The 144,179-nt window shown below is 47.2% G+C and overlaps 2 protein-coding genes and 1 long non-coding RNA gene across 9 annotated transcripts; 1 reads left to right on the top strand and 2 right to left on the bottom strand.

The window, feature by feature from the left end:
- Positions 1 to 26,370: 26,370 nt before the first annotated feature.
- Pigg (phosphatidylinositol glycan anchor biosynthesis class G (EMM blood group)) lies at positions 26,371 to 97,633 on the bottom strand. Of its 7 annotated transcripts, XR_013092179.2 has the most exons (14): positions 97,199 to 97,633; positions 96,187 to 96,392; positions 91,079 to 91,288; positions 89,588 to 89,776; positions 88,627 to 88,768; positions 76,181 to 76,393; positions 71,580 to 71,797; positions 70,958 to 71,239; positions 69,323 to 69,747; positions 67,442 to 67,633; positions 64,150 to 64,459; positions 61,207 to 61,370; positions 26,894 to 27,096; positions 26,431 to 26,506 (listed from the first exon to the last, which is right to left on the bottom strand). XR_013092179.2 is itself a non-coding variant. In XM_076864913.2 (13 exons), the coding sequence occupies exons 1-13, from the start codon at positions 97,350 to 97,352 to the stop codon at positions 26,398 to 26,400; spliced, it is 2,814 nt and encodes a 937-aa protein (XP_076721028.2). In that variant the 5' UTR covers positions 97,353 to 97,633; the 3' UTR covers positions 26,371 to 26,397. The 7 variants fall into 7 exon arrangements, 6 of the variants coding, with proteins under 6 accessions (XP_076721028.2, XP_076721026.2, XP_076721027.2 ...); XM_076864913.2 differs by lacking the exon at positions 26,894 to 27,096 and having other exon boundaries at positions 26,371 to 26,506; XM_076864911.2 differs by lacking the exons at positions 26,431 to 26,506; positions 26,894 to 27,096 and adding an exon at positions 57,835 to 58,230.
- A 3,657-nt stretch (positions 97,634 to 101,290) lies between these two features.
- LOC143406225 (uncharacterized) lies at positions 101,291 to 109,873 on the bottom strand. The gene is made up of 3 exons (XR_013092180.2): positions 109,464 to 109,873; positions 108,741 to 108,853; positions 101,291 to 101,636 (listed from the first exon to the last, which is right to left on the bottom strand). It is a non-coding gene; the product is annotated as an uncharacterized LOC143406225 (long non-coding RNA).
- A 417-nt stretch (positions 109,874 to 110,290) lies between these two features.
- LOC143406080 (zinc finger protein 39-like) lies at positions 110,291 to 127,848 on the top strand. Its single transcript, XM_076864667.1, has 6 exons — positions 110,291 to 110,411; positions 113,883 to 114,021; positions 123,545 to 123,671; positions 123,883 to 123,975; positions 124,762 to 124,854; positions 125,962 to 127,848. Exons 2-6 carry the CDS (start codon positions 113,932 to 113,934, stop codon positions 127,353 to 127,355), a joined length of 1,797 nt encoding a protein of 598 aa, XP_076720782.1. The 5' UTR covers positions 110,291 to 110,411; positions 113,883 to 113,931; the 3' UTR covers positions 127,356 to 127,848.
- Positions 127,849 to 144,179: the final 16,331 nt, after the last annotated feature.

Genomic DNA, 144,179 nt, shown 5'->3' with positions numbered 1-144,179 from the left:
CAGCATCTTTTAGGAGGCTGAAGGGGAGGTTGTAAGTTGTTATTTTATGGTAAAGATGTGATTTGAATCAGCAGGAGTTCACTGTGAATATGGCTGGGGTTTAGTTTTAAAGGGATTCTTCATGATGCTGTGTACGAAGTTGGGCAGTGAAGTCGCCTGACAAGTTGTGTTTTCTTAGGCTCAACAAATCTTCAGATACCTGGGTTTTCATGCCCTTCCATGGTCAGAGGGGGCAGGCAGGTGGGTTTTTCTTCCCTGGGTGCCTTTAACCTGAGCCACAAAACTGAGCTTTTGACTGAAAATTCAATTAAACAATCATTTAATTTGAAAAATTAGTCAGATGGTTGATTGTTGTGAATTTCAAAGACTTACGACTGAGGCTGGACCCCTGGCCAGGATTTCAATGCGAGTGCAGGAGCAACTGCGAGCAAACACGCACACACATGCAGGCGTGTGCCTACCACCACCAGCACATGCACTTGTGCACATCCTCATGCGCAGCACAGATGCACACAAAGACACATGCACATAGACACTCAGGCACACAGAATGAGCACACGTGTGTGCACACACATGGTCTTCTGGGCAGTGTCTGAGAGCCAGGCCAGCAGCTCTGCCAGGGGAACCCAAGTGGAACCCATTCAGGGCATGTAAACTGACCTTGCTGCTCTCTTGATGTGGCATCACATGCACAATGAACCTAAGGGGAGCCACTCCAGGGCCCCAGCAGTTGTTGAGCTACTGGCCATATCTGGAGGGGCAGGCAGGTGGGGCTGGGCAGGGAGGGTGGGAGGTGGGGGCAGGCAGGTGGAAAACTCCCATCTGTGTCAATAAAGCTCAGTGATTCATGGCAGTGGGTATGTTGGGGTCCAGGTAAGAAGAAGGCTGCCAGGCTGCATCCCAGACTCTTTGCAGGTGTGCCACTGGGACATTGCTAGGACTCTGGTGCTGACCCACTCTGCACCTATTTCCATCCTCCAAGGGCCTGACACCTATGTAAGTGGGCAAAGGTGATGGTCCTGCAGTGCCCTCCAGGTCATGATCACCCCAATGTATGTTTTCTCACTGAGATAGGAAAGTAGGGAATGGTAGAGACCTGAGAAAGTGAGCTCTGCAGCTGAGCAGGCACCAACCACGTGTAGACCTGTGTCCCTTCCTCTTGTCTGAGATAGACACAGCAACCTGATGTGAACAGGTTTAATTTCCTGTTGACTCAATGTCTTGGCCTAATTTGCTGTCTTGTAGTATGTAACCAACAGGAAAAAAAAAAACACCAACAAAATGGAAAACAAAATTTAAATTAGCAAAATAGAGCACACCAATCTTGTGCCTCTGCTCGAACCCTCCTGAGCAGTCCTTGGGTGACAGGAGGAGCCTGTCCTGCAGCAGACTTGCTCCTGACAGTGATCTGTGAGCCTCTGCATTTTGAGGCACTGGAGGAGCCCTCTTACATGCAGCTTCCCTGGAGAGGCCCTGATTGATGCACATTTCGCCTTTTTGTCAGCCTTTGGTCCTCAATGGAACGTCACTGTCAGACCAATAAAATGTTTTGAAAACATAGTATACTCCACAAGATTTGTGCTTTTCTGGCTACTGTCCTGTTTGTGACTGTGTGGCAGAAAGTGGCCAACTGCCCAGTGTGCTGAAGGCGGGATGTGGAAGGGGAGCAGGCTTCTTTGGGCCTTTTCTGGTTCTCCCTCAGTGGTGCTGGGCACCTGGTTGCCCTGCCCTGGACCACTGGCAGCTGTCCTCTCACCCTCCAGGCCTTGAAGCACTTGCTGACTGCCATAGAGCAGGCTTTGCCTTTCCCTTTGATGTGATGCTAATTCCCTGCTGATCTCACTTATTGTCACTTGCCATGCCACTTGATGCAACATTACCTGAAACATATCAAGTCATGTGACCTTACTCAGAAGCATTCAAGAAGGAGAGGAACCAACCTTCCAGCTTTTATGCAAATGATCTAGGAATGGGGAGGAGCCAACAAAGGCTACCCTGTGACAGGAAGAGGTGGGAGGCAGGAGTTGGAATGCAGGTGCTGGGATGCAGGAGGTGGGAGGCAGAGGGTGAGATGCAGGAGGTGGGATGTAAGAGGTGGGAGGCAGGAGGTGGAGGCAGGAGGTGGGATGCAGGAGGTGGGAGGCAGGAGGTGGGATGCAGGAGGTGGGGGCAGGAGGTAGGAAGTAGGAGGTGGGAGGCAGATGGTGGGATACAGGTGGTGGGAGGCAGAGGGTGGGATGCAGGAGGTGAGGGCAGGAGGTGGGATGCAGGAGGTAGGAAGTAGGAGGTGGGAGGCAGGAGGTAGGATGCAAGTGGTGGGATGCAGGAAGTAGGAAACAGGAGGTGGGATGCAGGTTGTGGGAGGCAGGTGCTGGGAGGTGGGATACAGGAGTTAGGATGCAGGTGCTGGATGCAGGTGTTGGATGCTGGATTTGGGTGCAGAAGGTGGGATTCACAGGGTAGAGTGAGCATTGTAGTGTGTACTGTACCCATGTTTTTTTCCCTCCAATTTTAGTTATCCATGGTCAACTTCAGTCTGAAAGTATTAAATGGAAAATTCCAGAGTGATGCAGCCCATAAGTTTCAAATTATGCTTCTTTCTGAGTAGCATGATGAAACCTTGCACCATCCCACTCTTTCCTGCCTGGGACGTGAATCATTCCTTTGTCCGGAGTATCCCCATGTCCACCCTACCCATCCATTCATCACTCAGTAGCCATCTCAGTTTTCAGATGAACTGTCTGCATCGCAGTGCTGTGTTCCAGGATTGATATTCTACTTAATAATGGCCTCAAACTGTAAGAGTAGTGAAGCTGACAACTGGGACATGCCAAAGAGAAGATGTATAATGCTTTCTTGAAGTGAAAAGGTGAGAGTTCTTGATTGCAGAAAAGAAAAACATATTCTAAGATCCACAGTAAGAATAAATCTATTCATAAAATTATGAATAAGGAAATAAATTCCTGCTAGTTTTGATGTTGCACTTCAAACTGCTAAAGTTATGGTGATGATATATGGTAAGAGCTTAATTTAGATGGAAAAGGCATTAAACGTGGGGGTTAGAAGACATGAACAGAAAACAACTCCAACCAGCAGCGAGGTGTTCTGTTCCAGAAAGCATTGAGCTGGCATCAGTACTTCAGGAAGGAATCCCCTGGAAGGAGTGACAGCTAACCATTTACTGAAAGTAAGGGATGTCCAGGTTTGAGCTGAAAATTGGTTACTTTTGTTAATCTCTTACTGCATTTAATTATAAATTTAAATTCATCATATGTGTATATATGAGAATGTGAAAACCACGTATTTATGGTTTGGTATCCTTGGAACACATCCTATATACAAGAGGAGAATGCTGTACATTGTGGAATGTCATGGGTGAGATGCAGAGGTAGATATCCAGGTATAATACACATGGTGGGAGGCAGGAGGTAGGAGGCAGGAGGTGAAAGGCAGGAGGTGGGAGGCAGATGCTTGGATGCAAGAGGTGGGATGCAGGTGAGGACATGGAGGCAGTAGGAAGCAGGAGGTAGGAAGCAGGAGGTAGGGGGCAGGAGGTGGGAGGCAGGAGGTGGGAGGTAGGAGGTGGGATGCAGAAGGTGGGATGCAGAAGGTTGGATGCAGGAGGAGGGATGCAGGAGGTGGGAGGCAGGAGGTGGGAGGTAGGAGGCGGGAGGTAGGAGGTGGGAGGCAGGAGGTGGGAGGCAGGAGGTGGGAGGTAGGAGGTGGGATGCAGGAGGTTGGAGGCAGGAGGAGGGATGCAGGAGGTGGGAGGCAGGAGGTGGGAGGTAGGAGGCTGGAGGTAGAAGGTGGGAGGCAGGAGGTGGGAGGCAGGAGGTGGGAGGTAGGAGGTGGGATGCAGAAGGTGGGAGGCAGGAGGTGGGAGGTGGGTGCTGGGAGGAAAGAGATAGGATGCACGTGGGGCGTGCAGGCGGTGGCGTGCAGGCGGTGGGATGCAGGTGGTGGCATGCAGGCGGTTCTATATAGGCGGTGGGGTGCAGCATGTGGGATGCAGGATGTGGGAGGTAGACACTGGGAGGCAGGTGGTGGGGTTCAAGTGGTGAGAGGCAGGAAGTGGGATGCAGGAGGTGGGGTTTAGGAGGTGGGGAGCAGGTGGTGGAATGAAGGTGGTAGAGTGTAGAAGGTGGGAAGCAGGAGGTGGAATGCACACAGAGATGCATGAATTGGGATGTTGGGGGTGGGATGTGGGAATTGGGATGCAGGAGGTGAGATGCAGGAGGAGGGAGGTGGGATGCAGGAGGTAGGATGCAGAAGGAGGGAGCATGAGTTGGGATGCAGGAGGTAGGATGCAGGTGGTGGGAGGCAGGAGGTGGGGGGCAGGAGGCAGGATCAAGGAGCTGGGATGCAGGAGGTGAAATGCAGGAGTAGGGAGGCAGGAGGTGAGATGCAGGTGGTGGGAGGCAGGAGCTGGGATGCAGAAGATGGCAGACAGGAGATGAGAGGCAAGAGGAGGGAGGCAGGAGGTGGGAGGCAAGAGATGGGATGCAGGAGGTGGCAGACTGGAGATGAGAGGCAAGAGGAGTGAGGCAAGAGGAGGGATGCAGGAGGTGGGATGCAGGAAGTAGGAAACAGGAGGTGGGATGCAGGAGGAGGATGCAGGAGGTGGGAGGCAGGATGTGGGATGCAGGAGGTGGGAGGTAGGAGATGGGATGCAGGAGGTGGGAGGCAGGATGTGGGATGCAGGAGTTGGGATGCAGGAGGAGAAGGCAGGATGTGGGATGCAGGTGATAAAATGCAGGAGATGGGATGCAGAAGGAGGGAGGCAGGAGGAGGGAGGCAGGAGGAGGGAGGCAGGAGGTGGGATGCAGGAGGAGGGAGGCAGGAAGTGGGATGCAGGAGGTGGGAGGCAGGAGATGGGAGGAAGGAGATGGGATGCAGGAGGAGGAGGCAGGAGGAGGGAGGCAGGAAGTGGGATGCAGGAGGTGGGAGGCAGGAGATGGGGGGCAGGAGGAGGGAGGCAGGAGGAGGAAGGCAGGATGTGGGATGCAGGAAGTGGGATGCAGGGTGAGGGCTGCAGGAGGAGGGAGGCAGGAGGTGGGATGCAGAAGGAGGGAGGCAGGAGGTGGGATACAGGTGGTAGGTTGCAGGTGGTAGAATGCAGGAGGTGGGATGCAGGAGGAGGATTGCAGGAGGTGGGAGGCAGGATGTGGGATGCAGGAAATGGGATGCAGGGTGAGGGCTGCAGGAGGAGGGAGGCAGGAGGTGGGATGCAGAAGGAGGGAGGCAGGAGGTGGGATGCAGGAGGAGGGCTGCAGGAGGAGGGATGCAGGAGATGGGATGTAGGAGGAGGGAGGCAGGAGGTGGGATGCAGGAGGAGGGAGGCAGGAGGTGGGATGCAGGAGGAGGGATGCAGGAGGTGGGATGCAGGAGGAGGGATGCAGGAGGTGGGATGCAGGAGGAGGGAGGCAGGAGGTGGGATGCAGGAGGAGGGAGGCAGGAGGTGGGATGCAGGAGGAGGGAGGCAGGAGGTGGGATGCAGGAGGAGGGAGGCAGGAGGTGGGATGCAGGAGGAGGGATACAGGAGGAGGGATGCAGGAGGTTGGAGGCAGGAGGAGGGATGCAGGAGGTGGGATGCAGGGGGAGGGATGCAGGAGGTGGGAGGCAGGAGGAGGGAGGCAGGAGGTGGGAGGCAGGAGGAGGGAGGCAGGAGGTGGGATGCAGGAGGAGGGAGGCAGGAGGTGATATGCAGGTGGTAGAATTCAAGAGGTGGGAAGCAGGTGGTGGGAGGCAAAAGGTTGGAGGCAGGGAGTGGGATGCAGGAGGTCGAATGCAGGAGATGATAAGCAGGAAGTGGGATTCAGGTGCTGGGATGTGGAGGTGGGAATCAGGAGATGAGTGGCGGGGGGTGGGAAGCACAAGGGGACCTGCAGGATGCTTGCAGCAAGAGGTGGTTGATGGGATGCATGGGGCGAATGGGCCTACCCTGACAAAGCACAGGCTTTCTGAGAGCACACCAATTTATTCATGGTCCGAAATATCTTCGTTCCGGCAGCACATAATGTGTTCATTTACCTGAGCGCTCACCGCAGCTGTCCCCAGTCTGGAGCAGGAGAGTCGGACTTCTGCTCCCACCGTGTAGGAATGGGCAAAGTGCCCCTCCCCCAGGAAGAGCCCTCCCTCTGGCAGGGTGCTGGAAGGACTCCTGAGACCAGAGGTGCAGGCAGGGAGGAGACTCCCGGTGGTGGTTGATGAGCCAGTGCACGTCAGACAATGGTCCTCCACAGACCTGAATAGACATGCCAGATGAGGAGTCTAAAAAAGGAAGAAATATTAAAAGCAGTCATATGAGGGGGAAACCTTTCTGAAAACAAATTATGTTTGGTTTAATCGCCATGTTTTCCAGATGGCCACAAATAAATGGAATATTCTGCAGATCAGTGTGTCCATCCCCCGCCTCTCCAGAAGGACCCCCGAGGCCTTCCAGGGACTGCCATTCCACCTAGGCAGGCTCCACTGGGCAGAAGGCTTGGGCCAGAGCTGCTCTGGGAGGGCTGCTGCCCTAGGCCGGGATGCCTGGGGCCCGGGCCCCCCTCTCACACCCACCAGCCTCCGGCAGAGCAGCAGCTCAGAGGCAGCCCCACCTGTTCATGGCAGGAGTGCCCAGGGGAGGTCACTGTCACTCAGATTCCCAGTCTCCAGATCCCTTTGCCACAAGGCTTCCCACATGTTTGTCCCCCACCCCAGGGGAATAGGAACGACCCTGGGGGAGGGTCTTGGACGCTTGCTGGTGACAGCCTTCTTGCTTTGGTAAGCATAACTCAGGTTATTTTTTCCTTAAGTGCGTGACTTCGCGCTCTCCCACACTGAAGCTCACCCGCCACTGCGCGCCCACCCACACATGCTGCTGCTCCTGCTGGCGCCCACTCTCCTTCCCTGCCATTCCTTTCCATTCCTCAAGGCTGGGCTGGGAATGGGAAGGCTCTGCAGCCTCTCTAGGCCCAAGCAGCAGTGCCCTTAGGTGCTTGTCACCAGATAAAGGTGAGGGTACCTCTTACAGAGGACCCTGCAGGAGCCCCTGGGATCTTCCAATGTGGCACGTGTGCCCTGGACATTAGCTCCTCACAGCTAATGGTCGGGAGGGCATACTACTGGGGCCCTGTGTGCCAAACCTTGTCCTAAAAACAGTCACTTCCTGGAGGAAGATTGGGCTTAGGGCCTGCCTCTGTGCTCTGTGGTGCTGGCCTGAGTCTTGCTGCATGCACCAGGAGCTCAGTTGCTCTCCTGGAGTCTGAGACAAGGCAGGAGTGACGCTCTGCCCTGGGTGGCGTGTGTGGGAGTTTCATAACCCAGACAGCAGGTGGGCAGTGGGACAGACTTGATCTCCCTCCAGACACATCCTGCTGCTGCTGCCTGCTTACTGTCCACCCTTCTGTGCTCAGGGTCCCAAATGTAGCCTTCTCTAAACTCCACATGGTCCTTCTCAGATGACTGGCTGGCCCTAGCCTACCCACCCTGGAGTCCTGCCCTGGGAGTCCTGCACACATCTATCACCAAGCCCTTCATCTCAGCACTCTCTGCAGAATGATCTCACTGTATTCACCAGAGGCTGTCAGTCATAGCCAGCACTGCCAGATGCCAGGAATGCCAGCGTGCCTGTCTGCAGTGCCTCCCCTAATTTAGGCCCTGACCTGGGATAACTGGAGGAAACAGAGAGCCTTCACCTTCTTTGTCTCATTCAGACCCTGGAAATGCGGTCCTATGATGCATGCAGAGCACACTGCCTGTGAACCAGCTATATTTTGCACAATGCAAACCACATGGGGCCAGTGGCTGCTGACCACCAGCCTAGAACAGCCTCTTGCATACAGGCTTCCTGGTTTTGAGTTAGGATGGATGTTGAGCAGGTAGTGCATGATATGACACAGGTGCATGCAGCCACCTGTTGGCACTGTCATTGAAATTCAGACATTTAAAATTCAAAGTTTAATTTTCTTTCCCTCACTTGGTCCATGTGTCTTCTATCTTTAAAGATGTAAATAGCCTGAGCTTCCCTGCACCCTTTCCCCACCTGCAGTCACTGTACACTTTATGTGGTGGTGTGCACTGTCCCAGGCCTGTTTCTGGGCTCTTTGTAATCGAGTGTGCCCACACATGGTACCTGGCATTCTTTGCCCATCAAACACACGAGAGTGCAGTACACCATATTTAATCTTTTGAATATGCTTTTTGTACTTGACATGCATTTTCGAGTCTCGTGTGGTACGTGTGACTGACGCTGGTCCCTGGCTCACTCCTTCTGATGTAGTGCCTCCCATTGTTCGGTGTCCCCTGTGGAGGGGCTTTCAACACATTTCCTTTTTCACTATTATAATTGGTGCTGCAGTGAAAATCCATGGCCTGTTGCTATGGTCTGGATGTGGTTTGGGATGTCCCCCAAAGGTTCCTGTATGGGAAGCTCTGTCCCCAGGGTGGCAGTAGAAAGAGGTGTGGGAACTTTAAGAGCTGGGGTTAGTGAAAGGTCCTGAGGTCACTGGGGCTCCTTACCCTCAGATGGGAGCTGGCCTCTATAAGCATATCAAGCCTGGTTCTCCCTGCCTCTTGCTTCTGTCTGGCCAAGAAGGTTCTCCCTCTCACACCCCACTGTGATGCCATCTGCTATGTTGGCATGAGACACAAGAACCCAGCAGATACTACCCCATATCACCTCCCAAACTGTGAGCCAAGTAACCTGCCTTTTTGTACAAAGCACCCAGCTTCAGGCAATGTGTTACAGCCAAAGAAAACAGTAAGCATCTGCCTTCTAGCTCACCTGGGCCCTAGGCCTAGGTGTGGCTGGGGTATATATACTGGGCTCTGTGGGCACTGCAGAGATGCAGTGCACAGTGAAGGTTCAACAGTGCAGGTGTATGCTGCTTACACCCATGGGCATAGGGTGCCACCCCTGCCTCCCAGCGCTGTGCTGCTCTCAGTGCTGTGAGGTGTTGTGTCATCCCTAATTTGCATCCCCACAATTGCTAATAAGTGCCTTTCCCGACTATTCAGCATATTTTGTGCTCCTATCCTCTAGCTTTCAAAATAATTGCTTGTTAAAATTTTGGATTGATTTTTAGGAGATCATTACCCATGCTTTAGACATCACTTGTCTCTGTCCATTTTCTTTTTTTCTTTTTTTTTAAAGAGAGAGAGAGAGAGAGAGAGAGAGAGAGAGAGAGAGAATTTTTTAAATATTTATTTTTTAGTTTTCGGTGGACACAACATCTTTATTTTATTTTTATGTGGTGTTGAGGATCGAACCCAGCACCCCACGTATGCCAGACGAGTGCATTACCGCTTGAGCCACATCCCCAGCCCTGCCTCTGTCCATTTTCTGTTGCCATAACAGAACAGCTGAGGCTGGGAAACTTATACACTAGAGAGGTTACTTGGGCTCCTGATTCTGAAGGCTGGGAAGTCCCAGGTTGCTGGCCAGAGCTGTGGAGCTGGGCCACCCTGGACAGAAGGCAGAAGAACAAGAGAGCAAGGAAGGCCATTGTAATAGGGTTCTCTAGAGGAACAGAATCAACAGGAAGTGTAGTTATAAAAGGAGAACTTATTAGGTTGGCTTACACGACCAGAAGCTGCATAGTTTACAATGGCCGTCTGCAGACTGGAGAGCTGGGAGAACCAGTAGCTGCACAGTCCAAGAGGCTGAAGCCCCAGAACAAGAGGGATCAACTGTGCTACCCTAGTCTGAGACCAAAGGCTTTTGGACAATCACTGGCAGGGCCCACTTAGAAAGAGTGAAGAAGCAGGAGTCTGATATCCTCAGACGATTGCAGCAGCAATCAAGAACACATTCAAGAAGAATGGAGCTTGCATTTATTGCTGTTTCCTTGTTCTTCCAATTTTTGTTCCATCCACACCATTATTCCATTGGTGGGTGCGGCCCACCAGGGAGGGTCTCCATTTCAGTTGGTTATCCCACATGCCAATCACTCCTAGACACACCCTCATGGACACACCCATAAACCTCTTAATCATTGGTAATCTTAATCCAATCAAGTTGACAATTCAAATTGACCATTAAAGCTGTGCTGGCCCTTCCTGGGCCATGCATGGACCTGCAGTAATGGCACTGATCCATCACCTCCAGGAGGTCCTGCTTCCCAGCACTGCTGTTGGGGATGAAGCTTCATGTCCTGCTACAGCACCACTTGCCCCACAGCAAGTGTCCTCATTTGGCAAGAAGGCATTCGCATTCATCAAGCTGTCCTGTGAGGCCTGTGTGTTCCAACATTGCTGGGGAAGTCCTCCTTCCTGAAGAGCCTCCCTCCAGAAGGGCTTCCTCCTGAAGGTCCTTAACCTGAAGTCCTTTCTCCTGAAGAGCCTCCCCACAATTTTAAGTCAAACTCATACTGTGGGGTGTATGAGTTTGAAAGTGTCCCAGCTTCTGCCTGCTGCCCTGCACTTAGGCCCGCAGCAGTGGTGGGAAGGCGCCCCTGTGCCTGCCTGCCTCTGGCTCCCGCAGCCAGGCTAGCTGTCTTCCCAAGGCTCCAGTACAGCCTCTCCTGGAGCTGGGGTGTCTGTGGGGAGTGTCGTCACTGCCCCTATTGGTGAGTCTGAATGTTCTCCCCAGCAGCTCTGAATTGCTTCCCACTATGGTTTTCTTCCCCTTTCCCTCAACATGAGCAGCTAACGGACAGGATGTCATCCCAGGTTTTGACAGAGGGAAACCATTTTTTCACTGAGCTCCAGGGTCTGGGAGGTCCAGGGCTTCTTCCTCGTGCCACCATATCCTTGTGTCTCTGGATGTGACCTCTGCAGTCAGTCCTGGGCCTCCTTTCTCTCCTCTCAAGTCCCTGCACACAGCTGCCCTGGGTCTGCCCCAGTGTGTCCTCCCTGAGGCCACTGTCCTGCACTTGCCAGAGGACCTGCCTCTGTGGGCCAGTCACCTCTGTTCCCTGTTGCCACCCACGCCCCATTCCTCCCTCTGCCAGCAGTGCTGGAGAGGCTGCCTGGGAGTCGAGGATGCCATCCTGGGCTTCAGAGGTGGGACTGTGGCTGTGGGTTCTGGTCTTTCAATTCCACCTAGGAATGTGAGCCGTGCTCTCAGTGTTTCAGTGAGTGTCTGATTCCCTCCCCTGGCTTTCAAGGGAACGCTTCACTCTGGAGCTGCAGGGTCGGTTCTGGGAGGGCCATCTTATTTTATTTCTCCAGTGATTCTCTCCCTGTTTTCTCTGTCCTGCACGGTTGGACTCCTGCTCCTGGAAGCCTGGACTCTAGGTCTCAACCCTCCGTCCTCTTTGTTATTTTCCTGCATCTATCTTTTTTCTGCTTAATGTTCCCCAGAAGCCTATGCTCTGAAGGCTTTGTACCCAGGGTGGCAGTGCTAAGAGGAGGTGGGAACTGTTGGGTGATCTGTGGTCACTAGGGCTACTCTTGAAAGGACCATGGGGCCCTGGCTCCTTCATAGGCTCCTGTATGTGCCAGCCATGAGGCAAGAAGCTTTGCTCCCCCCTGGGCTCCTGCTGTGATGGGCCAACTCTCCAAAGGACCAAAGCCATGGATCCAACAGAAACCTCTAAAATCAAAACCACTAAAATTGTGAGTCAGAATAAACCTTTTCTCTTACCAGCTGATTATCTTAGGCATTGCATTATAGTGATGGAGAGCTGACTAAAGCAGAAAACTCATACCAGGAAGTGGGGCCTTGTGATTACTATATGCCTGATGCTGTGGAAGAGCCTTTGGAACTGGTTTTCAGGAGGAATTAGAAAAGTTGGAAGGAGCGAACTAGAGAAAGCCTGGAATGCTGCTATCAGAGCTTTATCAAGATTCTGGTGGAGGGCTCCTAAGACCAGAATGCAGATAGTGATATGAACAGCAGAGGGCAAATTCCTGAGATTTCAGATGGAAGTGATTATTCCACTGGGAACTGGATTGGGAAGGCCACCTGCATTGCACCATGGCAAAGAACTTGACTGTATTTGTCCATGTCCTGAGACTTCATGGGAGGCTAAGCTTTAGAGTGACAGGTTTTGAGGGGATTCAAGATGGCAGGCTAGAGGGAGGCTGCATTTCCACTCGCTCCATGGCTGGGGATCCAAGCAGGGAGAGTACTGCTTTTCAGTTAGGTGGGTGAAAGAGGGAATTCACTCAAATTCAATATCGGACAGTCAGTCTCTTAGAGACTCAGAAATTCGGTGCATTAAACAAAGAACAAGAAAGAGCTCGTTGGGGGCAGTGGTACATGTCTGTAATCCCAGAGGTTCAGGAGGCTGAGGTAGGAGGATCATGAGTTCAAAGCTAGCCTCAGCAAAAGAGAGACCCTGTCTCTAGATAAAATACAGAAAAGGGCTGGGGATGTGGCTCAGTGGTTAGTGCCCCTGAGTTCCATCCCCAGTACCCCACCCCCTCAAATAAGAAAGAGCACACTGGGGCCAAGCTGGTTGCAGCAGCAGCAAGGCTGGTTCACCAAGGTGAGGGAAAACACGGAGAGAAGCACAATGGACAGATCTGGCACAGGAAAACCTACAGATCACACAGCAACCTGGACTCAGGGGATCCAGAGGTGGCACAGTAAACTGGTTTGCCACGCACCCTGTTTCCCAACCTGCTACAGAGAGTGGAGGCAGGAGCCTCCCTGCAGCTTGCTGCAGGAGCTGGGAGCGCATAGCCAACACTACCCTGTTGTCCTGGCAAGCGCCTACAATGTGGCCTAGGGTGTACCTAGCAGAACACAAGTGACACGGCACAGAGAAGACTGTACCCAGGGAGTGCGAGTCAGAAAGGAGGAGAGTGCAGCTCACTTTCCCCTGGAGCCTGGGGGCTCACCTGACCAGCTGAAGAGGGCCAGGAAACCAGACCTGTTGACGGACACACGCTCAGGGACTAAGCCTGGGAAGACTGTGTCTTGGGCAGTACCGTGTGGGACCTGAGAGGGGTGGCGCACCTGTCCCTCAAGGAGAACCCTCAGGAGCTCCTGAGATCCAGACTCCCAGCAGAGCCCGGCATCTGTGAAGGCCCAGGTGGGCTGGTCTGACCTCTCCAGAACAGACACCAGCCCAAAGGTCCCAAAGGCTGCTTAGTCCTGATCCCGATCACCAGAACTTCCCCCTTGGGACTCGCAGCAGCTGCACCCTGGGAGTGCGCTGATCTGGTCTCTTTGGAGAAAACTTCAACTGACAATACTTCTCATCCCATTCTACCTCATACTCAGGAGAAGAGAAGCTAAGAGCTTCACTCTTAGGCCACTCCAACTGGCAGCTCAGTGAGCAACACAGAAAGAGGTAGGGGTTAACAATGTCCAGCCCCTTGCCTGTGCTCTCCTCTCCCTTTCTCTCCATAGCAAATAAGAAACAGAAAGAAAGGCAGTCAGGCATAGCAGGGACCATCCAATTGTGTCTACCTCAGTAGTCTTCCATTTTTCATAAAGAATTTTTTTCCTTTTTTATTTTATTTATTCATTTATTTATTTTTTGGTGTTCTTGCCATGCTGATTGGTTTGCAGACATGCATATATATACATATTTGCTTCTTTTTTTCTAATTTTTAGCACGTTTTACAATAGCTATTTTTCCTTGTCTTTCAAGAATAGGGCTTTTGGGATTTTTTAAATTTTGCTTTTGTTTGTTTCTACCATTTCTCTTCCACTCCGGTCTTCTCTCACTAACAGCCATTCTGTTGTTTTCTCTTTCTTGCTCCCTTTACTTTTTTTTTTTTTTTATCTCCCTCTCCTTCTTTACAGCCATCACTTGTACATCTCTTCTGCATTATTTCCATTCACATTTTGAACACTCTAAACTTTCTTCTACCCTCCTTCATATTTTTTCTCTTAATGAACTGTATTTTTACCATTATTTCTATTTGTCTAGTTATTCAGAAGAGACAAAGAAGGTCACTTAATGCCAGTGAAGGGAAAATTCAGGTATAATGATAGTAAATATTTATGCCCCAAATGTTGGTGCACTTAATTGCATAGAACAGACACAACTTGAATTAAAGACTCAGATAATTCCCAGTACAGTAATACTGGGTGATTTAAACACACCTCTTTCACCAGTAGATAGGTCATCCAGTCATAAATTCAGTAAAGGTTCTTTGGACCTGAAAAATATAAATATAATTCCATATAAATCAAATGGATTTAACAGGTATCTAAAGAATAGTTCATCCAAAAACAGCTGAATATACTGTTTCCTCAGTGGCTCATGAAACATTCTCAAAAATAGACCATATTTCAGGACACAAAGCAACTCTTAGCAAATACAAAAAAATTATATAATTCATTGCATCTTATCATCTTATAATGGAACAAAATTAGAAATGAACACCAAAAACCCCCAAAGAAATTATATAAAAACATGGAGATTGAAAAATACAGATGACAGAATAAATAAGGAGAGAAATGAAAAGATTCTTAGAATCAAATAAAAATAGTGATACAACATAGCAGAACTTCTGGGAAACTAAGGTGGTTGTTCTAAGAGGAAAGTTCATAGTTATGAGTGCCTACATAATAAAATCAGAAAGAGACAAAATAAACAATCTAATTATGAATCTCAAAATATTTGAATAACAATGACAAACCTATTCTAAAACCAGTAAAAGAAAGGAAAAAATTGTGATCAGAGCCAAAATCCATGAAATAGAGAATAAAAAAATACAAAGAATCAATGAAATGAAGAGTTGGTTCTTTGAAAAGATAAACAAAATTGATAAGCTTTAGTCAAACAAATCAAAATAAATAGAAAACACAAATTAATAAAATTAGAGATGAAAAAGGAGAAATCACCACAGACATTACAGAGATTCAGAGGATCATCATTGACTGTTTTGAAGACTTATAATCCAATAAATCAGAAAATCTAGAATAAATGGACACATTTTTAGAAACATGTGACCTGCCAAATTTGAATCAAAATTTAGGAAATCTAAACAGATCAACAACTAACAATGAGATAGAAGCTCTAATAAAAAGTCTTCCAACAAGTAAAACCCAGAACCAGATGCATTCCTACCTGAATTCTATCAGACCTTTAAAGAAGAATTAACACCAATACTCCTCAAATTATTCCATGAAATAAGGATGGAACATTTCCAAATTCATTCTATGAAGCCAGTATCATGCTCATACCAAAAACAGATAAGGACATATCAAGGAAAGAAAATTACAGACCAATATCACTGAAGAACTTAGATGCAAAAATCCTTAATAAAATTAGCAAATTGTATTCAATAGCATATTAAGAAGATTGTACATCATGACCAAATTGTTTTTATCCCAGGGATGCAATAATGGTTTAACACATGCAAATCAATAAATGTAATTTATTACACTGTCGCATCTCAGGACTAAACCAGTCAGGGCAACTCCAAGTGAATTTGGGGAATAAATAAAGACACAGAACCAGAAAGTACCTTTTCTTTGGGTTCAGTGATGGCTCCTCAGTTGTAGCTCCCCAAAATGGGGGAAGACAGGCAAGAAAGAGAACAAGGAGCGTGTGCTGAACCCTTTTATTGGGTGAGTGGAACTCAACGCCGCCCCCCTGCCGGTGACGCCTATATCTGAAGTCATGCTTCATTATCTGAGTGGGGTAATGCCCAAGTTACTGCCACCTGGGGCTGCTGTGCCAGACCAGGCAATTATTGGTCAGAACCTGGTGCTTCAGGACTTAAGGGCATTTGCATCCAGGGCAGCTCCCAACATCACACAACTAGACTTAAAAGACAAAAATCACTTAGTGATCTCAACAGAAGCAGAGAAAGCCTGGACAAAAATTCAGCACTTATTAATGATAAATTCACTGAAGAATCTAGGAGTAGAAGGTGAAAGGAAAGTGACCAGGACACTTGGAGTGACCAAGAGGTCTTTATTGTGGTGGTGTCTGATTAACAGGGAAGAAAGAGAAGAGAGAGAGAGAGAGAGAGAGAGAGAGAGAGAGAGAGAGAGAGCGCACAAAGTGGGAGGGGGAGGGAGAGAAAGTGTGTGTGTGTGGGTGCAGCAGGAGAGAGTTTTTATAGCCAAAATCTAATGGGGTCTCTGGCTCTGAAAGCTGCCTTGTTGGCGTACAGTGATTGGATCACACAGTAGTTGCTAAGGGTGTATCTTCTGCCTTTAGGCAGACTGGGCAGGGATCAGATGTGGGTTTCTGTTGCACTAGACGGCTGGGGATTGAGTGTTCAGCCTTGAGTGGGGTTGAGTGTTCAGCCTTGAGACAAACAAGTAATAAGGAACCAGACGGGTGAGGGTCTGGTATTCAGCCCACCCTGAAGCTAACATTTGTCAGCCTGCACTACTGAATAAATGATATATCTTAATATTAATATGTATTAAGATATTAATATATCTTAATATCATAAAGGCTATATATGAAAAACCCAAAGCCAACATTACAGTGCATGGGGAAAATCTGAGAGCATTTTTTAAAAATCTGCAACATCCAGGCACAGTGGCACATGCCTGTAATTCCAGGAGCTTGGGAGGCTGAGGCAGGAGGAGCGCAAGATTAAAGCCAGCCTCAGCAACTTAGAAAGGTTCTAATCAATTCTGTATCAAAAACTTCAAAAAATGGACCAAGGATGTGGCTCAGTGGTTAAGCACCCCTGGGTCCAAATCACCGTACCAATAAATAAATAAATATATTAATTATGTAAATAAATAAAAAATAAAAGCAGGAACAAGACGAGAATATCTGCTCTTACTACTCCTATTCAATATAGTGGTAGAAATTCTAGCCATAGAAATTATTCAAGAAAAGGAAATAATAACAATGAAGATAGGAAAGGTTAGAAATCAAATTATTGCTGTTTGCAGATGATATGATTCTATACTTACAAAATCCAAAAGGCTCCACCAAAGACTGCTAGAGCTAATAAATAACTTCAGCAAAGTATCAGATTACAAAATCCATGTTAAAAACTCAATAGCTTCTCTATACACCAATAATGAATCTACTGAGAAAGAAATCAGGAAATCAATCCCATCCACAATAGTCTGAAATAAATAAAATACCTACTAATAAATCTAACCAGATTTATTCTGATTATTCAGATTTTTATAGAGGTGAAAAGACATCTACCATGGAAACTATAGAACATGAAAGAAATTGAAGACACAAAAAGATGGAAAGACCTCCCATGTTCATGGATAGGAAGAGTTAATATTGTTAAAATGGCCATACAATCAAAAGCAATAGACAGATTCAATGCAATCTCCATCAAAGTATCAATGACATTCTTCACAGAACTAGAAAAAGCAGTCCTTGGCTGAGGTTGTGGTTCAGTGGTAGAGCACTTGCCTCCTACAGGTGAGGCACTGGATTCTGTCCTCAGTACCACATAAAAATAAATAAATAAAATAAAGGTATTGTGTCCATCTACAACTAAAAAATATATTTTTAAAAATTCTTAAAATTTATTTGGAAGAAGAGAAGACCCAGAACAGTCAAAGCAATTCTAAGCCAAAAAAGCAATGTTGGAGACATCACAATACCTGATTTCAAATTAGACCACAGAGATAGAGTAACAAAACTGCATAAAAACCAGACACATAGACCAGTTGTACAGAGTGTGAAGAGAGCCTCCTGGGCTGCCACCTTGCTGGGCTGCAGTCCTCTTTTCTCCCCAGCTCCTCCTTGTGGGGTGGAAATGTTCACCTGTGCCTGTCCTGCCATCCTGTCCTGTAAATTTGTCACTTTCTTTTTTGACCTTTACAGAGCTCACAGCTGAGTGTGTCTTGAGTCTCAGGGGAGACTGTGGACTTGGGACTTTGGACAGTGCTGGAACAGTCGAGACTTTGGGGGCCCCAGAGCATGAGCTGGGTGAGTTTGCATGGTGAGGTGGACACCAGACTTTGGGGGCCGGGGCAGAGTGCTACAGTGTGGATCATGAATGTCCCCAAAAGTCCAAGTGTTAGAGGCTTGATCCCCAAGGAGTTCTGCTGGAAGTGGAGGAGCCTTTAAGAAGTGGACCTTGTGGAATGTCTTCAGGTCATGGGGATGTGTCATGGATGAGGACTCTAGAACCCCAGCCCCCTCCTTGCTCTTCTTATTCCTGCCATGAGGTGGGGGTTTTGCTTGGCAGTCACTCCTGCTCCAGGGCATGGAGCCAGGTCACAGACCCAAAGATATGGGTCAGTCAATCATGGACTGAAACTTCCAAAACTGTGAGCTAAAAAGGAATTTTTTTCTCTGGATAAGTTGATTATTTTAGTTATTTATTATAGTAACAGAAAGTTGCTGAACACTATAGGACATTTTACACCTTTATATTCCAATCCTTTTGTTAACTCTTAGGTGTGTGTGTGTGTGTGTGTGTGTGTGTGTGTGTGTGTGGTGCTAGGGATGGAACCCAGGGCCTTGCACATGCCAGGCAAGTGCTCTACCACTGAGCTATACTCCAGTTCTTTCTAACTTTTATTTTGAGATAGAGTATAGCTAAATTGCTGAGGCTGGCCTCCTGCCTCAGCCTCCTAGTAGCTGGGATTACAGGCATGCACTACCATGCCGGGTTATATTTTGGATTAACAACAAATTCTGTTTTGCGGGGCTGGAGTTGTGGCTCAGCAGTAGAGCGCTCGCCTAGCACATGCGAGGCCCTGTGTTCGATCCTCATCGCCACATACAAATAAATAAATAATATAAAGGTATTGTGTCCAACTACAACTAAAAAATACATATTAAAAAAATTCTGTTTTGCTTTCTAAATGGCCCTTTTGTAAGCAACCTTACCCTTCTGGTGTCTCTGAGGATATTCACTACAGGTTTCTAGAAAGTTTCTTTTGTCTCCATTTTCTCAGTTTCTTCCAGGTTCCTTCCATTCCCCACCTCTGCCTGGATGTTGGTTTAGGGTTAAGTGGATCCCTGAGAGCCGTGGTGCTGGCTGGCCTGCTCCCTTGGGTTTTCCTATGGATGCTGCAGGGAGCCCTCTATGATGGAGGTCCCTTTCTCTTCAGTGGGGTGACTACAGATAGTCTCTACTTAAACACTGGTTGGACTTAGCAAGTTTTGACTTTATGATCGTACAGAACAGACACTCCTTTGGTAGAAACACACACTTTGAATTTCAATCTCTTCTCAGGCTGGTGACTCGGGGTGCCATTCTCTTTCCAGCCAGCGGTGAACACAGAGAAAGGGAACCGACACAGTATGAAGTTCAGGGAACCAGGTGTAGGTAGGTTCACTGAATGAGTCCGTTGGGATGTTGTCGATTGGAAATTGAGGACAATTAGTACATGATTTATCCTCTGACACTGTGAAAAAGAAAGGGCTTCTACCAGTAGTGACTCAGCACACATTGGGCTATAGCTGCCCAGGCCAACCAGGCAGTGGCTGTCCCCAGGGAGCACTCAACCTCAGCTGGGGCCACCTTGCTGCCTGTCCTCTGGCCTCTTGGCCCCTTTCTGAACCAGCACACAGCCTTTCAGCCCCACAGCAGCTCTTCAGGGCATCTGCCTCCAGGGCAGCAGGCCAGTCTTTCCAAAAGCATTGCCCACTCTTCTGCTGCTGGAGAGGGCGCTGCACAGGGAGGTGAGTGACTCAGGCTAGTGTTCCTTTCCTGGCCTTCTAGTGCACCCTCCTCACTCCCAGCCTGCAGGCTCCTGCTCCTCCCTCTGGAGCTTCCTGGGGAAACAGCTGGTCTAGGAGCATCTCTCTGGCAGCAGCCAAGGGCACAGGCCTCTGCAGAGTCCAAGGACCTTACCCCTGGTCATGAGTGGGCTGCGCTGAGGACTTGGTGGAGTCTGTGGATGGCACAGGTGTGAGTCTCAGCCTTGGTGAACCTACTCCAGCATCAGGCCATGAGGAGGAAGGAGGGGGTGCCCTGTGTCTGAAGCCTGAGCTGGGAGAACTCATGCCCCTTTCTGGAGACACCAGCCCCTGACTGGAAGCCTTGCAGACCCAAGAAAGATGGAACTCTGCCAGCAAAATAAACTACTGTCAAGTCTCAGCATGGAAAACCCAGGGAAGAGTGAGCCTTGTTCATGGGGGAATGAGTTATCTGGGGGGCTGTAGGCTGTGGCTGACAGAAGTGAGCAGGAATAGGAGAAACCTGCTTGGAGAAGATTAGCATATGTGTGGGTGTGCATGTGCGTGTGCTGAGATAGAAACCAGGAGCACTTTACCACTGAGCTACAGCCATAGACCTTGTTATTTATAGTCTGACAGAGGATCTTACCAAGTTGCTTGGGGCTTTCCTAAATTGCAGAAGCTGATTTTGAAAATGTGATCTTTCTGCCTCAGCCTACCTCGTGTGCACAACTGCATGCAGCTGGGAGAAGAATGTGGAGGGTGCTGGATCATGTGCTTGGATGGAGAGAAGCTGTGTGTGTGTGTGTGTGTGTGTGTGTGTGTGTGCACACACACACAGATGGGCTGGAGATAGTGTGTATTTGATGGAGATTATGGGATGGAGGTGGTGAGTGTGTATGGAATGGAGATCATGAGTTTGTATAGGGTGGAGAACTTGTGTGTGTATGGGGTGGAGATGGAGATGGTGAGTGTGTATTGCATGAAGATGATCAGTATGTGTGAGATTGTGATGTTATGTGTGTGGGATGGTGCTGGGTTTCTGTTCACGACTAAAAGGCTCAAGGGTCACTCCAGTAAACTGAGCTAATTGGGCTGTGCAAAATAACCACACAAGACACAAATATCTTTTTCTTTGGGGTCACTGTGAAGGCTCCTCTGATCTTAAGCATCGGCAGGAAGACAGAGAGAGTCCACATGTGCTGACCCCTTTTATTGAGGAGAAGCTATTCAAATGAGGCAAGGTGTCAGGTTTCAGGGGGCTGAGTCTATCTTCATGATGTCCACTGTCAGCAGGTTGACTGACTCCTAGGTAGGCCACACCCAAGGGCAAAGCAAGAGAAGGGGTCATACACAAGGCACTTCCATGAAACATTCTGTCCTAAACAGGACAAGGGGTTACATTACAAAGGAACAGGTGAGCTCTGCTGTAGGCAGCTACGCCCAGGCACAAAGAAGACAGTCACTGGAACCCTAGAAGAGCCGGGCAGTCTAGCAGCATGGGTGCCTGACACCACATGGCCCAGCAGAGGAGTTCACTCAGTCACAAGGTTGGTCTCCCACTGGATGGAGGTGTTCAGTGTGTATGAGATGAAGATGATGAATGTGTATAGAATGGTTGGAGGTGTGTGTGGGGGATGGAGATTGTCAGTGTGTATGAGATGGAGATAGTGATTACGTATTGTGTGGAGATGGTGAATGAGTTTGGGATGGATACCTTTTGCCTAATTGGAAATTACGTGACACTACAGCAAACAATGACCGCACAGAGAATGTCCATTAAGAGAAATCAAGTGCCAGGTCATAAAGGACATCAGGAAGTATTTTTAACTGCATAATGAAAAATGTGAAATATGAGATATATTTTAACATTTATTTTTTAGTTTTCGGTGGACACAACATCTTTGTTTGTATGTGGTGCTGAGGATTGAACTTGGGCCGCACGCATGCCAGGCGAGCGCGCTACCGCTTGAGCCACATCCCCAGCCCCAATATGAGATATATTTAGTCTAAGTTCCTTTTACCTATTCCTTAAAACTCTAGGAATGTTCTTATTAATGTGATTGTCTTGTTCTTAGCCTTTCTGAGCCTAAATCCATGAGATGTCCTTATCAATGTGATTATCTTTGTCCTAATCCCCTCTGATCCTAAACCAAGAAATATCCTTATTGATATGATTGTCTTTGTTCTAAGCCCTTGTGATCCTAAACCCAAGGGACATCCTTATGATGTGATTGCCTTGTTCTAAGCTCTTTGTTCACTAACAAGGTGACTTAGGGTAGGGCCACTAGATAGCTTCAGGATGGGACTGGTCAGAAGACCAAGAATTTAGAGGGTTGGAACTTTCATCCTTACCCATTGGCCTCAGGTAAGAGGGGCTGGAGGTCCAGCTCTGCAAGAGCTCTGGAGAGACAAGGATGAGGTCTGGGTACCTGACCACCAGAATAGGCATGGGGCTCTGTGCCCTCTTCCCCTTGCCTTCTCTTCATCTGACTGTTCGTTTACATTCTTAATAATGCCCTTTATAACAAACCAGAGAGTGTAGGTGGACTGTGAGCCACCCTAGCTAATCATCACACACCAGGAGGGAGGTCATGGGACCCTGGATCCAGAGCCGGGGGAAGCACAGTCACAGTGGGGCTGCTTGGTATCTGAGTGGGTGCAGTCCTACGGGAGGGAGCCCTCCACTGGGGGACTGGATTGTCCCAGGGAGGCAACACGGCTCTGAATCCAGGTGCTGTGGAATCAAAACAGACCTTATGTGGGGTCTTGGGAGACTCTGAGTCATCATTCTGAGGAGGGCAACCTTCTGGGTGGGAGCTTACATGGGCTACTGAAGGCTGAGAAGGACAGGGCTGTGCAGCCCACCAACCAAAAATAAAGAAAGTACAGACAGAATGGAAATGACCAGAAACAGCAACCGGTGACCTTTCGGGCTGTACTTGTCTGCTTGTCCTGGTTGCTCTAAAGCCTGCGATCCAAGCAGAGGTGACCTGGCTCCTGCTGCACACAGCAGCTGAGTCCTGAGTACCTTCTTCCCATTCTGAAAGCTCTTTCAAAGGTGCTTTCATAGGTATTTCTTTGACTTCCAGGGCAGTGTCAGAATTGAATGGGGCTATGAAGTACTCAGTTGGTGTCCACTGGAGAATCACTGTGTGATTGTGAGAATCTCACACAGTGGTGACGATGTGTGCTGTCGTGAGAGTGCAGTAAGAGGAAAAACAGGTGTCCTCCCACCCCATAGATGGGGAAGTGGGCAGCTTTAAATGATCTTATTGGAAAGGGGGACTAAGTTTAAGAAGGCAGAAAAAAACAAATCAAAGTAGGGAGAAAATAGGAATAAGGTTAATAGTAAAAATAAATAAAATAGAGAATAAGATAGATAATCTTTTCAAAGAATCAACTTTTCTCTTATCTATCTTATTCTCTATTTTATTTATTTTTACTATTAACCTTATTCCTATTTTCTCCCTTTGAAAAGATTAGCCCCCAGAAAAATCAATGAAGATGAGTAGGGGAACAGACAGAGAAAATACCAGAATTAGAATGAACAAGAGACCCAAACAAATCCTACAGGCAGCATCAAAAAGATATGGAGAGTGGGGCTGGGGATGTGGCTCAAGCGGTAGTGCGCTCGCCTGGCATGCGTGCAGCCCGGGTTCGATCCTCAGCACCACATACAAACAAAGATGTTGTGTCTGCCGAAAAAAAAACAACTAAAAAAAAAAAAAAACAGAAATATTAAAATTCACTCTCTCTCTCTCTCTCAAAAAAAAAAAAAAGATATGGAGATATTATGAAAAAAACACGTCAATTTGGATAAAATGTTAAAAATACGATTTACACACACACACACACACACACAAAATACAATTTACACCACCAGGTACAGTGTTGCATGCCTGTAACACCAGTGGCTAGGAAGGCTGAGGCAGGAGGATCCCAAGTTCAAAGCCAGTCTCAGCAATGGAGAAGCACTAAGCAACTGGGCTGGGGATGTGGCTCAGTGGTCAAATGCTCCTGAGTTCAATCCTTGGTAACCAAAAAAAAAAACAAAAACAAAAACAAAAAAAACCCAAAACAAAACCCCCCAAAAAACCAATTTACCAAAATTGACACAAGATCAAGTAGAAAATCTTAATACAGCAGTTACCAAATACCAAAACTATTACCAAAAATATCTCCACAAAGAAAACTTCAGGTTCAGATAGTTTCACAAGTAAATTCTACAAAGTATTTAAGGAAGAATTTTATTGAAACCCTTAGAGAAAATAGAGGGGGAGGGGACGTTTTCCCACTTACTTTATGAGGCCAGAATAACCCTCATGTCGAACCTTGTAATAATAGAAGACATTGCAAATGTGTCAGTCAGGTTTCTGTTGCTATGACAAAATACTTGAGAAAATTAACATCAAAGGGTAAAGGTTAATTTGGCTCAGTTTCCCAGCTTTTAGTTTATGCTTTACTGTGTTGTTTTGGAGCCCATGGTGGCCCAGCATATCTTGGTGAGCACAAGACAAAGGAAGTGACTTACCTCCTGTCAGGAAAGAGAGGAGAGAGAGAGAGAGAGAGAGAGAGAGAGAGAGAGAGAGAGAGAGAGAGAGAGAGAGAAACGAGTGCACGCATGAGCGCAAGGGAGGATGTTCCAGTGTCCCCTTCAAGGGCAAGATCTGCCTTCCTCCCAACAGACCCCAGGTTGGCAGCCAAGCCTTTACCACATGGCTTTTGGGGGTCATTTAAGATCTAAGCTATAATACCAAGGAAAGAATGCAGCCTGCCAATAGCCCTCATGAACATGCAGAAGTCTTCACTAAATAATAGTGAATCAAATCCATGGACACGTAAACCACATATCACCACCACATGGGGTTTATCCCAGCAATTTAAGGCCATGACAATTTTTTAAAAAATAAAGTGATCTACCATATTGATAAATTAAAAATTCTGGCATGTTTTAAATTTAATTAAGACTAGAGGGCAGCTGGGCATGGTAGTGCACACCTATAATCTCAGAGGCTTGGGAGGCTGAGGCAGGATCATCACAAGTTAAAATCAGCCTCAGCAACTTAGCAAGACCCTGTCTCTAATTAAAATACAAAAATTTTAAAAAATGGTTGGGGATTGCCACTGGTCAAGCACCACTTAACATGCAGGCACTTAATAGAACATGCAGATGCATTGACCTTACCTCCTGAGACCTTGCTAAACAGACTCAGAATTTCACTCATAGTTAAAAACAACAACAACAACCACAAAACAAAAAACGGAAGGAAGGAGAGATGGAGGAGGTTAATCAAGCCAGGGGTGAAAGCCAGGCTGCTTCACATCCAGAATGTGTGTGTGAACCTTCCCCGAAGCCCCTGGTGGCTCTCCACAGAAGCACTGAGGGCAGCCTTGACCAACTGCCCTCTGCCTTGGAGCTTTCTCTAGTGCATGTAGTTTGCCTTGCTTGTCTGCAGCCTACAGAGGGTCCAGGCAAACAACTGTGCCTGCCTTCTCCAGATGTTCATCATCTAAAAAATTATCTTAGCTCTGGTCTGGTGAACCTAGTCCTGCTGCTCGTAGTTACAGGAACCTGTTCCTTTTCCTGGCTAGGAGCTGTTAGAATCCAAATAAGCCCTATTAGATTAGAAATCCATTGGTATCAAGAATTCTTGGTTTAACGATTTAACAGAATAAAGAAGAAATATATGACTAACATAATACATGCAGAAAAGCAGCTGGGGTTGGGGATTGGTGGTAGAGCACTTGCCTAGCATGTGTAACGCTCTGGGTTTGATCCTCAGCACCACATAAAAATAAATAAATAAAATAAAGATATTGTGTCCCTCTGCAGCTAAAAAAAGAAAAGAAAAGAAAATTAGTTCATAGAATTAGAATTAACTCATGGTAAGAACAAATAGAAACTCAGCAAAGGAGAAGGGAGCTTCCTTATTCTGGCACAGGCAACTCTGGCACAAGCTGAGTCACACTTGACGTGGGGACAGAACAGCGTCCCACCCCTGGGAGCAGGGCAGGGACTTCTTCCCAGTACTGCTGCTCAACACCACACTGGGGTTCTGTGCAGTACAACACGTTAAGGAAAATAAAAAGGAGGCAGAGAGAGGAAGGGGAGTGGTGAAATCGTTCCAACTCACAGGACGCAGTTGCTAGTGGAGAAAGACCAAGGAATTTCCACAACTGCAAGTGAGACTGCACCCTTCATCAAGGCCTCAGGAAGCAAGGGCAGCCCGACTGTAGGTTCTGTCAGCAAATGCCTGGAAAGTCGACACCAAATCCACATCTCCATACATGTATTTTGGGTAATGAGGGTCTCCTTCCAACATCCATGCTATTCCCCCTCTCCCTCTATTTCCCTCCCACCCCGTTTCACTATCTAGGGTGACCTTCATCTTATATACAAACAGAGATATGATAAACTGTGTATAAAGGTGTCTTAAGAATTGTAATGCAATAATAATAATAATAATAATAATAATAATAGAGCGTATGCATAATGGCATAATTAGGCATGAACATATTACAGAGTTACGAAAAATTGTGCTGTGAATGGATGATTATGATCATAATGCACTCCACTATAGTCATGTATGTAAGAGATAAAAAAAGGATAGCCATATCTAAAAAAAAATGACTGGAAAGTTGTCATGAGGGGGCAAAATTTCGATGTATGCAGTCGAGGGGAGAAATAAAGAATGTCCACACGCTTCTGCCCCTTTCAATGCTTTATTCCCTCAAATCACTCCATACAATTTCACTCTATAGGTTCTTAATCAAGAAAATCACAATCCTTAATGCTAGGCACTGCAATAGATTAATAATCAATTCACAGCAAGCAATTCTAGATTAATTCTAAGCACTGAAAAACACACTTAATCATGACAGGCTAATGACAGACATTTCCTCTGCATGCTAAGTTCAAAAGTCTTAAGCCCTAGGCTTTATGTCCAGCAGATGCACACTCACTTAGACCATGGTGATCAGGTCCGGAACCAAGGCAGGCTTTTCCTGGTGTGGAATGGATGACTGTTGAGGAGAGGATCCTAGGGAGAAGCCAGATTTAAAGATAGGTAGTTAGTGTAGTTAGGTAAATCAAGTCTAACATCCAGGAAGATAAAGACAATGGAGACCATTATGGAGAATGGAGTCCAGGAAACCGGATCTGCAATTGGGGAAATTGGAATGTTAATGTCCCTAAGGTCCAGATCCCATCCTAAGGAACTGTTAATGAAGCAGCTCCCAGGAAACAGAGAGGTACTAATCAAAAACCGCCCCAGGCCCATCCTGCCCAAATTACTCCTTCAGCCCACCTACCTCCCACCTTTTGGCCTTCCCACCTGCATTCTATCACTGCAGGATAGAGGGAAACAAAGGACAGGAGTGTGGGAGGACTAAAAGAAGACCTTAGCTATGAAAAGGGAAGAACTTACTCTTCCAAGGAATCAGCCTTTTGGGTCATTCTTCCTCCGGGAGAAGTCTTTTCTGCTGTCCTTTAATAAAGCCTTCCACTTTCCACTCTCAGCTTGCCTCGGCGTGCTTCTCTGGTGTTATACTTCGGCATTCGGGAAGCAAGGACTCATCACCGGTAAACAGCGGTAACAGTGATCAGGTCCGGAACCAAGGCAGGCTTTTCCTGGTGTGGAGTGGATGACCATTGAGGAGAGGGTTGTAGGTAGAAGTTGTGGCTCTCACCAAGGTCCAGACGAGGCGGTAGAGTTTGGGAGTGTCCCCCACATACCCTCACGACCTCCCGCCCACAGCTGTGAGTCTAGTCACTGAATGTCACTGACTGCCGCTCCTGGGTGATGAAGCTTCCATGCCTTAGTCCTCTTGCCTAGCTCTTCTCAGGCTGCCTTCTTCTTCTGAATCAGTAGAGCTCTGGAGGCCAAGGCAGCAGTGCGGAAGCTGCTGGCCTGGCACAGAGGAAGGCCGGCCCCACATGTCCTGGGCTCCCACGACGGGTGCCCAAGAACACCCTTGAGTGGCAGCAGGGATATCTCACTGGATCTGCAGGTCCAGGAGGGGAGGTTACGAACGCTGTGCAAGGACTACTGGCCAGTGTCCAGCACCAGCACTCTGTGGGTGTCAAGGGGGACTGGACCCATTAAACACACAGACTATTTTCATAGAAAGAGTGGACTCTGGATGTTGGAATCTTATGGTCAAGTGTGCTGACAATCACCACCACTGAGATTTCATCATGAACTAAAGTCTGGAAAAACGCAGAGATGCAAACCCTCAGGACTTACCTGATGAGTTGGGTGGGGAGCTGAGAAGTGCTTAGGCATTGACTGAAGACGATCCCAGCATGTACAGCATATGCACAGGCCATTCCTTAAACAGAAAGGTACCTGCCCCAAACCACTGGGCAGGCACCAACTCAGGGTCAAGGAGCAATCAATTGGCTGCAATGCACAGGGCATGAAAGATCCTGCCCAGGCATTTTGAGCAAAACACTACAAGAAGAGGAATTGAAAAACAACACCCAAAACTAACAGTGGGAGGTATCTCAGTAAAGGGGGAGAAAAATAACCAAAGAGGAAAAACTAGCCAAATTAAAATAAATAAATAAATAAGCATGACTGGAAGTACAAACCATATATCAATAGTAACCCTAAATGTTAATGGCTTAAATTCACCAATCCAGAGACATAGGCTAGTAACCTGGATTAAAAAAACAGATCCAACAATATGCTGCCTTCAGGAGACTCATATGATAGGAAAAGACATACACAGGCTGAAGGTGAAAGGTTGGGAAAAATCATACCACTCACATGGTCCTCGGAAGCAAGCAGGAGTGACCATACTCATACGAATAAAATCAACTTCAAACCTAAGTTAATCAAAAGGGATAAAGAAGGACACTATATACTGTTAAAAGGAACCATTCACCAACAAGACATAACCATTATCAATATATATGCACCAAATAATGGTGCTGCAATTTTCATAAAACACTCTCTCCTCAAGTTCAAGAGTCAAATAGACCACAACACAATAATTATGGGTGACTTCAACACACCACTCTCTCCATTGGACAGATCGTCCAGACAAAAGCTGAATAAAGAAACTATAGAACTCAATAACACAATCAATAACCTAGACTTAACCGACAGATATAGAATATATCAACCATCATAAAGTGGATACACGTTCTTCTCAGCAGCACATGGATCCTTCTCAAAGATAGACCATATATTATGCCATAGGGCAACTCTTAGTAAATATAAAGGTGTGGAGATAATACCATGCACCATATCTGATCATAATGGAATGAAACTGGAAATCAATGATAAAAGAAGGAAGGAAAAATCCTGCATCACCTGGAAAATGAACAATATGTTACTGAATGATCAATGGGTTACAGAAGACATAAAGGAGGAAATCAAAAAATTCTTAGAGATAAATGACAATACAGACACAACATATCGTAATCTATGGGACACAATGAAAGCAGTTTTAAGAGGGAAATTCGGGCTGGGGATGTGGCTCAAGCAGTAGCATGCTCGCCTGGCATGCGTGCGGCCTGGGTTTGATCCTCAGCACCACATACAAACAAAGATGTTGTGTCCCCGAAAAACTAACTAAATAAATAAATATCAAAATTAAAAAAAAAGAGGGAAATTCACTGCCTGGAGTTCATTCCTCAAAAAAAGAAAAAAACAACAAATAAATGATCTCACACTTCATCTCAAAACCCTAGAAAAGGAAGAGCAAAACAACAGCAAATGTAGTAGAAGACAAGAAATAATTAAAATCAGAGCGGAAATCAATGAAATCAATCAAACAAACAAACAAACAAACAAAAAACCATTGAAAAAATTGATAAAACTAAAAGTTGGTTCTTCGAAAAAATAAATAAGATTGTCAGACCCTTAGCCATGCTAATGAAGAGAAGAAGAGAGAGAACTCAAATTACTAACATACGGGATGAACAAGGCAATATCACAACAGACACTACAGAAATACAGAAGATAATTAGAAATTGTTTTGAAACCCTATATTCCAATAAAATAGAAGATAGTGAAGGCACCGGTAAATTTCTTAATTCATATGATCTGCCCAGATTGAGTCAGGAGGATATACACAACCTAAACAGAACAATATCAATTGAGGAAATAGAAGAAGCCATCAAAAGACTACCAACCAAGAAAAGCCCTGGACCGGATGGGTATACAGCGGAGTTTTACAAAACGTTCAAAGAAGAATTAATACCAATACTTTTCAAGTTATTTCAGGAAATAGAAAAAGAGGGAGAACTTCCAAATTCATTCTATGAAGCCAACATCACCTTGATCCCGAAACCAGACAAAGACACTTCAAAGAAAGAAAACTACAGACCAATATCTCTAATGAACTTAGATGCAAAAATCCTCAATAAAATCCTGGCGAATCGAATACAAAAGCATATCAAAAATATTGTGCACCATGATCAAGTAGGATTCATCCCTGGGATGCAAGGCTGGTTCAATATACGCAAATCAATAAATGTTATTCACCACATCAATAGACTTAAAGATAAGAACCACATGATCATCTCGATAGATGCAGAAAAAGCATTTGACAAAGTACAGCATCCCTTTATGTTCAAAACACTAGAAAAACTAGGGATAACAGGAACTTACCTCAATATTGTAAAAGCTATCTATGATAAGCCTCAGGCTAGCATCATTCTGAATGGAGAAAAACTGAAGGCATTCCCTCTAAAATCTGGAACAAGACAGGGATGCCCTCTCTCACCACTTCTGTTCAACATAGTTCTCGAAACACTGGCCAGAGCAATTAGACAGACAAAAGAAATTAAAGGCATAAAAATAGGAAAAGAAGAACTTAAATTATCACTATTTGCAGATGATATGATACTATATCTAACAGTCCCAAAAGGGTCTACAAAGAAACTAATAGAGCTAATAAATGAATTCAGCAAAGTGGCAGGATATAAAATCAACACGCATAAATCAAAGGCATTCCTGTATATCAGCGACAAATCCTCTGAAATGGAAATGAGGACAACCACTCCATTCACAATATCCTCAAAAAAAAATAAAATACTTGGGAATCAACCTAACAAAAGAGGTGAAAGATTTATACAATGAAAACTACAGAACCCTAAAGAGAGAAATAGAAGAAGATCTTAGAAGATGGAAAAATATACCCTGTTCATGGATAGGCAGAACTAACATCATCAAGATGGCGATATTACCCAAAGTTCTCTTAGGTTTAATGCAATGCCAATCAAAATCCCAACGGCATTTCTTGTAGAAATAGATAAAGCAATTATGAAATTCATATGGAAAAACAAAAGACCCAGAATAGCAAGAGCAATTCTAAGCAGGAAGTGTGAATCAGGAGGTATAGCGATACCAGATTTCAAACTGTACTATAGAGCAATAGTAACAAAAACAGCATGGTACTGGTACCAAAACAGGTGGGTGGATCAATGGTACAGAATAGAGGACACAGAGACCAATACACAAAATTACAACTTTCTTATATTTGATAAAGGGGCTAAAAGCATGCAATGGAGGAAGGATAGCATCTTCAACAAATGGTGCTGGGAAAACTGGAAATCCATATGCAACAAAATGAAACTGATTCCCTTTTTCTCGCCATGCACAAAAGTTAACTCAAAATGGATCAAAGAGCTTGATATCAAATCAGAGACTCTGCATCTGATAGAAGAAAAAGTTGGCTCCAATCTACATATTGTGGGGTCGGGCTCCAAATTCCTTAATAGGACACCCATAGCACAAGAGTTAATAACAAGAATAAACAAATGGGACTTACTTAAACTAAAAAGTTTTTTTTCAGCAAGAGAAACAATAAGAGAGATAAATAGGGAGCCTACATCCTGGGAACAAATTTTTACTCCTCACACTTCAGATAGAGCCCTAATATCCAGAGTATACAAAGAACTCAAAAAATTAAACAATAAGATAACAAATAACCCAATCAACAAATGGGCCAAGGACCTGAACAGACACTTTTCAGAGGAGGACATTCAAATCAATCAACAAGTACATGAAAAAATGCTCACCATCTCTAGCAGTCAGAGAAATGCAAATCAAAACAACCCTAAGATACCATCTCACTCCAGTAAGATTGGCAGCCATTATGAAGTCAAACAACAAGTGCTGGTGAGGATGTTGGGAAAAGGGTACACTTGTTCAATGCTGGTGGGACTGCAAATTGGTGCAGCCAATTTGGAAAGCAGTATGGAGATTCCTGGGAAAGCTGGGAATGGAAACACCATTTGACCTGGCTATCGCCCTTCTCAGACTATTCCCTGAAGACCTTAAAAGAGTGTACTGTAGGGATACTGCCACATAAATGTTCATAGCAGCACAATTCACAATAGCTAGACTGTGGAACCAACCTAGATGCCCTTCAATAGATGAATGGAAAAAAAATGTGGCATTTATACACAATAGAGTATTACGCAGCACTAAAAAATGACACAATCATGGAATTTGTAGAAAAATGGATGGCATTAGAGCAGATTATGCTAGGTAAATCTAGCCAATCCCTAAAAAACAAATGTCAAATGTCTTCTCTGATATAAAAAGAGCAACTAAGAGAATAGCAGGGAGGAAGAGCATGGGAAAATATTAACATTAAAAAGAGAAGAGTGGTGGGAGAGAAAGGGATTGAGAAGGGAAATTCCACAGAAATGGAAGGAGACCATCATTGTTACACAAAATTACATATAAGAGGTTGTGACGGGAAAGGGGAAAGAAAAACAAGAGAGAGAATTGAACTAGAGCAGATGGGGTAGAGACAGAACATGGAAGGGGAGGAAAGGAGGGATAGTAGGGGATAAGAAAGGTAGCAGAATACAACAGTCACTAATATGGCGTTAAGTAAAAATGTGGATGTGTAACCGATGTGATTCTACAATCTGTATTTAAGGTAAAAATCAGAGATCTTAACCCACTTGAATAAAATGTATGAAAGACGATACCAAAGAGCTTTGTAATGTTTGGAACAACCAATAAAAAAAGAGACTAAAAAAAACTAAGACCCTGCACGCTGTAGCAGGGTCCTCTCTGCAGTTAAATATCCCACTTTAAAAATAATGTGTACTTGAAAGAAGTTCAAATAAAAGGAAAGGAAAAAACTGAAGAGACCATACTCCTGTCCATCCACAGGTCTGTGTGAGGAGGACACTGACTCCCACTGCTGTCCATCCACAGGTCTGTGTGAGGAGGACACTGACTCCCACTGCTGTCCATCCACAGGTCTGCGTGAGGGGGACACTGACTCCCACTGTTGTCCATCCACAGGTCTGCGTGAGGGGGACACTGACTCCCACTGCTGTCCATCCACAGGTGTGTGTGAGGAGGACACTGACTCCCACTGCTGTCCATCCACAGGTTTGTGTGAGGAGGACACTGACTCCCACTCCTGTGCATCCACAGGTCTGTGTGAGGAGGAAACTGACTCCCACTGCTGTCCATCCACAGGTCAGTGTGAGGAGGACACTGAGTCCCACTGCTGTCCATCCACAGGTCTGTGTGACGAGGACACTGACTCCCACTGCTGTCCATCCACAGGTCTGTGTGAGGAGGACACTGACTCCCACTGCTCTCCATCCACAGGTCTGTGTGAGGAGGACACTGAGTCCCACTGCTGTCCATCCACAGGTCTGTGTGAGGAGGACACTGACTCGCACTGCTGTCCATCCACAGGTCTGTGTGAGGAGGACACTGACTCCCACTGCTCTCCATCCACAGGTCTGTGTGAGGAGGACACTGAGTCCCACTGCTGTCCATCCACAGGTCTGTGTGAGGAGGACACTGACTCCCACTCCTGTCCATCCACAGGTCTGTGTGAGGAGGACACTGACTCCCACTGCTGTCCATCCACAGGTCTGTGTGAGGAGGACACTGACTCCCACTGCTGTCCTTCCACAGGTCTGTGTGAGGAGGACACTGACTCCCACTCCTGTCCATCCACAGGTCTGTGTGAGGAGGACACTGACTGCCACTGCTGTCCATCCACAGGTCTGTGTGAGGAGGACACTGACTCCCACTGCTCTCCATCCACAGGTCTGTGTGAGGAGGACACTGACTCCCACTGTTGTCCATCCACAGGTTTGTGTGAGGAGGACACTGACTCCCACTGCTGTCCATTCACAGGTCTGTGTGAGGAGGACACTGACTCCCACTGCTGTCCATCCACAGGTCTGTGTGAGGAGGACACTGACTCACACTGCTGTCCATCCACAGGTCTGTGTGAGGAGGACACTGACTCCCACTGCTGTCCATCCACAGGTCTGTGTGAGGAGGACACTGACTCCCACTCCTGTCCATCCACAGGTCTGTGTGAGGAGGACACTGACTCCCACTGCTGTCCATCCACAGGTCTGTGTGAGGAGCACACTGACTCCCACTGCTGTCCATCCACAGGTCTGTGTGAGGAGGACACTGAGTCCCACTGCTGTCCATCCACAGGTCTGTGTGAGGAGGACACTGACTCCCACTGCTGTCCATCCACAGGTCTGTGTGAGGAGGACACTGACTCCCACTGCTGTCCATCCACAGGTCTGTGTGAGGAGCACACTGACTCCCACTGCTGTCCATCCACAGGTCTGTGTGAGGAGGACACTGAGACCCACTGCTGTCCATCCACAGGTCTGTGTGAGGAGGACACTGACTCCCACTGCTGTCCATCCACAGGTCTGTGTGAGGAGCACACTGACTCCCACTGCTGTCCATCCACAGGTCTGTGTGAGGAGGACACTGAGTCGCACTGCTGTCCATCCACAGGTCTGTGTGAGGAGGACACTGACTCCCACTCCTGTCCATCCACAGGTCTGTGTGAGGAGGACACAGACTCCCACTCCTGTCCATCCACAGGTCTGTGTGAGGAGGACACTGGCTCCCACTGCTGTCCATCCACAGGTCTGTGTGAGGAGGACACTAACTCCCACTGCTGTCCATCCACAGGTCTGTGTGAGGAGGACACTGACTCCCACTGCTGTCCATCCACAGGTCTGTGTGAGGAGGACACTGACTCCCACTGCTGTCCATCCACAGGTCTGTGTGAGGAGGACACTGACTCCCACTGCTGTCCATCCACAGGTCTGCGTGAGGAGGACACTGACTCCCACTGTTGTCCATCCACAGGTCTGCGTGAGGGGGACACTGACTCCCACTGCTGTCCATCCACAGGTGTGTGTGAGGAGGACACTGACTCCCACTGCTGTCCATCCACAGGTCTGTGTGAGGAGGACACTGACTCCCACTCCTGTGCATCCACAGGTCTGTGTGAGGAGGAAACTGACTCCCACTGCTGTCCATCCACAGGTCAGTGTGAGGAGGACACTGAGTCCCACTGCTGTCCATCCACAGGTCTGTGTGACGAGGACACTGACTCCCACTACTGTCCATCCACAGGTCTGTGTGAGGAGGACACTGACTCCCACTGCTCTCCATCCACAGGTCTGTGTGACGAGGACACTGACTCCCACTGCTGTCCATCCACAGGTCTGTGTGAGGAGGACACTGACTCCCACTGCTGTCCATCCACAGGTCTGTGTGAGGAGGACACTGACTCCCACTGCTCTCCATCCACAGGTCTGTGTGAGGAGGACACTGAGTCCCACTGCTGTCCATCCACAGGTCTGTGTGAGGAGGACACTGACTCCCACTCCTGTCCATCCACAGGTCTGTGTGAGGAGGACACTGACTCCCACTGCTGTCCATCCACAGGTCTGTGTGAGGAGGACACTGACTCCCACTGCTGTCCTTCCACAGGTCTGTGTGAGGAGGACACTGACTCCCACTGCTGTGCATCCACAGGTCTGTGTGAGGAGGACACTGACTGCCACTGCTGTCCATCCACAGGTCTGTGTGAGGAGGACACTGACTCCCACTGCTCTCCATCCACAGGTCTGTGTGAGGAGGACACTGACTCCCACTGTTGTCCATCCACAGGTTTGTGTGAGGAGGACACTGACTCCCACTGCTGTCCATTCACAGGTCTGTGTGAGGAGGACACTGACTCCCACTGCTGTCCATCCACAGGTCTGTGTGAGGAGGACACTGACTCACACTGCTGTCCATCCACAGGTCTGTGTGAGGAGGACACTGACTCCCACTGCTGTCCATCCACAGGTCTGTGTGAGGAGGACACTGACTCCCACTCCTGTCCATCCACAGGTCTGTGTGAGGAGGACACTGACTCCCACTGCTGTCCATCCACAGGTCTGTGTGAGGAGGACACTGACTCCCACTGCTGTCCATCCACAGGTCTCTGTGAGGAGCACACTGACTCCCACTGCTGTCCATCCACAGGTCTGTGTGAGGAGGACACTGAGTCCCACTGCTGTCCATCCACAGGTCTGTGTGAGGAGGACACTGACTCCCACTGCTGTCCATCCACAGGTCTGTGTGAGGAGGACACTGACTCCCACTGCTGTCCATCCACAGGTCTGTGTGAGGAGCACACTGACTCCCACTGCTGTCCATCCACAGGTCTGTGTGAGGAGGACACTGAGACCCACTGCTGTCCATCCACAGGTCTGTGTGAGGAGGTCACTGACTCCCACTGCTGTCCATCCACAGGTCTGTGTGAGGAGGACACTGACTCCCACTCCTGTCCATCCACAGGTCTGTGTGAGGAGGACACTGAGTCCCACTGCTGTCCATCCACAGGTCTGTGTGAGGAGGACACTGACTCCCACTCCTGTCCATCCACAGGTCTGTGTGAGGAGGACACAGACTCCCACTCCTGTCCATCCACAGGTCTGTGTGAGGAGGACACTGGCTCCCACTGCTGTCCATCCACAGGTCTGTGTGAGGAGGACACTAACTCCCACTGCTGTCCATCCACAGGTCTGTGTGAGGAGGACACTGACTCCCACTGCTGTCCATCCACAGGTCTGTGTGAGGAGGACACTGACTCCCACTGCTGTCCATCCACAGGTCTGTGTGACGAGGACACTGACTCCCACTGCTGTCCATCCACAGGTCTGTGTGAGGAGGACACTGACTCCCACTCCTGTCCATCCACAGGTCTGTGTGAGGAGGACACTGACTCCCACTGCTGTCCATCCACAGGTCTGTGTGATGAGGACACTGACTCCCACTGCTGTCCATCCACAGGTCTGTGTGACGAGGACACTGACTCCCACTGCTGTCCATCCACAGGTCTGTGTGAGGAGGACACTGACTCCCACTGCTGTCCTTCCACAGGTGTGTGTGAGGAGGACACTGACTCCCACTGTTGTCCATCCACAGGTCTGTGTGAGGAGGACACTGACTCCCACTGCTGTCCATCCACAGGTCTGTGTGAGGAGCACACTGACTCCCACTGCTGTCCATCCACAGGTCTGTGTGAGGAGGACACTGAATCCCACTGCTGTCCATCCACAGGTCTGTGTGAGGAGGACACTGACTCCCACTCCTGTCCATCCACAGGTCTGTGTGAGGAGGACACTGACTCCCACTCCTGTCCACCCACAGGTCAGTGTGAGGAGGACACTGACTCCCACTCCTGTCCATGCACAGGTCTGTGTGAGGAGGACACTGACTCCCACTGCTGTCCATCCACAGGTCTGTGTGAGGAGGACACTGACTCCCACTCCTGTCCATCCACAGGTCTGTGTGAGGAGGACACTGACTCCCACTGCTGTCCTTCCACAGGTGTGTGTGAGGAGGACACTGACTCCCACTGTTGTCCATCCACAGGTCTGTGTGACGAGGACACTGACTCCCACTGCTGTCCATCCACAGGTCTGTGTGAGGAGGACACTGACTCCCACTCCTGTCCATCCACAGGTCTGTGTGAGGAGGACACTGACTCCCACTCCTGTCCATCCACAGGTGTGTGTGAGGAGGACACTGACTCCCACTGCTGTCCATCCACAGGTCTGTGTGAGGAGGACACTGATTCCCACTGTTGTCCATCCACAGGTCTGCGTGAGGAGGACACTGACTCCCACTGCTGTCCATCCACAGGTGTGTGTGAGGAGGACACTGACTCCCACTGCTGTCCATCCACAGGTCTGTGTGAGGAGGACACTGACTCCCACTGTTGTCCATCCACAGGTCTGCGTGAGGAGGACACTGACTCCCACTGCTGTCCATCCACAGGTGTGTGTGAGGAGGACACTGACTCCCACTGCTGTCCATCCACAGGTCTGTGTGAGGAGGACACTGACTCCCACTCCTGTGCATCCACACGTCTGTGTGAGGAGGAAACTGACTCCCACTGCTGTCCATCCACAGGTCAGTGTGAGGAGGACACTGACTCCCACTGCTGTCCATCCACAGGTCTGTGTGACGAGGACACTGACTCCCACTACTGTCCATCCACAGGTCTGTGTGAGGAGGACACTGACTCCCACTGCTCTCCATCCACAGGTCTGTGTGAGGAGGACACTGAGTCCCACTGCTGTCCATTCACAGGTCTGTGTGAGGAGGACACTGACTCCCACTGCTGTCCATCCACAGGTCTGTGTGAGGAGGACACTGACTCCCACTGCTCTCCATCCACAGGTCTGTGTGAGGAGGACACTGACTCCCACTGCTGTCCATCCACAGGTCTGTGTGAGGAGGACACTGACTCCCACTGCTGTCCATCCACAGGTCTGTGTGAGGAGGACACTGACTCCCACTGCTGTCCATCCACAGGTGTGTGTGAGGAGGACACTGACTCCCACTGCTGTCCATCCACAGGTCTGTGTGAGGAGGACACTGACTCCCACTGTTGTCCATCCACAGGTCTGCGTGAGGAGGACACTGACTCCCACTGCTGTCCATCCACAGGTGTGTGTGAGGAGGACACTGACTCCCACTGCTGTCCATCCACAGGTCTGTGTGAGGAGGACACTGACTCCCACTCCTGTGCATCCACACGTCTGTGTGAGGAGGAAACTGACTCCCACTGCTGTCCATCCACAGGTCAGTGTGAGGAGGACACTGAGTCCCACTGCTGTCCATCCACAGGTCTGTGTGACGAGGACACTGACTCCCACTGCTGTGCATCCACAGGTCTGTATGAGGAGGACACTGACTGCCACTGCTGTCCATCCACAGGTCTGTGTGAGGAGGACACTGACTCCCACTGCTCTCCATCCACAGGTCTGTGTGAGGAGGACACTGACTCCCACTCCTGTCCATCCACAGGTCTGGGTGAGGATCACACTGACTCCCACTGCTGTCCATCCACAGGTGTGTGTGAGGAGGACACTGAGTCCCACTGCTGTCCATCCACAGGTGTGTGTGAGGAGGACACTGACTCCCACTGCTGTCCATCCACAGGTCTGTGTGAGGAGGACACTGACTCCCACTCCTGTCCATCCACAGGTCTGTGTGAGGAGGACACTGAGTCCCACTGCTGTCCATCCACAGGTGTGTGTGAGGAGGACACTGACTCCCACTGCTGTCCATCCACAGGTCTGTGTGAGGAGGACACTGACTCCCACTCCTGTGCATCCACACGTCTGTGTGAGGAGGAAACTGACTCCCACTGCTGTCCATCCACAGGTCAGTGTGAGGAGGACACTGAGTCCCACTGCTGTCCATCCACAGGTCTGTGTGACGAGGACACTGACTCCCACTACTGTCCATCCACAGGTCTGTGTGAGGAGGACACTGACTCCCACTGCTCTCCATCCACAGGTCTGTGTGAGGAGGACACTGAGTCCCACTGCTGTCCATTCACAGGTCTGTGTGAGGAGGACACTGACTCCCACTGCTGTCCATCCACAGGTCTGTGTGAGGAGGACACTGACTCCCACTGCTCTCCATCCACAGGTCTGTGTGAGGAGGACACTGACTCCCACTGCTGTCCATCCACAGGTCTGTGTGAGGAGGACACTGACTCCCACTGCTGTCCATCCACAGGTCTGTGTGAGGAGGACACTGACTCCCACTGCTGTCCATCCACAGGTCTGTGTGAGGAGGACACTGACTCCCACTGCTGTCCATCCACAGGTCTGTGTGAGGAGGACACTGACTCCCACTGCTGTGCATCCACAGGTCTGTATGAGGAGGACACTGACTGCCACTGCTGTCCATCCACAGGTCTGTGTGAGGAGGACACTGACTCCCACTGCTCTCCATCCACAGGTCTGTGTGAGGAGGACACTGACTCCCACTCCTGTCCATCCACAGGTCTGGGTGAGGATCACACTGACTCCCACTGCTGTCCTTCCACAGGTCTGTGTGAGGAGGACACTGACTACCACTGCTGTCCATCCACAGGTCTGTGTGAGGAGGACACTGACTCCCACTGCTGTCCATCCACAGGTCTGTGTGAGGAGGACACTGACTCCCACTGCTGTCCATCCACAGGTCTGTGTGAGGAGGACACTGAGTCCCACTCCTGTCCATCCACAGGTGTGTGTGAGGAGGACACTGACTCCCACTGCTGTCCATCCACAGGTCTGTGTGAGGAGGACACTGAGTCCCACTGCTGTCCATCCACAGGTCTGTGTGAGGAGGACACTGACTCCCACTGCTGTCAATCCACAGGTCTGTGTGAGGAGGACACTGACTCCCACTCCTGTCCATCCACAGGTCTGTGTGAGGAGGACACTGAGTCCCACTGCTGTCCATCCACAGGTCTGTGTGAGGAGGACACTGACTACCACTGCTGTCCTTCCACAGGATTGTGTGAGGAGGACACTGACTCCCACTGCTGTCCATCCACAGGTCTGTGTGAGGAGGACACTGACTCCCACTGCTGTCCATCCACAGGTCTGTGTGAGGAGGACACTGACTCCCACTGCTGTCCTTCCACAGGTCTGTGTGAGGAGGACACTGACTCCCACTGCTGTCCATCCACAGGTCTGTGTGAGGAGGACACTGACTCCCACTGCTGTCCATCCACAGGTCTGTGTGAGGAGGACACTGACTCCCACTGCTGTCCATCCACAGGTCTGTGTGAGGAGGACACTGACTCCCACTGCTGTCCATCCACAGGTCTGTGTGACGAGGACACTGACTCCCACTCCTGTCCATCCACAGGTCTGTGTGAGGAGGACACTGACTCCCACTGCTGTCCATCCACAGGTCTGTGTGAGGAGGACACTGACTCCCACTGCTGTCCATCCACAGGTCTGTGTGAGGAGGACACTGACTCCCACTCCTGTCCATCCACAGGTCTGTGTGAGGAGGACACTGACTCCCACTGCTGTCCATCCACAGGTCTGTGTGAGGAGGACACTGACTCCCACTGCTGTCCATCCACAGGTCTGTGTGAGGAGGACACTGACTCCCACTGCTGTCCATCCACAGGTCTGTGTGAGGAGGACACTGACTCCCACTCCTGTCCATCCACAGGTCTGTGTGAGGAGGACACTGGCTCCCACTGCTGTCCATCCACAGGTCTGTGTGAGGAGGACACTGACTCCCACTGCTGTCCATCCACAGGTCTGTGTGAGGAGCACACTGACTCCCACTGCTGTCCATCCACAGGTCTCTGTGAGGAGGACACTGAGTCCCACTGCTGTCCATCCACAGGTCTGTGTGAGGAGGACACTGACTCCTACTGCTGTCCATCCACAGGTCTGTGTGAGGAGCACACTGACTCCCACTGCTGTCCATCCACAGGTCTGTGTGAGGAGGACACTGAGTCCCACTGCTGTCCATCCACAGGTCTGTGTGAGGCGGACACTGACTCCCACTCCTGTCCATCCACAGGTCTGTGTGAGGAGGACACTGACTCCCACTCCTGTCCATCCACAGGTCTGTGTGAGGAGGACACTGGCTCCCACTGCTGTCCATCCACAGGTCTGTGTGAGGAGGACACTAACTCCCACTGCTGTCCATCCACAGGTCTGTGTGAGGAGGACACTGACTCCCACTGCTGTCCATCCACAGGTCTGTGTGAGGAGGACACTGACTCCCACTGCTGTCCATCCACAGGTCTGTGTGACGAGGACACTGACTCCCACTGCTGTCCATCCACAGGTCTGTGTGAGGAGGACACTGACTCCCACTCCTGTCCATCCACAGGTCTGTGTGAGGAGGACACTGACTCCCACTGCTGTCCATCCACAGGTCTGTGTGACGAGGACACTGACTCCCACTGCTGTCCATCCACAGGTCTGTGTGACGAGGACACTGACTCCCACTGCTGTCCATCCACAGGTCTGTGTGATGAGGACACTGACTCCCACTGCTGTCCTTCCACAGGTTTGTGTGAGGAGGACACTGACTCCCACTGTTGTCCATCCACAGGTCTGTGTGAGGAGGACACTGACTCCCACTGCTGTCCATCCACAGGTCTGTGTGAGGAGCACACTGACTCCCACTGCTGTCCATCCACAGGTCTGTGTGAGGAGGACACTGAATCCCACTGCTGTCCATCCACAGGTCTGTGTGAGGAGGACACTGACTCCCACTCCTGTCCATCCACAGGTCTGTGTGAGGAGGACACTGACTCCCACTCCTGTCCACCCACAGGTCAGTGTGAGGAGGACACTGACTCCCACTCCTGTCCATGCACAGGTCTGTGTGAGGAGGACACTGACTCCCACTGCTGTCCATCCACAGGTCTGTGTGAGGAGGACACTGACTCCCACTCCGGTCCATCCACAGGTCTGTGTGAGGAAAACACTGACTCCCACTGCTGTCCTTCCACAGGTGTGTGTGAGGAGGACACTGACTCCCACTGTTGTCCATCCACAGGTCTGTGTGAGGAGGACACTGACTCCCACTGCTGTCCATCCACAGGTCTGTGTGAGGAGGACACTGGCTCCCACTGCTGTCCATCCACAGGTCTGTGTGGAGGACACTGAGTCCCACTGCTGTCCATCAACAGGTCTGTGTGAGGAGGACACTGGCTCCCACTGCTGTCCATCCACAGGTCTGTGTGAGAAGGACACTGACTCCCACTGCTGTCCATCCACAGGTCTGTGTGAGGAGGACACTGGCTCCCACTGCTGTCCATCCACAGGTCTGTGTGAGGAGGACACTGGCTCCCACTCCTGTCCATCCACAGGTCTGTGTGAGGAGGACACTGAGTCCAACTCCTGTCCATCCACAGGTCTGTGTGAGGAGGACACTGAGTCCCACTGCTGTCCATCCAGAGGTCTGTGTGAGGAGGACACGGACTCCCACTCCTGTCCATCCACAGGTCTGTGTGAGGAGGACACTGAGTCCCACTGCTGTCCATCCACAGGTCTGTGTGAAGAGGACACTGAGTCCCACTGCTGTCCATCCACAGGTCTGTGTGAGGAGGACACTGACTCCCACTCCTGTCCATCCACAGGTCTGTGTGAGGAGGACACTGAGTCCCACTGCTGTCCATCCACAGGTCAGTGTGAGGAGGATACTGAGTCCCACTGCTGTCCATCCACAGGTCTGTGTGAGGAGGACACTGACTCCCACTGTTGTCCATCCACAGGTCAGTGTGAAGAGGACACTGAGTCCCACTCCTGTCCATTCACAGGTCTGTGTGAGGAGGACACTGACTCCCACTCCTGTCCATCCACAGGTCTGTGTGAGGAGGACACTGACTCACACTGCTGTCCATCCACAGGTCTGGGTGAGGAGGACACTGACTCCCACTGCTGTCCATAGACAGGTCTGTGTGAGGAGGACACTGACTCCCACTGCTGTCCATCCACTGGTCTGAGTGAGGAGGACACTGATCTCCCACTCCTGTCCATCCACAGGTCTGTGTGAGGAGGACACTGACTCCCACTGTTGTCCATCCACAGGTCTGTGTGAGGAGCACACTGACTCCCACTGCTGTCCATCCACAGGTCTGTGTGAGGAGGACACTGACTCCCACTGCTGTCCATCCACAGGTCTGTGTGAGGAGCACACTGACTCCCACTTCTGTCCATCCACAGGTCTGTATGAGGAGGACACTGACTCCCACTCCTGTCCATCCACAGGTCTGTGTGAAGAGCACACTGACTCGCACTCCTGTCCATCCACAGGTCTGTGTGAGGAGGACACTGACTCCCACTGCTGTCCATCCACAGGTCTGTGTGAGGAGGACACTGACTCCCACTGCTGTCCATCCACAGGTCTGTGTGAGGAGGACACTGACTCCCAATGCTGTCCATCCACAGGTCTGTGTGAGGAGCACACTGACTCCCACTCCTGTCCATCCACAGGTCTGTGTGAGGAGGACACTGACTCCCACTGCTGTCCATCCAGAGGACTATGTGAGGAGCACACTGACTCCCACTCCTGTCCATCCACAGGTCTGTGTGAGGAGGAGACTGACTCCCACTGCTGTCCATCCACAGGTCTGTGTGAGGAGGACACTGACTCCCACTGCTGTCCATCCACAGGTCTGTGTGAGGAGGACACTGACTCCCACTGCTGTCCATCCACAGGTCTGGGTGAGGAGCAAACTGACTCCCACTGCTGTCCATCCACAGGTCTGTGTGAGGAGGACACTGAGTCACACTGCTGTCCATCCAAAGGTCTGTGTGAGGAGGACACTGACTCCCACTGCTGTCCATCCACAGGTCTGTGTGAGGAGGACACTGACTCCCACTGCTGTCCATCCACAGGTCTGGGTGAGGATCACACTGACTCCCACTGCTGTCCATCCACAGGTCTGTGTGAGGAGGACACTGACTCCCACTGCTGTCCATCCACAGGTCTGTGTGAGGAGGACACTGACTCCCACTGCTGTCCTTCCACAGGTCTGTGTGAGGAGGACACTGACTCCCACTTCTGTCCATCCACAGGTCTGTGTGAGGAGGACACTGACTCCCACTGCTGTCCATCCACAGGTCTGTGTGAGGAGGACACTGACTCCCACTGCTGTCCATCCACAGGTCTGGGTGAGGATCACACTGACTCCCACTGCTGTCCATCCACAGGTCTGTGTGAGGAGGACACTGACTCCCACTCCTGTCCATCCACAGGTCTGTGTGACGAGGACACTGACTCCCACTCCTGTCCATCCACAGGTCTGTGTGAGGAGGACACTGACTCCCACTGCTGTCCATCCACAGGTCAGTGTGAGGAAGACACTGACTCCCACTGCTGTCCTTCCACAGGTCTGTGTGAGGAGGACACTGACTCCCACTGCTGTACATCCACAGGTCTTTGTGAGGAGGACACTGACTCCCACTGCTGTCCTTCCACAGGTCTGTGTGAGGAGGACACTGACTCCCACTGCTGTCCTTCCACAGGTCTGTGTGAGGAGGACACTGACTCCCACTGCTGTCCATCCACAGGTCTGTGTGAGGAGGACACTGACTCTCACTGCTGTCCATCCACAGGTCTGTGTGACGAGGACACTGACTCCCACTCCTGTCCATCCACAGGTCTGTGTGAGGAGGACACTGGCTCCCACTGCTGTCCATCCACAGGTCTGTGTGAGGAGGACACTGACTCCAACTCCTGTCCATCCACAGGTCTGTGTGAGGAGGACACTGACTCCCACTCCTGTCCATCCACAGGTCTGTGTGAGGAGGACACTGACTCCCACTGCTGTCCTTCCACAGGTCTGTGTGAGGAGGACACTGACTCCCACTGCTGTCCATCCACAGGTCTGTGTGAGGAGGACACTGACTCCCACTGCTGTCCATCCACAGGTCTGTTTGAGGAGGACACTGACTCCCACTGCTGTCCATCCACAGGTCTGTGTGAGGAGGACACTGACTCCCTCTGCTGTCCATCCACAGGTCTGTGTGAGGAGGACACTGACTCCCACTGCTGTCCATCCACAGGTCTGTGTGAGGAGGACACTGACTCCCACTGCTGTCCATCCACAGGTCTGTTTGAGGAGGACACTGACTCCCACTGCTGTACATCCACAGGTCTTTGTGAGGAGGACACTGACTCCCACTGCTGTTCTTCCACAGGTCTGTGTGAGGAGGACACTGACTCCCACTGCTGTCCTTCCACAGGTCTGTGTGAGGAGGACACTGACTCCCACTCCTGTCCATCCACAGGTCTGTGTGAGGAGGACACTGGCTCCCACTGCTGTCCATCCACAGGTCTGTGTGAGGAGGACACTGACTCCCACTGCTGTACATCCACAGGTCTGTGTGAGGAGGACACTGACTCCCACTGCTGTCCATCCACAGGTCTGTGTGAGGAGGACACTGACTCCCACTCCTGTCCATCCACAGGTCTGTGTGAGGAGGACACTGACTCCCACTGCTGTCCTTCCACAGGTCTGGGTGAGGAGGACACTGACTCCCACTGCTGTCCATCCACAGGTCTGTGTGAGGAGGACACTGACTCCCACTCCTGTCCATCCACAGGTCTGTGTGAGGAGGACACTGACTCCCACTGCTGTCCATCCACAGGTCTGTGTGAGGAGGACACTAACTCCCTCTGCTGTCTTTCCACAGATCTGTGTGAGGAGGACACTGACTCCCACTGCTGTCCATCCACAGGTCTGTGTGAGGAGGACACTGACTCCCACTGCTGTCCTTCCACAGGTCTGTGTGAGGAGGACACTGACTCCCACTTCTGTCCATCCACAGGTCTGTGTGAGGAGGACACTGACTCCCACTGCTGTCCATCCACAGGTCTGTGTGAGGAGGACACTGACTCCCACTGCTGTCCATCCACAGGTCTGGGTGAGGATCACACTGACTCCCACTGCTGTCCATCCACAGGTCTGTGTGAGGAGGACACTGACTCCCACTCCTGTCCATCCACAGGTCTGTGTGACGAGGACACTGACTCCCACTCCTGTCCATCCACAGGTCTGTGTGAGGAGGACACTGACTCCCACTGCTGTCCATCCACAGGTCAGTGTGAGGAAGACACTGACTCCCACTGCTGTCCTTCCACAGGTCTGTGTGAGGAGGACACTGACTCCCACTGCTGTACATCCACAGGTCTTTGTGAGGAGGACACTGACTCCCACTGCTGTCCTTCCACAGGTCTGTGTGAGGAGGACACTGACTCCCACTGCTGTCCTTCCACAGGTCTGTGTGAGGAGGACACTGACTCCCACTGCTGTCCATCCACAGGTCTGTGTGAGGAGGACACTGACTCTCACTGCTGTCCATCCACAGGTCTGTGTGAGGAGGACACTGACTCCCACTCCTGTCCATCCACAGGTCTGTGTGAGGAGGACACTGACTCCCACTGCTGTCCATCCACAGGTCTGTGTGAGGAGGACACTGACTCCCACTGCTGTCCATCCACAGGTCTGTTTGAGGAGGACACTGACTCCCACTGCTGTCCATCCACAGGTCTGTGTGAGGAGGACACTGACTCCCTCTGCTGTCCATCCACAGGTCTGTGTGAGGAGGACACTGACTCCCACTGCTGTCCATCCACAGGTCTGTGTGAGGAGGACACTGACTCCCACTGCTGTCCATCCACAGGTCTGTTTGAGGAGGACACTGACTCCCACTGCTGTACATCCACAGGTCTGTGTGAGGAGGACACTGACTCCCACTGCTGTTCTTCCACAGGTCTGTGTGAGGAGGACACTGACTCCCACTGCTGTCCTTCCACAGGTCTGTGTGAGGAGGACACTGACTCCCACTCCTGTCCATCCACAGGTCTGTGTGAGGAGGACACTGGCTCCCACTGCTGTCCATCCACAGGTCTGTGTGAGGAGGACACTGACTCCCACTGCTGTACATCCACAGGTCTGTGTGAGGAGGACACTGACTCCCACTGCTGTCCATCCACAGGTCTGTGTGAGGAGGACACTGACTCCCACTCCTGTCCATCCACAGGTCTGTGTGAGGAGGACACTGACTCCCACTGCTGTCCTTCCACAGGTCTGGGTGAGGAGGACACTGACTCCCACTGCTGTCCATCCACAGGTCTGTGTGAGGAGGACACTGACTCCCACTCCTGTCCATCCACAGGTCTGTGTGAGGAGGACACTGACTCCCACTGCTGTCCATCCACAGGTCTGTGTGAGGAGGACACTAACTCCCTCTGCTGTCTTTCCACAGATCTGTGTGAGGAGGACACTGACTCCCACTGCTGTCCATCCACAGGTCTGTGTGAGGAGGACACTGACTCCCACTGCTGTCCTTCCACAGGTCTGTGTGAGGAGGACACTGACTCCCACTTCTGTCCATCCACAGGTCTGTGTGAGGAGGACACTGACTCCCACTGCTGTCCATCCACAGGTCTGTGTGAGGAGGACACTGACTCCCACTGCTGTCCATCCACAGGTCTGGGTGAGGATCACACTGACTCCCACTGCTGTCCATCCACAGGTCTGTGTGAGGAGGACACTGACTCCCACTCCTGTCCATCCACAGGTCTGTGTGACGAGGACACTGACTCCCACTCCTGTCCATCCACAGGTCTGTGTGAGGAGGACACTGACTCCCACTGCTGTCCATCCACAGGTCAGTGTGAGGAAGACACTGACTCCCACTGCTGTCCTTCCACAGGTCTGTGTGAGGAGGACACTGACTCCCACTGCTGTACATCCACAGGTCTTTGTGAGGAGGACACTGACTCCCACTGCTGTCCTTCCACAGGTCTGTGTGAGGAGGACACTGACTCCCACTGCTGTCCTTCCACAGGTCTGTGTGAGGAGGACACTGACTCCCACTGCTGTCCATCCACAGGTCTGTGTGAGGAGGACACTGACTCTCACTGCTGTCCATCCACAGGTCTGTGTGAGGAGGACACTGACTCCCACTCCTGTCCATCCACAGGTCTGTGTGAGGAGGACACTGGCTCCCACTGCTGTCCATCCACAGGTCTGTGTGAGGAGGACACTGACTCCCACTCCTGTCCATCCACAGGTCTGTGTGAGGAGGACACTGACTCCCACTCCTGTCCATCCACAGGTCTGTGTGAGGAGGACACTGACTCCCACTGCTGTCCTTCCACAGGTCTGTGTGAGGAGGACACTGACTCCCACTGCTGTCCATCCACAGGTCTGTGTGAGGAGGACACTGACTCCCACTGCTGTCCATCCACAGGTCTGTTTGAGGAGGACACTGACTCCCACTGCTGTCCATCCACAGGTCTGTGTGAGGAGGACACTGACTCCCTCTGCTGTCCATCCACAGGTCTGTGTGAGGAGGACACTGACTCCCACTGCTGTCCATCCACAGGTCTGTGTGAGGAGGACACTGACTCCCACTGCTGTCCATCCACAGGTCTGTTTGAGGAGGACACTGACTCCCACTGCTGTACATCCACAGGTCTTTGTGAGGAGGACACTGACTCCCACTGCTGTTCTTCCACAGGTCTGTGTGAGGAGGACACTGACTCCCACTGCTGTCCTTCCACAGGTCTGTGTGAGGAGGACACTGACTCCCACTCCTGTCCATCCACAGGTCTGTGTGAGGAGGACACTGGCTCCCACTGCTGTCCATCCACAGGTCTGTGTGAGGAGGACACTGACTCCCACTGCTGTACATCCACGGGTCTGTGTGAGGAGGACACTGACTCCCACTGCTGTCCATCCACAGGTCTGTGTGAGGAGGACACTGACTCCCACTCCTGTCCATCCACAGGTCTGTGTGAGGAGGACACTGACTCCCACTGCTGTCCTTCCACAGGTCTGGGTGAGGAGGACACTGACTCCCACTGCTGTCCATCCACAGGTCTGTGTGAGGAGGACACTGACTCCCACTGCTGTCCATCCACAGGTCTGTGTGAGGAGGACACTGACTCCCACTGCTGTCCATCCACAGGTCTGTGTGAGGAGGACACTAACTCCCTCTGCTGTCCATCCACAGATCTGTGTGAGGAGGACACTGACTCCCACTGCTGTCCATCCACAGGTCTGTGTGAGGAGGACACTGACTCCCACTGCTGTCCTTCCACAGGTCTGTGTGAGGAGGACACTGACTCCCACTGCTGTCCATCCACAGGTCTGTGTGAGGAGGACACTGACTCCCAGTGCTGTCCATCCACAGATCTGTGTGAGGAGGACACTGACTCCCACTGCTGTCCATCCACAGGTCTGTGTGAGGAGCACGCTGACTCCCAATTCTGTCCATCCACAGGTCTGTGTGAGGAGGACACTGCCTCCCACTGCTGTCCATCCACAGGTCTGGGTGAGGACCACACTGACTCCCACTGCTGTCCATCCACAGGTCTGTGTGAGGAGGACACTGAGTCCCACTGCTGTCCATCCACAGGTCTGTGTTAGGAGGACACTGATTCCCACTGCTGTCAATCCACACGTCTGTGTGACGAGGACACTGACTCCCACTGCTGTCCATCCACAGGTGTGTGTGAGGAGGACACTGACTCCCACTGCTGTCCTTCCACAGTTCTGTGTGAGGAGGACACTGACTCCCACTGCTGTCCTTCCACAGGTCTGTGTGAGGAGGACACTGACTCCCACTGCTGTCCATCCACAGGTCTGTGTGAGGAGGACACTGACTCCCACTGCTGTCCTTCCACAGGTCTGTGTGAGGAGGACACTGACTCCCACTGCTGTCCATCCACAGGTCTGTGTGAGGAGGACACTGACTCCCACTGCTGTCCATCCACAGGTCTGTGTGAGGAGCACACTGACTCCTCTGCTGTCCATCCACAGGTCTGTGTGAGGAGGACACTGACTCCCACTGCTGTCCATCCACAGGTCTGGGTGAGGATCACACTGACTCCCACTGCTGTCCATCCACAGGTCTGTGTGAGGAGGACACTGACTCCCACTGCTTTCCATCCACAGGTCTGTGTGTGGAGCACACTGACTCCCACTGCTGTCCATCCACAGGTCTGTGTGAGGAGCACACTGACTCCCACTGCTGTCCATCCACAGGACTGTGTGAGGAGGACACTGACTCCCACTTCTGTCCATCCACAGGTCTGGGTGAGGATCACACTGACTCCCACTGCTGTCCATCCACAGGTCTGTGTGAGGAGGACACTGAGTCCCACTGCTGTCCATCCACAGGTCTGTGTTAGGAGGACACTGACTCCCACTTCTGTCCATTCACAGGTCTGTGTGAGGAGGACACTGAGTCCCACTGCTGTCCATCCACAGGTCTGTGTGAGGAAGACACTGACTACCACTGCTGTCCATCCACAGGTCAGTGTGAGGAGGACACTGACTCCCACTCCTGTCCATCCACAGGTCTGTGTGAGGAGGACACTGACTCCCACTGCTGTCCATCCACTGGTCTCTTTTAGGAGGACACTGACTCCCACTGCTGTCCTTCCACAGGTCTGTGTGAGGAGGACACTGACTCCCACTCCTCTCCATCCACAGGTCTGTGTGAGGAGGACACTGGCTCCCACTGCTTTCCATCGACAGTTCTGTGTGAGGAGGACACTGACTCCACTGCTGTCCATCAACAGGTCTGTGTTAGGAGGACACTGACTCCCACTGCTGTCCATCCACACGTCTGTGTGAGGAGGACACTGACTCCCACTGCTGTCCTTCCATAGGTCTGTGAGGAGGACACTGACTCCCACTGCTGTCCTTCCACACGTCTGTGTGAGGAGGACACTGACTCCCACTGCTGTCCATCCACAGGTCTGTGTGAGGAGGACACTGACTCCCACTGCTGTCCTTCCACAGGTCTGTGTGAGGAGGACACTGACTCCCACTGCTGTCCATCCACAGGTCTGTGTGAGGAGGACACTGACTCCCACTGCTGTCCATCCACAGGTCTGTGTGAGGAGCACACTGACTCCCACTGCTGTCCATCCACAGGTCTGTGTAGGAGGACACTGACTCCCACTGCTGTCCATCCACAGGTCTGGGTGAGGAGCACACTGACTCCCACTGCTGTCCATCCACAGGTCTGTGTGAGGAGGACACTGAGTCCCACTGCTTTCCATCCACAGATCTGTGTGAGGAGGGCACTGACTCCCACTGCTGTCCATCCACACGTCTTTGTGACGAGGACACTGACTCCCACTGCTGTCCATCCACAGGTCTGTGTGAGGAGGACACTAAATCCCACTGCTTTCCATCCACAGGTCTGTGTGAAGAGGACACTGACTCCCACTCCTGTCCATCCACAGGTCAGTGTGAGGAGGACACTGACTCCCACTCCTGTCCATCCACAGGTCTGTGTGAGGAGGACACTGACTCCCACTGCTGTCCATCCACAGGTCTGTGTGAGGAGGACACTGACTCCCACTGCTGTCCATCCACAGGTCTGTGTGAGGAGCACACTGACTCCCACTTCTGTCCATCCACAGGTCTGTGTGAGGAGGACACTGACTCCCACTGCTGTCCATCCACAGGTCTGGGTGAGGAGCACACTGACTCCCACTGCTGTCCATCCACAGGTTTGTGTGAGGAGGACACTGACTCCCACTGCTGTCCATCCACAGGTCTGTGTGAGGAGGACACTGACTCCCACTCCTGTCCATCCACAGGTCTGTGTGACGAGGACACTGACTCCCACTGCTGTCCATCCACAGGTCTGTGTGAGGATCACACTGAATCCCACTGCTGTCCATCCACAGGTCTGTGTGAGGAGGACACTGACTCCCACTCCTGTCCATCCACAGGTCTGTGTGACGAGGACACTGACTCCCACTGCTGTCCATCCACAGGTCTGGGTGAGGAGGACACTGACTCCCACTCCTGTCCATCCACAGGTCTGGGTGAGGATCACACTGACTCCCACTGCTGTCCATCCACAGGTCTGTGTGAGGAGGACACTGAGTCCCACTGCTGTCCATCCACAGGTCTGTGTGAGGAGGACACTGACTCCCACTCCTGTCCATCCACAGGTCTGTGTGAGGAGGACACTAAATCCCACTGCTTTCCATCCACAGGTCTGTGTGAGGAGGACACTGACTCCCACTCCTGTCCATCCACAGCTCAGTGTGAGGAGGACACTGACTCCCACTCCTGTACATCCACATGTCTGTGTGAGGAGGACACTGACTCCCACTGCTGTCCATCCACAGGTCTGTGTGAGGAGGACACTGACTCCCACTGCTGTCCATCCACAGGTCTGTGTGAGGAGCACACTGACTCCCACTGCTGTCCATCCACAGGTCTGTGTGAGGAGGACACTGATTCCCACTGCTGTCCATCCACAGGTCTGTGTGAGGAGGACACTGACTCCCAGTGCTGTCCATCCACAGATCTGTGTGAGGAGGACACTGACTCCCACTGCTGTACATCCACAGGTCTGTGTGAGGAGGACACTGACTCCCACTGCTGTCCTTCCACAGGTCTGTGTGAGGAGGACACTGACTCCCACTGCTGTCCATCCACAGGTCTGTGTGAGGAGGACACTGACTCCCACTGCTGTCCATCCACAGGTCTGTGTGAGGAGCACACTGACTCCCACTGCTGTCCATCCACAGGTCTGTGTAGGAGGACACTGACTCCCACTGCTGTCCATCCACAGGTCTGGGTGAGGAGCACACTGACTCCCACTGCTGTCCATCCACAGGTCTGTGTGAGGAGGACACTGAGTCCCACTGCTTTCCATCCACAGATCTGTGTGAGGAGGGCACTGACTCCCACTGCTGTCCATCCACACGTCTTTGTGACGAGGACACTGACTCCCACTGCTGTCCATCCACAGGTCTGTGTGAGGAGGACACTAAATCCCACTGCTTTCCATCCACAGGTCTGTGTGAAGAGGACACTGACTCCCACTCCTGTCCATCCACAGGTCAGTGTGAGGAGGACACTGACTCCCACTCCTGTCCATCCACAGGTCTGTGTGAGGAGGACACTGACTCCCACTGCTGTCCATCCACAGGTCTGTGTGAGGAGGACACTGACTCCCACTGCTGTCCATCCACAGGTCTGTGTGAGGAGCACACTGACTCCCACTTCTGTCCATCCACAGGTCTGTGTGAGGAGGACACTGACTCCCACTGCTGTCCATCCACAGGTCTGGGTGAGGAGCACACTGACTCCCACTGCTGTCCATCCACAGGTCTGTGTGAGGAGGACACTGACTCCCACTGCTGTCCATCCACAGGTCTGTGTGAGGAGGACACTGACTCCCACTCCTGTCCATCCACAGGTCTGTGTGACGAGGACACTGACTCCCACTGCTGTCCATCCACAGGTCTGGGTGAGGATCACACTGAATCCCACTGCTGTCCATCCACAGGTCTGTGTGAGGAGGACACTGACTCCCACTCCTGTCCATCCACAGGTCTGTGTGAGGAGGACACTGACTCCCACTGCTGTCCATCCACAGGTCTGGGTGAGGAGGACACTGACTCCCACTCCTGTCCATCCACAGGTCTGGGTGAGGATCACACTGACTCCCACTGCTGTCCATCCACAGGTCTGTGTGAGGAGGACACTGAGTCCCACTGCTGTCCATCCACAGGTCTGTGTGAGGAGGACACTGACTCCCACTCCTGTCCATCCACAGGTCTGTGTGAGGAGGACACTAAATCCCACTGCTTTCCATCCACAGGTCTGTGTGAGGAGGACACTGACTCCCACTCCTGTCCATCCACAGTCAGTGTGAGGAGGACACTGACTCCCACTCCTGTACATCCACATGTCTGTGTGAGGAGGACACTGACTCCCACTGCTGTCCATCCACAGGTCTGTGTGAGGAGGACACTGACTCCCACTGCTGTCCATCCACAGGTCTGTGTGAGGAGCACACTGACTCCCACTGCTGTCCATCCACAGGTCTGTGTGAGGAGGACACTGACTCCCACTGCTGTCCATCCACAGGTCTGTGTGAGGAGGACACTGACTCCCAGTGCTGTCCATCCACAGATCTGTGTGAGGAGGACACTGACTCCCACTGCTGTACATCCACAGGTCTGTGTGAGGAGGACACTGACTCCCACTGCTGTACATCCACAGGTCTGTGTGAGGAGGACACTGACTCCCACTGCTGTCCATCCACAGGTCTGTGTGAGGAGGACACTAACTCCCACTCCTGTCTTCCACAGGTCTGTGTGAGGAGGATACTGACTCCCACTGCTGTCCATCCACAGGTCTCTGTGAGGAGGACACTGACTCCCACTGCTGTCCATCCACAGGTCAGTGTGAGGAGGACACTGACTCCCACTCCTGTCCATCCACAGGTCTGTGTGAGGAGCACAATGCCTCCCACTGCTGTCCATCCACAGGTCTGTGTTAGGAGGACACAGACTCCCACTGCTGTCCATCCACAGGTCTGTGTGAGGAGGACACTGACTCCCACTGCTGTCCATCCACAGGTCTGTGTGAGGAGCACACTGACTCCCACTTCTGTCCATCCACAGGTCTGTGTGAGGAGGACACTGACTCCCACTGCTGTCCATCCACAGGTCTGGGTGAGGAGCACACTGACTCCCACTGCTGTCCATCCACAGATCTGTGTGAGGAGGACACTGAGTTCCACTGCTTTCCATCCACAGGTCTGTGTGAGGAGGACACTGACTCCCACTGCTGTCCATCCACAGGTCTGTGTGAGGAGGACACTGACTCCCACTCCTGTCCATCCACAGGTCTGTGTGACGAGGACACTGACTCCCACTGCTGTCCATCCACAGGTCTGTGTGAGGAGGACACTGACTCCCACTGCTGTCCTTCCACAGTTCTGTGTGAGGAGGACACTGACTCCCATTGCTGTCCTTCCACAGGTCTGTGTGAGGAGGACACTGACTCCCACTGCTGTCCATCCACAGGTCTGGGTGAGGATCACACTGACTCCCACTGCTGTCCATCCACAGGTCTGGGTGAGGATCACACTGACTCCCACTGCTGTCCATCCACAGGTCTGTGTGAGGAGGACACTGAGTCCCACTGCTGTCCATCCACAGGTCTGTGTGAGGAGGACACTGACTCCCACTCCTGTCCATCCACAGGTCTGTGTGAGGAGGACACTAAATCCCACTGCTTTCCATCCACAGGTCTGTGTGAGGAGGACACTGACTCCCACTCCTGTCCATCCACAGGTCAGTGTGAGGAGGACACTGACTCCCACTCCTGTCCAACCACAGGTCTGTGTGAGGAGGACACTGACTCCCACTGCTGTCCTTCCACAGGTCTGTGTGAGGAGGACACTGACTCCCACTGCTGTCCATCCACAGGTCTCGGTGAGGATCACACTGACTCCCACTGCTGTACATCCACAGTTCTGTGTGAGGAGGACACTGACTCCCACTGCTGTCCATCCACAGGTCAGGGTGAGGAGCACACTGACTCCCACTGCTGTCCATCCACAGGTCTGTGTGAGGAGGACACTGACTCCCACTGCTGTCCACCCACAGGTCTGTGTGAGGAGGACACTGACTCCCACTGCTGTCCATCCACAGTTCTGTGTGAGGAGGACACTGACTCCCACTGCTGTCCATCCACAGGTCTGTGTGAGGAGGACACTGAGTTCCACTGCTTTCCATCCACAGGTCTGTGTGAGGAGGACACTGACTCCCACTGCTGTCCATCCACAGGTCTGTGTGAGGAGGACACTGACTCCCACTCCTGTCCATCCACAGGTCTGTGTGACGAGGACACTGACTCCCACTCCTGTCCATCCACAGGTCTGTGTGAGGAGGACACTGACTCCCACTGCTGTCCATCCACAGGTCTGTGTGAGGAAGACACTGACTCCCACTGCTGTCCATCCACAGGTCTGTGTGAGGAGGACACTGACTCCCACTGCTGTACATCCACAGGTCTTTGTGAGGAGGACACTGACTCCCACTGCTGTCCTTCCACAGGTCTGTGTGAGGAGGACACTGACTCCCACTGCTGTCCTTCCACAGGTCTGTGTGAGGAGGACACTGACTCCCACTGCTGTCCATCCACAGGTCTGTGTGAGGAGGACACTGACTCCCACTGCTGTCCATCCACAGGTCTGTGTGAGGAGGACACTGACTCCCACTCCTGTCCATCCACAGGTCTGTGTGAGGAGGACACTGACTCCCACTCCTGTCCATCCACAGGTCTGTGTGAGGAGGACACTGACTCCCACTCCTGTCCATCCACAGGTCTGTGTGAGGAGGACACTGACTCCCACTGCTGTCCATCCACAGGTCTGTGTGAGGAGGACACTGACTCCCACTCCTGTCCATCCACAGGTCTGTGTGAGGAGGACACTGGCTCCCACTCCTGTCCATCCACAGGTCTGTGTGAGGAGGACATTGGCTCCCACTGCTGTCCATCCACAGGTCTGTGTGAGGAGGACACTGACTCCCACTCCTGTCCATCCACAGGTCTGTGTGAGGAGGACACTGACTCCCACTGCTGTCCATCCACAGGTCTGTGTGACGAGGACACTGACTCCCACTGCTGTCCATCCACAGGTCTGTGTGAGGAGGACACTGACTCCTACTCTTGTCCATCCACAGGTCTGTGTGAGGAGGACACTGACTCCCACTGCTGTCCATCCACAGGTCTGTGTGAGGAGGACACTGACTCCCACTGCTGTCCATCCACAGGTCTGTGTGAGGAGGACACTGTGAGGAGGACACTGACTCCCACTGCTGTCCATCCACAGGTGTGTGTGAGGGGGACACTGACTCACACTCCTGTCCATCAAGAGGTCTGTGTGAGGAGGACATTGAGGCTCTCATTCCTCTCTAACCTTAGGTCTGTGTAGCTGTCTTGCTTCTTACTCTGTAAGCACCTCTCAAGAGGAATACAGTATCTTCAACTGAATCAGATATAAGACAGATTTTTCAAACTTTAAAATGTTATTCTTACTAATATTGTGTGGATGTGACGTACCTCCCATTATCTCATGTGAGAGACAACAGCGAGGTTTATGAAGTGATTGGATTTGGAGAGCTGACCGAAAGAGTGAATTACTACTCTGGTGGGATTGATTGGTGACTGAAGGCAGCTATGGTTCGTTCGGCTGGAGGTGGGCATGCATATGGCTTTGGGGTTATGTGTGTATCTGGTGAGTGGTGTATCCGGTGTATCTTGTATCTCTGCTTACTGGTTATGTGAGCTGCCTCCTGCTTGATTCTGTTGTCTATGGAATGAGACCTCTTAAACTTTCTTCATCCTCTTTTGTTCTGGTTGGGTGCTTAGTTACTGCAGCAAAAAAGCTGACTGAAACACTTGCTAATTTAAAAAATTTTTTTTTGGACAATATAATTATTTTTTTTGAAAATGTTATATTTGATTTCTTTTAGAATGCTTCAGATATTTAACAAGCAGGTCTACTTTTCTCTAATTAGGAAAGATGTAACTCATAATGAAACTGCCTTGTGGGTATATGTACAAAAACCTCAGAAAAAAAATCCTTATGTTAACAAAAATAGATTATTTTTAAAAGAGCATTTTCTGTGAAGAGTGTTCATTTAAATGCTATGAGCAGTGATGGAGTCCTCCCACATAAGTCAGTGCCCCTGGGTGTCCATGGGTTTTGAGTGTTCAGGGGGCTGGGTGCCATAATAGGGCTCCTGGAGCAGGTAACCCCCTGCCCACGGGCTCCAGGCACTCTGAGGACACTCCAGGATCTTTGTTCATCAGTTTAAACACACATCATAACATGCATAACATCAAAGGAACTTAAAAGTGCACAAGTTTCTGGAATGATTGTCAATAGGAAAACCACAATACACACTGAAGTATTTTAAAGTCACCTTTTATTAAAGTACTTACTCCTTAATCTAATTTCAAGTACAGCTGAAGCTGGTTAGCAACTTCATAAGTTCACATCTTTTTTTTTTAGATGGAACTTGCATCTAATAGATTCTTCAGTACTCAAACCCACAAGGCAGACAGCAGACTTTAAGAGCCGCCCATTTCCAGTGTCCACCTCTGTATTGGCCCTGCACGGCTGTTCTGATCTGCAGCTGTGAAGAGCGCACAGAGGGCGGCTGTGATGAGCAGATGCATACCCTCATAGAGGAGCTTTGGAGAAAACACACTCCATATGAATAAGTGGTAGCGCAGGGACGTCACTAGGATGAGATACGTGGCAACTGGCACGGAACAGATTAGTGCGTAGCAGAAGCAAGCACGGCTCAGTGCAGGACCACTGTCAACAAGAGAAGTGGGTTAGCTCCTGTCCCCAACTCAGGACCAGACATGAAGAAGACTCTTCTCCTGTACTGGAGAGCACTGTGCACCTCCCTGTGCTCACCCATTTCCAGAACCTGTGCTGATTTCCTGCAGGTGTACCAGAGAAGATGTACCCACTGAGAGCAGGGTGCATCACTAACTATGAACTCTAGAGGGAAGAAGGCACGTCAGCGTTGTGTCTCCAGTTCTTGGAGAGGACAAGCTTGACTGCTTGCAGACCTTCCGTGCCACTCAGGACTTGCCCCCAAGGAAACTGGACCTGTTGTTTGGGTGGGCTGCAACTCTGACCCCCTTCAGAGCCACTAACACAACCCAGTGGTCCGTAGCCTTCGCATTATGGTCAGTTTATGTCCCCTCTTTGCTCCCCCACAACTGTGGCACTGGGGTGCCCTGCTGGTCCCAACAGGAGCTGCCTCGTTACATCCTAGGCAACGGCACTAACACCTCTAAAAGGTGCACACTCTGCACAAGCTTCATGGTATGTGGGCTCTGGCTGGCCCCCAGGGGAGTGTACAGGACCCACCACAGCTTCCTTCCTACCCAAGGGCTCATGTAAGGTGAGCTGCCACACAGCCCTACTCTGCCTCGTCCTCCAGCTGACAGTCCAAAACACCATCCCTTCAGAAGCCACACCTCAGTCCCTGAATGGTAACACATTTCTTACTACTCTCTTATCGCCTGGCACGGGATACCTGTGCTGCAGGGAGCACGTGGACGCAGCTTTGACCTATTGGAAGTATTGCTCTGTGCGCCATTTAGATCTGCTCACAGCTTTCTTACTTCACTGGGACAAAAGGGAGGCGGATTCAGCTTGATGTTTTAAGCTTTTGAACATAAAGGAAGAAACCAGTTCTAAAGTGCAAGATAATTCCTTCATTAGAGAAGCCATCAAATCGATTAAAACTCTTTTTGGAAGATGCTGTCTCTTCTCCAAAACACAGATGTGCCTGCTGTGCATGTCGGTCATCAGCTCCAAGGCGCCAAGACTGTTGCTCTTTACAGAAGGCCTGCCAGGCAGACGGAGAATGAGCCGCATCCTTTGCACCTGTGCAGTTGGGTTCCACCCAAAGTGTGCTCAGCCATGTGCCAGTCCCTGCAGACAGAGGTGGACAGACCCCACAACTCCTGGCCCTCTTGGCGTTTACTGCCAAGGAAGGGGCTTCTGTTTCTCTAAGTCCAGTGCCCACACAGCATCCTAGACAGCTGCAGAGAGGCAATTTCCAGATTTATGAGCAGGAGCTCTGCCCCAGAGCTCAGTTTTGGCCCTGATCGTGGGTTGGGTGAGCTCACTGTGGGGTCTGTCCACACACTGCCCTGAGTGCAGCTGACTGTTTTAGGTGTCCCTTATCTGCAGAAAGCTAGGGTCTGGCTGGAGATGAAGTTCTCACCCTCAAAGGGCTGTGGGTCAGCTGGCTGGAAGGCACTTGGCTCTCACCTGCACCCTAATGTGCACCTAGAGCTTGGGGTGGGAAGCTCTCTCCAGGGCTGAGGCCATCTCATGGCTCTCTAGTGGATGACACTAATGCCCACCTTTGCCCTGATGGAAACAGGCTGAGTATGAACACAACTCCAGACCTGCAGGATACCTCCATGGAGATGCTGAGAGGTGGCTAGATGCTTGGGCTGGAGCCTCGGGGCAGTCTGAGCCATGCATAACCTGGGGATCTCAGAGTGGTTCTGGGGTTGAGGAAGGACGAGAACCTGGGGTGGAACGAATGCAAACCCACAAAGGTGGCCACATAGCAAAGCCAGAGGACAGAGCAGACCCACAGACACTGCTGGCAGAGCTAGGGATGTGGAGTTTGTAGGGTCACTGGGTGGTCAGTGGAGCCTGAGAATCTCCTGAGGGTCAGCCCATAGTCAACAGTACAGCAGTCGCAGCCAGAGCTGCTCTTCCAATCATGGCTGATGTGGAAGCCCCACCAGAAAGACTGGCAGGGTACATGAGTGTCCCAGCTCCTAGGGTTGGGGCCACTGGTCAAAGTGGTATGCCTGTGAGGCTTTGGCTGACCTGGTGTGTCCACCAGAGTGTGTGGGAGGCAAGTGCATGCTGCTGGCTATATGGCTTAGTGAGTGGACAAGCACCTGGGACCAGGGTTGCAGATGGAGCAAGTTGTGCGTCTGCAGAGCAGGGACGGGGGCACTTCCCAGTGATGCCACACTCCCTCTCCTGCCCCAAGCAACCTCTGTTCTACGGATGGGGAAACCAGGCACAGCCGAGTCTAACAGCTTTATGGGCGGCCCTCTGGCTACCCTGGGGGGACTCACAAACAAGTTGCCCACACTCTGCTGTGGCTGACTCCATCAGGCGGGCTACCCAGCACTGAGGCTGCCTGGTGAATAAGCTGGCGAAGGCCAGATCCATGGAGCCTCCTTTCAGGGAGGAACTGAGCACAAATCCACAGGTAAGGAGGAAACAGCAAATCCTAAGGAGGTAGGGCTGCAGCCGAGAGAACAGGCAGGGAAGGGTGAGGGCATGCTGTGCAGGTGGGAGGCACATGTGTGCAAATCCCCCAGGAGGGCCTTGCTGGTATGCGATGGTCTCTGAACTCTCCCAGCTTGGCTTCAGCCTCTTGTATGGGCAGCAGCCCCTTCTGGGGCCTCTCCCTTGTGGCAGGGCTTTTGGAAGCCAAGAGCCAGCGTCTTTTGTCTTCTTGCCCCCAAGGGGAAGAACTAGCTTCCCTCCCAATACCAACAAGCAAGAGAAATTTCCACTGTGTGGTTTGAACTGGGAGACCTGAACTTGGCCCGCAGAGCCTCAGACCCACCCAGGCCTCTGAGCTACAAACTGTGCTTATTTAAGGAAAAGAAAATCTGTGAAAAGATGGTCTAACCCTTGGGGTTTTGATGCCCTTATTCAGAATAAGTTTCACTTTTAAGAACAGGCAACCTGCCATTAGATTTATGCTAGAAGACAGAGAAAGCACCTCACCTGCTTGCTTCTGAGCTCAGGAAGTGTGCCAAGTGGCTGGCCCATAGCACAGGCCCCACATATGTCCCAAACACTGTCAGGAATGTGGCTGGAATTTCCATATAGGTATCTAAGCCCACGAAGCCTGCTGAGATGTCAATGGTGGCAATGTTGTTGGAGTTTCCCTGGAACACAGGAGAACAGGGTTGACACTGGTTTAGCAATACAGACAAAAACCACCACTATGTTAACGTGAAACACACATACATACAGCTCAGATGAGCACACCAATGCAGACACACAGTCAGAAGAGCCAGAGGCTCTGGTGAGTGCCAACTGCCTGCCATTTCTTCAGGTCACTAGGCTGGCTATGGGTGACCTGTCCATCTGCCTGCCACATGATATAGGCCCAGGAGGAAGGAGTGGAGTACTAGGTCTTGTGCCACTGGCACAGGCCAGTCTGCTGGCTATTGAAGCATATCCACACCTCTGGCAGACCCAGAGGCTGACCTTGATACACGTGTGTTTGTCCTACAAGGGCCTTCCAAGGTGATGCATGTGGCCCTGTGAGGCACAGCTGCCCAGCTTGTCTGAGGGGACACTGGGCTGGAGGTAAAGTGCTGTCTATACAGTGGGTCCTGATGGATACTGCTGAATCATGTGGCAGAGTGGGCCAACTGCTTTGGGAGGGAACATTCTGCTCCTGAGGGTGGCTTTTCTGACTGCTGCCCACATTCTGGCTGGTTGTAGCCCCGCCCTGGTGGGTCATAAGATATGAGACATGGGGGACAATGCCACATAGCTCATCCTGCTATGGGATTTTGGATCAAAACGTGGATCTGCCAAGATTCTGCTACTTTCCTGTTAGTCTGCTGGCAGTGATGATCCTCCATCTCTGTGTCACGAGGACCCTCTTCAGACGCTGAGGAAACATATGGTCTGTGGCACACTTGCGTCCACAAGGCGCAGCCAAGGCCTCTCTTTGAACTGCCTACTTGAGCCCTGACTGGGTGTCCCTAGCCCACTCCCTCATCCTTTGGCAGGTGTGGTTCCAGGAACACCTGTGGCAGAGGTATGCACTGCTCACTCCCTGCTCACCTGTGTGAGGCCATACCTGTTGCAGACGCCACTGTACATCTTCCCCTGAAACTCACTCTGCTCACAGTGAGCTGTTCCCTAACTCCTGGTGGGGGCAGTGGGGAAGGGCTTCCATGGGAAAGAAGCACAAAGGAGGATGAGGGGCAGGAGGCCTGGTTGGACAGGAGCAGGTATGGCTCTGGGAGACTGATGCTAGCCCCAAAACAGCATCAGTCTGCAGAGAGGGCTGACCTCGTGGTTCAGCAGCTAGGCTGCACGTGCTGAAGCTCTACTTGTATGAACTCATAACTCTCAACCATGCTGATGCGATGCACAGGGAGGAAACTGAGACAGAGACCAGGACCCGGCACAAGTGGACACCCATGTTCCCATCCTCATGCTGTGGAGCAAACGCAGGGCTCAGAGAAAGATGCAGGAGAAGCAAAGCTTCTGACTCTTCTCCCAGGAAACCTGACAGTGAAGGGAAAGAAGCTCAACCTGAAGGTCAGGGAGGGAAGGGAGGGGCAGAGAACAGAAGGACAAGAAGACAGCAGGAGGGTAGCTAGGGACTCCTCTGGCTGTCAGTGTGAGGCCTGGAGCCCAGCACAGGGGGGTACTTGGTGCAGAAACACTAGTGGTGTGGCCTGCAGAGCTCAGAGGGCACTGCTTGCTGCCCCATGCTGCCTACTGCCACACTGTGGAAGCTGGGCCAAACCTGGAGCAAAGTGTGTTCCAAAAGCTGTCTCTTCGACCAGCATCAAAAATGTTCCGTACCAGAGCCAGGCACAACTAAGCTCCTGGCTGCACTACAACCTGGGATAAGGGCACTTATCAGCTTATAGATAAGGAAACTAAGGTGAAGCAGGTGCTTGCCAGAGGTTACTGGGTGGGAAGTCCTGGATATTAGCATCTGTGCCTGCGGCTGTCTGCATTCTATTAAGGACCCCTATGCTGGCATCCAGGGGCCCCTGCCTTCCACAGGAGCAGAGTCTACAGTGGGGAAGCTTAGCTGGCATATGGAGTGAGTGACCAGGGGCTGAGATAGTTGGGAGGCCAGGGAACTCTACAGCATGATGGTCTCCATCTGGTCATGCTACACAAGGACTTAAGAGATTTCTCTAATTTCACTTACCACCCTTGGGCTTTGAGGTCAAACAGAGACAAGCCATTTAGCTGTGGGCTGCTCCACAGGTAATGCTGGGAGCTCAGGAAACCAAGAGCAGAGGAGGCTGGGGAAGAGGCTGACCTGTTGAGACACACAGCCAGACAAGCCTCTGGGAGCCTCTGGGTCTGTTTGACATAGGAAGGCTGATGGAGGAGACAGAGAGATGTCCCGTAGCTGATCAGTCAGGGAGCTGAGTTGGGAGGGGATCAGAGGAGAGGTGGCACCTGCTCTGCGGATCCCAGGAGGCTGGTAGAACTGGATCCCTCCTAGGCTTGCCCCCTGTCCAGGAGTTGTCCTACCCCTGCATACCCAAAGTGGGCTTGGCCTGCTGCTGATGGGTCTTTGAACACTGGAGAGATGCCCTGACCATCCTTCAGGCCCAGGGTGGACAGCTCCAATACCAAGGGTAAAGGGATGAGGAAGCACAGTGACTAACTGTTGAAGCTAGTGAAGGGCAGACCCCACTCCTAAACTGTCGGTACTAGGTGACCCCCTGACCCTGCAAAGCAGCAATCTTGTCTTACACCCATTCATCCACACCTTGGAGCTGTACTCTACTTTTAAAGTATCACATGAAATTGAAGCATAATTCATCATGCATACTGACAATTCTTCCACTGAACAAATATTACTCTACAACTTGTAGAATTTTCTCAAAGAAAACTATAAGATTAAATGACGTTGAAAGTTAATAGTCTTCTACCCAGATAACAACAACCTACCTGAAAATAGAAGAATGCTTGACCGAACCAATAATGCATTACAGTAATCTCAGCTGCATCGTGTCTCAGAGGCTTCCAGATGAATTTAGTCATTACAGTCTGAATCAAGAGACTAAAGGCTAATACCGGAAGATTATGTGGTCTCAAGAGCAATGCTGCCAGAAGAACTAATCCACTATATATCTCCCACAAACCTACAGTCTTGATTTTGAAGTCTGCAGCAATGACTTGGGATTTAAGCAAGTCTTTGGTGCCCGTGAACAGAATGCCAAGGACAAAGACATAAACAAAACGAGCTTCAATAATACCCCTAAAAAAAGAGCAAAACAAGTTAATTCATTCATACCAGCTAGAAAAATTCAAATACATATTTTCTCATGAAAAACACATATAACTGGGGAGTGCCTGAATGTGCCCAGCCAGCTAAGGGGGCTATGACACCCTTGTGGAAGGGGTGTCACCTCCACCATCTTCCTGCAAGGGGCAGCCTAATGTGTGCCTTCCTTATGGAGTTGGTGAAGTCTTGCTCATGTGGTCCAAGGATCACCTGGTTGCAAGACCACAGCCGCACCCCTGCAGCATACCAGAAAAGCCACCTACCTGCTTTGCATCATTAACTGAAATCCTCTGTGCTAGCCCAGCTGTCAGGAATGTCTACAAGTTCACAGATGCTAAGTGTGCGACTGAGCGTGTCACTGTAGGGCAAATCTAAACGAGGATCTGCACAATTATATGTACACATGTGGAAAATGTACCATGGTCCAAGCCACTCAGTCCTGTCTCTGCTGCTTACTAGCTCTGTTTTTGACTTCGACATTCAGCTCTGCCATTTGTGGAAAGAACAGAGCAGCATCAACAACTCACATGCCTGTCCTAGCAATTAGCAACAGAGAGCATATAAAGTGTTTGGCAGATAGTAAACACTTGATACATACTAAGTGCTATGATGAACAAAGTACTTGAGAGCTTCATTTAAATCTATAAAGGATATAATTATGATACCATACTTGAGAACTTCATCTTATGAAACATATATTACTTTTTTTTGGAGGAACTGGGGATGGAATCTAGGGATGCTTTACCACTGAGCTCTACCCTAGCCCTTTTTTATTTTGAGTTGGGGTCTCATTAAGTTGCCCAGGCTGGTCTTAGACTCGTGACTCTTGTGCCTCAGCCTCCTGAATTTCTGGGAGTAAGCGCACATGCCACCTTGCCACATATATTCCTAAAACATATATATTTTATATAAACTAAAAAAGCTGATCATTTAAAATAATACCAACTAAGTAAATTTTAAGTGAATACCAACATAATATCAGTTTTGAAAAATGAGTTCCTATATTAGGTTTTCTTAGAAATGTTTATGCCTTAAAAAATATTCATCTTTTAATTTGATTGGTTTAATCCAAACAGTGTGGGCACTGCGTGCCATGTGCCTGTTACATGGCCCTGGTTGGACAGCTGAGTTTAGGTGTCCTGCTATGCCCAGGCCAAGACGAAAGTGAGAACAGTCCAGGTGGGTTCTGAGGTCAGAACCACTGAAGAAGTTCCAAAGAGAAAGAGGGACTAAAAGAGGGCCTTCCTGAGGACAAGATGACAGAGCTGCTGGTGGTGAACAGGAGGGAGGTGTCACTGGACATCTCCCATGGACCCGCCTTGCTCTGGTAATCAGTGCTTCTGGCACCCCCAGGACTACCCTGCTTGACCTCACACTCCAGCCAAGCCTGGCTTCTGAGTGGAGAAGAGAGTGAGGTACCAAAAGCAAGGGATCTTAAAATACTGGATGAATCTAGAACCACAGCAGATCCAGAACCAGGTGGATCTGTAACCAGGAAGTATTCAGAAGCAGGACAGATGGGCAGAGAGATGGACGCATTTTATAGGAAGCACACTGAAATAAAAGGCACACTGGCAGGCTGGGGTTGTGGCTCAGTGGTAGAGCGCTTGCCTGGCATGTGTGAGGTACTGGGTTCAATCCTCAGCACCACGTAAAAATAAAGAATAAAATAAAGGTATTGTGTCTGTTTACAACTAAAAAATAAAGAAAAGAAAGAAAGAAAAGGCACACTGGCTATGTTCTGGACACCAGCAAAGGACATGATGCAGATAGCAGGAAAGACAAGGCAAGGTGGTTGAAGTCTTGAAGTGAGAGATGCTGACATCAGGCACATAAACCTGGGAAGAAACGAGGAACTCATTCACATACTGCACTGTGTGACAGTGTTCTGCCTGGAAGTCTGCCAGGTCTCCGACTGGGAAGCCAACAGCTTTTGAGGTGTCTCCATGGATTGCTCTGGCACTGACCTCCCCAGCCTCTGGGGCAGGAAGCCCTACCATGCTGCTGCCCCCTGCCAGCAGGCACTGCCTCAACACCATTTCTGTCAGCACGTGCTTCTGGAATGCCTCCGAACCCCACAACCACCTGCATAGCCCCGCCACGACCCCTGCTCAGAGCTGGACCTTTTGCTTAATTAGAGAACCAATACTTGTGAATTCTAGACACACATAAGTTTTAATAATACGTAAAAAGGAAGATTACAATCCACCTATGACCTCAGGTTCTAAATATAATTACCAATATTTTATTTCAGTCTTTTATATAAATATGAAAAGTGAAACACACTTGTTGGGGTCATATGACAGTGATACAGACTGCTGGTCCACAGTGTCCTGCCTGAGAGCTTCCATAGAACTGTGAGGGTCACCATTCTCATCAGACAGCTGCCTTGTCCTGACTCTCGCAACTGTAAGGGATGCCTCAGGGAGCATGCCTGCCTCTCCATCCCTCCTGCCCTCTGCCTTACCTCAAGAGCTGCTTAAGAAGAAAGACAGCCTGTCAAAGGGGTAGCTATGGTTGCCACCCCTCAGGAGTAGGCAGAGCCTGTACCACCATACCCCCAAGCAGAAGAGTGGCCACCAGCAGGTAGAAACAGTGGTGACTGAGTGCTCCTGATAGGCGTAGCACGAGCTCCTGGCCCTCTGGGAGCACACTGTAAACTACGAGGGTCTCTGCTTCCTTTCCCACCTGCTGGGGAGCAGCACTCACTGTCACCCTCTCATCTCTACAGTCATATCTCAATGACCTTATTTCCAAGTTTTCTTTCTCTCCTAAAAGAATTAACAGAGTAGTTCATTAAGGTTTGGTAAGCTCTAGTAGCTATTGATGAAATCACCATTCACAAAAACCAAGCTCTAGTGCTGTAAGATTGGCATGGCATTTTTTAGGACATAAATTACCATAAAATACAAAGATACTTCTAAAATCAAGTTCTCATGTGTCCAGGGCACTTACTTTGAAAAGCCTTTGTTGCCTGGTTGCCATGGAAACAGCACATTCCCAATGGCTGCCCTGTAGCAGAAAACACCCAGCAGCCCCAGAGCCAAGGCTGCTCTGGACACCAGGGAGCACCCTCTCTGAACCAACAAGAAGATCACCAGCAGGGAGAGAGCGGCCAGGCCAGAGAGCTCCACCTTATGGTCAGAGCTGAAATGAAACAGAAAATGCAGAATCATTACCAAACTAGTGACCTCTGAGTCTCATAGTAATGATAGATATGTAAAAACAGCTAATTTTCCTGATAAGGGGGAAAAAAAAAAAGGCTGGTTGTTTAAATTCAAACAAAGGTTCTTCAAACGTTACAAATAAGACTGCCAAGCTGAAGTCTCCCTTGCCCTCACAGATGGACTCAGAGGTACACACGGTCCCAGTCCCCTGGACCCTCCTCTCCTGGCCTGTGCCCCTCACTCACAGATGAATTCACAGGCTGCCACCCCACAGTCTCCTGGGCGAGGAGGAGTGGGCAGAGCACATGGTACACAGAGTACAGGGTACACAGCTCATACTCACACAGCTCAGACTGGCAGCAGTGGTAAAATGGATGAGTAACTTTCTTCCAAGGCACACACAGAAAGGGGAAAAGACTTCAGAAATCTGAGGAGTGATGTGGCAGTGTCAAGTCAGGAGGATGGTCAGCACCGTGGACCTTCCTGGGGTCGCCTGGTTTGAACTGCGCCACCATTTCGGGTGCTCTTCTGCACTGCGGCACACCACCACAGAGAAGGCAGGGGCCTTTCCAACAGGATGCTGCTGCCTCTTTACCATCAACAGGAATGCTCGGACAGTGCAAGGACAGCTCAGGAGGCAAGCAGCAGCATGTCCATGCCTGAGATGACAGGCCAACAACATGCCAGGACTGTTCCAATGCTTCAATTTCCCAAGAAAATATGAAGTGGGGGTGTCACTGTGGTCTTCTGGGGCAGAAACTTCACACAGTCGGGCTCAGTGGCCTGGCCTCTCTCTAGCCCTGCTCCTTAATCTCCAGCTTGGGCATTCACTTCCAGGGCTGCTCTGGGACACACGGCAGACACCAGCGGTCTGCTGGAACACGCAACTTGCTGACTCAGCACTAGGGAATCCCAAAGGAGAGGCCATGTGGGGTCAGGGTTCTTTGGCTCACCTGTGCTCAAGCTGGGCTTCATCATCACAGGTGCAAGATAACCTGTGATGTGAGCCTGAAACTCCCTGGGCCCCAGAGGAGCAGCACTGCTGCTGTGTTTTGCAGTTATGAGGTCCATGAATTGAGCAGATGGTCACTGTCTGCTCCTCTTGCTGTTCTTGTCCATTTTAGCACCCCAGTAAAAGAGCCATCTTGACTGCTGCCTCAGTTTCCTTCGTGTGTACCATCCTTACTTTAAATGCTCCTGTCCGCTATAGTTCACTTTCTCTGTGCTCTCCAGCCACAGTAAGAGGCTCATAGTGCTGACCATCGTCACACGCTCTGTCCTCCCGGATGGAGAAAGAGAGTTGACAAGAGGAAGAAGGAGCTACAAAGGGCAGAGCTGCAGCAGAGGCCCCAGCCCCCGGCCCAGCTGACCTCATCCTTCCTGTCCCAGGCAGCAGTGCAGATTTAGCCACTATGAGCTCAACCTAGAGTCACATCTTAGGAGCAGTCACTCTAGAATTCAGGGTCTTAATCATGATCAGTTATCTGTAATTCAGTACCGAAAACCTATCAGGCCACCTTTCAACACTCGTTCCTGAGTTACGTTTGCTCATTTCTTTAGATTCCTTACATTATCCTATTCGTAAGATAAAACAGGCCTAAATGTAAAAGACCTAGTGTGTGACCATCACCTACAGAGGGTCTAGCCCATAGCTGAGGCTCATGCTTACCTGGTGAGCCAGAGGCCGAGGTCAGGCCTGTGGGCTCCCTGCACTCCCGTCTGGTTCAGGGACCGCAGCAGTCGGCAACAGGCCAGCACTAGCCAGGGGCTTGCCAGGATAGCCCACCGTGCGTGGCCCCCAAGTGCTTCTGAGGAGGGGGAGGCGTGGCCTGCTCTGTGGAGTATGGGGGCTCTGTAGACTGCACTGTCCTGCAGCATGTGGACACTGTGCTGAGGCTTGCTGTCATCTCCTGGAAAGCAGCTACGGCAGGTTTCTTGGCTCAGAGCCAGACACAGGGTATTGACCAGGAAGTACCAGGTCTGATGCTCCTCTTCCACAAAGCTGCTGGCACCCAGGCTCAGGACATGGCCTGCTGTGCCCAGCATCAGGAGAAGGTCCATCTCTGACCACCTGGAGCTGGGGAGAGCTGCATTCTGTGAGGAGGAAATGCATTTTCCGTAGTAATCTGAAAATGACATGTGTCTCTCTGCATGTGCTAAAATCCTCACTCACAGCGAAGAACCCCCTGTTACAGACACCTGCTGGTCCTCAGCCCAGTGCCTGCTGCCCATTCTGGAAGACCCCTCCCCTGCTTCTGGGACATTGACACCACATGGCCAGCCAGTTGTCCTCACCCTGGACTGCAAGTCATAAGCTCGGTGGCAGAGACTGAAAGCACCTGGGCTCTCTGGGCAGTGACAGAGCTCGGAGCACTGGCCAGTGGCTCCTGACCCAGCCCTCCTGCTCCCGCTTCCATGCCAGTTCCTGTTGTTCAAAACCAAAGGACCCTGATAAATTCCTTAAACCAGACATCTAATTTCTCCATGAATTTCCAGAACTCCATGATCCCCACTACAATGGTTTCTGTTAAGATGACAAGGGTGGCACACAGTACTATCCATGAAGCAGGCTGGCCAAAGACAGCTCGAGATGAGGGCGCAACTGTTCGTATTCTTTTGAAACCATTGCTTGTGAGGTACCCAGGGAGAGTCACCAAGAGCCCAGCCAGGCCCTAGAGATGCAGCTGTGGATGAAGACCATCATGTCCTAGGGACACATGAGTGCCTGGGCCCAGATACAGCAAGGAGGGATGGCAGCTGCATGGGATGGGGCTGGAGTCTCTGCACAGGGCACTCTGGACCCAACTGCAACTATCCATTCTTCCTGTCACCACCTCTAAGCTCACAAACAAAGGTGCCAAACCAGAGACTAAGAATTGCAAAGGAAAATGTCAGCCTTGAAAAGAAAACTGCACTTGGCGAGGCTGACCAGATGAGCAGGGCCATCTCCTGTGTGTCTACCTGAGACTGTCTCTCAACCACAGGGCAAGGGCCTACTAGGACTCAGACTCACACTCCCCATCCTTGTGTAGCAGCTCTGCTTCTACTTCCTCCCCAGTTCAGGAAACCTTTTTATCTCAACTGAGAATAAAGGGCTGGGACGTGACTACAACCATAACCTTGCAGTCAAGATGCCAGAGGTCTGGGTGGCTGCTGAGGTCCTTCCCAACTAACCCCTTTGGTATGTGGCTATCCCAGGGAACTGCCCTACCAGAATTATACTGGTACATGCCAGGTGTTCAACCAATGTCTGATGACTGGAAGTCTGGCCGACATAACAAGAGCGTACGTGGATACAGCCTACCTTCCTCAGGAGAGTGTTCTCGATGATGGTCCGGGTGAGAGTGGAGACAATTGCACAGAGCAGTGCGGAAACCAGAACCATCAGCCCTCCTGCCACCAGCCACGGGAGGCTACAGAGGTAGCAGGAACTTGTGGCTGAGGTGCACACTATGACGTGAATGGCCGAAAGAACGAGGAATACCAAATAAAAGAGCAGGGAAAACACAGGAGACCGCAGAGGAACTTCCAGGTCGGCCCCTCTGCGCAGCGCCTGTGGGGTGCTGAGGAGGAGCAGGGTGAGAACCTGGAACAGAAAAACACCAGTGGTTTCTGTGACCGGGGGGCATCCCTCTGAGCTCATCAGCTGCTCATACAGTGAGGTCAGAAGAGCCCATTGAAGGATTACTTTTAACTGTCTACCCAAACCACATGCCTTATTATTTCTCTTCCCATGGCAACGCTGAGGGTAGACACCTGTTGCATGCACTGCTTTGTGTCCAAGTCAAGGCACAAAACAAAAGGGTTGAAAAATTCAGTTTTCTTGTTTAGCAACAACCTTATTATATATATTTTGAACTGTCCTATTTTGGCTGAGTTACCAAACAAATTTAGCACCTGAGCCATGGCTCCATGAATATCCGTACCTCCAAAACCACGACAGTCCCCACTGCCATTGAGTAGATATCGTACTGGGCCACCTGTGTGCTCAGAGACAGACTCAGGGTCTTCAGTGCACCCAGGTACTGCCTGAGCACCTTGGTTCCAAGGCTGAGCAGGATGTCTGAACGGTTTTCCTCCAAGTGTAGTTTGACCCAGTTCCCATGCAACCTTTCGGCCATTTTAAACTGCTCAAATCCGGGATCTAGCAAGAGAACCAAAAGATCACACGCATGTCAGAACAGACACAATTCCAGAGTATTCGGTTTTTCTTGGCACATTTTTAGAACAGATACCTCTCTGTCCCTTTAGGGGAGGGGCTGAGGAAGCTGAGGAAATGTGTGTGTCCATTATCAGCACTGTCAGGCCTGGGTCATCAGCACACACAGTGACAGAAATGTCTGCTGCTGCTCCTCCTGGATTCCTTCTTCACCTCCCTCACTTGCCTTTCCCCTTCCTCCCTGTTGTCTCTTTCCACTCTTCTTGTGCAGTATTAAAACTACCCTGAAGTGCATTACTGACAGGCCCTATTTTGCAGAATGCTTGTCTTGGCAGTGTGTGTGGGGACCTTGCCCACCATGCCTACCTGCCCAGCAAAGGCTGGCCCTCTGTCCTTGTACTAGCACCACTGAGGCCTGTCCCTGCTCAGGATGGCCAGTGGTGCAGCCTACATGGAATGCCAGCTCCCAAAAGAACCCAGCCTCATGTCTGCTGGAGACCAAGGCTGACATGGCCCTTTTCTAGAGCTGGCTGGGCTAAGTCTTTGCTGGATCACACTTACTAGTGACCAGATGGGTCTGTAAACCAAGAACTTCCTCTCTGAGTCTTCATGCTCCAGAAGGGCCACTGGAGGGCGGTCTTAGTGTGCCCATCAGCAGGCTCCCCAACCAGACACTGAGCTTGAGGGATTCTGTGAGCACACCTCGGTCCTTGCCCAGCAAGTGACCATTAGCTGCTGAAGTCTAGAGCCTGTGGCACAAGCCCCAGACATGTACCCCGAGGCCTGCAAGCCAACCTGGGAGAGCTGGAGGATGTGACCTGGAAGAGGCAATGGCCAGCACCATGCCAAGCAACTTATTCCTTGTTTTCCATAGCAATGAGCTGGGAGTGTCATGTGAGCATCATGCCTGTTTCCAGAGGCAGCATCTAAGACAGAGGGCAAATCACCTGCTACTCACAGAGCGGTGGGAGTAGACATCTGAACTAAGGGTGAAACTCCAAAGCTGGCAACAAGATGCTGCACTTCCCACCCTGAAGTGGGCCACTTGTGTCCACAGTTCCTCTAAGAGAGAGAAACACAGGCACCTGTGTCTATACCCCACAACGTCCCCATCCAGGAATCACAGAGACATGGGGCCACATGTTCATTTATCCAAACACACACTTCCTGAGCCCTAACTATAGGCCAAGGGTGGTATGTTGGGTAAGACACATGGTGAGTGAATAGGTACAATTCCTGCTTCCTTGGCAGGGTTCTGTAGGGGTCTCTCTCTCTCTCTCTCTCTCTCACACACACACACACACACACACACACACACACCCCCTTATATACTGAGAAGGATGCTGCAAAGGAAAAGCAGATGGTATAATGCAAGATCTCTGGTAATGGGGAGGAACTGATTTAAGATTGTAAGTGGGGTAGGAAAAGGATAGTCTGACTTGTAAGCTGAAAGTTAAGGATCCCAGGCATGTGCAAAGATCCTGAGGCAAGGAACAGCCAGTCCCACAAGAGTGGAAAGACTGCCCAAGGACAGGATGGGTAAAGTGGGTCTCTATAGGCTTTGCTGAGAGCTATACCATTTCTGTGTCAGCACATGTACGGACAGTGTGGACACAGGCTTCTTGGGGGTGTAGGACCCCAGGGATGTTTCCTCATTCCAGGGGCCGTCCTGGGTTTGTCTGGCAGGGTCATCTCTTCCCCTACTCACTTTGGCTCTCCATTTCTCCTACCCTGATATTTCTGAAATAGGCAAACAATGCTTCCGTTGTCTCTTGCTTTCATTGGTGTTTTTTCTAGTGCAAGAGAAAGGGTACACATTAACAACAATAAATATGAAAAACTATCATGCTAATAAAAACTATTTTTGGAAAAAATGAAACAACCAAAAGTAATAGTTGGGTCTGGTCTGGACTGAAATGTGTGCTGCCTAGGCCTCACCTGCAAGAAGCTCCTCCCTAGGCACCTCATGGCTATGCGCTGGCTCAGCAGGTCCTCCCACCCTGTTGCCTGTGGCTCCTGGCCAGTCCCCAGTTGCAAGGCCTGTCTTCTACATGTGACACTCACAGTGTCACCTGCTGCTGGCAGCACTCCACAACCTCCAAGAGGAAGACCTGCTAACATCAGGTCAAGTGCTGCCTCAAACCGGAGGCACCTTCTCTAGACTCCAGAGGGGGCCTGGGGTCAGGCGAGTTGGTATTTGATGTGCCTGGATGTGGCAGAGTAAAGCATTTGAAAATACAATTCAACAAATTGTAAAAAAATGTTCAACATCCCTGGTAAACAGGGAAATGTAAATAAAAACTACACTAAGATTTCATCTCATTTCAGTCAGAATGACAATGATCAAGAATACAAATAATAATAAATGCTGGTGAGGATGTAGGGGGAAAAGTACACTCATACACTGTTGGTAGGACTGCAAACTCATACAACCATTCTGGAAAGCAGCATGGAGATTCCTCAAAGGGCTAGGAATGGAACTACCATATGACCCAGCTACCTGACTCTTTGGTATTTATCCAAAAAGTCTAAAATCAGCATACTACAGTGACCTAGCCACATCAATGTGTATAGCAGTGCAATTCACAAAAGCCAAATTATGAACCAGCCCAGATGCTCGTCAATAGATTAGTGGATTAAGAAAATGTGGTACATACACATAATGAAATCTTACTTTTTTCAGCAAATGGACAGAACTGGAGAACATCATGCTAAGTGAAACAAGTCAGACTCAGAAGATCAAGGGTCAAATATTTTCTCTCATATGCTTAAGCTAAAGAAAAATAAGGGGAAAAGGTGGGGTGGGGATTGGATATCATAAAAATATAGAGGAAGACCAATGGAGTAGAAGAGGGAGATTGAGAGGGAGGGAGGAGGGAAGGGAAAGGGGAGAAAATGGGGAATGAATTTAACAAAATCATGCTATATGCATATGTCAGTATACCACAGGTGATTCTACCTGTATGTGAAGGTAGAAAACACCAACCAAAAATAAATAAATGAGAGGAAGGATGATCAGTGGAACAGAAGGAGGGAGAAAAGGGGGCACCTGGGACTGAAATGGAATAAATCAAATTCCAAGCATATGTGATTTTGTCAAAATGAATCCAACTACTGTGTATAACTCTAATGCTCTACAAACAAACAAAACAAAACTCAAATATCTACAGAGGGCCCCAGGAAGGCACATTCTTATCCAGGGACCATTTTTTAAAATTAATTTAAAATTTTTTGTTCCTCCCAGGACCATTCCTATTGGCACATAAACATCCTTTGTAGCTCTGGCTTAAATTGAAAACACTTGCTTTCAGCCCCACATCAACCCAGTCCATTTCCCTGCTCACCTTCTATTGTCCTCACCTGTACCACCCCAACCAGGCTTCCCCAGTATCCCATTGAGCTGGTCTGCAGGTCCTGATGAGCCTGTACTGCAGGTCAGCAGTCAGTTCCCAGTAGTTGACACAGTTGCCCACTGCTTCCTCATGAAACTCTGGTTCATGGCTTCCCGATCATTGTGCCCCACGACCCTGCCTTGCCAACTTGCTCCTGTCAAAGTTTTGCCCATAGCAGTGTATGATAGCCCCCTTTCACTGCCACGCTGAGAACACAGAGGCCCATCCTTCCCATGGGTCTTCTATGACCTTGTATCCCAGAGCTCCAGCAGATCCTGTTTCACTCCCTTCAAAACATCCACAGTGTAACTGTTTCTCCCAGATTCCACTGCCACCGGCAGCCTCCTCTCTCCCCAGAGCACTGCAATTGCTTTCTGACTCATTTTCTCCTGAGAGCCTTGGAAAACACAGGCCCAAGATTCTGGGTTTGGTGCAAAACCCTGCAGTGCCCCCGACCTTACCCAGAATAAAAGTCAAAGCCCTCCGATGCCCAGTGGGCCCCCATATCTCTCTGATGTCCCTGCTGCAGCACCTGGTCTCCTCAGCCTGTGGGGCTCCCTCTTGGGCATCTACTCAAAGGTAAGTCCTGTCGCCAGCACCCACTCCTGCACTCCCCTTCCCTGTGCATTCTTTCTCAAGGTGGCCATCTGGCATCCACCATGGTACTTTTCTTTCCTCCCTCTGGAAGGTTTTGTGGGGACAGAAACCTTGTGCCATGTGTGCTTATCTCCAGTGCCTTTAACACTCCTTGGCTCATAAGAAGAACATGGTGAATGTTAGCAGAATGAATATGGTTATGAAGGAACCACACCTAGATGATGCATCTGTGGGTTCTGAAGGTCAGGAAGACAGGGACATGGTGGAAGAGCGTGAAACACAAAGTAGCCCATGACAACCACAATGCACAGCACAAAGCACATGGGAACACGGGACACAGATGGTGACCTCAGAGGCTGGGAACTGCCAGTTAGCTTACCTTTCTCATAAGATGGCATGTTCTCCTGCAGCAACTTGCTGAGCTGCACTGTGTTCAGGTGTAAGAATCTCAGTTGTTCCCTCACTGGTTTCCCTTCTACAACTGGGAATAAGAGACTCCCCACACTGTCTTTAGGAATTGGCAAACCAAGTCCAATTGCCAGTGTTGCAGCCAAATCAGTCTGCTGGACACGCTTTGGGTGTCGGATGTCCCCTAGAGAAGAGAGAACATTCTAAATGACAGGGAGATGGTATGCATTCTTGAAATTGGCCTTCTACAAATCACCCATCTCTTCAAAACATTCACCATAGACTCACATAGAAACCACATCCTTGCTTTGTGTGTCAAAAAAATTTACTGAATGACACTTTCCTGGGAGAGACTAACAAACAATTCAGTACTGCATGAGTTGCTGAGCAGGGCTGAGCATGGAGGTGGCAGGCAGTCCTGCAGAGGCCAAGAGTGGCCACTTTAGTGATGTCAACAGTCCACACTAAACCTGACTATATTAGTTTCAGAACACTCTGGGTTCTCTCTAGGCCCCCTGGCTCAGCTCTCTCAGTGGACCCTGAGCAGATGCTTATCCTAGGGAGATCAGAATGAGGCTGAATTTACTGAGCAGGTGTCACCCTTGACTTGGAGCTGCAAGATGTCTGCCTGTAATGAAAGGTCTTCAAGTCCAACAGCAGCAGGCCAGGCTGCTAGCCCCTTGCAAGGATGGTGGGTGTGGTGTCAGGCAATAGGTCCATTCAGGTCCTGCTCTGCCACTGTCCAGCACAAACTTGAAGAAATTCAGCTTGGTTGAGTTTTCTCATCTGTAAGAAGAGCCAGCAGCCCCATCCCCGCCAGAGGCTGTGAACAGGCCTGCAGGTCTTCCTCTGTCACTAGGAAGTCTACCCAGATGGCCCAGCAAGGTGTTGGTCTCTTGGATACTCAAGTGTGACTCTGTGCAGATTTTACTTTAATTGTAGTAATTTGTGGCTGTGCAGACTTTTTCATTTGGTCAAATTTATTTTGTCGACTGATCCTTTAACAATGGCTTCTGGGTTGTGCTTAGAAGGAACTTTCCACTACGATTTTATTATTTGTTTTCTTCCTGTGTGTGTGTGTGTGTGTGTGTGTGTGTGTGTGTGTGTATTTAACAATAAGCTAAAACAAAACAAAAGCACAACACAGATCCACCCCCACCTGCCCAGGTCTCACACTCCTGAGATCATATATCTGCCAGAGATGGCACAGGTGAGTCATACGCCCCTAACTATCAACTTTGGGTGCTGATAACCAGGTTGGGAGGTTGAAAGTGAGGGAGATGTAAAGGGCTTAAGCAGCCAGGGCAAGATGGTGAGTGAGGAGGTCAGAGGCAGGACCAGAACAAAGCAGCATGGAGAGGGTCTTCTGATGTGGTCAATATCCTGGTTAACAAAAGGCTTGTGAACACAAGCAAGGCCCAGACAGACACTTCTGTACTTGTGCTCGTAAGCAGGGGATCTGATAGAAAAACTGAAGTAGACAGGTAGACAGAAGGAGCACCGATCAATAATAGTGAGAAGAGTGTGGACAGGGGAGGAAAGGAGGAAATTCCAGAGACCATAAAAAGAACAAGCCAAAACTCCCCCACCAGGCACCCAGCTCTGGGGCCCTTCTCTTTAGAAAGTCTATCTCTGTCACTTTTAGAATAAACCTGCTGCTTGCTTGCTCTCTCTGTGTCCTGTTCTTCAATTCTTTGCTGAGTGGAGACAATGAACCCAGTATTCCTAGAGGGTAATGAAAGGACAGAGTAAGGTCTAAGCAGTTCACTGCATCATCCTGAATATGAACTCAAGCCTGTTTTATCTTAGATTTCCTTACTCTGTCCAGAGAACAGAGGGGCCAGCATCAGCAGGCACCTCCATCTCTGAGAGGGTGGCCCTCAAACAGTACTTCCACTCAAAGGAAAAGGTGGAAGCCGATCAGGTCTCAAGGACACCGCACAATGGACTAGCAACACTGCACAGACCAGAGGGCCAGGAGAGCAGACAACTACCACCAAGGCCTTGTCTAAAGGACTCAGGAGCTGATACAAAGATATTCCCACTGGCCAAAGATGTGGCAATTGAATACTAAAAATAACTGATGAGTGGAATCAAATCAACATGCCTAACTCCATAAGTTCACAACGATACTAAAAAGAAGAGCAAACTTAGTTGTGAACTCATTCATCAAAATGAAATTAGTGAGGAATAACCCCCATTTCTTGTCTCTCTTTTTTTAAATTTAAAATTCTTTTTTTTAATATTTATTTTTTAGTTGGACACAATATCTTTATTTATTTATTTTTATGTGGTGCTGTGGATGGAACCCAGGGCCTCGCACATGCTAGGCGAGTGCTCTACCGCTGAGCCACAACCCCAGCCCTCTTGTCTCTCTCATATAAGTGATAACATTGGGCAACAGAAAAGCAGGCACATGGGGGAGCTTTCTTTATAGCATTATTCTGGCTGCTTTGGTTTGAAGGCATCTCCCAGAATTGTGTGATGGAAGCATCATCTCCAATGCACAGTGCTAGGCCTGGGGCCTCTGGGCAGGCGTCAGCTTATAAGGCCAATGCTGTTATTAAAGGGCTTGGCAGAAGGAGTGAGTCCTTCTTGCCCTTATGCTTTCTGCCATGTGAATATCAGCACCCCTCCCCTTGGTAAGAGGAAGCATTTAAGCTCCAATGTGGAGATGGAGTGCTCCATATTTCATGTCTTGGCCTTGGCCTTTCCAGGCTCTAGAACTGAGAAATAAACTTATTTTCTTTTAAGTTATCTATCTGTGGCATTCTATTATAGCAGCTCTCATGGACTAAGGCACTGGCTAAGAAATACCTATAATATATTATCTATAATTACCTATAATATAATACCTATAGGAAATACCTATAATAGTTAAAACAACATGGTTTACAAACTCCACTGAACTTCTGGACCTAGTTGACATTCAATGGCTGCCAGAATCACAATACAGCAGATAGCCAGAGACTATATCCTTCCTGGGGCAAGCAGCCCTGCTTAGACCAGACAGGACAGACCAAACAGACCAGAAAAGGACAAACCAGAACAAACCAACCAGAGAAAATGAGACCAGACCAGAATAAACCAGAACAAAGTAGACCTGACCAGAACAAACCAGAACAGACCAGAAAAGAATAAATCAGAATAAAAAACGAACCAGAACAAACAGACCTGACCAAAGCATACCAGAACAGACAGAACTGAACAAACCCACCGCCTGAATCTGCTTGGTGTCTGGGTCAGAGGAAACCCATAAGATGGATAGAGAAAGTCTCAGTTAACACTGAAGAGAACAAGCAGCAAAATCCATTGCAGGAGATCCGTGGGACAAATAACCGGCTTCTTCAACAGTAAGTTGTGGTAAAATATAATTTCAAGATATTGCCGCTTCTATTAAGGGATAACAATAAGGACCTGGTAAGAAGTCACCAAGGTCCCTGTGGGCCTGCCGCACCAGAGGTTTCTCTACTAGGGGTGCTAACAGTTATCCTGTCGCTGAGGTAACGGAGTCTTGCATGGGGTTGCTTATCTCTTGTTTCTCCTACTAATAGCTAATTTCTTATGATTTCCCTCTCACTAGTCATATAACCTAATACCTCCATATTCTCACATCCTACCTCATAAACATCTCAGCCAACCCCCCAGGCCCCCTTCTTCCACTAGAAACTGTAAACCATTAAGCAAACCTATTGACTATATGGTAGAAGATAACCGGACTCATCATTTCTGATTATAGTGACAAAGCTATAAATGTAAAAATAGAAGCTAACTGATATATGGCTGCATGTTGGGTACACTGAGTGCTGTAATATTGATTTCTTCCTTAATAGTGAGGTATAGATAATCTATAGGGACACTAAAAGACAATAGGGCAGAAGCTATGATACCTCAGATAACACTGCAAGAGAGAAAGATACATAGACATCATGAATAAATAAGGGAGGAAAGTGCCCCAACAAACCAAGATACTACAACAACAGAATCCATAGATAGCACAATAGGTGAAATGTCAGAGAAGGCATTCAGAATATACATAACTAAAATGATTTGGGAATTAAAGAACGACCTAAGCGAGCAGATAAAAACAAAAACCGATCACTCCAACAAAGACATAAGGGACCAAATACAGGCAACCATCAATCACACCAACAGAGAGATAGGAGAGCAAATACAGAGGTTGCAAGATATTATTTCAAGAAAGAGAGAGAGATACTGAAAAAAAAACAGAAATCTTTGAAATGAAAGAAACAATAAGACAATTAAAAAACTCAACAGATAGCAAAACCAACAGACTAGATCACTTGGAAGACAGGACCTCAGATAATAAAGACAAAATATACAATCCTGAAAATAAAGTTGATCTCACAGTGAAGATGGTAAGAAACCATAAACAGAATATCCAAGAATTATGAGACACCATCAAAAGACCAAATTTAAGATTTATTGGAATAGAGAAAGGTTCAGAGATTCAAACCAAAGGAATGCACAATCTCTTCAATGAAATAATATCAGAAAATTTCCCAAGCATAAAGAATGAACTGGAAAATCAAATACAAGCAGCATATAGGACATCAAATGTATAAAATTACAACAGATCTACACAAAGACACATTATAATGAAAATGCCTAGCATACAGAATAAGAATAGATTTTTAAATGCTACAAGAAAGAAAAATCAGATTACCTATAAGGGAAGACCAATTTCGATCTCAGCAGATTTTTTTAACCCAGACTGTCAAAACCAGGAGATCCTGGAACAACATATACCAAGCTCTAAAAGATAATCGATGCCAACCAAGAATCTTATATCCAGAAAAATTAAGCTTCAAATTTGACAATGAAATAAAAACCTTCCATGATAAACAAAAGCTAAAAGAATTTACAGCAAGAAACTCTGCACTTCAGAACATTCTTGGCAAAATATTCCAGGAGGAGGAAATGAAAAACAATAATGAAAATCTGCAAAGGAAAGAACTACAGTAAAGGAAAAACCAACCAAAGGAGAAACCCAGTTAAGCTAAATACCAAAAATAACAAAAAATGACTGGTGATACAAATCACGTCTCAATAATAAGCCTAAATGTTAATGGCCTAAACTCACAAATAAAAAGACATAGGCTGGTAGATTGGATTAAAAAAAACCCCCAACAATATGCTGCCTTCAAGAGACTCATCTCATAGGAAAAGACACCCACAGACTGAAGGTGAAAGGTTGAGATAAAATGTACCATTCACATGGCCTATGTAAACAAGCAGGGGTTTCCATCTTCAAAACAAATAAAGTAGACTTCAATTCAAAGTTAATCAAAAGGGATAAAGATGTACATTTCATACTGCTTAAGGAAACCATTAATCAACAAGACATAACAGTTATAAATATATATGCCCCAAATAATGGAGCATCTATGTTCATCAATCAAACTCTTCTCAAGCTCAAGAGTCAAACAGACCACAACACAATAATTCTGGGTGACTTTCATACACTTCTTTCACCACTGAATAGATCTTCCAAACAAAGCTAAAAAAAGAAACTATAGAAATCAATAATACAATCAATAACTTAGACTTAACTGACATATATAGAGTATATAATCCATCAATGAGCAAATACACTTTTTTCTCAGCAGCATATGGATCCTTTTCTAAAATAGACCATATAGTATGCCACAAAGCAAATCTTAGTAAATAAAAAAAGTAGAGATACTACTCGACATTCTATCAGACCACAATGGAATGAAATTAGAAATCAATGATAAAATAAAAAATAAAAGATACTCCAACACCTGGAGACTAAATAATATGCTATTGAATGAACAATAGTTGCAAAAGATATCAAAGAGGAGATTAAAAAATTCTTAGAGGTAAATGAGGACACTGATACAACATATCAAAATCTCTGGGACACTATGAAGGCAGTTCTAAGAGGAAAGTTCATAGCATGGAGTTCATTCCTTCAAAGAAGAAAAAGTCAACAAATAAATGACTTAACATTACTTCTCAAAGCCCTAGGAAAAGAACAAATCAACCCCCAAAGCAGTAGAAGACAGGAAATAATTAAAGTCAGAGCTGAAATCAATGAAATTGAAACAAAAGAAACAATGGAAAACATTGACAAAACAAAAAGTTGGTTCTTTGAAAAATAAATAAAATTGAAAAACCATTAGCCATGCTACAAAAAGAGGGAGAATACTCAAAATTCCTAACATCCGTGATAAAAAAGGAAATATTATGACTGACACTACAGAAATACAGAAGATAATTAGAAATTATTTTGAAAATTTGGACTCCAATAAAATAGAAAATATCAAAGGCATCAATATGCCCAAACTAGATCAGGATGATATACACAAATTAAACAGATCAATTTCAAACAAGGAAATAGAGGATGCTATCAGAAGCCTATCAACTAAGAAAAGCCCAGGACTGGATGAATACACAGCTGAGTTCTACAAGACCTTTAAAGAAGAACTAACACTAATACTTCTCAAACTATTTCATGAAATAGAAAGAGAGGGAACACTTCCAAACACATTCTATGAGGCCAATATCACCCGGATTCCAAAACCAAAGACACATGAAAGAAAGAAAACTTCAGACCAATATCTCTAATGAATATAGATGCAAAAACTATCAACAAAATTCTGGCAAATTGAATACAAAAACATATCAAAAAGATAATGCACCATGATCAAGTAGGGTTCATTCTAGGGATGCAAGGTTGGTTCAACATACAGAAATCAATAAATGTTATTCACCACATCAATAGCCTCAAAGATAAAAATCATATGATCATCTCAATAGATGCAGAGAAAGCATCTGATAAAATATAGCATCCCTTCATGTTCAAAATGCTATAAAAACTAGGGATATTAGGAACATACTTCAACACTGTAAAAGCTATTTATGCTAAGCTCCAGGCCGACATCATTCTAAATGGAGAAAAACTGAAAGCATTTCCTCTAAAAACTGGAGAAAGACAGGGTTGCCCTCTTTTACCACTTCTATTTAACATAGTTCTTGAAACTCTAGCCAGAACAATCAGATAGACAAAAGTAATTAAAGAGATACAGATAGGAAAAGAAGAACTAAAATTATCACTATTTACAGACAATATGATTCTATACCTAGAAACCCAAAATATTTCACCAGAAATCTCCTAGCACTAATAAATGAATTCAGTAAAGTAGCTGGATATAAAATTAACACCCATAAATTAAAGGCATTTCTGTACATCAGTGACCAATCCTCAGAAAGAGAAACTAGGAAAACCACCCCATTTACAACAGCCTCAAAAAATAAAATACTTGGGAATAAACTTAATGAAAGAGGTGAAAGACTTTTACAATGAAAACTACAGCACACTAAAAAAGAAATTAAAGAAGCCCTTATAAGATAGAAAGATCTACATTAGATAGGCAGAATTAATATTGTCAAAATGACCATACTACCAAAAGCACTAAATCAGATTCAATGTAATCCCAATCAAAATCCCAATGATATTCCTCACAGAAATAGAAAAAGCAATCATGAAATTCATCTGCAAAAATAAGAGATCCAGAATAGCCAATGCAATCCTTAGCAAGAGTGAAGCTGGTGGCATTATTATTCCAGACCTTAAACTATAGTTCAGAGCAATAGTAACAAAAACAGCATGATATTGGCACAAAAATAGTCCTATAGACCAATGGTACAGAACAAAGGACACAGAGACTAACCCACATAACTACAGTTATCTTATATTAGACAAAGATGCTGCCAGGCATGGTGGTGCACGCCTATAATTCCAGTGGCTCAGGAGGCTGATGCAGAAGGATTGCAAGTTCAAAGCCAGCCTCAGCAATTTAGCAAGGTGCTAAGCAACTCAGTGAGATCTTGTTGCTAATAAAATACAAAATAGGGCTGGGAATGTGGCTCAAGTGCCCTGAGTTCAATCCCTGGTACCCTCCCCCCACCAAAAAAAGTGCCAAAAATGTACATTGGAGAAAAGATGGCCTCTTCAACAAATGGTGTTATGAAAACTGGAAATCCACATGTAACAAAATGAAATCAAACCTCTATCTCTCACTATGCACAATATTCAATTCAAAGTGAATCAAGGACCTAGGAATTACAACAGAGACCTTGCGCCTAATATTAGAAAAAATAGGCCCAAATCTCCATCATGTTGGATTAGGCTCCAACTTCCTTAATAAGACTCCTATGGCTCAATAATTAAAACCAAGAATCAATAAATGAGATGGATTCAAACTAAAAAGCTTCTTCTCAGCAAAAGTAACAATCAATGAGGTGAACAGAGAGCCTACAGAATGGGAGAAAATCTTTACCACAAGCACATCAAATAGAGCACTAATCTCTAAGATATAAAAAACACTCAAAAACCTTAACACCAAAAAACCAAATAACCCAATCAATGAGCCAAGGAACTGGACAGACACTTTTCAGAAGATGATATACAATCAATCAACAAACATATGAAAAAATGTTCAACATCTTTAGCAATTAGAGAAATGCAAATCAAAACTACTCTAAGATTTCATCTCACTCCAGTCAGAATGTCAGTTATCAAGAATACAAACAACAATAAGTGTTGGCGAGAATGGGGGGAAAAGGCACACTCATACTTTGCTGGTGGGACTGCAAATTGGTGCAGCCAATCTGGAAAGCAGTATGGAGATTCCTTGAAAAACTTGGAATGGAATCACCATTTGACCCAGCTATCCCATTCTTTGGCTTATACTCAAAGGACTTAAAAGCATATTACAGGGACACAGCCATATCAATGTTTATAGCAGCACAATGCATAATAGCTAAATTGTGTAACCAGGACTGGCGTTGAGGCTCAGTGGTAGAGTGCTTGCCTAGTACGTGCAAGGACCTGGGTTCGATCCTCAGCACCACATAAAAATAAATAAATAACATAAAGATACTGTGTCCAACTACAATTAAAAAATATTTTTTAAAAAATTGTGGAACCAACCCAGATGCTCTTCAGTAGCTCAATGGATAGGGAAACTTTGGTACATATATAGAATGGACATTACTCAGAATTAAAAGAGAGTAAAATCATGGCATTTGCAGGTAAATGGATAAAGTTGGAGAATATAAAGCTAAGTGAAGCAAACCAATCCCCAAAAACCAAAGGCCGAATGTTTTCTTTGATATGAGGATGCTGACTCATAATGGCAATGGAGGGGGAGCATGGGAGGAATGGAGGAACTTTAGATAAGGCAAAGGGGAGGGAGGGGAAAGGAGGAGGCAAGGGGAGTAGGAATGATGGTGGAATGAGTTAGACATCTTACCCTAAGTACATGTATGAAGACACAAATGGTGTGAAATACTTTGTGTACAATCAGTGACTTGAAATATTGTGTTCTATATGTGTAATATGAAATGAATTGCATTCTGCCATCGTGTATGACAAATTAGAATAATAAAAAAAGGAAAGAACAGCAGTGGAGGTGATCATGTAGACCTAAGAGATAGTGCAGAAGCACATTTCTTCTGCTTCCTCTGAACTGATTAGAAAAGCAATGATATAAAACTGTATGTATACCATCCTGCTGCCAGCTGCCAGCTGCCAGCAAACAGAAATGCAGCATGTCCGGCAGGGCAGAGCTGTCCAGGAAGAAAACACTGATGCCCTCCCAAACACAGCACACAGTGTTCACAGCAGCAAAGCAGAAGCAGCCGAGGGCCCCTCCACCAGGGAATGGGAATGTGGTCTGTCCACACCACGGAATATGGTTCCATAACAGAAAGGAACAAAGACCAATGAGCCTGCAGAAGCATTACCTTAAGTGCAGCACTGAGGCTACAATGGGACAGCTTCCTTGCATGTGACACATTCAGGAGGCCCATCCACAGACACCAAAAGCAAAGCAGTGACTGCCCACACTGGGGGGAATGGAGGGTAGGGGCCAAAAGCAAGGGGCCTCATTTTTAGAAGATGGAAATGTCCTAAAATTGACTGTGACGACTCGCCCATCTCTGTGAAGATACTATAGGGCACGTAATATGGCTCAAGATGTGGCCAATGGGGGTTAAGAAGCACCTGCTGCTGGGAAGCCAGACAGAGCCACTATCAGGACCCAAGCCCGTTGTACCCACAGCACTCATGGACAGTGCCACTGATTCTATATATATATATATATTTATTTATTTTTTAGTTGTAGATGGACACAATACCTTTATTTGTTTTTATGTGGTGTTGAGGATTGAACCCAGGGCCTCACGCTTGCTAGGTGAGCATGCTACCACTGAGCCACAATGCCAACCCTACTGATTCTTAAATACAAGTCTTAGAGATGAAATGTTGGCATTCTGTTACACAATGACTCTAACATTCCCACATAAAGAATGCCAGCTTGACAGTCTCTTTTTCACCTTCTCCATGGCAAAGGCTGTGCCTGCTCCCTTTTGTTAATCCAGTGGTGCCCAGCACAGCAGCTGGCTATCAGGTGCTCAATAAACCCCTTTTGAGTGACCAAACAGTGGATGAAGGGAGGGTCCCTCTTTCAGATATGAGAGATGCACAATGACCTTGCCCAGGGTGTGGATGTGGAATCAGGCACCAGAACTGGGTGCTGTGGCTCAGTGTGTACACCAACCAGGAGGCAGGCTTTTAAGCTGTCACCGGGAAAGGCTGGGTTATAAGAGCCAGTGATACATCTTAGGGGCCAGACACCCAAGAGGAGAAAGCTATGAAGAGCTAGAAGCAGGTGGAAGCACTTCCCCAACCAATCCTCCCTTAGTTTGAAGATTCATTCATTTAGCAAATAATTCTTGGCACCTGTCACACATCAGGCAATGTCTGGGGCTCTTGGCATATAGTGGTCCTGCCCCCCTCTGACTCAGTGTGGAAAGAGAAGGCAGATTGCTGTGAATCCCACAAACAAGCCTATAATGACAAAGCTGGTGAAGAATGATGCAGGGAGCACAGGGTGCAGTGGAAGAGCTGATAGGTGATGTAACTTAGACTAGGACCAAGGGGCAGGAGACCACAGGGGTGAGGACAAGGGTGTTGGCAGGTGAGGAAGTGCCTGCTGAGGGCAGAGGCAGGGTACATAAGCAATGGGGAAAGTGGCTAGGAGGAAACAATAGGGCTGGCAAGAAGCCTTTATGGGATCTTTATCCTAAGTTCAACCACTGAAAGGTTTTATGTACAGGGAAATTTGATGGAAAGGAATGTGGAGAGTGAGAAAGAAGTGGGACAAGAGGGACCCATGTGGATAGTGGTGACACTTGCTGGCAGGGATAAGGAAGGACAAACTTGGGAGACAGTTCAGGTGTGAAGCTGCCACACTGGCTCTATCTGTGAGATCCAAGTTCAGGGGCAGGGGAGCAGCTGGGTGTATATACAGTTTTGGAGGTCAGAGAGTGGAGGAAACCTGGCAGGTGTGGCCTATCTGTGGTATTTTCAACCACTGATGCAGAAGTGGACAAGCACACCCTTAGGAGATAGGGTAGAATAACACAAAAAGGCAGACTGCAAAAAAGATCAGGAACGAGGCTGAGCTAGCAACAAGGACTGAAAAAGAGAGCTGGGAGAAAAATCAGAAAAATGGGCAGCTCCAGGAGCTTTGGGGCCAGCATGACTGATACTGCAGGGTGGGTGAGACCAGAGTTAGAAACTATCCATTGATCTCAGCTGCATAATATAAATAATTGCTGCATCCACTGTGAATGTGTCAGTCAAGTTGTGGAGGCATAGGCCAGACCCATGGGGACTGACAGGATTGCAGGGTGGGTAGCCCTGAGGAGCTTACAGCACTGTGGGTCAGAGAGGGTGTCACATCAGACACTGAGGAATGGGCCTCAGCCAATTCTGCTCTGACTGCGTCCCCAATTGGCCGACACTGTTGTTCAATGTGTGGCTTTACACAGCAGATATATTTTTAAAAGTTTACGTATTCACATTTCCTTCAGTCATACATGCAGTTCAAATTTCTAAAAGCTGCTGGCAGGTTTTTTTGTGGGTTGAGGGGTACCAGGGATTGAGCTCAGGGGCACTCAACCACTGAGCCACATCCCCAGTCCTTTTTTGTATTTCATTTAGAGACAGGGTCTCACTGAGTTGCTTAGCACCTCATCATTGCTGCAGCTGGCTTCAAACTCGAAATCTTCCTGTCTTAGCCTCTCGAGCTGATGGGATTATAGGTGTGTGCCACTGCACCTGGCTGCTGGCAGTTTTCTTTTAATAATTCCAGATACCCAGGCAGTAACATTCCAACAACAAAATTCCTATACAGAGTATTTGTATTTTAAGAATTACAGTCAGGGGTGTGAATTCCAAATCCTTACTGCCCCTCTCCCCTTAACTCTTATTCCATATGGCTTACGATATTTGAAACCTGTTTAGTTTTTAAAAATTAAAACCAGACAGTTTCACAATGTTAAACGCTGCTAAGTTCTCACCGGGTCTCCTTTCAAATGAAGAGCTGATTAGGATCAGAGGTGTGCTTACTTCCTCTGTGGAAGAGGCCCCATGACTCCCCGTCTCCGACATGCCGTGGTCCCCACAAAGAACCAGCAAACTGGGTGAGAGAGTCTCTCTCTCCTGAAAGGCAAGGGGACCGGGTCAGCTGCCATTACACTGCAGAGCATGTGTGATCCTGCCAAGGAGCAGTGCAGATTTTAGCTCTCCTTCATCAATGGGCACTCCTCAGCAAACTGGATTTCTTTTTCCATAAGCCTAGAGCCAGACTGAAGGGTCAGAGTCAAGTGATGGCATGGGAGAAACACACTGGACCAAGTGTAGCTCAGAGAGTGCAGGAAGGCTGTTTGTGGTCTCCCAAGCTAAGGATTTGTCATTACCACTTCCAGACTGTGAGCCCCAGGCATGAGACTCCCAGTTTCCTCATCTGTCAGTGGATGTATTACAGGACTGTTTGAGGATAAAACCCCAGTGCCCAGAGAGAGCTCTGAGCCACGTGAGGAGATTCCACGGGCCTTCACTGCTCCTGTTGTGGTAGCCAGGCTCTGCTGGGCCTCTGCTGCTTCTCTGGCTGGCACCCACCTGCAGGCAAAGTGTCTACCCCTCTCTCCCTTTGATTCTCTGCTCACACTGTGCAGGTCCTCACAGAAGGCCATTAAAACTATGGCAGGTCCTCAGAACAGGGGTGCCGCTCCCTCCGCCTGTGTTCTCCTTGGCACCAATTGCTTTTGAACATACTGGTTTCTTGGTTATTACCTTCTTATTTGCCTCTCCTGGACAGAATATGAGCTCCACTGCCAAAGAACAATGAAATGGAAGGTGTTCAGGATTACTGGGAAGACTGAGCATAGCCAGGAGTGTGGCACTCACCTAAGTAGGTCTCTTCTCTGAATATCAGCAATGCTAAACCCATCCCCATACGATGAGCCCCAGAAGTCTCACCTTGGACAGCAGTGAGGTGTGAATCTTCATCAGGATGCTGTCCATTTCACTAAGCTTGCGCCCAATTAGGGGGCTGTTGGGCCCAGAAATGTGGCCAATGTGGTCCAGGCCCAGGTAGTGAAGGATTAGCATGTCCCAATCTCCTCTTTTTAATACTGTATCCAAATGCCTTGTGACGTTATCATCTACCTTTGAAGGGGAAATGTGCATGTAAATGGCTTGCCCAATTTTCCCTGCCAGGGAAAAAGCAGCCGCCATTTTAAAATCTAGGGGTTTATTTTACTTTAGGTCACAGGACTCATGGGAACTGAAAAGACAAAACACAAACCGAGACAAAACAAAAATCCTTATGTCATTAAAAATAAGTAAATGAACATTAATATTAGATTAAGTCTCACTGCTATTGTTTTTATTTCTCTAAGTTGTGGACAGGACATATCATACAGATAATTTAAATGAGCAAGGGCTGATGACAAAAAATTTTTCTGTGGGATCACTGCTAGGCTTAACTAAAAGCTACCCAAAGGAGCAAGTTAAATTGTCTCCAAGTTGCCATGGGGTAACAGGGCAAAGGGCAGCTAAGATAGGACAGTACCCAGAGTTAGAGTAACCAGCAGTCCCATGAGAAGGCTATTCTTGGAAGGAAAGAGACAGCACTTATGGGCTCTTGTTTCTGAAACAAACACATGATGGAGAGATTAGCAGCTGAGCAGCTCCTGACCTTGCTGGTAGCCTGCTCAGCCCTGACCCCTCAGCTAGCCCTTTCCCTCCCCCAATACATCTACTGCAGAGAGAAGTGTTCCTGTGCACAGGAACATATACACATATACACTGTGGGAAGTGCATTACTGCTGGTAAGTAATGTGGTGCCTGCCCTGGTAGATGGGAAAGGGCACACCTTTGGAGAAGGTACCTGTGTGAGCAGGACCACAGATGCTCCCCAGTTGCGGCACACTGAAATTTGAGGCCATCTGACCCCAGCTGCCAAGATAGACATGCTGGTATACTGGTGCTCCTGCTCCTGGAGCCAACTTCTAGCACATGAGTCTAATCCTACTCTTCCTTTGCTGGAGTCTGCACCCCAGCATAGGCCAGTGCCCCTCAGGACCACCTGCAGAACCAAAAAGCTAGAGGATCCCTGGCAGTGGTGTAGTGCTACATCCGTGCTGTACTGGATGCTGCCTCCCTGTTCTGCCTGCTCAGGAAGCCCCCACTCACCCATCAGAGTCTGCCCTGACAGCTCCTCTGCATGGTGCCCTTCCCCATCCTCAGTGGGTGTTCAGCTATTCTGTACATGGGTTCCGCAGACTTCTCCTCACACCCACACCTGGGTGCATGTCCCCAGTTGTGTCTGATTACACAGATGAATGATGGTTGCAATTTCCCACGCTACTCCATAAATTAATAAATGTCACATTCAAAATAACACTAGATGATGGTGGTGCCAGGCTCTATCTAGGATGGCATATTTCTCTTATTTTAAAAACTGACCTCTGTATAATCTGACACAAAAAATGAGGTTGTTCCATCATATTCCACAAAATGCTTTGGAAATAACTTAACCCATGTTTCATCTCCATAAAAGATCACTCTCTTCCCAGCTGCTTTTGCTTGTCTGATCACACTGTCTTCCAGTAGTGCAGGAGAATTGAGGTTCCTGATGACATCTACAAAGCCAGGGAGGCTCCCTGTCATCAATGCCTGTGGGAGAAAACACTTTACAGTTAGACTGCTGAATCCAAAGGCACATCAACAGAGGCAAAAAACCTGACAACCTGACAGGTGAAACAGGAAACTGGGCCTGCCCAATACTGGAAGCTGAGCCATCGTGAGAATAGCACCTGTGTGAAGCAGGGCAAGCACAAAGATACTGCTCAAAACCAGCCAACCCAATAATGCAGACCTGACTAAAACAAAGAGCATGGCACAGAGCAATTCCTTCCCTGATAAGACAATAAAGGAAGAGGCTAGGAAGAGTCAGACAACAGCAGTGGCCAGAAAAGTCATGCGTTAGTGAGTTGAAACACCTCATGTGGCTAATATGTACTTAAGTCACGAACTTGAGTTCCACTCCAAACTCGGACAATACAGCAAGTCTAACTATCTCTGAATGACAAACAGGAGGAAAGCCACCTATACACATGACTCCTCGGAGCTCTCAAAGTGAGCAGGGCCCTTTGGCCACCATCCCCAATGTTGTGTCATGTTTACTGGAAGGAGAAGGTGGGTGTGACATATTCTTGTATCTTTCTAATAATGCAGAATTGAGTCAACAACCACCCCCATTTTTAGCATAGAACTTGAGGCCACAGTGATAGATCTCCATGGTTTGGAATTACACAACCACCCTCAACATCATCACCCAGGGACCTGTGCCACAGAAAATAGGAAAATGGACAATTCCAACACGTATAGGAATTCTGCCAAGACTTATTCAATAGCAAATAGATGTGAATGTGTGTGCATGCGTGTCAATGGAGATCAAGCTCGAAGCTTCACACACGCTGGGCTAGAGCCCTACTACTGAACTACACCTCTTGCCAAAGAGAAATGTGAATTAACCAGACATCTGGAATGCCAGGGGGCTTAGCAAATACTCTCCCCCAAGAGTGATGGAAAACAGGCAAAAATATCAAAAACAACCATTCAAGAAGTTTGAAATTCACCAGAACTGTACAACCAACTGAGAAGCATGTATTCAAGAAAAACTACTGTACCTGTGGTTTCTCATAAGGCTGCTCCTGCCTCCTCCTCTCCCAGTTCTGTGACATGGCAACCATGAAGAACCTGACCTAATGTGACTGTAGAAAAGCCCCATGCCCAAGAAGTTGTGCAAACAGGGAAGGCCAACGACACAAGCAAAAGGCCAGCCAGACATTTAAAATGGGGATCTAGAGCAAGAGACAGTTATAGCCGACATTTTTAAGCTCCACATATTTCTGGGAATCCAGAGTGGTAGCAAGAACCCCAGTCACCTGCTCCTTCTCCCTGAGCAGGGAGCCCTACTTAGAAAAACAGTGACAGAGCAGGCTTGACTGAACAGTGCCTGTGAGTTCCAACCTACAAAGAGGGTGGACACCATACTGCATGATGTGCTTGGGAAAAAAATGATAAAAATAACAAAACAAACAAAACTCTAACCACAATTAAGCAGAGACATCATTTGCTGCATACTCTGGGGCAGAAAGACTGTACAGACTAGCTCAAACAAATTTGTACAGAATAAGAGCAACAACTACCACTACTGCTCCCAGCATGGGGGTCAGAATTCAGATTTGAAGTAGGGTTGACTGGATATACGTTATCTGCTAAATCTCATCATATTGTATATACAAAAATATGTGTATGGCACTGTATGAAAATCATCTCAGCAAAGTTATTCTTTAAACTCTGAATGCAAATTCCATCCCCAAATCCTACTCTTATAGGCAACCAGGGACTTGAGGTGAGTGCCATTTCAAATTCTTTCCTATATACAAAAAATCTCAAATTTTAGAAACATATCATGAACCTCTTTCCCCAAGAAATATACCACTTTATTTAAAGACACTTTATTTAAACAGTTTCAAAGTGATCCAGTGTATGAATACACAACATATTTAACCAAGACCATCTTAATGAACATTTGTTTTCCAATTTCCTGTGGAAGTGCCATTTGAGCTGAGGAACTGTAGACGTGATATAGAGTTTTCTAGGGGAAAACAGAAAACTGCAAAGGCCCAGAGCAGAAAAGAACAGTGCACTTAAGGACCTGAGTCAGGCGTGGCCAACATGAAGGAAAAGCATGGAAGGGGGTGAGCAGCTTGATACGGATGGGGACAAAGGGAGCAAAACCACACAGAGCCTTGAAAGTTGGAGCTCAGAGAGGACAGAGGCTAAGCCACTAGAAGGTTTTAAGAATGGCAGGAGTGTGATCTGACTGAGCCATACTATGGGCAGAAGGAGGTGGGGGGAAACGTTTGTTGTCCTGGCTGGAAACCATGGCAGATGGACCACAGTGCTAACAGAGGAAATGATGGCCCAAGCTAGGGACACCCACCCACACCCACTATACCTCATAGCATATGTTCACCTCATTCCTTGTGAGGAACAGACACTACCAATCTTTTAATTTTTACAATGTGACAGACAGACCTGGTGTTATGGATTGTTTTTAATTTGCCTTGCTCTGATTACTAGTAAGGTTGAGAATTTTCTATGTTTACTGACCACTTCACATTCTTCCCTCATGGGTTTCTTTATGTCCTTCCCAGGTTTCCCCTGGATTGCCCATCCTGGATCTGATCCCACCTTACATATCATGGACTAACCACCTTATTTGTTTTGTCTACTGTAAATAATTTTTTTCAGTTTATCATCTGTTAGCAAACTTTTTTGCCACATAAAAAGTGTCCTGCTTTCATACAGTCAGATCTACTCGCCCTCCCTTTGTGGCTTTTACAAAGCCATTCCTTGCTCTCACTCTAGTTTGAGTTCCCACTGATTAAGGATAGCTGGTTCTACTTGGTCATCCCTTGGCTGTGGAGAATGCAGCTGGCAGCTGGGTTGCAGTTGCAGTTCCAGGAAATCTGAAGGAGACATCCATCTGTCATTAATGGTGTTGCTGTGGCTTTAGGAGGAGTGGACTCTTGACTTCTCAGAACTAGGGAAAGCTATGCAAACACGCTTTAAAGAGGACTTACTTTGTCATTCTATTTTTCAGTACAGTTGTAGGACACCAGAGGCTCTAGAATCAGACAAATAGGGCCATGCTCAGTTCTAATGCTGTGATTTTACCTCCATGAGTCTCTACTCCCTTCTCTGGAAATGGAGCTGAGCACAGTACCTTTCTCACAGGACCAACTCATGGGGCTCATTTGAGGGGAAGCCAACATGCTGGTCTGGACAGAACCCAAAGCTTGCAGAGTACTTACACATTTTCTCAAACTGGAGTCTCAATAACATTTTTATTAAAAGAATAAAGGAGAAAAGGTTCCTTCCACAGTTCTGACAGGGCTTAATCTCTGAAATAAAGACATCAGTGTCCCTGGTGAACAGGAACCTGACACCTTTCTTTTAGCTTTGACAGTACTTTCTGCTTTCAACAGAAGAGCAGCTTCTGAGAGACTGCTCCTGAGCATGGTGATGCAGATGCCCTCCCTCACCCATCACTCCATCACTGTCCCCCTTTTCAATTCCTTTCACATACTTATATTTTCTGTCTTTCCCATTAGAAAGTAAGCTTCATGAGGCTGTTGCTGTCTTGTTCTCCACTGAATCCTTCTAGTCTAGAACATGATAGGTGTGTAGTAGCTTCTCAATATCACTGAGTGAAAGACATACCACATCCCAAGGTGGCAGACAGCAAGGGAAACTCACAGACAGAGTCATGGAATGATACAGCACTTACCTGCCTTCAGTCCTAAACATTTTCTTTTTCCATCCAGTGGACAGATTTACTGAACACCCACAAATACTGCCTCCAAGTCTTAAATCAAGTAGCAGCTCATTCTGATCCAGTCTTCAAACTCACATTATCAATCAGACACAGAATTTATACCACACAACATGCAGTACAGCCACACTCAATGCTTCAGTTTCTTCTGCCCCAACTCCCATACTCATTCTACCAGTCTCTGTTTGAATGTCATTTCCTCATACAAGGCCCATACCCACATTGGGTATCACATTCTATTCTTTTCCATCATGTGCTCATCACACTTTAACACTTTATAACTGCACATTTATTTTATGCATATTTGTTGAATAGAATGTCTATGTATCTCTCCAGAGACTAAAAGCCCCAGGAAAGCAGAGATACTAACCCACCCCCAATGTATCCCCATCACAATATCAACATATGATAATCTATAGATAAAAATTTCCTTGGGCTGGGGATGTGGCTCAAGCAGTAGCGTGCTCGCCTGGCATGCGTGCGGCCCGGGTTTGATCCTCAGCACCACATACAAACAAAGATATTGTGTCCGCCGAAAACTAAAAAATAAATATTAAAATTCTCTCTCTCTCTTAAAAAAATAATTATTAAAAAAAATTTCCTGAGACAATCAATAGAGTTTTATGTTTTTATTTATCCATGATTCTTGGGTAAAGCACTAAGTACTTGAAAACCACTCTTACCAAGCTGAATGGGTTTACGTAATAGAATTGTGAGGACAGATGATACAGTTTGATCTTATGTATTCTGCAATTTTGGGCAAGTCAAATAATTATCTGAGTTTGCTTTCTTATGCATAAAGTCAAGATTAGACTTGGCATCTCAAAACTCTCCTTGCAGGGTTGTAACTAACCCACTGATGATTAAAGAGAGTAGGCTACAGGGAAGGATGTCTCTTGGGCTGGCCTGGTTGATCTGGCTTTAAATCCTTTTTACTTCCCATGATGCCTGAGCTCTGGCTACTTGACAAGGGACACAAATCACAGGTCTCAGCTCCACCCTGACCGTGAAGCATCGTTAATGTTCTATCACCCCAGTAAAACTGACAGCACCAAACTAATTTTCACTTAATGGAAACTGGGACTCCAAACAGAGGACTACAGAATCCCTGTAAGCCTTCAAAAGAGCCAAACCATGATTTATAAAAAAATCAAGTCAAGCTTACCTTGATTCGAGGCATAGTCACTGTGGGTGGCTTTGCTTCAGCCACAAAACTGTGAGATGCTCCTTTTTCCACAAGATAACTTGTGTAGGGCATATACTTCACACCCTTTGACCCAAACACAAAATCATCTCTCAAGGCGTCTATCAGCACAATGACAACTTTATTGAAGAGAGGAGGTGGTAGCTTGGTCCAGTTGGAACGGGCTCCTAAAAGCGTTTGAAAGAAAAAAGGGAAATTACAATTTAAACTTACCATTCAAGCGCCTTCAAAACCTTGCTTCTGTCTTCTTCTCCAGCATACAACCTGTCCTATCTGTGTATGGCAACCCAAAAGAAGGGCTGTTCTTGGTAGGTAGTGCTGGAGAGAAGAAGGTGTTGATATGAGTAAGCACAGGGAGCCCCAATAATAAGCAGTGGATTGCCCTTAGTATGGAAAGGAGTAACTGGGGCAGGGGAAGTTCCTACATGAAAGTCCCTGAGTGTCCCATTCAGGAACACTGACCTTGACCTAATGATGGGTGGCCTTGCAAACTGCATTTACATGGCCAGTGGCTGGAATTCTGTGGACCTGGTCCAGAACCAGGGAGCTTTTACCTAGTGGGTACTGCTGTGTAGGTGAGGGACAAGAAGGGGCCTGATGCAGAAAGGCCTTAACTACCGTGATCTAAAAACAAGGAGGGCCGGGCTTGGGATAAAACAGAAAACGTGAGGGATCAGCAGCAATGTGACTTATTCGGAAAAGTTGGGGGGGGGGCCCTCTGGATGGGCAGAGGGAAAGATGGAGCCTGGGTACGCGGAGCTGACTGTGATAATCCAAGGAAAGTGGCGGTAGGGTCGGTGGCAGTGGATGCCAAAGTTGTAGGGCACTGAAAAAGGCACCAGGGCGGTAAAAGCGGTTTCTAGGGCTGGGGACCACAGGGGAAGAGAAGCCCCTCCCCCGGGGAACGTCGGGCTCAGGGGGAGCGTCCTCTGCAGGAAGCAGGGCCGGGGGACACTGGCGAAGGGATCCGTACCAGCAGCAGGCTCGGGCGCCGGGGGCTCTGCTCGGTGCTCGGTCTTGGAAGAGGAACGAACGGGAGCCGGGAAGAATCCCCGCAGGAAGATCGCGACCCCAAGCACTTCAATCGCTACGCAGCTGGCAGCGAAGGCCCCGGAGCCCAACCGCATCGTGTCCACCCGTCGGGCTAGGGAACGGGCGGGACTCCACCGAAGTCTCGCCCAGCGACCGCCGCTCCCGGTCCGCTAGAGGCTTCTGAGCAGGAACCGGCAGGCCTGACTGACAGGCGTCGCCCCAGCTTGGCGTCACGTCCGCCCGCGCGCCGGAAATACGCTAAGGGCCGGGGCTCCCGAGAGTTCTGGGGCCGCTTTTCCCACGGGTTTCCGCCCTCAGCACCGGCCCCAAGTCATTGTCCTCTGGCAGCGTCCTCCCGAGTCCCAGTGGGTCCCGGTCCCTGGGAACGCACCAGCCCCGCCCCTGCCAACGCCCCCACAAGCACCGCACCCTCCGCTAACGCCCCCGAGTCCGAGGTCCCCGGTAACGCCCCACGAGTCCCCGCCCTTCCGGCAAAGCTCCCAGTTCCCGCCTCTGGCAACTCCCGGAGTCCCGCCCCCGATAATCCCCAGCCTCTGGCAACGCCTTCGGGATTCCGGCTTTGGCCGCGTGTGTGCTGCAAAGCGAAGGCCTCCCAAAGGCTGACAGGTGACTGCTCGACCTGCGCTTTTTTTGCCCTCGCATTCCTCAGTGCTGGCTGAGGCTGGCAGATGAAGGCCCGGCATTTCGCCTCAGAGGGAGTCTGAGGCCATCGAGCTCCATGGCACCCTGAAATTAGGTCGAAGCCAGTCTCCATAGGCGACTACGCACCTGCCGCCCACGCCTAGGTGGTGCCTTGCTTTCTTCAGGCTCAGAGAGCCTTCCCTCCACAAGTCACATGGAACAAAACCTCTTCTGTGGTCCTGCTCCGGAACACCAGGCCCAAGGCCAGCTTGAAGTGTGTCATGGCATTAAAGGCGACGATCCTGCGACAGGTATGTCGCCCTAGGCCATGAGCGCTGCAAGTAGCCTTCTACTTCTCCCCAGGTGGACCCAGCCGGGCGTGTTGGCGGTGACCACCACTGCGATGGCTGCTGAGTTTGTGTAGTTCTACGTGGACTGAAGGCACTGGTAGGCAGTAGAGCAAGTCCTGTATTTTATTTGTTTTTGTACATAATGTTTACAACTCAGTGAATTTGGGGTAAGATACACTAAGAAACCATCACCACCATCAAGGCTGTAAATTCCTCCTCCGAGCTTTATGGCTTTTTTTTTTTTCTTTTTTTCCTTTTTCCTTTTCATTTTGTGAAAAAAAACACATTGTAAGATCTACTTTTTTGGGCGGAGGGTTACTGGGAATTGAACTCAGGGGCACTTGACCACTGAGCCACATCCCCAGCCCTATTTTGTATTTTATTTAGAGACAGGGTCTCTCTCAGTTGCTTAGTGCCTCATAGTTGCTGAGGCTGGCTTTGAACTCCTGATCCTCCTCCCTCAGCCTCCCAAGCCATTGGGATTACAGGACGCACTACCACGCCTGGCTGTAAGATCTACTCATTCAGTGCATTTTAAATATGCAATATTGCCATAGGCACTATGCTATATAGTAGTAGACCACAGAACTCACCTAGCATAACTGAAACTTTGTACCTTTTAATTTATTTCTTTTTAATTTTTCTTCCCATTTATTCTTGTTACTATTATTGATTGGTACCCCCCTCTGCTCACACATCTATTGTTTTTGTATTGGATCCCCCACTTAGGAGCACAAGTATAGAAGTGTCTATCTGATTGGGTCCCCCACTTGTGTCCAGGAGCCTTTTGTCAAACAGAAAATTGACCTCATTAGAAGACCCTCTCCATGCTCCTTTGTTCTGGCCCTGCCCTTGACCTCCTCACTCATCACCTTGCCCTGGCTACCCAAGCTCTTCTACATTGACCCTAATCCTCTCTCTCAGAGGATACCCCAGCTACTTTTGGGAGTTGGGACAGTGACTACTTACTTCAGGCTGACAAGGGGCATCATCAGAGTAACAGGGTTATCCTTCTGAGGAAGTTCTAGGACAAGTGAGAAGCAGCAGGCCAATCCAGAGGCCAACACTGATGGTATATATCAGTGGGTCTGTTGATGGATCCATGGTAGAAATCTGGAGGGATGGCCATTGGGACTCCATTTTATTGCCTTTCACTAAAGGAAACAAAGTGAATAAGCAAACTGATAATGTAAAGACCAAAAAGAAGAATAAACACCAGGGCTGTAAGAGCCCAAGGAAAAGCAAAAAACATAAGGCAGCTTTTATGGCTTTGGATGATCTGTTGGACTGTGTCCATTAAGCCCTTTTCTGAAAATATTTTCTGTTTTAGGGTAAGAGTGTTATCTCTTCCCAAATAGTAGAAGTGATCAACTTTAGAATCTTCCACTGGGATGCTTCAGGGAGTAATAGGGTGTCCTTAGGAGAAACCCACCATTCTCTATGCTCTACTTGGTATCCCTACAGCCTGTTGAGCCTCTTCCATTGGGAGTTCAGAAGACAGAAAATAATTTTCCCATAGGAATGTGGCAATTGAAAAACCCTGTAAAGCAGGCTTTGCAGGGCTACATCTGCAGCCATATTTCCTTTAGCTATTATGTTCTTAGTTATTATACAAACTCAATATGTTTTTACTCTTGTTAATTTATTTTGTATTTTCCTTGTAACTTTTATAACTATCGTCTCTTAGTGCCTTGCAAAAGTACAATTTCTAATATAACGACCTGAGTTAATTTGAGATGATAGGACATTACCTACAGAACAGACAGAATGTAAGTCTAACTTCTAGTACTTTTACTGACCCCCAGATAAATGAAAGGGTAAATCACTATAAAGTTATAAACATTAAAGTTAAAACCCAGTACTCCTACCTTAAGACTGGTGAAACTGGCCTAAACTTATATACTAAATTTAAGGAAGTAAAAGGGCCAAGAAAAAATAGCCATGTCTTACAGTGGTGCTGTTGCCTCCTGGCTGTGGAGGAAGAGCCTCTTAGTGAGGGGTGGAGCACCACTCAGGCCTGCACAGGGAGGCAGCAGATGCATCAGTCACACCCTACTGCTTCACCTGGATCAGGAATTCATTCCAGGAATGCTAGGTTGGTTTAATAGTCAAATAAATTATAATACAAACCATGTCAAAAAAATTAGTGAAACCACATGATCATCTCTAGATGCAGAAAACAAGTTTAACAAAATTTTACAAAGTTAGGAAGAGAAATGATCATACTAAAACAGATAAAGGAAATATAAAACACTACATCATGCTTAGTGAAGGAAGCATATACTCTTTTGTCCTAAGGCCAGGAACAAGGTAATGAATCCACTCTCACCACTTTTATTCATCATCGCACTGGGGGTGCTAGCAAGGGCATTCTGGCAACAGAAGTAAAAGTATTTATATTGAAAGGAGCAAGCGTAATTGTCTTTAAAGATCATATGATCTTGGCAGGTAAGGGGTGGCAGAAAGGATAGTCAGTGTAGGTAATGAATGAAGATGGAAGCTGATTAAAAAGGAATGAAATATTTTTTTGGTTGTAGATGGACACAATACCTTTATTTATTTGTTTATTTTTATGTGGTGCCAGGGATGAACATAGTGCCTTAGGCATGCTAGGCAAGCATTTTACCACTAAACCACAACCTACGCAAAAGGGAATGAAATATTAATACCTCTAAAGTACTTCCTTTCCCCCCACCTGTTGCCAGGGTTACTTGTTTCCAGAGAATTGTTCCTCCTTACAAAGAGTTGTTAATTAATGCCCCCTGGGCTGCTTCCTTTCTGCCTGTACCCCTGTAAGGCTCCTTCCCCACCTGTGGATCATTCCACTCTACTTTTTGGGCCATCTAGGCAGGATGGGGGATAGCACGAGAACAAAGGAAATCTAAAATGTATAAAAGGAGAAGGACACCCCCACTTCCTCAAACACCCAGTTCTGGGGCCCCTTCTCTTCAGAGAAGTGTTGCCACTGTCAATTTCTATATTAAATGTCTTTTTTCATACCAGGGATTGAACCCAGGGGCACTTAATCACCAGGCCACATCTCCAGTCCTTTTTTATGTTTTATTAGAGACAAGGGGTCACCAAGTTGCTGAGGCTGGCTTTGAACTCACGATCCTGCTGTCTCAACCTCCTGAACTGTTAGGATTACATAGGCATGTGCCACCGTGCCCAGCTTTCTACAGTCCACTTACATGGAAAAATGGGTGATAACATCTGAAAACTGCTTCCTGCTGAAAAGGAGCAAAGTTGGGGGAAGTAACTCAAAGTTCTTGTTCTCTATCAGGTGGGGTGTGGACAGTTAAGGGCATTCAGCATCAGAGCAGTCCTGAGGTACACAGTGGAAGATGGCAGGTGACTGGACAAGGCATTCATAGGGCAGGGATCATCCTAAGACAACAATAAAGACAGCAAATCATTACTTTTTTTTTTTTTTTTTTTTTGCAAATAGCACAAAAAACAGTATTTCAGCCAGTCTCTGAAAACCATAAGGACAGGAACTCATAATCTTATCAATAAAAAAACAGACCAAGTTCATCAATGTGGGAGATTAGGAAATTTGTAAGTCTATGAAATCAGGCTCAAATTAACTCAGGACAAATTTGTGACTCTTGTGTTCATTATTATTAGGCACTCTCACTCAAGAACCCTTCCTTTGTAGCCTTCAGCTTTACTTACTTTTGGTAGGCCTGACACAAGTGTACATTTTACATTACATTAAAAAAAAAAAGATTTTCCTTTTAAATGTCCATATAGGAAACCCCAACCCATCCTGGAAAGCGGCACCACTGGTAAAGAAAAGCTAAAGGAGCCAGGATGCTTTGCACATGTCCACAAGGGTGATCTCTGAGGAATCTCAGCTGACTATTAGGAGTAGATAGAAACGAGTCAGTTTGACCAACTTGGTCTTAAACACCTGGCAGTTTTGCTGAAAGCTCAGTCCTTGTCCTTGATGCCAATCCAATAATAAAGACAATTTTGAGAAAAAGGAAAAAGGTTTATTGCTTTGCTAGCAAAGGAGAAATACCAAGGAGTCCTGTCTCAGAGGCTGTGATCCTGCCCATCAGCAGGTGACTCAAAGGCTATATTCCATGTGTTCTCTGTTGGAGCTGTAATTCACTTTTAATTTTGGGGAGTTTCTGAGATCTTCTGGTACCATCCCCAAAGTTTGGATTACTTCTTTCCTATGGTGGGTGTGTACTCAGGGACCAATAACTCTGCCTAGGATGAGGAAGAAAGGTAATCATATTTTCCCTGAGATTAGGGTGGGAGAGAGATAAGGGAGAAGCAAGGAGAGAGGAAGAGAAAAAACCAAGACCATTTTAAAAATAAGTTGCCGTGTCAAGAGCAGCAAGAGTTGTATTCAAAGCATTAAGTGGACTCCTGTTACACTATCTTTATTCTATTCTTTAAATAAAACTTTATTTCTATGGTTGCCTTGGTATTTCTCCTGTGTTCACTCTTCAAAACTGGGGATGAAGTAGGACAAACAAGGAAGGACACCAAGAAATAGCAGGTAGCAGGTTTATTGGCTGCAGTCAGTTTCAAAGGTGTTTTTTTTTTTTTTTTTTGGTGTGTGTGTGTGTGTGTGTGTGTGTGCATGCATGCTGAGGAATCAAATCCAGGTCTATGTGCATGCAAGCCAAGCACTCTACCAACTGAGCTATAGCCCTAGCCCTAAAGGGAGGCTTTTTGCCTCTACCAAATCACCCCTCTGAAATCCCGAGTTTAGAAAGTTTTAGAACTTTATATACCCAGTGTGTAAGGGGAGGGGCTCAGAGGCTCACAATCTGTAGTAGTTCACATAAAAGCAGCTTTTTCACTGTTCTGGGGACCCAATTCAGGCCAAGGACACTATTAAAAATCTGTGTCTGGGAAAGGGAGAGTCCCTCTCCCCAGTCTTCCCACCAGCTAGCTCTGCAGGACCTGACTATAGTCCTTTGAGATGCAAACACCTCTGTGAAGGCTCCAGAGACCCTCAAAAATTCTGTTTAGCTTAGTTGTGGCAGGGATCTTCTGGCGGGGGGGGGGGTGTCTCTGGCCTGCTTCAGGGATACAGGACTCAGCGGATTCTCATCACTGGTATCAATAATATGGGCAGCGATGCTTGCCTGTAATCCCCAGCAGCTCCAGGGGCTAAGGCAGGAGGATCAGAAGTTCAAAGCCAGCCTCAGTAACTAAGCAAAGCCTTAAGCAACTTACCAAGATCCTGTCTCAAAAACAAACAAACAACAAAAAAAAAACTGGGGTAGGGATGTGGCTCAGTGGTGAAGCACCTCTGGGTTCAATCCCTGGTACCCCCCCCCCCAAAAAAAAAAAATCATTCAGAACTCACTAAAAATTATTAGAACAGGTTTAGTGAAGTAACAAGATACAGGATCCATATAAAAAATTAGTTGTACTTCTGTCATGGGCAATGAACAATCAAAAAATGAAATTAAGGGATCAATTCTATTTACAATTCCATTTATATTACAGTAATATAAAAAATAATTAGGAATAAGTTCAACAAAAAAATGTGAACTTGAACACTGAAAAAATACAACACAGCTAATGTTGGAAATGTGGTGGGCTGGTCCTGGATTTATAGGGGAAAGAAATGGATTACATTAGAGGTGGGTTTAAGGTGGGAGCTAAGGAAATGTGCTTTACTCTTCCCATTCTGGGAGAAAAGACTGAGGTACATAAAGAGAGGGACTATCAACCCACATACAACAGGACTTTATATCAGGCACCAACGTCGTGTGTACCGACGGTGTTCAAGAGAGAAGCCTGGGATCCAGGGCTCTGAGGGAGACAGGGATTCCAATGTTTGAGGGCTTTGGGAATATCAAGGCTTAGTTTCTGGATTTGTAGACTACAATCACTGGGGGTTGTAGGATAGGACTAGATAATTCTGAAAGACCCCAGCCCAGCAACCTTAGGCTTAGTTACAAAATTATTAGGGCACGTCACAAACCTGCAGACAATGTGTTTTTCAGATAATCAGTTAAGTGTGACCGATTGAAAAGGGAAAAACAGGATGGTTGGGAAAGAGCAGAAAAACAGATTCCAGGGCATGTCTGAATAAACAGGGGCTAATAAGCAGGAACAGAAAAATCAGAATGCTCATATGTAACTGTCATGTGGTATTGTTTCAGGAACATAAAATGAAAAATAACTTTACCCTTTAGGTAACCTATATGCTGGGTTCAAAATAACCAATAAGAAACCTGTTGCTTACCGCGCACGCGAAACCTGCCCCTTGACCCTATAAAAGACCTGTACCCCAAAGCCCGGTGTGCCAGCTCACCAAAGCTCCGGCTGAGGTTTCGCTGAGCACCCACAGGCGTCTGTGTCTGAATAAACCTCATGCGTTTGCAGCCAGTGCCTCGTGCGTCTTTCCTGGACAGGGAATCGGTGGGTCTTTCATTTGGCGAGCCAGCCAGGAGAACTCCTGTAACCCCGTCCGGATCCCTGCCCGAGGAACACCCGATAACCACTGGGAGGTAAGCTGGCCAGTTCGTGTCATTGTGTGTCTCTGTCTATGTCTGATTGTTATCTGTTCATGCGCAGCGTCTGTACAATTACGCGTAATTGCTCTGTATTCTGGGCAGCTTGAGAAGGAGTTGACGAACTCAGACTTCTCCCCTGCCACCCTGGGAGACGTCCCAGGGACTCAGGGAGGCCCATCTGGGGGGGCCTCCAATGTTCTGTAGAGTACACTGTACTCGTGGGTGACGGAGGTGACGGTATCCCTCCTCTCCCTAATCCGTTCAGTTTGTGCTCCAGCCGCGCAGCGTTCTCTGTGTCCAGTCTGATATTTGTGTCTGTCTTCTTGCCTTTGTACTTTCTCATTCCATCTAAGACTAACATGGGACCTTAAAACCAGTAGATATCCCTTAACACTTAGGTGGCTTCTTTAGTCTACAGATCCACCATGAGGAGAAAAAGAGTCAAGAGAGAAATTTGAGCCGATCAAAGTACATACCCTCTTCCCCCTTTAAGACCTAAGACAGATAAAAACTGACTCTGCTGGAAAGTTAGGAGATATGCCAGATTGCCTGAAATTGGGTCTATCCAAAGGAGTTAATCCTGTAAGTAAAGGAGAGACTGAGAAACTCCCAGCAGCTGCCAGAGCCATCTTCGCTCTGGGGAATTTCCTCATTCTTTCCCTGCACTGCAAGGATTACTCCACCTGAATGCAGTAAAGTCAGTCACACTGAGACCCTTGATTTTACACCTATAGTTGCCCCTATGTAAAAACATCTGGTCCACTCCTGGGAAAATCTATGGTGCCACTGATAAAAGTCATAATTAACTGGAAGTTCAAAACCTGGAAAGATATTTTCTTATCTAGTTGTCTGATTGTTTCTTGGGGATAATCTAGGATAAATGTGTGTCTAAAACATAATTTTTTTTATTGTAACAATCTGGTACCTAAATGAGTTTGAAGCATTGTATAATCTTGCAGTTAAAAGTTAGGGTTAGGTAATTGTGTAGTTTGTGATTTCAGATAATTCATGCCAGAGAACTTAGATACTTAGGATAAAAAAAATTAAAAGAACTCTACTTCCAAGTTGGCAAGTAACTCCCAATCATTCAGTTTTATTTTTTCCATCAATTTTGAACTGGGTAGCCTAAAAAGATTTCACTAGGTGTACCAGTGCATTAATTTGGGCAAGGATAGTAAATTATGATTTGGTATCTGTTCCCCTTAGTGTGTAAGATTCAGAAAAAAAAGTTAAATTAAAATGTTGGTCTGGCTTATTAAAATAACATTAAATAGCAACAGTCTTGGAAATATTTAAAGCTTAATTTTGGATATACATGGTAGTGTGTGGTTCTTTTTTAAGATTTTTTTTTTCCAGGTGATTTAATGTAACTTAGTACTACTTTAAAAACTTCAGAACAAAGAAAGTGACTTAATGATCCTGAAGGGATCTCTTCTGATGGTAACTTTATATTATTAAGTAAATTCCTATTTTCAGTTTTGTGTGAGCAAGTTTTTCTAGTATAAAAAAAATAATAGTAAAAGTCTTTTTATGGGAACTCAAACTAGATTAAACCAGAGGGTAAATTGTATGGCATTTACTAATTACTGGCCAGTCAATTTTTTCTAGGATTTTTGCTTTTTCCTTAAATTTTGTATTTTTTTGAGCTCATGATTTTGATCCTACAGACAAGTTAATGTTTTTCTGATAAGTTCTATTTTTGATCAACTATGGCGTTTTTAAACATTGCAATGAGATATCACCTGAGAAAGCAACAAGGCCTTTGCTATTGTATTGTGTTACACTTGTTACGTGTTATATGTCAGTATGTCTGTATGTGTGTATGTCCGTGTATCATGTAGTGATATGACAATTGACAGATGAGGAGCGCTCATAAAAAAAAAATTTTAAAAATGGATCCAAAATATCTTTGACTCACGTGATTCAAATGGTTCAATTTAAATTGGGTAAACAGATAAAAAAAAAAACTGAAAGGTTCTAGATATAAATTTAATAAAAAATATATTTCTGGATAAAAGTCTATATGATTAAATAATTTAAAAAGTTTAAGTAAATGATAAAAAAAAAGGTCTGTATAAGTTGCTTATAAGTGTAAGTTTTTGAACAAGTAATCTTAAAAAAAAATTAAACAGCTGGTTAAACAAGTGCTGTTGTTTTAAAAAATTGTGCTATGTTATCTCTTTAAAAAGCTAAACTTGGTTAATATAAAAACATCAATGTAATTGTGGTGCCATTAATATGTTTATATCTTCCAGGTATACAAGTCTGTAAGGTAAAAGCTTCAAAAGAACATTATATCAAACTGGTGTCCTAAAGTTGTATGGTAATTTTAGGCTTAAAAAAAAAAAACCAACATGTTAAAGATTTATTTATATCATTTGTGTTCTATAACTGGACCTGTTATCAATAAGATATGTAAAGTTCTATGTTACTTTTTACACTGAGATACAATTTAAATATATTTTTAAGTTAATGAGAGCCTAATCTGTGTAAAGGTTTTATTGCAAAACACAAAAGTACTTTGCCACTTTTCTACAAAAGGTTAAAAGCTTTCAGCCTTTCTTTAATTCATGTTTTAAATATAATATTATGTTATGTTTGCTCAAGTTCACAACAATTTATGTAGACTTTTGTAAAATGATGTCTAAAAAGTAAAGATCAGTCTCAGAAATGCAGTACTTAAGATTTATAAAGAGCCCCGCCTTACTTGAGATAAAGCTCTATGTCCCATCCCACTATATGTAAAAGTGACTATAAAAAAGTAGGCTAGATTTCAGTACATTTAAAGTTATGTCCAAAAGTTAGTTTTTGTTAAGATTACTAAGATCTCAAAAAGGAAATTATAATGTATAACTCTGCCAAAATTCAAGGTAGCTATTATATGAACTAAATATGTTTTTACTCTTTGATAATTTTATCTTGTAGTTTTCAAAATGGCTGAAAGACTGCCTGTTAATGTTTTGCAGAGGTACTGATTTAAGAACTCACAACCTGGGTTAATGTAAGATAAAAAGTTATCACCTACAGGACAGAGAGATAGACATTAAAGCCCAGTGCTCTTAATATAAGGCTGTTGGCTTATTTGCTGGATGTTTAAGATCAAGTTTTAAAATTAAAAATTTGGCTTTTGCCCTCTGAGTCAGTCTGAGTCAGGGGATAGGGGACTTTTCCAAAGGGCTCTGCAACTCTAGGCCACATAACCTCCTGAACAGGGAGATTAATGAGACCAGTGGAGGACAGAAAGCCAATCAGTGCATTTGCTGTGAAGAGGAGGGTCATCAGAAAAGGGAGACATCCCTGATGCTTCCGAGGGAAGCCACATGGTCAAGCAAGGCCTGGACCCATCCTAGCACAAATGGCACTAGCAGATCTGAAAAGCTGCTGTAAGTTCCCGAGGACTCCCAAGAAAACTCAGCTGACTGTTAACAATAGATAGAAACAAAAGTCAGTTTGACTTGCTTCATCTTAAACACTTAGCAAAGACAGTCAAAGCCAAAACACAGCTATTCCTGGACATTTTAAATAAAATAATAGTTAAATGTAACTTCCATAAATAAATAAACTGGAGGCTTCAAAAGAGATTCTTATGTAGAAATGCCTGATAACCATCAAAAGGGAACTGCCAGAGTAATTTTAGCTTAAGGTTAAGGCCTTTATTTCTAACCTATACAGGTGGGCTTAGTTTTTGCTAGTATGGTTATTCAGCCCTAATAACAGAATTAAAGATTTCACAAGATCAGATGACATTAAATTATTAAACTGTGTCTTAAAAAAGGACATCTGTAACCCTAAAAGTTAAATGTTATGTTTACAGTCCTAGTAACTGGGGATGTTAAAGCCTGATGAGGGAACTTATGTACAGTGACATGTTCCAGCTGCTGCAACACTTATTCAGTACTCATGGTTTTTGTTTCTCTCATAGAAGCACCCATCCCCAGATGACAGCCTGTTTTTCCCCAACCAGACCCCAAATGGAACTGACTTCTAAAAGGAAACTCACGTCCCCCACGTCGCTCCCCAACGTCTTCAAGCCCCCTCATGTTCGACACCCCTTTTCAGCTCTGAAGCAGCAAGAACAAGTCATCGCCCCTTCTCCACACAGCAATAAAGTTTCTAAAATTAGGGGGGAAACAAAGCCAAAAGTAGATAGATAGTATAGATAGGTAAATCGAGTCAGGTTGGATCTAGGAGGTCAATTTTAAGTAAGTCTGGGAAGTTAAAGACTGTCCCCTGAGGATTACTGTTTACTAAGATGTAGAGCCAGCCCAAATAGGCCCCCAATTGAGGGAACCATGATTGGTTCCCAAGTTTCCGGACAAAGGGGGGAATGAAAGACCCCAGCCCAGCAACCTTAGGCTTAGTTACAAAATTATTAGGGCACGTCACAAATCTGCAGACAATGTGTTTTTCAGATAATCAGTTAAGTGTGACCGATTGAAAAGGGAAAAACAGGATGGTTGGGAAAGAGCAGAAAAACAGATTCCAGGGCATGTCTGAATAAACAGGGGCTAATAAGCAGGAACAGAAAAATCAGAATGCTCATATGTAACTGTCATGTGGTATTGTTTCAGGAACATAAAGTGAAAAATAACTTTACCCTTTAGGTAACCTATATGCTGGGTTCAAAATAACCAATAAGAAACCTGTTGCTTACCGCGCACGCGAAACCTGCCCCTTGACCCTATAAAAGACCTGTACCCCAAAGCCCGGTGTGCCAGCTCACCAAAGCTCCGGCTGAGGTTTCGCTGAGCACCCACAGGCGTCTGTGTCTGAATAAACCTCATGCGTTTGCAGCCAGTGCCTCGTGCGTCTTTCCTGGACAGGGAATCGGTGGGTCTTTCAATTCCAACAGAGGAAGACAGTGGTGAGTCTTGCGCAAGGGCGCCAGCCTCACAGCGCCATCGACCCCACCCCTAACTTCCTTCTCCTCTCAAGTACACACCAACTGTGACCCTCAAGCAGCATGTCCTGTCTTGAGGAGCCATGGTGGTGGCCCAGATCCAGAAACCCCAGTGCGTGTCAAGAAATACAGAAGCGAAAGACAAAGTTCAAGTCCATTTCACAAACTAGAGATCTGATAGATGGCTGGCCCAAAATTGGCAATTTCTAGGCAAACAATTAGCAGACTTCGGAAATGCAACCTGCAAGAGGCTCCGGAGCATCGACTCTGTGACCTGCTAGAGCACGATGTCCGCCCGTGGAACACGGTCCGCGGATATAGGCTAGTGGCAGAAAACACATGCTTTGAAGAGGTGTCCAGAGGGGCCATTATGATTCGTAACTGCGGTGTTTCAGGGCGCACCAGACAACGGCCACGCCCTTCGCAGCCACAGACCTCCGCCTCTGGGTGTGGACGCCGGCCACCTCCGGTACGGCCGCGGTCCGCGAAAGGTTTCTGCCAGCGCCGCCAGCGCACGGCGCAGAGGCTTGTGGGAAGTGTCTCCCATCGCGAGAGGCCGCCCACGCGAGACCCGGGAGCGCGTTCCAGTTTCCTCCTGCGCGTGCGGTGCCCCGCCCACTCCCGGAGTTTCCCGCCCGGAAGTTCCGGTCCCTGCGGCCCTCCGACGCAGCCAGCCAGAAGGTTGTTGCGATGGGGGCAGAGGCACCCTGGCCTCGGCGGGCTCTGGGAGCCGAACCGTGAATGAGTCGCAGGCGGGGCACCGAAGTGCAGGTGCGAGCCGCGGTAGGGCTCCCCGAGGCGACGCTCCGTGAGTTCCTCGGGGCGGGCGCGGGGCCGCGGCGCTTGGGTGGGCTGTCGTGACAGCCTTGTCGGAGTCCAAGCGGCCGGAGGCCCTGTATGCCTTCTGTATAGGAAGCTGGCCCAGCGAGCGGACCTGGTGGGGCTGTGCAGACTGTTGTGCCACGGAGCGACCTTCAGTTTACCGGTCTGTGAGATGAGGCTGGCAGCGACCCTGATGAACTACCCCCCAGTTCCCAGAGGGTGGTGAAGTGTACGTGGACAGCCCTGCGATGTGGCAGTTGTATCCCCCGCCCCCGCCACCGTGTAGCCCGCCTAGGGCTCTTGGTTTGAGTCTACAGAAGATCATACGCAGGAGATTGGGGTGGCCCTATGTTTTTAAGAATTAAGTAGGTGTGGTAAAGCTTGAAGGAGGGCGCCCTATGGATCGGAATCCCTCCTGAAAGAGGTCTGAATTCTCTCACTAGCACTTAAGATAAGAGGAGTCCCAGGAAGGGGAGGATACTAGCCTTGCATGACTTAAGCAGTTGGTCCTCCTGCCCAGAGTGCGCAAGGTTTGGGTAGTGCTACCTCATCTGAAGCTCTCACCCACAAGGCGCTGTTGGGAAGGTATGGACCAACTTTCAGGAGAGAGATGAACTGGGCTGAAGGATAAGTCATGGCCTAGCAAATGTTACTTATTGGAGGGGTGATAGGATTGTGGTCTGGAGTAGAGGGATACCCTGTTGCACCAGAGAGGATCTGGCTACAGTGCTCTCTAACCACATTCTAGTTCCTCCAATCCGTGCCCCCATTGTTTCCAGAATCTGAACTCTTTCAAAGCCAGTCATCAAATTTGGCTTGTAGAGATGTGCAGGTGCTCCCTCTGTCCTGATGGTTCTCGCTGGTAGCTCAGGAAGGGCTTGCCAGGGTCCTTCTGTCTTATATGAAAGATGAAGTAATTGGTTCTAAGATGATGTGCCTCACACAGGATCACATGAGAATCACGTAAATGTTAGGCATCCTGACTTTTTAGCTAATATTATAATTTTGCTACAAATTTAATCAAAACAACTAGTATTATTTTCACTGTTGGAGATTGGTTTTTTGTTTGTTTGGAAACTATCCATGTAGCATAAAAACACATTGCCTTAAACACGTCTCTTTTTTTTATCCCTAGTACTTCTTGTGGATTGTCACCTTAAAATGTTGATAACACAAGTGTTTCTTACCTAATGTAATTTGTCTATATTTTAAAATAATAAATTTTGTAATAAAATGAGCCTGTAACTTAAAATGGGAAAATTATGCTGGATCACACTTCTCCAAACGAATTTCATAAATGTAAATAAAATATGGCACAGTGTGTTCTTTTAAGTATAGATTAGGCATCCTAAATCCAAAAATATGAAATTGGAAACTATTTTGGACTAGGTATATAACCATTAAAATCTATGCCGAGAGCTGGGGTTGTGGCTCAGCAGTAGAGCGCTCACCTAGCACTTGTGAGGCCCTGGATTCGATCCTCAGCACCACATATAAATAAAACAAAGGTATTTTGTCCACCTATAACTTAAAAAAAAATCTATGCAGATATTCCAAAATCCAGAAAACTCTGAAATTTGAAATAATTCTGGTCTCAAGCATTTGGAATAAGGGACACTCGACATGTAACAAACTATTTTTTGAAGTAAACATACCTTTTATGATACAGCAAAACTTAAAACAGTCTATTGATCTGCAAATATTTTCTTTTTAATGATTTAGGTGGCCTCCACTTACACCAGTATTCTTACTGAAGTCCATGCAGTTGACATTGCTTGTGATTTTCAGTACTTGTACATGTGGCCATGCAGCTAACTTGATTGTATTTTAAGACTGTCCCTTAAAATACACTGAGTTCTTGTCCAGCTTGGTGGCACATGCTTGTAATCCCAGTGGCTCAGGAGGCTGAGTCAGAAAGCATGAGTTCAAAGCCAGCCTCAGCAAAAACAAATTGCTAAGCAACTCAGTGAGACCCTATCTGTAAATAAAATACAAAATAGGGCTGGGGATGTGGCTCAGTGGTCGAGTGCCCCTGAATTCAGTCTAAAGTACCACCCCCCCAAAAAAAACCCCAAAACAAAAACATTGAGTTCTTGGGCTGGGTGGTTGTGGCTCAGTGGCAGAGTGCTTGCCTAGCATGTGTGGGGCACTAGGTTTGATCCTCAGCACCACATAAAAATAGGTAAATTGTGTTCATCCACAGCTAAAAATATTTTTTTAAAATTGCATCCTGGATGATTAGTATACAAGCACTTGCTAACCCTAACCAACTGACACGTACTGAGAAAAATATGCACTCATTTATTTGAGGTTCTGTGGCTCCACATTTTGGAAGGAATTCAGCTGGAAATTTTTTGCTAGTGTTGTCTGGATCACACATGAGGCTTTGGACATCGGGTGCCTCAACTGAGGCTGCTTGCCTGCTTGCATGGTTAGTAATTTGCGCTAGCTCTTGGCTAGAGCAATGTAGCCCCAGGCTTCTTCACAGCATGTCTTTATCCAAAGAGACCAGCATCAGTGGGCAAGTGCTTTTCAAACTTGTGTGTTTGACATTTCCTGTTGTCTCATTGGCCAAGGCAGTAGCATAAATAGCAGAGTCCAGGTTTGTGGTACTGTATGAGTGCTTGCATACAGAGAGATGGCTTGTTGGGAACCACTACTGGAACAGTGTACTAGAAGAAGTATATATTATGTATATTTTTCCTATATAACTATGGGTCCAAAATGATGGGTTGCAGCATGCATACTTTTTTTTTTGTTGTTGTTGTTCCAGGGATTGAACTCAGGGGCACTCAACCTTTGAGCTACATCCCCAACTGAGACAGGGTCTCAGTTCCTTAGTGCCTTACTTTTTTTAAATATTTATTTTTTAGTTTTAGGTGGATACGATATTTTATTTTTATGTGGTGCTGAGGATCAAACCCAGTGCCTCACACATGCTAGGTGAGCACTCTACCACTTGAGCTACAACCCCAGCCCCAGTGCCTCGCTTTGTGCTGAGGCTGGTTTTGAATTTGCGATCCCCCTGCCTCAGCCTCCCAAGCTGCTGGGATCACAGGCATGTGCCATCGTGCACAGCACATGCATACTTTTCATGAAACTTAAGTATGCAAAAGCAAGGGGTGTGGTGGAAATGCTCACATGAGGTCCTCTGGGGTTTCCTGCATCAATAGTAAAATAGTTCACTTGTGAAGTATATATCTGTAACAGTTTTTGTGCTTCTTTTATTTCTTTGGGAAATGTTAATTTGTTGCTAAATCTGTAGGTAATAGTTGTTTTAAGTAACTCAAAATGAACTGTATTTCTAATCTTTACCAATTAGTGGGATTGTGGGTATGTCTTCAATGGGAACTTTGGTGTCCATACTGAAATATAGAGGGTTCTCTTCCATATAGAGGCTTTTTAAAATTTCTGTTTCAGCTTCTCTCTAGTGTGTTGAGCGGGAGAATCTGAGCCATACCAATTCTCCATGACTCCACTCCATTCACCACCTTTCCTAGCTATGCTTCCAGAGCCCTCTGTGCATTTCCAAGAGCAAACAAAAATGGATACATCTCTGGTGAGTTGTTTCTCCATTCTGTTTTACATTTTATTTAATGACCTTTATGGGGTCTGAGAATTAAGTGGAAAAGTGGAAAAGTAAGATTCAGCCTCTAGGAAATGCATACAAATAAGATAAAGTTGGCATGTAGTTTTAGCAGATTATAAGACTTTAGAATCATCTAAGTTGAGTGCATATATGTCTCTGGTCTTTCTGATGTTGTGGCAAAAAAAGGGAAGCATAATTTTTACATAATTCAACAAACCCACAAGGGGAGCATGCTAACTTCTGGGATCTGAAGACTTGCTGAACCCAAGGTAGAAATGCTGTCTTCATTGGTTACATTTAGCTACCTTAATGAGGTTTTACTGGAGTTGCTAAAATAGTTGATCCCAGATAGCTTTTGGGTGGCCTGGAGAATTGAATTGACCATATGTAATGAAAAAACTGTCTACACATCTCTCTCAGCTTGTGTGGCTGTGAAGTATGCAGCTAACCGCAAAGTTGGATTTTCTGGTGTATATTCCCACTCATTTGTACTTTAGCCCAGTCAATGAAGTCTTAGTTCATTTTGTCAAACGCTTACCGGTAACCTAAATTATAGTCAGACTCATTGACTATTGAATCTTTTGCCATATTTAAGACCTCTGTCCATGATCTTTTAGAAATCCCACCTTTTATTTTCTTCTGTGGCCTCTTGTGATTTTTTTTCTTCCCTGGATTTTTTTTTTTTTTTGCCTTTTTTTTTTCTTCAAGTGTTCCATCTCAGGCCCCATTCCTCTTACTCTTGAGTTTTTTGACTGATGTGGCACACTGATTTGACATTCCTATTTCCAGCTTGGACCTTTTCCCACTGTTAGACTATAGATTCATCTTCCTGTTGAGTGCTTCTTTGTTGCTATTCTAAAGGCACTTCAGGCTTCATGAATCCAATCCTCTCATCCATATCCTCTCATCCCTTACGCTAGCAATTGCCACCTTCCAGCCAGTGACCTAAGCAACAAAATAGAATTTCTCCAGGACTGCTTCCTCCTTTCCTCTCAGTTCTGGTCTGGATGTCAAGTTGTGCTGCTCTGTTTTTTTCTTTTCATGTTAGGCTAATATATGCGTGTAGGGCCAGTATAGGGGGAGGAGCTTTTGTTGCTCACAAACAAATGTAGTAATCTTGTTGCAGTGGAAATGTTACTCTTTGCAAAATCTGAAGGACATGAGTGCTCAAATGACAGGTTTGATCTCTCAGGAACTATGCTTATTTATTATCCAGTGTTCAGGGGTTAGTGGGGCACATTTGAACAAGGGTTGGTTAAAAGATATATGGAGAATGAGATGCACAGATTTGAATCATTTGTACCTAATGGGTATGGAGGGATATTTCATTGTGATTTTGATTTGTATTTTTCTGATGACTGCAGTATCAACCATTTGTATGTATTATTTGTAGAAATAACTATTTAATCCTTTGCTCACTTTGGTTTGGATGTAAGGTGTCCCCCAAAATCTCACTTGTGAGCCAAAGCAAGAAGGTTTAGAGAAGAAATTATTGGGTTGTGAGAGTCTTAACCCAATCAGTGAATTAATCTCCTGTTAGGGATTAACTGAGTGATAACTGAAGCTGGTAGATGTGGTGGAGGTGGACACTGGGGACATGACTTTGGGGTATATATTTTTTATCTGGCAAGTGGAATCTCTTTCTCTGCTTACTTATCATCCTGTGAACTGCTTCCCTCTGCCACATTCCTTTGCCACTTTGTTCAGCCTCACCTTGAGCCCAGAGGAATGGAATCTTCTGAATTCAGACCTCTGAAACTGTGCCCTAAATTAACTCTTCTTCCTCTAAAGTTGTTCTGGTTGGATCTTTTGGTTACAATAGTGAAAAAACTGACTAAACCACAAGGTTTTGGGTTTTTTTGAGTTGTAGGATTTTGTTTTACATGTTCTGGATGTTATTGTCTTATATATGATTCCCGTTTCATTGATTATCTTTTCATTCTGTTGATAGTGTCCTTTGATGCACAAAAGATTTCAATTTTATATAATTCAACTTACTGGTTTTTGTTATGTGCTTTTGGTATAATATCCAAGAAAGAATTATTAAACCCAGTGTCATGAGGTTACTCCCCTATGTTTTTTCTTAACATTTAAAATTCACAGTTGTAGTTTGTTAGTATAACATAATGTGTGAGATGATTGTCATCCTTTTATTCAGAGACTGATATTCAGTCTGAACTTTAACAACTCTACCTCTCAAGTTGAGGACAGTCTTTCATCTCTAACTTTTACCATTGTTTGAGCTGTGCCACATTCTGACTAAGCTGACTGTGCAGGCACAGATTCTATCTGCAGGGGCGTTGTTCCCACCCCAAGGAGGGGAAAGAGTTTGTGGCTGCCTTTGACCTGCCATGAGTGCCAGTCTTACAATAAGTATATTTTGTTCCAGGTGCACTTTAATTTCCCTGTGCTTTCTTCTTTTACGTCACTTAGTATTTAGGTAAAGTTCTGTTTTTGTTATTGTTGTTGATTTCTAATTTAGTTCCATGTGGACATGGAGCATGCTCATGATTTCCATCTTGAGTCCTCTCTGGGTGTCAGGTTAGAGTGGTGGCATTCATGTCTTTTGTCTGGTTGTCCCATCAGTTACTACAAGATGAGTATTGATTCCCAGCCATAATGGTGGAGGATTTGATTTCCCTCTCTAGTTTTGTGGCTTTTTTTTTCATGTCCCATGAGACTTTGTTTTTAGGTGCACACACATTCATAACTGTTATTACCGTGAGTGGTCTCTTGTCTGTGCTCTATGTTTTATATTGAAGTTTATTTCCTCTGGTAGCTCTACTTTGTCGCGACCCCTTGCCCGCAAGGAAGACGCAACTCAGGAATCTTCTTTCAGCAGTTTATTCAGGCCCTTGATATTTCTTCTTCTTCCCTCGAATGCCCCTCCCAGCCTTAATAAAACATCTCAAGCCCCAATGTGAAGCTGCCACGTGGAACTTTCTCATAGGGTGTTGAAAAACCATGCGCCAACTCTCCCAAATAAGGAGTTGTTTGTCACAGACCACAGCGGAGCCGGCGCCATCTTGTAATGGCGACCATAATCTGCAGAAGCGGCTCACCACAGTTCCCCCTTTCTGTTTTCTGAAAACAATACAGGCGAGAGTAGAGGTCCTATCCCACTGTGCAGAAGTGGCTGCATAGTATGGCTCAGTCCTAAGGAGGGCCCTTCCCCAGATCCGAGGCCATATCAGCCGACGCCTTTTTTCGTGGGGCGGGGCGTGGACATCAAACCCGCATGCAATAGGACATGCTCTCCTTGAGGTCCACTTCAAGGATCACTCAAGTGCAGTGCCTTGCCTCGCATCCTGTATCGTGACGATGGTGGACGAAGGGGGATAGCTGAGGCTGAACTGTGGCTGTTTACTACGACAAACAAGTTGACAACACCCTGAAAGAAAGGCACGGACTTTAAGGCGATAGAGAAGCACTAGCGTGGAAACCCATCTATGTGCAATGGCAGCAAGACCGGCAGAGTGCAAGGGCTTTCCAACACTAAGAGAATAACGAGGAAAGACATGCCGATCCCAGTGCAATGTTATAATAACTTGGGGTGCAACGACCATGTCAAAGATTTACTGTTTAAGATGCGCAAGCCAGACTTGAGGTGAATTGCCATTTTCTAAAGCTGCAAGAGCTTGGATGATCATAGCCTTATCGTGAGCACTGCGGGCCTTGAGGCGACAGAGAAACCACAAGCAGAGAAACATACCGAAGCAACACATTGCACCAAAAATGCCTACCCCCACCCACTCTTTAAAAAAGGGAAAGGCAGAAGATATCCAATCGGTGAATTGACCCAAAGTCACGGGATCAACACGGGTACTATTCAAGACAGCTATCTGGGTTAGTTGAGACTGGATCATGTCTTCCGCTTCCATGGACCAATTTCCGGCCAAATATTCGCCAATGATGCGGGAAGCATTCCTGGAATCATTAAATCTGACAGAGGTTATGCATAAATGTGCACGTTGGTCAACACAACCCAAAAGCACCAAGTCAGCCAATTCTTCTACCTGAGCTTGGAGTAAATCTATTCTTTGGTTGGCAGCTAAAATCCCTGACAAAATATGTTGATTAATTGTATTTTGGGATTCAAGTATAGTGGAAGTCTGTTGGACAACTTGATTAATGGTGGCAGCAGTTTGTACTTGATTGGCCATAGCCACTCCGGCCGTAACCGCTGCAGCAGCAGATACCGCCACGGCTGTCACTATAGCCGCTGTGATTCCAAAATCTCGGCGGACTCTAAGTAGCTCAACAATAGGGAATTTATCAGGATCCGCAGTGACGGGGATTGGGACAAAAGTTGGAATTTTCATAACCACTGCTACAGTCCAGGAACCATTCCAACACTCAGATTCAGAAGCAAAGTCAAGATCTTTGCCTAATTTATCCCAGCTAGGTATAGTAAGGCTGCCCGAAAACGCAAACCACGGTGCAGCAATATCTGTCTTCTGTAAAAATCTCTGTAAAGTACTACGTTTCACTTCTAGGCCCTTGGAACGTAACAGGCCATCTAGGGCCAGGAGAAGCGGACTTGAAGATGCGACACCCATGACACAACAAAAGACGCACAAAAAACAAAAGTGAAAGTACACAGTGCAGCTGCAATAAAATGTAACGCTCTCTCTTGCTTTACAGAGGAGCTGCCCTGCTTTGATCGCGGATCCCACTTACCTGGGACTAATCCCCGCTTTGATCGCGGATCCCACTTACCTGGGACTAACCGGTGCACCACCCCTGACTACTGAAAGTTCTGGTTCCCGGGTCTCGGCACCACTTGTCGCGACCCCTTGCCCGCAAGGAAGATGCAACTCAGGAATCTTCTTTCAGCAGTTTATTCAGGCCCTTGATATTTCTTCTTCTTCCCTCGGATGCCTCTCCCAGCCTTAATAAAGCATCTCAAGCCCCAATGCGAAGCTGCCACGTGGAACTTTCTCATAGGGTGTTGAAAAACCATGCGCCAACTCTCCCAAATAAGGAGTTGTTTGTCACAGACCACAGCGGAGCCGGCGCCATCTTGTAATGGCGACCATAATCTGCAGAAGCGGCTCACCACACTACTTGAACTTTTTGTTATTATTTTTGCATAGTGTATCTTGCATCCTTTTGCTTTCAGTCAGTATCTATATTTTTTTAAAGAGAGAGAGAGAGAATTTTAATATTTATTTTTTTAGTTTTCGGCGGACACAACATCTTTGTTTGTATGTGGTGCTGAGGATCGAACCCAGGACGCACGCATGCCAGGCAAGCGCGCTACGGCTTGAGCCACATCCCCAGCCCCCAGTCTATTTTTACTTAGTTGGTTTTGTGTCTTTATATTTAAATTGTCTTTATGGAGAGCATATTGTTGAGTCTATTTTTTTGGCAAGTCCAAGATTCTCTGCCTTAAGTACTCTATTTACATTAAATCATTAGTATGATGACTTAGCACTACCATTTTACTACCTGTTTTCTGTTTTTCTCATCTAATATTTGTTTCTGTTTCCTGTTTCCTGTCTTTTTAAATTTTTAGTGTAGTCTTCCCTTGGCATCTGTAGGGCACAGATTCCAGGAAACCCCAGAGGTACCAAAATCTGTAGATGCTCAAGTTTCCTATGTAAAATGCTGTAGTATTTGCGTATAACCCATGCACATCTTCCCATACACTTTAATTTCTAAATTACTTATAATACCTAGTGCAATTTAAATGCTGTGTAAATAGTTGTAATAGTTATACTGCTTTGTTCAGGGAATAATGACAATCTAAAAAAACTCCACTTGTTCAGTATAGAGTTAATTTTTTTTCAAATGTTTTTTATCTGAAATTGGTTGAATACACAGATGCAGAATCCACAGGGAGGGCCTTCTGTATACATTGGAAAGGTTGTTAAGATTATGTGGGGGCACTAACCTCGTCAGTCTATTTAGTCACAAGAAAGAAATGAGGGTGTCTCCATGCAGAGGAAGGCCATCCTCAGGCAGAGCCGAAGCCTCAGAAGCCTCCAGCCTGCAGCCCCACCTCCACAGGTGAGGAATGCTGCTGTTACCTGGGCTGGTTCTTTGCTATGGCAGCCATAGGGAACTATCATGCTGTATTTGTTCATCATCCTTTGAGGATCTTCAATTTGTCATACTTATAGTGCTGCCATATAGCTTCCCGTAAAATGCAAGTACTTTTCAGTGGAATGGTTCCCTGTATAACCTCTATCTTTTCTGCTTTTTTGTCTTTGTACACGGGTAGTTACCTGCTGAATCTGTATACATTAGGAGTTACCTAGGTGTTGTAGTAATTGTGCTTAAACAATCATATATCTTTTAAAGAGATTAAGAAGACGAAAAGTACTGGGTGCGGTGGCACATATCTGTGATCTCAGTGGCTGGGGAGGCTGAGGCAGGAGGATTGCAAGATCAAAGCCAGCTGTAGCAACTAAGTGAGGCCGTGACCAACATAGTGAGGCCTGGTTTAAAAATAAAAAATACAAAGGGCTCGGGATGTGGCTCAGTGGTTAAGCACCTGGGTTCAATCCCTGGTACCAAAAAAAGAAATAAAAAATGAAGAGGAAAATTTATCTATAATCCATCTGTTGTGTGCGGCGTTTCCCATTTCTTTGATCCTGATCCTCCTCTGTTTGTCTTCATCAGTTCTTGGGGCAATCTGTTGCAGCTGCAGAACTTCTTTGGTATCTTGCAGTATGGGCCTACCAGCGGTGAATCGTCTTAGTTGTGTTTATCTGAAACTGTCTTTAATTTACATGGTCTTTAGGATAGTTCCTCTGGTGTGGGATTGTGTCTTTTCTGTCAACTCTGTGAAGATGTCTTTCCATGATGAGAGTTGGCGTTCCTCACATGTGGCTGTCTCAGGCATGGTGGCTGTCCTTTCTTTGGCTGCTTTCATGCTCCTCTCTTTTCTTTGGATCTAATCAGTTCCAGTGTTATGTTCCCAGGTAGTTTCTGTCCTGATGAAGGGAGGTTGAGTGTCTTGAGCCTATAAACTGCTGTCACAACATCTGGGAAGGTTTCTAAACTTGTGTTTTGTGTTCTGTACTTGTTTTCTTTTGAAATGCCAGTAATGTGCATGTTGAATTATTTCTAAATTTCCCCACTGTTTTCTGAGACTCTGTTTTTCTTCTTTTTTTTCATAAAGGTTAGAAAATATATATTGACCATCTTCAGGTTCTATTGCTTTCTTTTGTCTTTTCTCATCTGCTGCTAAATCAATTGGCAGACTTCCATTCTGGTTTTGTAATGTTTTTACTGGTAAAGACTTTGCATTTTCTTCTGGTTTCTTTTTCCACTGCTGGTCTTCCTCTGTTTCTTCCTGACATGAAGGTGGTTGTTGGTGGCTGAGCAGTCTGTTCTCCTGTCATAGCTGGGTGGACTGTGTTTGGTTTCTGGGGATTTTCCACCCTACACGTAAGTCACCCACTTCTTCCAATTTCTTCACATGAACAGTGATTCTGAGTTTTATCCTGGGTGTTATAAACCTTAGAGTTTGTGGATACTACTGAATTCTTTGGAGAAGTGATTTTTGTTCTATAAGGCAGCTCACTGACTAGATTCAAAATCCAAACAACGCATTCCTTATGATTCTCCATCTCTTTCTGTTTCCAGGGGCTGGGTTTTTTTTAATTGATTATTTTTAGTTATAAACATTAGGATACATTTTTTTCCCTTATTTTATTTTCATGTGGTGCTGAGGATCGAACCCAGTGCCTCACACATGCTAGGTGAGAGATCTACCCCTGAAGCATGGAATATAATTTGTTCTAATTCAGACGTCCTCCTGCTCCCCTCCTTCTCCTCTCCTGATCCTTCTTCACCTTAGTCATAGTTTTTAAACTAGTGTCTTGTTGATCCCTCTGTGTTTTCCCAAGTATGTAAATTGGCCAGTACTCTGGTGGATCTTGTATGCTGATTTGGTGGCTTGTATTCTTTAGCTCACTCACTCCTAGGACTTGCCCCTCCCCAGTTTTGTGGTTGTTGTCTCAGCCTGAACTTTACTGTCCAAGGTCCCAAGCCAGCAGAGCTGCAGCTTTTTTTCATCAGTGTTGTCCACGTGATGATCACAGTAATCTTTTTTGAAATGGGGCCTCTGCCTGGGCTGGTCTTGAACTCCTGGGCTCAGCCATCCTCCTGCCACAGACTCCTGAGTCATAGTCTTTTCCATGAGCTCTGAATATGATGAAATAAAATTCTTAATATTGAACTTTTTCCTTATTGCTGGAGTAAGCCTTACACATTCTCTCTCTGTCAGTGAACATGAGTTTCCCCTTAAGTTTGGCACTCATGCCTTTTCTGCTTTGAATCTGAGCTTCTCCTGAGCATGCCATTTACTCCCTGGGCTTCAGTTGCCTCTGAGTCCTTACTATTTCATGGACATTTGCCTTCAGTTTCGAGTTCCCTGTGCTTGGGTCACGTGTCCACTGCCAGAAGGACATCCCTATGATGATGCAGAAGCTTCAGCACCATGTGTCCATCACATTCTGTGCATCAGATTCTTGGGCCTTTACCCATTTTCAGTTTATAGCATCAGGATCTATGGAGCTGCCCATGAAGACAGCCTAGTGGCAAACACCCTCTTAACCCCTACACAGCAGTTAGTATCAAGTTTTGTTTCTGCCATTTCTTTTGTTTTCTTCTCTTTTCCAGGATTGTTTCCCTATTCTTTATTCTTATCTCTTTGGGTCCTGCTGAGGGTGGTCCTGTCCCCTGGTTCTTCCCGACTCTCTTCTTGAAGCCCTTCCCTAATTCTTCTTTCAGGAGTCAGTGTTAAAATGCAAATCTGGACATGTCACTTATTTTTGCTGGCCTCTCATTGTTTACGCCCTGTGGTATAAGAGGTGAGCGATGTTCACTTTCAAGTGCATTAATTCTTGTGGATTTAGGAAGGAAATATGAAGTTGCCTATGAGCATGCTAACAATAGTGAGCACAGGTTTTTTATTGCTGGAGTCAAGTGTTAAATGTAGAACACCCACAACCAACTCCTTGTACACTTCAGAGCCGAAGGTCACTCACCTAGACATTGCCCTTTTGCAGTTCTGTTCATGTGATACGTGTTCTGTCTTGTTTCAGGACTGGACCATTGCTTCCCTGTGTGTATAATACATTCATGGGGAAGATTGGGGCTCTGCCTCTTCAGTGAAGAGCAGTCTGATAACACAGAAAAACATGGTTTTCCTATTTCCATGTTACCCTGATTTCCATTATACTTGCTTTTAAATTAGCTCAACACCCTAGTTCAGTAGGCACTTACATTTAATGTCCTCATACGATCGTAATCTCGTGGGGGAAGGGGTTTTCATCCCTTTGTCCCTGGAACAAGGCAATCCCACATCTGCAAGGGAAGCTGGATGGGGCAGTTTTAGTATGGGCAGGATGTTTCTGCTATGACTTTCCCCCACGGAGTGGCCTACAGAGCATGCTCACACACACAGAATGAACTCCCAGGCTTCTTGTTCTCATGATCTGGTACTGATGACTTGAATTAGAGGCATGTTCCATTGCAGGGCTTGGTGTCATTTGAGGATGTGGCTGTGAACTTCAGCTGGGATGAGTGGCAGGACCTGGATGAAGCTCAGAGGACCTTGTACAAGGATGTGATGCTGGAGACCTACAGCAGCCTGGTGTCCTTGGGTGAGTGAAGGTCTCAGTAATGCCAGGAGCAAGTTTGTTCTGAGGAAGTGTGAGCACCCACAGGGTTTACTGCTGTCAGGGTATGGGGTTCCACTAACAAAGGTTCATATTGACCCCTTCATTACCCTCCTCCAGAAGCCATACTGTTGTTGTTCCTCAGAGGACCCTGGGTAGCAGTGTGGCCAAAGTCCTGCACTATTTCCTCCAACAGGGCACTGCATCCCCAAACCTGATGCGATCATCAAGCTGGAACAAGGAGCAGAGCCGTGGGTGGCAGAAGAACCCCCAGACCAGAGCCATCCAGGTCAGTCAGCATATCCTGGGCAGGGGGCGGGAGGGGCAGAGCCCAGCCCACGTGTGCCGAGTGAGCTGGATGAGGCATTTCCCCTGGTCCTACCCCTGAGTCAGACACCTGCATCCTACAGTCTTCACAGGTGGCTCTCCTGTGTCCATCCACCATCCCACGGCTCCTCGGCTTTTTTCTCAGCAAGCTTCTCTAAAATCTCAGTTGCCCCTTCCCCCTCACACTTCAGGACTGTCCCCTGCAGATATTTATCAAGACATTCACTGGTTCTTTCAGTGATTGCCAGGCAGGTAACTCACAGATGCTAGTGTTTATTGGCTGTGGGAATAACAGCAGTGATTAAACACATATATCTCCTTTTAAAGAACTTAATTTTTTTTTTGAGAAAGAAAAACCAAATATATGTAGTTGTGAGATAAGAACCACCAAAAATGTTTTTCTGGGATAAGGCAGAGTGAATTGGGTGTATTTTGGGAAGGGTCCCAAGAGGAAGCTGTTTTAGAGAGATTATAGTTTACTTTGGGACTGCTTTATTTTGAGAAGGTGATTTTCCAAATGCAACATATAATATAGAGTGTGTATCAGTGATGGAGATATGACTTTGGAAACTAATAGTTTAAAGCTGTAATTTAAAGTCAAGAGCTATTATTTATAAAGCTCACCTAAGGAGTAAAGAAAAAATGAGAAAAGAAATCCAGGAGATAGCTTTGTGTACAGGACATGAGATTCTATGATGCTGAGGAGGACCCACCGTAGGCCAGAGTCCTGCACCGTTTCCCCCAACAGGGCACTGCATCCCCAGACCTGAGGCGATCATCAAGCTGGAGCAAGGAGCAGAGCCATGGGTGGCAGAAGAGCTCCCAGACCAGAGCCGTTCAGGTCAGTCAGCATATCCTGGGCAGGGGGCCGGAGGGGCAGAGTCCAATCCACATGAGGTGGGTGTGCTGTTGAGCTCCTCTCACAGTCTTTCCCCAGTTGGGAGGAGAACTAGAGATCTGTGTTTCAAGGCCAGGTGAACCAAGGGTGTGAGGGCATAGGTTTCTCTTTGGGAGTGGAGTTACTGAAGTGAACATTTTCCCTTTCTCTTTGTGGGACACATGAAAACAACAAGGAGAGTGAAATGCATGCAAGAGTTGTTTTCTGTGAAACCAGGAGACTGTTGAAATATTAGTACATTCTTCAAGCAGGGTGCATGCTCCAGAAACAGGAGAGTGCCAGGGCTGTGGTCTCAGCTGGAAGACTTCTCAGTGATGGCAGGCACAGCCTGGGTTGCAGAAACAAAACCTTTAGATCAGCAGGGAGAGAGTGCCCAAGGCGGCAATGGGTGTGGACCCTGCCTGTTACAGTTCTGAAAAGCAGAGGATGTCAGGTTGAACTAGGAATGTGATGGACATTGTCTTCATCTAGGGTGGGGAAGAGATTTGAAAACCCCACAGTTGCCTTGTAGCTGTTTCCCCAGGAAGACTAAACAAATGTAGATATAGAAGCTTGCCCCCAGGAGCATTGTTGCTTAGGTTACAGACAAATGGCCCTATTTGTTCTGTGGTAGCAGATCCTGGGAAATACCATCTTCAGAGCTAATGGATCAGAAAAGAAGCGGCACAAAGTGGTCAGTTACTAAGAAAAAATAGACAAAAGGAAGGAAAACAAATGGCAGCTGAGAAGCACTCAGCTTAACATACAGACAAGTGGTGGTTAGATATTTTGACTAAATATTTTCTTAGATATTAAAAGAGAAAGAAAACTCAAACAAGCAGAGAAAAAAAGAGTGATTTAATGTAGTAAAAGCTACCAATGCTGAGGTAGCTCTCAACTTACTAGGGAGAAAAGGCATATGCTTATCATACATCAGTACCTATTTTTGATATTTTAACTCAGTAGGCCACTGGGATAGAAAGAAACTTCTTAACCTTTATGTAAGTATTCCATAAGAAGTGCTTAGGTGTGTGCTTCATTGGCATGTTTTGTTGTTGTTGATCATTTCAGATATCCAGAAAGTGGAAGATCTGAGTGAGACCAGCCAGGAGAGTCGAGAAAGACATCTGTGGCAAGTTGTGATCACCAGCCGCAGTGCAGCCGAAGAGAGAGTTGAATTACAAAGAGCATTTAATTTAAGCTCAAGCCATATTTCAGAGCTGATTGTAAGTAATGGAAACTACTTAGGAATGAGTATGGATGAGCTTGTTGTATATCAGAACATGCTTCTCCCTGGCGAGCCTGATGCCATGCATGTAGAAGAGGGGCCTGGTGCCTATGACCTGACTGGAAAGCCCCTCCGGCACCCTGAGCATCTTGTTCCACAACACGAGGTTCAAGCGATGCAGCAGGACCTTGAGCAGGGTGGAGAAGGTGGGGCCTGTGGCACAGGGACGATATTCTTCATTCAGGAGAGGGTTCACCTGGGAGAACCCTCCTGCAAATTCAGTGCCTATGCGAAGGGCTGTGGTCAGTTTGCTGTTGGTGTCCAGGGGATAACCCATGTGGGAAGGAGACCTTATGAGTGTGGGGTCTGCCGAAAGACCCTCTCCATCAAGCCCACACTCACTCACCACCAGAGAATGAAACCCTGGGTGTGCAGTGAATCTGAGAGGCCCTTCCTGACACAGCAAAGAACACATACACAGGAGCCCTGTAAGTGTGACTTGGGTGCTCAGTCTCTCTACCAGAAGCCAGACCTCACTTTACAGCCGAGAGCTCCCGCAGGGGAGAAGCCTCATGAGTGTCACGAGTGCGGGAAATCTTTCTACCGCAGGTCAGACCTCACCGTGCACCAGAGGACCCACACAGGGGAGAAGCCCTATGAGTGTGATGAGTGTAGGAAGTCTTTCAACCAGAAGTCGAATCTGAGCAGGCACCAGAGGACCCACACGGGAGAGAAGCCTTATGAATGCAGCAAATGCGGGAAGTCTTTCAACCAGAAGTCAGACCTTATTCTACACCAGAGGACCCACACAGGAGAGAAGCCCTTTGAATGTAAGGAATGCGGGAAGTCTTTCTACAAGAAGTCAGACCTCACTGTGCACCAGAGGACGCACACAGGAGAGAAACCCTATGAATGTGATGAGTGTGGGAAAACTTTCTATCAGAAGTCGAAACTCACTGTTCATCAGAGAACACACACAGGAGAGAAGCCCTACGAATGTAAGGAGTGTGGGAAGTCTTTCTACCAGAAGTCAGACCTCACTGTACATCAGAGGACCCACACAGGAGAGAAGCCCTATGGATGTAGCAAATGTGGGAAGTCTTTCTACCAGAAGTCTGTCCTCACTGTGCACCAGAGGACTCACACGGGAGAGAAGCCCTATGGGTGTGATGAGTGTAGAAAGACCTTTTGCCAGAAATCACATCTCAGCAGGCACCAGAGAACTCATACAAGGTAGAAACCTGTGCTTCAAGAATGTGGGAAATCTTTTGATAGGAAGTCAGACCTCAGTAGGCACCTAAGCACTCACAGGAGAGAAAAACCAGCCTTTGTCAGAGCAGTCATCAAGCTTCAGAGAACTTCCACAAGGAGCGCTGTATGGCAGAGGCAGGTGTATGCTCCCCACTCTCCTTTCAGTGGACATACACTGAGTCTACACTGCTCAGCCTCACTGTTGTGTCCTGGACCTGAGTACTGTCCAGAGGGATGTGGATGCAAGCGTGGATGTCATGCCCACATCTAGCAACTGGTGACTGTGGTGCTTCCCAATTTCCCATACCCTGTGGGACTTAAGTCCAGATGATCCCAGGGTGATACTGGGAGCTGTTGGTGGGATAAGACCACTGTGATTTGAGAAGGAATTGATTGAGGAGAGCAGAGATCTCCAAAATTCTACCCCAGAATCTCCCTTGTTACTTTGTATTAGAGAGAAATAAATACTCTTAAGTCATTGTATGTGTGGTTTGTTTGCATTATAACCCAATAGCCCACTTTTCCTGATTCACTTTTTGAAGGTGGAAAATCTTTATGAGCAAAATTACTAGTCCCTGTTTATCAAAATCTGCAAAGAGAAAGAATCCTGTGTGGTCTCCTTTCATCCCCAAGTTGGTATATTGGATGTTCAGAGAAACGGGAGAAATGAATTTGGGGATACTTTCATTAGGAAGGGACAGCTCATTAAACAGTAAATTTTTGTTAATGTTGCTATGTTACCAGCCTTTGTGTGTGTGTGTGTGTGTGGGTGCTGGGGATTGAACCCATGTAAGGCAAGCGCTCTACCAACTGAGCTATAGTCCCAGCTCTGTTACCAGCTTTTAACAAAAAGCACAGTATTTTTATATAGCAGAATTTTTTTTAAAGAGAGAATTTTTAATATTTATTATTTTTTAGTTTTCGGCAGACACAACATCTTTGTTTGTATGTTTGATGATTGAACCCGGGCCGCATGCATGCCAGGCGAGCGCGCTACTGCTTGAGCCACATCCTCAGCCCTATATCAGAATTTTTAATGAACAGAAAACAATAGAGAGAAATTTTCAAATAGAAATGCTTAAATATATTGTGGAACATAAAAAAGTCATCGTCAACCACACAGTAGTTCTCTCCTGTTGGTTTTGCCTGTTCAGGGGCATTGGCATGCTGGAGACATTTTTGGAGGGAGCCTTTATATTCATCTGGTTTTCTTGCCTAATTTAGCAAGGCTTATTTTAGGAAAGCACCCCTCCACTGAGGCTCTGATGGCTCTTCAGCACACCGACTCTGGGTCCATGTGAGTAAAAACCTGGTGTGGAGAAAGGAGAAGCCCTGAGACATTCAGAGGGTCACAATAGAAGCCAGTGAGGCACCCAGAGTCACTGCTGAGCCCAGGGAGGGTTCCACCACACCACTATTGTTATTCATGTTTTGATTGTTCATTTTCCTTACAGTGCTAAAGTAATAGAATTGAAAAACAGGTGTGTGAAAACTTGCAGCATTATTGAAATATATTTTGTATGCAAAGCCAGAATTTGCTAACGTTTATTCCATGACATTCACGGAAGTGAACTCATTACTTTCTTTGGTTGAGAAAGTCACATCATATTAACAGTAGCACAGAAAATAACATCTGTTGTGTAGAAATCACCACCCCACACAGACAAACTCTTGACTATGCCAGGCTTTGATAGTATACAAGGATGAGTTGAAAAAGCTACCTCTCTTCTTTCTTTTTGTAGATCTGGATCATTTAAAATTAGGATTTGTGAGAGTCATTTAACATAGTCGCGAGCCTCTACAGTCCAGGGGTCTTTTGCAGTGGAACTAGGCATCATTGCAAGATCTTCTGTGCTGATTGGCCCGTTTGATATTTTGAGTCATTTTATTAACGTGTATTTTTACTCAAAAGTCACTCGTTTCCTCTATCTAAATTTTCAGGTTGATATGACAAGTGTTTCTGCATTTGATTTTTATTTTACTTCCCTTTTTAGTTTTCTACAGAATTTCTTAATCTTATGTACTTCTATTTTTCATCAACAATATTATTTATTTATTTATTTTTAATTGCTTTTATTTTTTAAATACATGACAGCAAAATGCATCACAATTCTTATTCCATATATAGAACACAATTTTTCATATCTCTGTATATAAAGTATGTTCACACCAATTCATGTCTTCATACATGTACTTTGGATAATGATGTCCATCACATTCCACCATCAAACAATATTTTTAAAATATACTTTGTATCTTGTTTTTGCTGGAAGTGTCTTGCTGGCAATTTCTTATGAAAATCTTAAGTGATTTGTAATTAATTTCTGCTTACTGAAATGTCTTTGGGGTAGCTCAGTCTTTGCCTAGCATTCCCAGCACTGGAAATATGTTTGGCAGGGTAGTGTTTAAAAAGATTATATATTTATCCACACACTCCAAGGTATGTTACATTAGATTAGATTGTTCTAAGCAAAAAAATCTGAATCAGTTTTCAAAGACACAGAGTGGTGATATTTTTGAGGCTAACTATCAATATTGCATGATGTCTAAAATCATTCTAAGATGACATTTCTTCAGGACTTAAGTCATTGGAATATGCAAGAGGTAAATCAGTAGCCACAATCTGTAAATCATATCCATTTACTAAAATAAATTTTCGCCTGTTAAAGACAGAATTTCTTTTTCTAAAGTTTAGAAAGCCTATTAAAAATTTTACATTCATCAGAAAATTGCTTTTATTCCTTGTAAGCAATAAAATGGGCCTTCTAATAAACACTGTGCTTTATATATTGTAGGATTTTTTTTCTTGACAGTACTGGGGATCAAACTCAGGGAGGCTCTATTGCTGAGCTATATCCTCACCTGCCAGGTTGCCCAGGCTGGCCTCAAACTTTGGTCCCCTTCCTCAGCCTACAAATTAGCTGAGATTACAAGTGTGTTGCACCATATGTCAGGGATTTTCACTGGAAACTTTACTATTTCCCCTCTATTCAAAAATACTTTAAAAAGTGGCTCAGCAAATGAATTTCTTCTTTTGAGGTTACATATGTATAAGTGTGTGTTATTTTCTTGCTTACAAGGAATGGGAGCCGCTTTATTGTAGGACAGCAGAGGTATTTATACCTAACTCATTATACACAGCTTGTTTCAATTATCATCTAGATAAAGCAATTAGTCATTAAGGAATCCTCATCATCTTAATAATTACACACAGCTTAACTTAATTAACATCAACTAGATACAGCAGTCAGTCATTAAGGAATCTCCATCATCTTAATAGCTTCCTGGTGTTACTTCTCAAACCACTCCTCCTGGCAAAGTGCCAGGTGCCATCTTGATTTGTCTGTGGCCCTCAACACCCTTCCACTCATTTTCAAATTGCCCACGATCTGCAGTGTGGTTTTTTGATCATTTCTCACATTCTGTATCCCATCCTTGGATACTCACACATCCTAGATAATCAGAGTGATTGTGACTTCTATAGGTTTGCTCAGATACAAGTGTCCTTGATGGACATGGTTACATGCCTGCTTTTGACATAAGTACAGACAACATAAGGTGCAGTTGTTGGGCTGTACTCAGGCATGTTTTACTTCAGAAAAACTGTCAGACTGGCTTTAGAAGTGGCCATGCCCTTGTGTTCTGCAGCAGTAAATGAGTGCTGGTGTTCCTTGTGCTCCTGCAGCCAGTGCTGTTGTTTTTTTGTTTTTTTTTTTTTTTCAGAGTTTAGCGGTTCCAATAGTTGTGCCATGTTACTTTATAAATAGTAATGTGTAGTTCACTTTTCTGTTTTCTAGACAGGTAGGGTCTTTCACAGAGAATAAATTCAAACTTTACAAGCTCCACATTTCTTCTTGTATGAATGGACTTTTAGGGTTATGTGCAAAGCTCATCACCAAACCCAAGGTCACAAATAGATTTTCTTTTTGTTTTTTGTTTAGAATTTTATTTCAAATTTCAGCCTATGGAGTATTTTAAGTGAACATTTGTGCAAAATTTAATTGGTCTTTCCATCTGTTTTATTCTTTTTATCTTTTGTGGTGCTGGGGATTGAACCCAGGGCCTTGTGCATACAAGGCAAGCACTCTACCAACTGAGCTGTATCCCCAGCCCCTATTTCATTCTTTGTTGTCTTCAAATATTTGTTCCATTACCATTTTTGGAGAAAAAAAGGGGTGGTGGTGCAGGGAGATTGATGGGCTACATTTCAATTTTAATTTCCCAAATTATGACCTTAAAATCCGAGTGCAGTTCTGAATTTCATTAATTCATAGGAACAGAAGAGGAGCCCATGCACACCGAACTGCAGCTCCCTGTGCAGGTCTGGCAACCTCCAGGGGATTCGTGCTAGCGTTCTGAGTGCAGCCTCCAGGGCACAGGCGCTTAGTCTTCTGGGGACGCAGAGGCCCCTTGTAGTGCATGGAAAGTTCCTGTCCAGGCCTAGTGCCGAGAGCCAGTAGAGGAAAATAGGGAATGAAATTCTGTGTCCACTAACATGAGTCTGTACAGTGGCCTCCGTCCCTAAATTAATACCCACAGAGGCCTTAAATGCTGGTGCTGTGTCCGCACTGTGGCCTCTGACCTCAATGTTATGTCCACACTGTGGCTCTGGTTCTAGTGTATGGTAGACCCAATGTCACACTCATTTTCCTACTGGGCAGTGGTTTCACAGCTTTGACTGAGTTGGATTCAGGAGGGTTGGCCTCTAGTGAAGTTTGAGGTCTCATTTTCTGGTCTGTTATTAATGTGTTTGTTTAAAAATATTTTACTTCCCAATAATTTCAAACTCACAGGAAATGAGAAGCCTGCAGCTGTGGTGGGAAGTGCTCTTTTCCATTCCACTCATACTGCCCTGCTGTCCTCGCTTTTCCAGATTTGCACCTGCACAGGAAGCACTGATTTGTTTTCCTCAAAGTGTGGACACTCCAGTGACTACCACATAACCTCAAAATCAAAAACTGGCTTCTACATGGTAATCCAAACCATGTGCCTACTTTGTTGTCACCACTGCCTCAGTGGGAGAAAAATTAGTCTTCCTTTTTCATCTAGTGTTTCTTTTTTTTTTAAGAGAGAGAGAGAATATTTTAATATTTATTTTTTAGTTTTCGGCAGACATTACATACATGAAATACATTCTTTGTATGTGGTGCTGAGGATCGAACCCGGGCTGCACGCATGCCAGGCGAGGGCGCTACCGCTTGAGCCACATCCCCAGCCTCCTCATCCAGTGTTTCCTTCCTGGACTTATTCCTAAGCCTGTCCCTAAATTTCATGACCGTGACTATGGGAAGAGCAAACACAAATCTTTTTTTGAGCACCTGTTTTAGGTTCCTTGAGGTATACACCTAGGAATGGAATTGTGTGTTGTGCTTTATCTATTTTTGGTAATACCAAGCCTCAGAGTAGAGAGGAAGGGTTAGGACTGGGGCCTGGCACTGTCACGGACTGCTGGTGTCCCTAAGCAACTTACTGCCACCACTCCCCTTGAAAGCCCCTGGGGCCCAAATGGTTCAGGGGAGAGGTGCTTTTCTTCCTTCCTACCTCAGGGAGTCATGGGTGTCCCCTTGGGAAGCCAGTGAGCCCGTGGGCCTCCAACAATGCATGCACATGCAGTCCTGCACACATTTTAGGAAGATCCACAGACCCCAGACTCAGGGCCTCTGTCCTATATGACCACTCGTTCATCCCTTCCCCAATTCACCCAGCAAACATTTGCTGAACACTATTGCAGTGTTTGGCTCTCCAACTGGGTCCCTATCACCAAACACTTGTTCATGCTGACTGGTCAGCCTGGCAGCTGGAATTCCCTCTGGCTCACTCTTCTAAGACAAAGTCTAGGGAGGCACTAGTATGCACAGCTTCACCTAAAGTGACTTTAGCTTCAAGTTTTGAAAACAAAGACAAAACAAACATATAACCCCAAGTGCAAAACCAACTCTAGGCCCTTCTCCCACCTTCCCTCCTTCCTTCCCTTCCTCTAGTGCTGGGGATCAAACCCAGAGTCCTGTGTCAGCTGAGCATGCTCTCTGCCACTGAGTGACACACTCATCCCCAAATTCCTCTGGAGCTCAACTGAAGAAAAACAGGCTGTTCTGGGCTTAAAGAAATCCAGGGCCCCCTCTATCCAAAGCTAACTGCCTGGTCCTTTAGGGGTCTGGAGGTGGGTGCAGACCTCACAAAATTGTTGATTGGGAGACTAGATGCACCCTGGGAGAGGGTGCATCTTTCTTTACCAGTCCCCTGTGCTGCTTGCAGGTCTTCCTTGTTCCTGATTTAGATCCAACAAGAAGAGGGAGGGGAAGGAGGGACTGATACTAGAGCAAGAGGACAGAACTGGCCTCCGAGCAGCTGGCTGTCAGTGTGGGATCATGCAGCAAAATCTGTGGATGTTTTTGTTGCTCATAATTGGAGAATGGATGCCACTGGCATTTTGTGGGTTGATGCCAGGGATGCTTCTCAGCCTGCCAGCCTGCACAGGTACCCTATGCAATGTAGAGTAATCCATCACAAAGGTCCCTAGTACTAGGCTTGAGAAACTGTGGTCCAGACCAGGAAAAGAAGGAGATCTACTCTGGCTGCAAGGGGAGCTGTTGGCCCTCCCACCCAGCTCCTGGCTGCTTTCTGGGTTTCATCCCTGCCATTGATGGAGACTTCATCCCTTATGGCTCATACACTTGTTCACCCATGCTGCTGGCATCTTCTACTTAGCAGGCACCAACAACATGGTTGGCCACCTCTGCCAGTGTCAGCATGCCAGCCATCAACAAGGTCAACAAAGACATCACAGTGAGCAGGGGGTACAGGACCCAGAGTGGCACCTGTAGGAGCTGTGAAGGAATTGGCCCCAGAAAGATTGGTCCTGAGGCAGAAGTCATCAGCAGAGGGTTGAGGGCAGGAATTGGCAGTGTCAGTGGCAGACACCCTCTTGAGGGCATTGCAGGAAGGTCCAGTGCCTGCTTAGTTCCTACAGGGAGAACTTCTACAGGCTGAGCAGGCTCACCACCACCAAGGCTACTTTTGACATCTACACTGAGCCCAGGGCCAGAACACACTCCAAGTGACCAAAAGAGAGACCGAGGCCCCAACTTGGGCCACCCAGCTCTGCCCAGAGACTGGCAGCCTCTTTCTGAGACCCACAGAGATTCCCTGGTCCAGCATAGAACCAACACCAAGTGAGGGTCTGAGAAGTGGTTTCTCCCTGTGAGGTTTATCTAAGATGCTGCAGCTTCCTGCTGAGGCTTCTTTACTAAGCAACAAATTGAGCTCTGAGCTTCCCATCAGTTAAGGCAAAAAGGGAATCAGATGTTGGAACATACCTTGTCCAATCAAATGAAAAGTGGAAATTCATATGGAGATAAAAAAAAATACCCTTTCTTGATACTGAATTATAGGAGGCAAATGCCTCAAAAAATGTCACAGCGGTGAGGCATAAACAGTTGAACTCAGAGTCCATGAATGTGGGCTGCAGCTTTCCCTCCCCGCATGTAAGATGCCAGTTTCTCAGTGAGTCCTGATGGGCTTCTCCAGACCCTTTGCTACTCCCCCTCAAGTGCCAAGACCTGTTCCTGCCAGTCTTTCCATCCCACTTGAGTGCCCATCTACCCTGAAGGGATGGAGGCTGACCACACTGGTGACGTCCAGGATGTTTTGGAAAGCCCTTTGTACTCCCTTGGGCAGTTGGTCTCAGGACAGGCCTGTCTTCAAGGCCACAATCACCCATGGGGCCAATTAGCCTGAAATGGGTAAGGTGTGGGGTTGAGCCCAGGGGCAAGGCTGCAGGCTTGAGGGGCTCCTGCCCTCATGACTTGCAGGCCTGAATTCTCATCCCTGTCTTCTTACTTGCCAACAGGAAGACTCTGGCATGTTGCTTAACCCAGTGAGCCTCATTGGCCCCTCTGTTCATAAGGATAGGGGATTCTGAGTCCCAAGAGCATGCACATGCTCAGCCAGTGCTGAGGTATAGGAGGTCAACTTAGACGGCTATGGGCTGCACAGGCATGTGAACAAAAAGCTGGCTGGAAGCACAGGTTTCAGCCACAGAGGAGTCCTCAGTCCCCACTCAACCTCTTACTCAGCAAGGACCCCAACTTGGGCCACCCAGCTCTGCCCATGTACTGGTAGCCCCACACAATACAGACTGGCCACTTCTGGAGGTCACCAAGAAGATGGGTAGTGGCTCCATGAAGCAACTCTTGAGAGCTGACTACCTACAGTACTGGACCATGGCCTACCAGGTATTTCCCATGTTGATCAGCAAGGTGGCTTCCCCAGGGCCCTGGGTAGATGATTCTAAGACTGCCCTCCTGCTTGCCACAGATGCCTCTAGGTCTCTTAGAGGTCATTCCATGTTCTGGGAACATGCCTCTATCCTCTGGTCCCAGGATTTTTCAGGAGCATCTGAGCACTACCCAGTGTAATGGTACTGAAATGAACATCTGTTCCTTGTGAGGTGGAGTTGTGTAGTGCCTTCAGCATGCTGAGAAGGGTGGCTGGCTCTTACTGTTCTACACAAAATAAACAGACTTCTGGAAGATTTCTTATTGAAACCTGAAGTGTGAGAGTCTCTATCTCATTTCCACTAATATAGGAAATGAAAGAACAAAACCATAATGATCAGGGTGTAGCAGAAACAAGATTTTAATATATTCAAGTGTGGAATTTTCTATTTATAATAAATAAGTTTGACCCACCCCTATCAGTAAGCACTTTGGTTTTTTAAAAATTTTTTTTAGTTGTAGATGGACACAACACTCCCATTTTTTTTTAATTTATTTTTTTAATGTGGTGCTGAAGATCAAACCCAGTGCCTCACACATGCCAGGCGATCACTCTACCGCTGAGCCATAACCCCAGCCCCAGCACTTTGTTTTTAATGCAAAAATTCAGTTACCATCCCCATCCCCAAGTCCTCCTTTCCCCTCACCTCCTTCTTTGGTCTCCTAAAGCCCAGGGTGAAGTGGTGAATGGCATTTTCCATGGCATGAAATTTGAAATTGGTGGGCTGTCCTTACAGCCAGGTCAGGAGTGTGGCCTATGAGAGGGCTCTCTCCACTCTTGGGGAGGGCTGGGCATGTGTTGGGCAGGATGCCTTGCGAATGGAATCTCTAGTGCAGCTCAAGAAAGACTGTAGTGGTGAGAGGAGGGGCCAGGACTCCGGTGAAGGTGTAACATGTGCAGCTGCTGAATTTGGCAGGCAGGATCTGACAGCAAAGACACCGTATACAAGATAGCATTTATTTTAGTAACAATATAGAAACGAGCAAAAGCAAAGTGACAGGTGAGAGAGAAAGAGAAGAAAATACATCACCACATAGGGGAAACCCCAACACCTGATCACACAGCTGGGAAGTCCTGGGGCAGCTTTCCTTGATACAGTGTCATTCCCAGTGGGTCTCCTTAAATACAAGTGAAACAAATATGTTCTAACAACCTGCATGAGCTGATGGTCCCCTCAAGGACACTCCATCCCCGCAAGGACTGGCCAGATCTCCACAGGGAGAGAGTGACAGCCTTGAGATAGGTGAATGACTTGAGTTCTTTGAGTGAGCCAAACCCACTGAGAAGCCAGCTTTCTTTAGATGTTCCATCAAGGGTGTGTGAAGGTTATGGCAGGTGCACGGACAGGGAAGAGCTTTAGTATTTTTCTAGCACTTTAGAATGTCCCAGGCCAGTGTCTGAGGGCACCAAGAGAGAACTGCATCTTCACAGTCACTTTGAGAGGTCTCCTGGTGTGACATGGATAGTTAACTGCAGCTAGGAAGATATAAATTAACTACTTTTGACAATAAATAGGTGACAAAAAAGGGAAGACTTAAGACATATGAACCAAATGCAGCAATGGATGCTTCTAGTTTGAACCTGAGTTTTTGTTTGTCTAACTATACAATTTGTTTGAAATAGTTGGAGAAATCTGTATATTAATTGGGCATTTGATATTAAAGAATCATGATTATTTTCAATAGTGGATGTTAGAGACTTCTTTCAACTACATGACTACAATTTTTTAGAAGAAACCTGATAATGCTGGGGTTTTCTGGGGGAGTCTGTTCCCAGTGGGATGGGCCCTCTGACAAGTCCCACCGTGGTGATGACTGTGTGGGCAGTTCCTAAGCTGAAGTACCCATAATCCTTGGGGTGCCAGGGAGAGCATGTGGCCTGCAGCTCCTCGGGGCCATGCACTGAAGTTAATGTAGGCAGAATGCTGGATAACACTACCCAGAATCCTCAGGGCCCACAGTTCCCAGGAGCTTCTGGTGAGAACTGCAGGGGCAGAATAACTACTGCTCATAATTCAAGGGGGCTCCTGGCCATTGTGTGGCCTGCAGTTCCCAGAGCCCTTAGTGGAGAATTCCTGGCTGGGAAGGCAGTCGTTGGGATACTCTACACAAAATCCTGAGTGTGATTTTCCAGAAGCCTTTGGGAGAATCCTTGGCTGGGCAGGCAATACTGGGATATGCTACTCAGAATCCACAGTGTGCCAGAGGCCTTTGTGGAGAATCCTTGGCTGGGCAGTCAGTCACTGGGATAACTCCACCCAGAATTCTCGGTGTACCAGGGTCTTTGTGGAGAATCTTTGGCTGGGCAGGCAGTCGCTGGATAATGTACCTAGAATTTTCAGTGTAGCAGAAGCCTTTGTGGAGAATCATTGGCTGGGCAGGCAGTTGCTGGGATGCTTTACCCAGAACCCTCAGTGTGTGAGAGGCCTTTTGTAGAATTTTTGCAGGGCAGGTGATTGGTGCTACTCAGAATTCTCAGTGTGTCAGAGGGCTGTGAGGAGAATCTTTGGCTGGGCAGACAGTCTTGGGATATCCTACCCAGAATCCTCAGGGTAACCCTGATGTGGGACAATCCTTGGCTGGACAGGCAGTGGCTGGAATACTCTACACAGAATCCTCAGTTTACCATAGGCTGTTGAGGAGAATGCTTTGCTAGATAGGCAATTGCTGGGATACTCTACCCAGAATCCTCAGTGTACCAGAGGCCTTTGTGGAGAATCCTTTGGTGGGCAGGCATCTGTGGGATGTTCTACCTAGAATCATCAGTGTGCCAAGGCAAGCACACAGTCCAATGATTTCACAGCCCTTCTTGGTGGGTTCTGAGCAGCAGAATGCTGACTACACTTTCAGAGTCCTCAGGGTAGCTTGTAAAAGTGTGGTAAGCAGCTCCCAGGAGCCTCTGGGGTGAGAGTTGCAAGGGTTAAGATGGCCTGTACTCCCAAGGATCCTTCAGGGACTGCAGTAATGCTACCCATTACCCTTGGGTGCCTCTGTTCCCAGGAGCCTCTGGAGTGAGAGCTGCAAGGGCAGAATACCAGACTTAATGCTCAGAATCCCTGGGGATGACTGCATACCCTGTAACCCTGTAACTTCCAGAGCTTTCTGTGGAGAGAATTGTATTGGTAGAGCACACTATCTAGAATCTCCAGGGTACCAGGGAAAGCATGGCATCTGTAGCTCCCGTGATCCTGCCAGCAGGGCTGTGCAGGTTAAACACTAGACTACATTATTCAGAACCCTCAGGGCTGCAACTCCCAAAACCTTCTGTGGTAAGTGGGCAAGCCATCGGATTGCAGTGCCCACAATCCTAAGGGGGACTTTAGCCTCCAGAATTCTCTGAGTGGCAAAACACTGGGCTACATTACCCCCAACCCTCAGGGGGTGTAGCTCTAAAGATCCTCTGTGGCGAGAACCATAGGGCAGAGAATTTAACTATACTATCTAAAATCCCTGGGGGGGGGAGGTGTTGCCCCCAAGAGTATGCAACCTGCAACTCTTAGAGGTCTTCACAGTGAGGGCTGTGCAGGCAGAAGGCCAAACTACGCTACCCAGAATTCTTTGGGGCCTGGAGCTCCCAGATACCTTCTTGTTGAGGGCTGCATGGACAAGCTTTGTGTTGAGTATAGAGATTCATCTTGGGTGTTCAGGCAGATCCCAGGAGTCTTGATGATGGGGTCCACTTAGATAGGATGGACTGCCTTATCCAGAATAATCAGTGGCCCACAGCTCTCAGAGACCTTTGACATCAGGGCTGCCTGAGTAGAACTGACTACAATACCCAGAATTCCTGGGGGCTCAGAGCACCAGGTACCACTATAGTGTGATCTGCAACAACATAGCACCAAGCTACAGTGTCCCTGAGGCTTGGGGTCCTGCAGCTCCCAGAAGCCTCTGTGCTGAGGTCTGCATGGTCAGAACACAGGACTATGCTTTCCAGAATCCCTAGGGGCTCCTGTGTGATGGGGTAGCCTGCAGCTCTCAGAGACCTCTGCAATGAGGGCTGCATTGTAAAATACTGGATTACACTAGCCAGAATCCTGGGGGTATGTGCTACTTACAGCCTCCCTAGACTTCTGTCAGTGCTGCATGGGCAAAACACCAGACTACAGGTTACCTGGGCCAGCACAGGGCAAACAACCCACATGGCCCTCTGTAGGAAGGGCTGCATGGGCAGAACACCATATTACACAGTTTAGAATCCCTGAGAATTCTGAATAAATATGTAGCCTGCAGCTCCCAGAGGCGTCCATGATGAGAGCTGAATTATCTAAAATGAATTATCTAAAATCATCTAGAATGTCCCAGGGCTGGGGGGTGAAGCCTGCAGTTCCCAGAGGCCACCAGGTTCTCCTCACCTTGACAGTGGCCACCATGGACTGGGATTTAGCTTTTTTTTTTTTTTGCACCAGGTAGTGAACACAAGGGTGCTTAACAACTGAGCCACATTCCCAGCTCTTTTGGTTTTTTATTTTGAAACAGGGTCTTGCTAAGATGCTTAGGGTATCACTAAAGTGCTGAAGCTGGCCTTGAACCTGTGATCCTCCTGGCTCAGCCTTCAGAGCCACTGGGATTACAGATGTGTGCCACTGCGCTCAGCCTTAACATTTTTTCTTAAAACCCATGATCCTAAAATAGGGCAGTCTCTGGCTAAGTCACTCTGTCCTAAAGACTACAATTCCCAGAGACCTCTGTAGTGGCCTGTTTCTAGCCTTCTGCTATTGGGTGCAAGTGTTCGGGGCTCCCTTCAGCTACATATGTCTTCACCTCTGCCCGCCTGGGCTCCTGGCTGCAGCAGTGCGTGGCCTGATGGAGGGCAAGGCTCGGGTGCAGGGAGCTGGACTTCTGGACTCCCTTTTTTCCTCTCCTGAGATTTCACTCCATGATGCCACAGAAAACACAGCCAAAGCTAGTTAGGGCAGTGGGAACAGATTTTATTCAGTAACAGCTGAGGGTGGAGAAAGTGCTGAGACTCACCAGGAAGCCAGGAGCAGCACCGCCTCTGAGCAGTGAGCAGCAGCTCCTACTGTGGGCCGTGGCCAACAAGGGGGCAGAGCCTCACCACCATCTTAGATGCCTGTCCTGCCTCCTTCGGCGTGAGGACGAGAATGAGACCAGCCCGGGAGAGCCTGGCTCCGGGACACTGTGGGTCCAGGGAGGGGCAAAACTGCCTTCTCAGAGCAGCAGGAGGCAGATGTCTGGCTTGGGACACTCAGAGTTCCCTTGTCCTCAGGGCTGCCTCAGGCAGACACCTGGTTCAGGGACACTGTGGATCATGTTTCTAGGGATGCCCAGAGGTGAAATTCACTGTGGTATAGTCATATATATACATAATTTGGTCAATTTCATTCTGTGGTTCCTCCTTTTTCCCATCCCTCTTTTCTCCTGCTACCTCCCATTCTGTTCACTGACCTCCCTTCTATTGTTATGGGATCTCCCCCCTTTTATATTTCCTTATTTGTATCTAGTTTCTGTGTATAAGATAAAACATTTGACCCTTGGCTTTCGAGTTTGGCTTATTTCACATAGCATGATGTTCTACAGTTCCACTCATTTACCAGCAGATGCAGTAATTTCATTCTTCTTTATGGCTGAGTGAAACTCTGTTGTGTGTATATACCATGCTTTCTTTATCTTTTCATCTGTTGACAGACACCTGGTATGATTCCATAGCTTGGCTATTGTGAATTGTGCTGGCTTAAACATTGATATGCCTGTATTACTACAGCATGCTGATTTTAGTTCTTTTGGATAAATACCAAAAAGGGGTGGGGTGGACAGCTGAATCATGTAATGACTTCATTTCTAGTTTTTTGAGGAATTTCTGTACTGCTTTCCAGAGTGGTTGCAGTCCCATGTAAACAACAGGTAAGTGTATCTTTTTCCACATCCTCACTAGAGTTTGTTATTTTTTGTATTCTTGATGTTTGCCATTCTAACTGGAGATGAAATATTAATGCAGATTTGATTTGCATTTCTCTGATTGCCAGGGATGCTGAACCTTTTTTTCCCCCCATATATATTTTGGCCATTTGTATTTCTCCTTTTGAAAAATGTCTGTTTAGTTCTTTCACCCATTTTTGATTGAGCTATTAGTTTTTCTGATGTTAAGTGTTTTGAGTTATTTATATTTCTGGATATTAATCCCTTGATGAAAGAGTAGATGGAGAAGATTTTCTCCCATTCTGAGGGGCTCTCTTCATGAGCTTATTTCCTTTACTGGGCAGAGCATTTTAATTTGAAGGCATCCCACTTATTGAGACTTGGTTTTAGTTTTTGAACTTTATGGATCTTCTTGAGGAAGTCAGTGCCTGCACCAATATGATGGAGAGTCAGGTTTCTATGAGCTCAATCTAGCTTTTCCACTGACTTACATCTTCATTTTAGAAATCATTTGTCTTGAATGGTTGATCTATAATAAATAACACCTTTCATTATAGTTTTCAAGTGCTCTACAGCTTCTGCCAAAATAGTTCATTGTCCATGAACATTATTAAAGTGCAGTTAAATGATGATAAAGATGAATGTAGAATAAAAGGAATTGGGTTTTATAATAATACTGTATCCCTCTCCTTAAATATATATATATATTTTAGTACTGGAGTTTGAACCCAGGACTTCATGCATCCTCTATAAGTGCTCTACCACTGAGCAACTTCTTTTTTGAGACAGGATCTTACTAAATTGCCCAGACTGGCCTCAGACTTGGGATTTTCCTTTCTCAGTCTCCCTAGTAGCTGGGATTGAGTGTATACCACCATGCCTGATTCTTCTCTTTCAGTGGAATACCTGCTACTTCCACGCACCTTAAGGTGGCTGGTATAGAGCAGGCAGTGGTGGTAGATGGCCTAGGGACTTCTGCCCAGGATTCAGGGAAGCTGCTGGTGACTAGTGCATCAGGTGGTAGGTGGTAGGTCAAGCAGTCTGTCACTGCCTCTGCCCAGTTCAGGTCAGTTTCCCTGGGGTGGATTATTGGGATGGAAGGTTAGAGAATGAGGGGCTCTGAGCTAGTGACCAGGAAGGCCACTATTCCTCACTACTTATGGTCCTGTTGGCTTCCACCCTCCTCCAGACCCCTCCTCCAGGCCCTGCCTCCCTTCTCCTGATCCCACCCCATCCTCCAGACCACATCCTCCACAGGCTCTGCCCCTGAACCTGCCCCTGCCCCCACCCCTACTCCAGGCCGTGTTTCTTCTGACCCCTGCCCCATCCAGACCCTGGCCCTCTTCCAGACCCTGCCCTGTTTCCAGGCCCCACCCTTCTCCAGATCCACTCTCGCAGCCACAGCTCAGTGCACTAATTGACAGTACATTTGCAGTGGGGCACAAAATATCCTATTGTATAAATATTGACATTCTACATTGGATTAAATATCTTGACTATGTCAAGCTTTGATGGAACATAAATTGAATTTAGGAAAGTCACCTCTTCTGTCTAGATCATAAAAATTTGAAATAAAATCAGAATTTGTTAAAGGTCTGGTGAAGCTCAGCTGTAAGCCCCAATGACCCAAAGTTCTTTTCCAGTAGGAGATCTCTAAGCACTAGCCCAAACTTTTCTATGCTAATTGATTGATTGAGTTTTCTTATTTTGGTTGTTTTGCAATGTCTGTATTACTAGGAAATGCCCTGTGTCTTCCAGATTTCCAGTTATGTGCAGTAGATTTCTTGTATTCAATTTTTAATTTCTTCTTTTTAGTTTTCTACAGAATTCTTAATACTGTGAACTTCTGCTGTTTTCCATCAGCAATATATTTTTTAATATTTATTTTTTAGGTGTAGGTGGACACAATGCCTTTATTTTATTTACTTATTTTTATGTGGTGCTGAGGATCAAACCCAGGGCCTTGCCCATACTAGATGAGCGCTCTACTGCTGAGCTATAATCCCAGCCCTGTCCATCAGCAATATTTTTAAAATATACTTTTAGCTTTCTTGGTTTTTCATTAAGAGAATTGTCTTGTTTGAAAATTCTCATGATAATCTTAACTGATTTTAATTATTTTCTGCTTATTAAGATGTCTTTGGGGACTGGGTATACAGCTCAGTGACAGCAATTGCTTAGCAGTTGAAAGGCCCTGGGTTTCTACCCAGCACCACACACACACACACACACACACACAGCTTTGACAGGACTCAAGCATCAGAGGTATCCAGAGGTATGTTAAAAAACATCATGTATTTACACATATACGCATAAACCACAATACCTCTTCCAGATTTAGATGAAATTATTCTAAGAAGAAATTTCAATGTCAACTATTATATTGAATGATACTTAAAACCACTACAAATGAAATTTCCTCTGGACTCTAATCATTACAATGTATAAGAGACAAGTCAATAGCTGGTTTTTGTAATTAAGAAATATTTACTAAAAATTTTAAGACTTTTTAAAACATTTTCTTTTCTACTTTTCAATTTAGAAAGCATATCCCTATGTCTTATTAAAGTTCTACATTTTTTGTTTATTTATTTTTATGTGGTGCTGAGATTTGAACCCAGTACCTCACACATGCTAGGAAAGCATACTACCAC

This window comes from Callospermophilus lateralis, chromosome 8 (genome assembly GCF_048772815.1).
Source record: "Callospermophilus lateralis isolate mCalLat2 chromosome 8, mCalLat2.hap1, whole genome shotgun sequence".
NCBI classification, from domain to species: domain Eukaryota; kingdom Metazoa; phylum Chordata; class Mammalia; order Rodentia; family Sciuridae; genus Callospermophilus; species Callospermophilus lateralis.
This window is presented reverse-complemented; position numbering and strand designations above follow the sequence as displayed.

Excerpts from the sequence above, each read along its gene's own strand:
- Pigg (XM_076864911.2), bottom strand. The coding sequence starts at position 97,352 with ATGCGGTTGGGCTCCGGGGCCTTCGCTGCCAGCTGCGTAGCGATTGAA. Across the intron at positions 71,240-71,579 it reads GGACTGTCGTGGTTTTGGAG|GTTCTCACCCTGCTCCTCCT; the intron begins GTACGGATATTC and ends TTTCTGTTCCAG. Across the intron at positions 67,634-69,322 it reads CTCGGCCTCTGGCTCACCAG|CTCTGACCATAAGGTGGAGC; the intron begins GTAAGCATGAGC and ends GTTTCATTTCAG.
- LOC143406080 (XM_076864667.1), top strand. The coding sequence starts at position 113,932 with ATGACTCCACTCCATTCACCACCTTTCCTAGCTATGCTTCCAGAGCCC. Across the intron at positions 123,976-124,761 it reads CCCAGACCAGAGCCATCCAG|GGCACTGCATCCCCAGACCT; the intron begins GTCAGTCAGCAT and ends TTCCCCCAACAG. Across the intron at positions 124,855-125,961 it reads CCCAGACCAGAGCCGTTCAG|ATATCCAGAAAGTGGAAGAT; the intron begins GTCAGTCAGCAT and ends TGATCATTTCAG.